The sequence below is a fragment of the Symphalangus syndactylus genome, chromosome X, assembly GCF_028878055.3.
Source record: "Symphalangus syndactylus isolate Jambi chromosome X, NHGRI_mSymSyn1-v2.1_pri, whole genome shotgun sequence".
NCBI lineage: Eukaryota > Metazoa > Chordata > Mammalia > Primates > Hylobatidae > Symphalangus > Symphalangus syndactylus.
In genome coordinates, this window is record NC_072447.2 from 17965217 (window position 1) to 18095238 (window position 130022).

General features: G+C 47.0%; 2 protein-coding genes and 1 non-coding gene across 3 annotated transcripts; 2 read left to right on the forward strand and 1 right to left on the reverse strand.

The window, feature by feature from the left end:
• The first annotated feature begins 34281 nt into the window (after positions 1–34281).
• On the forward strand, positions 34282–34388 carry LOC129476500 (U6 spliceosomal RNA). Its single transcript, XR_008654941.1, has one exon. It is a non-coding gene; the product is annotated as a U6 spliceosomal RNA (small nuclear RNA).
• Positions 34389–44190: 9802 nt separating this feature from the next.
• LOC129475033 (granulocyte-macrophage colony-stimulating factor receptor subunit alpha) lies at positions 44191–88697 on the forward strand. Its single transcript, XM_055266865.2, has 13 exons — positions 44191–44214; positions 53277–53364; positions 58785–58886; positions 61951–62093; positions 64109–64232; positions 64350–64479; positions 65642–65814; positions 68976–69109; positions 70620–70649; positions 78297–78432; positions 80811–80907; positions 83239–83320; positions 88344–88697. The coding sequence occupies exons 3-13, from the start codon at positions 58811–58813 to the stop codon at positions 88419–88421; spliced, it is 1203 nt and encodes a 400-aa protein (XP_055122840.1). The 5' UTR covers positions 44191–44214; positions 53277–53364; positions 58785–58810; the 3' UTR covers positions 88422–88697.
• A 30295-nt stretch (positions 88698–118992) lies between these two features.
• On the reverse strand, positions 118993–121181 carry LOC129475031 (protein FAM47A-like). The gene is given in 2 exon segments (XM_055266862.2): positions 118993–120515; positions 120518–121181. Coding segments are annotated over 2 exon segments (1728 nt in total). The 3' UTR covers positions 118993–119451.
• Positions 121182–130022: the final 8841 nt, after the last annotated feature.

Sequence of the window (130022 nt, forward strand, 5' to 3'; positions counted from 1 at the left end):
GGGTAGAAGAATAGATGAATAGAAAGATAAATGGATAGATAGATGATATTAACAGATACATAGAAAGATAGAAGAATAGAGGAGTAGATGATGGATGGATAAATAGATGGATACTTATATGGATGCATGGATAGATGAATGGATAGATGATAGATAGATACATAGATGATGGAATGGATCGCTAGATAGATGAATAGATGGATAAGTGATTAGATAGATGATAGATACATAGATAAATAAATGAATGGGTAGATAGATGATAGGATAAATAGATGAATAGATGGATAAATGGTTAGATGATAGATACATAGACAGAAAGGTAGAAAAGTGGATGAATAGATAGATAAATGGATAGATGATATTAATTGATATGTAGATAGAAAGAAGTATGGATGAATAGATGAATGGATGGATAGATGAATGATAGATAGATAGAGAGAGAGAAAGAACACAAGATAAAGCGAATTTCTCACGCTAAGTCAGGGTTTCTCAACTTTGAAGCTATTTCCGCCCAGGATATTTTCATCTGCATCGTTCTCTGCTGTGAGGCCGTCCTGTGCATTGGGGGATGTGGAGCAAACGTCTAGACCGTACCCAGTAAATGTCAGCAGTATCCCCCACCAAGTCATGACAAGCAAAAACGTCTCCCAACCCTCCATTGTCCCCAACGCCGCGCCAGGGTCACTGGAGCTTCCAGCTCTTCTCCAATTGCCTTCTGGGAGCTGTGATTTCAGGAATTTTATGCAAGAAGAGGAGAGAATTGCAGGCTGATAACAAGGGGAGACCTGCGGGCTACAGAGGCCAATCCGAAGTCAAACTAGTCAACCAGGGTTCACCTTAGTTCTTCTGAGACTTCGGAATTGTAATCTGGAGACATGGGTCTTTTATGGACAGACAGAAACATGTGGTTCCTGAAAATGGATTATTACAGCTACTCAGCTCAATTAAGTTAAAGAAAAGGAGTATTTGCTCTTGGGGGAACATGTAATGCATGATGAGAAACTTGGAATACACCAAGTTCTCTTGCACCTCCTTGTCAATTACTAAGCCTGTTTCCCCCACGCTTCATAACTCCTTCCACTGAAACGCAGAATGAAAGACATGACTCTGGGAAGGGTGATACCATGGGAAGAACACGCTTGCTGGAGTTGGGCGAACAAGATGAACTGCCAGGTGTGTTTGTTTGTTTGTTTTTGAGACAAAGTCTCGTTCTGTCACCCAAGCTGGAGTGCAGTGGCTCAATCTCGGCTCACTGCAACCTCCGCCTCCTGGGTTCAAGCAATTCTCCTGTCTCAGCCTCCTGAGTAGCTGGGATAACAGGCACCCACCAACACGCCCAGCTAATTTTTGTATTTTTAATAGAGATGGGGTTTCACCATGTTGGCCAGGCTGGTCTCAAACTCCCGACCTCAGGTGATCCACCCACCTCAGCCTCCTAAAGTGCTGGGATTACAGGCATGAGCCACCATGCCCGGCTGCCAGGTGTTATATGTAAAGTTTCGGTGCCGCAAAAGGAACAGCACTGGAATATAAAATTTTCTTTTTAATTCTCAGCAAGGCAAGGTACTTCTATAGAAGGGTGTCCCTTACAGATGGAATAATGGTGAGTGCATACCTGGACAAGGGAGGGGAAGGGCTTCTTATCCCTGACGTATGTGGCCCCTGCTGCTGTGTCGTTCCGCTGTTGGCTAGGGTTAGACCTCACAGGCTAAACTAATAACGATTGGCTAATTTAGAGAGTGACGGGGTGAGTGCTTTGGGGGGAGTCAGCGTACAGCAGATAGCAGGTAATCGGAATGAGTCAGGGTGGAGCAGGTGATCAAAAAAGTTTGCTTTCAAGGAAGTTAAAAAGTAGAAGGCAAACAATTGAACATACTGACATATTAACTCTTTGAAAAGAAACTTAGAACTCATATCTAACACAGGGAAATTCTTCAGCCACTTCAGTGCTCTGGCTCTTCCCTTTACAAAGGGATACGTTTGCGGGCATTAAGGTCTGAAGGGGCAGGCGAAGCACATCCTCCTTTCTGGACTCCAGAGTGGAAACTTATTCTACGTGCGTTCTGAAGGTCATCCTTGTCTGTCATGCAGATGACACACACCCATCTGCCTCACTTCCTTTTTCTTCATCATCTTGATCCCAAACCACAAACCAATATTGTGTTGTGTTTCACAATAGCAGGCATGGACAATGAGTCAGCTGGGAGGAAAACAGGAGGATGGCAGCCATCAAACATCTCTTTGAATGCAGCTCAACATGGAACAGCTACTCTAAGAAGGCCTTTCTAATTTCTTCCATAGATTGCTTTTTATTAATCCTGAGTGAGGGGATTGTTTCGGTTATCAATTGACACGTGACACATTAACCTGGAAACATAGAGGCATTGAGGAACTCCAACTTGTTTTTATGTGGTGTGATTCTGAGGGCTGGCAGGGCTCAGCTGGGAGGTTCTTCTGCTCCACACTGTGTTGACTGGGGCTGTAGGAAACTGGAGGATTGATTGGGCAGGTGTGTTCTAGTTGGTTCAATCATGTGTCTTGTAGCTGGGCTGAAGTTCAACTGAGGGTTTTACTTGGGCTGTGTCTATCTGCTGGCTTAATGGATCCAGAACATTCTAGATGGTTCCTTTACATACCTGGAAGCTGGGCTACATGTCAGCTGACTTGGGCTGTACCTATCTGCTGGCTTAATGGATCCAGAACATTCTAGATTGTTCCTTCACATACCTGGAAGCTGGGCTGCATGTCAGCTGACTTGTGCTGTGTGTATCTGCAGGCTTAATGGATCCAGAACATTCTAGATGGTACCTTCACATACCTGGAAGCTGGGCTGCAGGTCAGCTGACTTGGGCTGTACCTATCTGCTGGCTTAATGGATCCAGAACATTCTAGATGGCTCCTTCACATACGTGGAAGCTGGGCTGAGTGTCATCTGATAGTGCTTGACTTAGGCCATATCTACAAACTTAATAGGTCCAGAACATTCTCAAGGGCCCATTCATTTGGAAGCCCACCTGCAGGCTGAGTGGAAAGTCAGCTGAGAGGTTGACTTGAACCCTATCTATCTGCAAACCTCAGAACGTTCTCAAGGGCCCATTGATATGGAAGCTAACCTGGAAGCTGGGCAGAAGGTCAGTTGAGAGCTAGACTTGGACTGTATCTATCTATGTGCAGACTTACTTGGTGCAGAATCTTCTAGATGGTTGACTTACATAGGTGGAAGCCGGGCAGAGAGTCAGCCCATTTGTGCTGGAAGGCTGATAGAACCAGAACATTCTAGAAGGTTCACTCACATGACTTTCATTTCCACTACATTCTATTGGCCAAAGCAAACCATGGGTTAGCCCAGACTCAATGGGAGACAAAGTGTACTCTAGCTCTCCTGGGGGTTGGGAAAAGGGCTCCGTGAAGCATTTGCACCCACCTTTCTTTCTCCACAATAGGTATCTCCTTTCAATAAAGTCTACTGGCTGGGCACGGTGGCTCACGCCTGTAATCCCAGCACTTTGGGAGGCCAAGGTGGGTAGATCACCTGAGGTCAAGAGTTCGAGATCAGCCTGGCCAACATGGTGAAACCCTGTCTCTACTAAAAATACAAAAATTAGCCTGACGTGATTGGGGGCGCCTGTAGTACCAGCTACTCGTTGGCTGAGGCAGGAGAATCACTTGAATCCAGGAGGTGGAGGTTGCAGCAAGCTGAGATCGAGCCACTGCACTCCAGCCTGGGCAACAGAGTGAGACTCCATCTCAAAAAAAAAAAAAAAAGAAAAGCAGCCCGGCGCAGTGGCTCACGCCTGTAATCCCAGCAATTTGGGAGGCCGAGGTGGGCGGATCACCTGAGGTCAGGAGTTCAAGACCAGCCTGGCCAATATGGTGAAACCCCGTCTCTACTAAAAATACAAAAAAAAATTAGCCCGATGTGGTGGTGGGCACGTGTAGTCCCAGCTACTCGGGAGGCTGAGGCAGGAGAATCACTTGAACCCGGGAGGTGGAGGTTGCAGTGAGCCAAGATTGTAGCACTGCACTCCAGCCTGGGCAACAGAGCAAGACTCCGTCTCAAAAAAGTAAATAAATAAAATTTTTTAAAAATTTTAAAATATTTTTCAAAAAAAATTTTAAAAATTAAATAAAAAATTTAAAAAAAATACAGGCTAGTGTTACATCAAAAAGAAAAAAAAAAAAACTTCACTCTCAGCCTTAACTCAAGATTCAGTCTGCTCATCGCAAGGGTAATGCCTCAACCTTAAATGTTAGACACTTTCTGTATTGAATTGAGTCAAAATGTACATTGTGAGGTGATCTCTTATCTCTAGTCTAGCCGTTTCTATTTCGAAAATCTGCCAGACCAGCTGGATCTAATCATGAAGAAGAAATAGAGGCTTGCTGCCGTGAGCAGTGTGGTTTGCTGTCAGATTAAGTGCTGAGCCAAAGCCAATTGATTCCACCTTACTGTGAGGATTCCCCTCCCCTCCCAACCCTCCATTGTCCCCAACGGTCACTGGAGCTTCCAGCTCTTCTCCAATGGCCTTCTGGGAGCTGTGATTTCAGGAATTTTACACAGGAAGCGGAGACAATTGCAGGCTAACGAGGGGAGACCTGCAGGCCACAGAGTCCAATCCCAAGTCAAAATACATAACCAGGGTTCACCTTGGTCCTCCTGAGACTTAGGAATTGTAATCTGGAGACATGGGTCTTTCACGGAGACAGAAACATGTGGTTCCTGAAAAAGGACTATTACAGCTACTCAGCTCAATTAAATTAAAAAAAGGAGTATTTGCTCTTTGGGGCAACCATAACAAAAGGGTTTCCCCACTCCAGCAGAGGGAATGGCTATATGCATAGTACTGCAGTGTTTTATTTTATTTTATTTTATTTTATTTTATTTTATTTTATTTTATTTTATTTTATATTTTTTGGGGCACAGTCTCGCTCTGTCACCCAGGCTAGAGTGCAATGGTGAGATCTCGGCTCACTGCAACCTCCGCCTCCCAGGTTCAAGCGATTCTCCTGCCTCAGGCTCCTGAGAAGCTGGGAGTACAGGTGCTCGCCACCATGCCCGGCTAACTTTTGTATTTTTAGTAGAGACGGGGTTTCACCATGTTGGCCAGGCTGGTCTTGAACTCCCGACCTCGTGATCCGCCCGCCTCAGCCTCTCGAAGTGCTGGGATTATAGGTGTGAGCCACCGCACCCGTTCACAGCAGTGTTTTATAGCACAGAATAATGTGAGGAGTCTGTTGTGATTTCATTTCTTTGAGTCAAGATTTCATTCTGGGCTGGTCGTGGTGGCTCACACCTGTAATCCCAGCACTTTGGGAGGCCGAGGTGGGTGAATCACGAGGTCAGGCGATTGAAAACATCCTGGCCAACATGGTGAAACCCCATCTCTACTAAAAATACAAAAATTAGCTGGGCGTGGTGGTGGGTGCCTGTAGTCCCAGTTACTTGGGAGGCTGAAGCAGGAGAATCGCTTGAACCCGGGAGGTGGAGGTTGCAGTGAACTGAGGTCGAGCCGCTGCCTCTGGCCTGGTGACAGAGCAAGACTCTGTCTCAAAAAAAAAAAAAAAAAAAAAAAAAACGATTTTGTTCTGATCCAGAACCTTTCAGGCTGCAGAGAGAGTTGGCTTCACATACTGCGTGAGTAGACCAAGGTTGGGGGCCGTACATGCCAGGGAGAAGGACACCTGTTACCCACCTTGTCCACGATGGTTTATGTTATGGCTGTGCCTGTCCACCCCACTCTCTGAGGACAGGTCAGTGGGGAGCATTGTAATGAAGCATGAACCTGTGCTCGATGCTGACATCACAAGCAACGGAAAACACAAGTTCTGGCCGGGCGTGGTGGCTGACGCCTGTCATCCCAGCACTTTGGGAGGTGGAGGCGGGTGGATCACCTGAGGTCAGCAGTTTGAGACCAGCCTGGCCAACATGGTGAAACCCCGTGTCTACTAAAAATATAAAAAATTAGCCGGGTGTGGTGGCACGTGCCTGTAATCTCAGCTGCTTGGGAGGCTGAGGCAGGAGAATCACTTGAACCCGGGAGGCGGAGCTTGCAGTGAGCCAAGATCATGCCACTGCGCTCCAGCCTGGGTGACAGAGCTGGACTCCGTCTCAAAAAATAAAAATAAAAATAAATAAATAAATTTAAAAAAATAAAAAAAAATTAAAAAACACAAAAGTAAGAGACAGGTGAATTACCCAGGAGGCCGGCTCGTCTTCCAGTCTGGGAAGGGTCTAACCTCATAGGATCACCGGCTTTGGAAAATTTGCCAAAATGAGACATTTTGGCTCCATTTAGCTGCGGTTTCTCTCCACTCCCACTTCCCCTCTAAGTTCCCCGTATGCTGGACGGCCCCGGGGCAGAGGTGGGTTTTTGGGGAGCTGATACAGGGAAGTTGACCTGCAGTTGATTTGCGTGTGGTCTTTGAGGGATCTGCCCGTGGGTTCCAACGTCACGGCCAGGCCTCGCTCACGGGGGTCTGGCCTTCCATGATGATAGGAGTATCTTCTAGGAATATTCCCACCCACTCACGGCGCTGACGCACGGATGTGACAGGGAAGCCTCCGGAGTTGTCCTCTGGTGCTGGGTGTTGTCAAGAAAAAAAGAGTCAAACTCTGGCAGGACACAGTGACTCACACCTGTGATCCCAGCACTTTGGGAGGCCAAGGTGGGTGCATCACCTGAGGTCAGGAGTTTGAGACCAGCCTGACCAACATGGCAAAAACTTGTGTCTATTAAAAATAAAAAAATTAGGGCCGGGCATGGTGGCTCATGCCTGTAATCCCAGCACTTTGGGAGGCTGACGCAGGCAGATCACCTGAGGTCAGGAGTTTGAGACCAGCGTGACCAACATGGCAGAAACCTGTGTCTATTAAAAATACAAAAATTAGGCTGGGCGTGGTGGCTCACGCCTGTAATCCCAGCACTTTGGAAGGCCGAGGCGGATGGATCACCTGAGATCAGGAGTTGAGACCAGCCTGGACAACATGGCAAAAACCTGTCTCTATTAAAAATACAAAAATTAGGCCGGGCGCAGTGGCTCACAACTGTGATCCCAGCACTTTGGGAGGCCGAGGTGGGTGGATCACGAGGTCAGGAGATAGAGACCATCCTGGCTAACATAGTGAAACCCTGTCTCTACTAAAAATACAAAAAATTAGCCAGGAGTGGTGGCAGGCACCTGTAGTCCCAGCTACTTGGGAGGCTGAGGCAGGAGAATGGCATGAACCCAGGAGGCAGAGCTTGCAGTGAGCAGAGATCGCGCCACTGCACTCCAGCCTGGGCGACAGAGCAACTCTGTCTAAAAAAAAAAAAAATACAAAAATTAGGCTGGGCGTGGTGGCTCATGCCTGTAATCCCAGCACTCTAGGAGGCCAAGGTGGATGGATCACCTGAGGTCAGGAGTTTGAGACCAGCCTGGACAACATGGCAAAAATCTGTCTCTATTAAAAATACAAAAATTAGGCTGGGTGCGGTGGCTCATGCCTGTAATCCCAGCACTTTGGGAGGCCGAGGCGGGCGGATCACTTGAGGTCAGGAGTTCGAGACCAGCCTGCCCCACACTGCGAAACCCCATCTCTATTAAAAATACAAAATTAGAGGCCAGGCGCGGTGGCTCAAGCCTGTAATCCCAGCACTTTGGGAGGCTGAGGCGGGCGGATCACGAGGTCAGGAGATCGAGACCATCCTGGCTAACACGGTGAAACCCCATCTCTACTAAAAATACAAAAAATTAGCCGGGCGTGTTGGCGGGCGCCTGTAGTCCCAGCTACTCGGGAGGCTGAGGCAGGAGAATGGCGTGAACCCGGGAGGCGGAGCTTGCAGTGAGCTGAGATCGCACCACTGCACTCCAGCCTGGGTGACAGAGCAAGACTCTGTCTCAAAAAAAAAAAAAAATTAGCCGGGTGTGGTGGCGGGTGCCTGTAATCCCAGCTACTGGGGAAGCTGAGGCGGGAGAATCACTTGAACCCGGGAGGTGGAGGTTGCAGTGAGCTGAGATAGGTCCATTGCATTCCAGCCTGGGTGACAGAGCAAGACTCTGTCTTGGATAGATAGATAAATAAATAAATAAACAAAATTAGCCGGGTATGGTGGCGTGCACCAGTAATCCCAGCTACTCGGGAGGCTGAGGCAGAAGAATTACTTGAACCTAGGAAGCAGAGGTTGCAATGAGCCAAGATCACACTGTTGCACTCCAGCCTGGGCAACAAGAGCAAAACTCCATCTCAAAAAAAAAAAAGAGTCAGACTCTGTAAAATATATATATATGTATGCTTTTTAGACGGAGTTTCGCTCTTGTCGCCCAGGCTGGAATGCAATGGTGCGATCTCATCTCATTGCAACCTACGCCTCCTGGGTTCAAGCAATTCTCCTGCCTCAGCCTCCCGAGTAGCTAGGATTACAGGTACGTGCCACCAGGCCCGGCTAATTTTTTTTTTTTTTTTTTTGAGACAGAGCCTCACTCTATTGCCCAGGCTGCAGTGCAGTGGTGCAATCTCGGCTCACTGCAGGCTCTGCCTACTGGGTTCACGCCATGCTCCTGTCTCAGCCTCCCGAGTAGCTGAGACTACAGGTGCCCGCCACCATGCCCAGCTAATTTTCGTATTTTTAGTAGAGACGGGGTTTCACCGTGTTAGCCAGGATGGTCTTGATCTCCTGACCTCGTGATCCGCCCACCTCGGCCTCCCTAAGTGGTAGGATTACAGGCATGAGCCACCCCGCCCGGCCAATTTTTGTATTTTTTAGTAGAGACTGGGTTTCACTGTGTTGGTCAAGCTGGTCTGGAACTCTGGACCTCAGGTGATCCACCTGCCTCAGCCTCCCAAAGTGCTGGGATGACAGGCGTGAGCCACCACGCCTGGCCAACTGTAAAATATTTGAAGAGATTTATTCTGAGCCAAATATGACTGACCCATGGCCCATGATACAGTCTCAGGAGGTCCTGAGAACAGGTGCTGAAGGCGGTCGGGGGCACCCCTTGGTTTTACACATTTTAGGGAGACACGAGACCTTGATCAATGTGTGTAAGATGCAGATTGCTTCTGTCCAGAAAGGCAGGGGTAAAACTGGAGTTGGGGGCTTCCAGCTCATGGGTAGCTAAGACACAAAAGGTTGCATTCTCGGCTAGGCACAGTGGCTCAGGCCTGCCATCCCAGCACTTTGGGAGGCCGAGGAGGGCAGATCACCTGAGGTCGGGAGTTCGAGACCAGCCTCAGCAACATGGAGAAACCGCGTCTCTACTAAAAATACAAAATTAGACAGGCAGGCACGGTGGCTCACGCCTGTCATCCTAGCACTTTGGGAGGCCGAGGTGGGCAGATCACCTGAGGTCGGGAGTTTGAGACCAGCCTGAGCAACATGGAGAAACCGCGTCTCTACTAAAAATACAGAATTAGCCGGGCGGGCATAGTGGCGCATGCCTGTCATCCGAGCACTTTGGGAGGCCGAGGCGGGCAGATCACCTGAGGTCGGGAGTTCGAGACCAGCCTGAGCAACATGGAGAAACCCTGTCTCTACTAAAAATACAAAAATTAGCCAGGCGTGTTGGTGCGTGCCTGTAATCTCAGATACTCGGGAGGCTGAGGCAGAAGAATCATTTGAACCTGGAAGGTGGAGGTTATAGTGAGCCAAGATTACACCACTGCACTCCAGCCTGGTGACAAAGGGAGACTCCATCTCAAAAAAAAAAAAAAAAAAAAAAGACAAGACAAGACAAGACATCCATAAAGATCCCTGAATTGCCTGGGACCAGTGAGCAGTCGGCCACAGCCCCATCCCAGAGGCTCATGGCCCCAGCCTCGGAGCTCGCCGGCTGAGTGCGGTCTCTGGGGCACGGTGGAGATTTGGGGTGAGTGAAGGCCTCTGCGGGAGGGGTGATTTGGGGTGAGTGGGGGTCTGTCTCTGAGGGATGGAGATTTGGGGTGAGTGTGGATCTCTCTCTGAGGGATAGAGATTTGGGGTGAGTGGGGGGTCTCTGAAGGATGGAGATTTGGGGTGACTGGATCTCTGAGGGATGGAGATTTGGGGTTAGTGGGGGTCTCTGAGGGATGGAGATTTGGGGTGAGTGTGGATCTCTGAGGGATGGAGATTTGGGGTTAGTGGGGGTCTCTGAGGGATGGAGATTTGGGGTGAGTGTGGATCTCTGAAGGATGGAGATTTGGGGTGAGTGGGGGTCTCTCTCTGAAGGATGGAGATTTGGGGTGAGTGGGGGGTCTCTCTCTGAGGGATGGAGATTTGGGGTGAGTGGGGGGTCTCTCTGAAGGATGGAGATTTGGGGTGAGTGTGGATCTCTGAGGGATGGAGATTTGGGGTGAGTGGGGGTCTCTGTGAGAGATAGAGATTTGGGGTGAGTGGGGTCTCTCTGAAGGATGCAGATTTGGGGTGAGTGGGGGTCTCTGAGGGATGGAGATTTGGGGTGAGTGTGGATCTCTCTCTGAAGGAAGGAGATTTGGGGTATGGATCTCTCTCTGAAGGATGCAGATTTGGGGTGAGTGGCGGTCTCTGAGGGATGGAGATTTGGGGTAAGTGTGGATCTCTCTCTGAAGGAAGGAGATTTGGGGTATGGATCTCTCTCTGAGGGATGGAGATTTGGGGTGAGTGGGGGTCTCTTTCTGAGGGATGGAGATTTGGGGTAAGTGTGGATCTCTCTCTGAAGGATGGAGATTTGGGGTGAGTGTGGATCTCTCTCTGAGGGATGGAGATTTGGGGTGAGTGGGGGTCTCTTTCTGGGGGATGGAGATTTGGAGTGAGTGTGGATCTCTCTCTGAGGGATGGAGATTTGGGGTGAGTGTGGATTTCTCTCTGAGGGATGGAGATTTGGGGTGAGTGGGGGTCTCTGTGAGGGATAGAGATTTGAGGTGAGTGGGGTCTCTGAGGGATGGAGATTTGGGGTAAGTGGGGGTCTCTCTCTCTGAGGGATGGAGATTTGGGGTGAGTGTGGATCTCTCTCTGAAGGATGGAGATTTGGGGTGAGTGGGGGTCTCTGAGAGATGAAGATTTGGGGTGAGTGGGGTTTCTCTGAAGGAGGGAGATTTGGGGTGAGTAGGGGTCTCTGAGGGATGGAGATTTGGGGTGAGTGTGGATCTCTGAGGGATGGAGATTTGGGGTGTGTGGATCTCTCTCTGAGGGATGGAGATTTGGGGTGAGTGTGGATCTCTCTGAGGCACGGAGATTTGGGGTGAGTGGGGGTCTCTCTCTGACAGATGGAGATTTGGGGTGAGGGGGTTCTCTCTGAGGGATGGAGATTTGGGGTGAGTGTGGATCTCTGAGGGATGGAGATTTGGGGTGAGTGGGGGTCTCTCTCTGAGGGATGGAGATTTGGAGTGAGTGGGGGTCTCTCTCTGAGCGAGAGAGATTTGGGGTAAAGACCATCCGTGGGGTGACGATCAGAAACGCAGTAACCGGATCACATTTTCTCTCCTGCATTTTTTCCTGAACTGGGTTTGGGCCTAAATAGCTTGGATGCTCTTTCTTCTGAGCCAAGATTGAGACACAGGGGGAATAAGGTGGCAAGCACCTATAACCCCAGCTACTTGGGAGGCTGAGGAGGGAGGACTGCTTGAACCTGGGAGATGGAGGTTTCAGTGAGCCGAGGTCTCACCACCGCACTCCAGCCTGGCCAACAAGAGCAAAAGTCCACCTCAAAAAAAATTAAATCAAAAAAAAAAAAAAAGTGCAGGCTGGGTGCAGTGGCTCACGCCTGTAATCCCAGCAGTTTGGGAGGCCGAGACAAGTGGATCACTAGAGGTCAGGAGTTCGAGACCAGCCTGACTAACATGGTCAAACCCCGTCACTCCTAAAAATACAACAATCAGCCAGGCATGGTGACAGACACCTGCAATCCCAGCTACTCGGGAGGCTGAGGCAGGAGAATTGCTTGAACCCGGGAGACGGCGGTTGCAGTGAGCCCAGATCATGCCATTGCACTCCAGCCTGGGTGACAGAGCAACACTCTGTCTTGGAAAAATATATTTTAAAAAATAATAATAATAAATAAATAAAATTAGCCAAGCGTGGTGACACATGCCTGTCACCCCAGCTACTCGGAAGGCTGAGGCAGGAGAATCACTTGAACCTAGGAGGCAGAGGTTGCAGTGAGCTGAGATCGCGCCACTGCACTCCAGCCTGGGCAACAAGAGTGAAAGTCTGCCTCAAAAAATAAATAAATAAATAAATAAAACTAAATAAATAAACTAATGAATAGGGCCGGGCACGGTGGCTCATACCTGTAATCCCAGCACTTTGGGAGGCCGAGGCAGGCGGATCACTTGAGGTCAGGAGTTCCGGACCAGCCTGACTGACATGGTGAAACCTCTGTCACTCCTAAAAATACAAAAATTAGCCAGGCGTGTTGGCGGGCACCTGTAGTCCCAGCTACTCGGGAGTATGAGGCAGTAGCATCGCTTGAACCTGGGAGGCAGAGGTTGCAGTGAGCGGAGATCGCAGCAGTGCATTACAGCCTGGGCAACAAGAGCAAAACTCCATCTGAAAAAAATTAAAAAAAAAACAACAACACACAGCAACCCTCTTCCCAGCTGAGTCATCCCACCTGTGGCTTCCCACTCAGGGCTTGCTTTCAGGGTGTGAGAATATGCCCTGAGGCCTAGGGCCGAACCCCACAGGAGAAAACAGCAGGGGGCTGGTCAGCAAAGATATTGGGAGGCTCCCCAACCCAGGAAGGTCTCCCCACCCTCCCCGCCCAGGAAGGACCCAGCATGTGGGAGTTACACCCCAGTTTGCGGGTCTCCCAGCCCAGGATGTTTTGTCAAAACTTAGCAAACCAGAGAGCGTCCTGGCCTTCTTGAAGGCATCTGATTTCTCTTGTAAAGATTTTTCAAGCCAAGTGCTCGAGGTGGGAAGGGGGTTTCCGAGGCACCAACAGACAAGATAACTCCAGGAGATAAGGACGCTGAGAGTTTTCAGGCAGAGCCGGTTCTGCAAACACCAGGAAATAGAAACAACAGGCAAACTACCGGCCTGGCAGGGCAGCTCATGCCTGTCATCCCAGCACTTTGGGAGACCGAGGCGGGTGGATCACCAGAGGTCAGGAGTTCGAGACCAGCCTGGCCAACGTGGTGAAACCCCGTCTTTACTAAAAATACAAAAATTAGCCGGGCATGATGGTGCGCACCTGTAATCCCAGCTATTCAGGAGGCTGAGGCAGCAGAATCGCTTGAACCCGGGAGGTGGAGGTTGCAGTGAGCTGAGATCATGCTGCTGCACTCCAGCCTGGGCAACAAGAGTGAAAACTCCATTTAAAAAAAAAAAAAAAAAGCTACTTAGATTTTCACATCAGGTTCAAATACCACCAGGGGGTATCCAGTCAGGAAGGGGTACTGTCTGAGGGGGCCAGGGGATACCTGTCCAAGTTGTCAGTTCAGAATGAATTTCTGAAACCCTCAGGTGGTAACAAGCTCCCAGCCTCTTTCTAACGGGCTTTGGCTAAAGCTCCAGCGCGTAAACCACAAAGGCCAAGACGTGCTGTCCTGGGCTTGGCTCAACAGGGAGGTAGTTCCCAGAAAGAGACCTTCCTAGCTGGGCGTGGTAGCGCACGCCTGTAATCCCAGCACTTTGGGAGGCTGAGGCAGGCAGATCACGTGGTCAGGAGTTTGAGACCAGCCTGGCCAACTTGGTGAAACCCCGTCTCTACCAAAAACACAAAAAGCCGGGCGTGGTGGCGGGCGCTTGTAATCCCAGCTACTCAGGAGGCTGAGGCAGGAGAATGGCGTGAACCCGGGAGGTGGAGCTTGCAGTGAGCTGAGATCGCACCATTGCAGTACAGCCTGAGCGAGAGAGCAAGATTCCAAAGAAAAGAAAGAAAAGAAAGAAAGACAGAAAGAGAGAAAGAAAGAAAGAGAAAGAAATGAAGGAAAGAAGGAGAAAGAAACAGAGAGAGAAGAAAGAAAGAAAGAAAACAAAGAAAGAAAAGAAAGGAAGGAAGCAGGGAGGGAGGGAAAGAGAGAGGAAGGAAGGAAAGGGAAGGGAAGGAAGGAGAAGGAAGGAAGGAAAGAAAAAGAAAGGAAAGAAAGAAAAGGAAGGAGGGAGGGAGGGACGGAGGGAGGGAAAGAGAGGAAGGAAGGGAAGGGAAGGAAGGAGAAGGAAGGAAGGAAAGAAAGAGAAAAAGAAAGAAAAGGAAGGAGGGAGGGAGGGAAAGAGAGAAAGGAAGGAAAGGAAAGGAAGGAGAAGGAAGGAAGGAAAGAAAGAAACAGAAAGGAAGGAAGGAGAAAGAAAGAGAGAAAGAAAAAGAAAGGAAGGAGGGAGGGAAAGAGAGAGAAGGAGGGGAGGGCAGGGAAGGGAAGGGAAGGGAAAGGAAGGAAAGGGAAGGGAAGGGAAGGGAAGGGAAGGAAAGGGAAGGGAAGGGAATGGGAGAGCGCCAGACATCCCAGGTCTCCTCATCCCAAATTCCTTCCACAGCTCACTGCGTCCCAAGTGTGGGATTAACACAAGCGTCTGGTTACCTTTGAGGCGGGAGAGACAGCTTGGCTCCAGCCCCGCGGGACACTGGGTCTCCAAGTGCTGTGGGATACAGAGAGGCTTTTCCAGCCCCTCCTGTGGCCCTTTCATCCCCAACAGCTGCTGGGGGGCTGAGCCAGCCAAAGCTGAATTTACAGAGGATGCTTCTGACCCCTAGTGTCCAAAACTTCCAAATTAAAGGCGTGTCCTTGAGCAAGGGCTGGGTGGGCTTAGGCGGCCCGGGGCCTGCAGTTTAATGAACTCTACAGAGACACTTTAAACCCATCTATGGCTGGGCAACATGGCTCACGCCTGTAATTCCTTTTTTCTTTTTTTTGAGACCGAATCGCGCTGTGTCACCCAGGCTGGAGTGCAGTGGTGTGATCTCCGCTCACTGCAACCTCCGCCTCCTGGGTTCAAGTGATTCTCCTGCCTCAGCCTCCCGAGTAGCTGGGAATACGGGCACCTGCCACCAGGCGCGGCTAACTTTTGTCTTTTTGGTAGAGATGGGGTTTCACTATGTTGGCCAGGCTGGTCTCGAACTCCTGGCCTCAGGTGATCTACCCGCCTCGGCCTCCCAGAGTGCTAGGATTACAGGCGTGAGCCACCGCGCCCGGCCTATAAACGGGTTATTAATGAGCTCTCCAGCCAGGCAAACTTGAAAGCTCCAGGGCAGCCTTTCTGTGGCTGACGACAAGCAGAGGCAGAAGATGGGAGATGCACCAGGATCATTTGTTAAGGGGTGAAATATATGTTGAGTTCCCAACTTCCAGTCTCTGTGAATACTGGGACCGTATTTGGAAATGTAATTAAAATGTAAATTGAGATGACATCATTTTTGATTAAGGTGAGCCATAAATCCCATGAGTGTGGGTCTAAGAGACAGAAGGGGCCAGGAGAGGTGGCTCACGCTTGTAATCCCAGCACTTTGGGAGGCCGAGGCAGGCGGATCACGAGGTCAGGAGATCGAGACCAGCCTGGCCAACATGGTGAAACCCCGTCTCTACGAAAAATACAAAAATTAGCTGGGCGTGGTGGCAGGCGCCTGTAATTCCAGCTACTCGAGAGGCTGAGGCAGGAGAATCACTTGAACCCGGCAGGCGGAGGTTGCAGTGAGTCAAGATCGCGCCACTGCACTCCAGCCTGGCGACAGAGACTCCATCTCAAAAAAAAAAAAAAAAAGGGACAGAAGAGGAGACACAGACACAGGGGAGGAGGCCACGTGGAGACGGAGGCAGAGAGTGCAGTGAAGCGGCCACAAACTCAGGGATGCCTGGAGCCCCCAGGAGCTGGGAGAGGCAGGAAGGATCCTCCCCTAGAGCCTCCAGAGGGAGCGCAGTCCTGAGACACCTGGATCTCAAGACTCCTGGTCTGCAGGACTCAGAGAGGATAAATTTCAGTTGTTTTAAGGCCCTCGGTTTGTTCTGTCTGCCCCCAAGAAACTACACACCCTACAAATTCCAAGCCTAATTCTCCCAGCACCGCACGCCTGCAAACATAGGCATGGCCAGCAGGTGGCAGTCGAGTCCCCAGAAAGAAATCGCGTGGCTGGGTTCGTAATTGGTTTAAGGTTCCGGGATTTGGATAAATACGGTAATAAAAATCAGGCGGGCGGATCACGAGGTCAGGAGTTCGAGACCAGCCTGGCCAACATGGTGAAACCCCGTCTCTAGTAAAAATACAAAAAATTAGCCGGGGGTGGTGGCGGGTGCCTGTAATCCCAGCTACTCGGGAGGCTGAGGCAGAAGAATCGATTGAACTCAGGAAGCGGAGGATGCAGTGAGCCAAGATCGCGCCACTGCACTCCAGCCTGAGCAACAAAGCGAGACTCCAAAAAAAAAAAAAAACCCACAGTGTAAGGGGTCCCAATGCAGACCCCAACAGAGGGTTCTTGGATCTCGCGCAAGAAAGAATTCGAGCCAGGCGAGGTGGTTCAGGCCTGTAATCCCAGCACTTTCGTGAGGCTGACATGGGTGGATCACCTGAGGTCAGGAGTTCGAGACCAGCCTGACCAACATGGAGAAACCCCGTCTCTACTAAAAATACAAAATTAGCCAGGTGTGGTGGTTCATGTGTGTAATTCCAACTACTCAGGAGGCTGAGGCAGGAGAATCGCTTGAACCTGGGAGGCGGAGGTTGCACTGAGCCAAGATCGCACCACTGCACTCCAGCCTGGGCAACAAGAGTGAAACTCCATCTCAAAAAAAAAGAAAAGAAAAGAAAATAATCTCAAGAAAGAAAGAAAGAAGGAAAGAAAGAAAGAAAGGAGAGAAGAGACAGCCTGTACTACCTACCCGTTGAGTTGAGGGGGGAGGGGAGGGGAGCGGAAGGGAGGGGAAGGGAGGAGAGGAGAGGGGAGGGGAAAGGAGAGGACGCAGCCTGTACTACCCACCCCTTGAGTTGAGGGGTGCCGGAAAACCCCGGACTTTTCTTGTGGAGGTGGAGGGGAGGGATTCCAGGATTAGTCACAGCTGTCACTTTTCTGCTTCCCCGGACTTTTCTTGTGGAGGTGGAGGGGAGGGATTCCAGGATTAGTCACAGCTGTCACTTTTCTGCTTCTTGTTTCTGGCAGGGTTCACTGTCCTGGATGCTTGATTCATTACTAGCGATCCGGAGAAGAAAGGGTTAAAGGAATCCCTCCCCCATCCCTGGAATTCCAAAGACGCAGCCAGGCTCGGATTTGACGCCCGTGGTATTGAATTAACGGCTAGCCCCAGTGCCTTTCTTTTAACTAATTACATCTGCAAGGGCCTTCATTCCAAATGAGGTCTCATTCCCAGAGACCAGGCATTTGGAACTCAACGTATATATTTTGGGGCAGCGATCGAGGCGCGTCTCCCGCCTTCTGCCTCTGCGTGTCCTCAGCTGAAGAAAGGCCGCCCTTGAGCCTTCAGGTTTTCGTGGGTGGAGAGCGCATGAGGAACCCGTTTATGCCTAGCGTTCCATTATTGGAACGCTAAGCTTGTCTGAAGGCTGAAGGTCATCGCCAAGATCTGGTTTTTCACACACAAAAAACTTGCAACCTCCGGCATAAACGGGCTTAAAGTGTCCGTGAGAGCTCATTAAACGACAGGCCCCGGGTCCCTGAGCCCCCCCAAGCCCTTACTCTGGGACACGCCTTCGATTTGGAAGTCTTGGGCACAGGAGGGGCCAGGGGCGCCGTCTGCAGATTCAGCCCTGGCCGGTTCAGCCCCCAGTGGCTGTCAGCAACGAAAGGGGTCACACAAAGGACTGGAAAAAGCAGCTCACAGCGGGCATCCCTAGGCATGCAGGAGCCAGGCTATCCGGCAAGCCTCAAATATAGCCAGCAGGTTGTGTTAATGCCACATCACGGACTCTGTGAGCTGTGGAAGGAGCTTGGGATGAAGATTCCTGGGGATGCCTGCAGCTCTTTCTGCTGGAGCTGCCTCTGGGACAGGAAGTGTCACGTTGCACCCCAGGAAGGTCTCTGTCCAGCCCAGACCACGTGGCCCTTCCTGGTGTTACTCAAGCCCTGGAGAGAGCCTCTAGACTATTTGAGGTTCCTGGACTTCAGCTTTAGCCAGAGCCAGCTAGGAAGAGGCTGCAAGCTTGTTAAAGCCTGAAGGTAGGCCGGTGCGGTGGCTCATGCCTGTAATCCCAGCACGTTGGGAGGCCGAGGCAGGTGGATTACCTGAGGTCAGGAGTTCAAGACCAGCCTGGCCAACATGGTGAAACCTCATCTCTACTAAAAATACAAAAATTATCCAGGTGTGGTGGCAGATGTCTGTAATCCCAGCTACTCAGGAGGCTGAGGCAGGGGAATCGCTTGAAACCGGGAGGTGGAGGTTGCAGTGAGCTGAGACTGCACCACTGCACTCCAGCCTGGGAGACAGAGCAAGACTCCATCTCAAAGAAAACAAAAAAGAAAAAAGCCTGATGGTCCTGGGAATTCCACCCAAACTCAAAACCCAGAACAGGTGTCCCTGGCCCCCTCAAATAGGACACCAGACCCCCCCCCGGGTTGGCCTCTGGGGACGTCAGAACCAGGTATAACAATATATGTAGGTTGCTTTTGTCTTTTTTCTAGTGGTGGCAGAATCAAATTAGTAACAGCTTTTTTTATGTTTATTTCTCTCTCTCTCTTTTTTTTTTGTTTTTTTTGTTTGTTTGTTTTTCGTGAGACATTCTCACTGTGTTGCCCAGGCTGGTCTTGAACTCCTACGCTCAAGCGATCCTCCTGCCTCAGCCTCCCAAAGTGCTGGGATTAGAGGCATGAGCCACTGTGCTCGGCCTATTTTTCTTTTTTTATTATTTATTTATTTTGTATTTTTTCTCGAGACAGACTCTCGCTCTGTCACCCAGGTTGGAGAGCAATGGCGCTATCTCGGCTCACTGCAACCTCCGCCTCCCGGGTTCAAGTGATTCTTCTGCCTCAGCCTCCCAGGTAGCTGGGATTACAGGCATGCACCACCACGCCAGGCTAATGTTTTGTATTTTTAGTAGACATGGGGTTTCACCATGTTGGCCAGGCTGGTCTCATGGCTCCTGACCTCGTGATCCACCTGCCTCGGCCCCCCAAAGTGCTGGGATTACAGGTGTGACCCACCACGCCCAGCCTATTATTTTTTACTTGTTTGTGACAGAGTCTCGCTCTGTTGCCCAGTCTGGAGTACAGTGGCACAATCTCAGCTCACTGCAATCTCCACCTCCTGGGTTCAAGTGATTCTCCTGCCTCAGCCTCCCGTGTAGCTGGGATTACAGGTGCCCACCACCATGCCCGGCTAATTTTTGTATTGTTTTTAGTACAGATGGGGGGGTTTCCCTACCTTGGCCAGGCTCGAACTCCTGACTTCAGTTGATTGACCCACCTTGGCCTCCCACAGGGCTATGGTTACAGGCCTGAGCCACCATGTGCAGCCTATTTCTCTTTCTTTAAATAGAAGTGATCAGCATGGGCCGGGTACGGTGGCTCAAGCCTGTAATCCCAGCACTTTGGGAGGCTGAAGCAGGTGGTTCACGAGGTCAAGAGATCGAGACCAGCCTGGCCAACATGGTGAAACCTCGTCTCTACTAAAAATACAACAATTAGCTGGGCGTGGTGGTGCGTGCCTGTAGTCCCAGCTACTCAGGAGGTTGAGGCAGGGGAATCGCTTGAACCTGGGAGGCGGAGGTTGCAGTGAGCCGAGATTGTGCCACTGCACTCCAGCCTGGGCCCAGGAGTTCAAGGCTGCAGCGAGCTAAGATCGCACCACTACACTCCCCAGCCTGGGAGACAGAATGAGATGCTGTCTCTGGAAAAAAAAAAAAAAAAAAAGAAAGAAAATTAGGTGGGCTCCTGGTCTCACGCCTGTAATCCCAGCACTTTGGGAGGCCGAGGTGGGCGGATCACCTGAGGTCAGCAGTTCAGGACCAGCCTGACCAACATGGTGAAACCCCACCTCTTCTAAAAATACAAAATTAGCCGGGCGTGGTGGCAGGTGCTTGTATTCCCAGCTACTCGGGAGGCTGAGGCAGGAGAATCTCTTGAACCTGGGAGGTGGAGGTTGCAGTGAGTCAAGATTGCACCACTGCACTCCAGCCTGAGCAACAGAGTGAGACTCTGTCTCAAAAAATAAAAATTGATAGGCCGGGTGCAGTGGCTCACGTGTGTATTCCCAGCACTTTAGGACACCAAGGCAGGTGGATCACCTGAGGTGAAGAGTTTGAGACCAGCCTGATCAACATGGTGAAACCCCGTCTCTACTGAAAATACAAAAATTAGCCAGGTGTAGTGGTAGATGCCTGTCATCCCAGCTACTGGGGAGGCTGAGGCAGGAGAATCACTTGAACCCGGGAGGTGGAGGTTGCAGTGAGTCAAGATTGCGCCACTGAACTCCAGCCTGGGCAACAGAGCGAAACTCTGTCTCAAAAATAATAAATAAAAACAAAAATGGTAAATGTTTTGCATTCCAGCCTGGGAGACAGAGCAAGACTCCGTCTCAAAAATAAATAAATAAATAAATAAATAAATAAACAAACAGGCCGGGCGAGGTGTAATCACTTGAACCCAGGAGGCGGAGCCTGCGGTGAGCTGAGATCGTGCCGTTGCACTCCAGCCTGGGTGACAAGAGCAAAACACCGTCTCAAAATAAATAAATACATAAGTAAATAAATAAAAACAACAACGGTAACTTTTTTGCACTCTAGCCTGGGAGACAGAGCGAGGCTCCATCTCAAAAAATACAAATAAATAAATAAATAAAACAAAAACAGTAACTTCTTTGCACTTCAGCCTGGGAGACAGAGTGAGACTCCGTGTCAAAAAATATAAATAAATACATAAATACATAAAAACAAAAACAGTAACTTCTTTGCACTCCAGCCTGGGAGACAGAGCAAGACTCCATCTCAAAAATAAATAAATAATAAATAATAAATAGGAAGGGTGAGGTGTAATCGCTTGAACCCGGGAGGCAGAGGTTGCGGTGAGCCGATATCGTGCCGTTGCACTCCAGCCTGGCCACAAGAGCGAAACTCCGTCTCAAAATAAATAAATACATAAATAAAAATAACAACGGTAACTTTTTTGCACTCCAGCCTGGGAGACAGAGGGAGACACTGTCTCAATAAATAAATAAATAAATAAATAAATAAATAAATAGATAGATAGATAAATGGTGACCTTTTTTGCACTCCAGCCTGGGAGAGAGAGGGAGACTCTTTCTCAAAAAATATAAATAAATAAAGGCCGGGCGCGGTGGCTCACGCCTGTCATCCCAGTACTTTGGGAGGCCGAGGCGGGCGGATCACCTGAGTTCAGGAGTTTGAGACCAGCCTGACCAACATGGATACACCACGTCTCTACTGAAAATACAAAATTAGCCGGGCGTGGTGGCGCATGCCTGTAATCCCAGCTACTAGGGAGGCTGAGGCAGGAGAATCGCTTGAACACCGGAGGTGGAGGTTGCGGTGAGCCGAGATCGTGCCATTGCACTCCAGCCTGGGCAACGAGAGTGAAACTCCGTCTCTAAATAAATAAATACAAAAATGCTGACTTTTTTGCACTCCAGCCTGGGAGACAGAACGAGACTTCGTCTCAAAAAAAAAAAAAAAAAAAAATCCATTGCCGCCAACGTCTTCTTCCCCTGGTCCAGACACCAGGTGGCACCTGAGCGCCGCCCCCCATGGGGGAGATGTGGCCCCCACACTCTCTCTCCCAGGGAAGGATCACGGCTCCACTCCGTCATCGGAAGTTGAGAAATTTCAACTCGGATGATTTGGAAACAGGCCTGATAGTCTGTGCTTCCCCTTCAGGAAAAAGAGATGTTACAATGCGCTGGGCTCCACCCTCCCCAGAAAGCTTGCAGATTTCCGGCTTCTGAGGAGCTGCCCGGCCACAGCTCCTTCTGTTGCTAGGTAAGGGGTTGGGGTCACACCCTCCTTCCTTCTGTAGCTGCAGGGATGGTCTGTGGACAGAAGAATGTGTGGTCACAGGGAAAGTGAGCCAGTATCAGCAGAAAAAGCAAACTGAGGCCGGGCACGGTGGCTCACGCCTGTCATCCCAGCACTTTGGGAGGCCGAGGTGGGCTGATCACGAGGTCAGGAGTTCGAGACCAGCCTGACTAACACGGTGAAACTCCATCTCTACTAAAAATACAAAAATTAGCCAGGCGTGGTGGCGGGCACCTGTAATTCCAGCTACTAGGGAGGCTGAGGCAGGAGAATCGCTTGAACCCGGGAGGCGGAGGTTGCAGTGAGCCGAGATCGCGCCACTGCACTCCAGCTTGGATGACAGAGTGAGACTCCATCTCAAGAAAAAAAGAAAAGGAAAAAGCAAACTGATATTGTCCCCAACATGCAGGATGGGGCATTCTCAACCTTGGCACTGCTGACATTTGGAGCGGGAGGATTCTCTGTGGTGGGGCCATCCTGGGCACTGGAGGGTGTTGAGCAGCCTTCCTGGGATTCACACACCTGGGGCCAGGAGCAAACTTCCCAGGACTGACACCCAGGACTGACACCAAGAGAGATTGTCATTCTTTTGTGATTGTCTCTAGACATTGCCAAGTTTCCCCTGGGGGTAGAATTCTCCCTGGCCTGTGAACCACTGTTATAGATAGATGATACATAGATAGATTGATAGATAGATAGATAGATAGATAGAGTAGATAGACAGATAGATAATAGATGGAAGAGAAGATGGACCAATATAATAAGTGATCATTATAGATATGATAGATGATAGGTGATAGGTAGACAGATGATAGATTGATCGATTGATAGATAGATAAAATAAAACTTAGATGATAGATATAATAAATGATTATGATAGGTGATAGATACATAGATATCTATATAGATATATAGAGGGAGTAAATACAAAGAGAGAGACATAGATGATAGAATAGAAGATCGATTGATATAAATGATCATTATAGATATGATAGATGATAGGTGATAGACAGATGATAGATAGATGATAGATAGACATATAGATAGATAAAATAAAACTTAGATGATAGATATAATAAATGATTATGATATATATAGAGAGACTAGATACAAAGATAGAGAAACATAGATAATAGATGGAATAGAAGATTAATTGATATAAGTGATCATTATAGATATGATAGATGGTAGGTGATATGTAGACAGATGATAGATAATTGATGATAGAATAGATAATTGATAGATGATAGGATACATGATAGATGATAGATGATAGATAGATAGATAGCATAGCTAATTCATAGATAGATATATAGATAGACGCCAGACATGGTGACTCACACCTGTAATCCCAGCACTTTGGGAGGCCGAGGCAGGTGGATCACGAGGTCAGGAGTTCGAGACCATCCTGGCCAACATGGTGAAACCCCGTCTCTACTAAAAATACAAAAATTGGCCAGGTGTGGTGATGCATGCCTGTAATCCCAGCTACTCAGGAGGCTGAGGCAGGAGAATGTCGTGAACTCGGGAGGCGGAGGTTGCAGTGAGCTGAGATCGTGCCATTGCACTCAGGCCTGGTGACAGAGGAAGACTCCCTCTCAAAATAACAATAATAATAATAATAATAATAATAATAATAATAATAATAATAAACAAAGTGCTGGGATTACAGGTGTGAGCCACCACTCCCGGCCTGGAGCTATAGTTTTCCATCTCTTTGTTCCAAAGGCGGGAGTCACCAGCAGTTGATGCTTATCTTAATTTGCCTTGTGGTCTACCTGGCAACCTTCCCACCACCCCACACAGGAAATCTCATTGAGGCTGCTTCAGCAGACAACACCCTGAGCCAACTGCTTCAGAGGCAGAACAGGCTTATCTGAGCCCTCAGGACTTCTCTGCTTCCCAACAGCATCAACATTTTCCAAGAAAATCACGATGTGTGAATTTATTTTATTATTATTATTTTATTTTATTTTATTTTATTTTTTGAGATAGAGTTTCACTCTTGTTGCCCAGGCTGGAGTGCAATGGCACGATCTCAGCTCACTGCAACCTCTGCCTCCCAGGTTCAATCAATTCTCCTGCCTCAGCCTCCCGAGTAGCTGGGATTACAGCCACCTGCCACCATGCCCGGCTAATTTTTTTGTATTTTTGTTAGAGATGGGGTTTCACCATGATGGCCAGGCTGCTCTCGAACTCCTGACCTCAAGTGATCGGCCTGCGTTGGCCTCCCAGACAGCTGGGATTACAGGTGTGAGCCACTGCACGTGGCCAATGTGTAGATTTATTAAATGCCCCTGTTCAGCCTCCCAAAGTGCTGGGATTATAGGTGTGAGCCACCTCGCCCAACCCACCATCTAAATTCTGTCTCTGAGCTTTACCTCATACCACCCCCTCTCCTGGCACCCATCCCTGCCCGAGACAAGGGAGATGAAGGAGACCAGGAACCACAGTTGTTTTCAGCTAAGAGGAAACTTCAGGTCAGAAAGTCCCTGTCTGGCCCTCACCCCTCATTCTAAAGAGAGAATTGGGGCTTCCCAGCAAGGAAAAAGGAGATGGCACAGACAAGGCTACATCTGTTCAAACAGTGACATTCTCTGGGCCATGTGTTCATCAAGCAAAAGATATCACTGTCCCCAGGTTCACAGACCAGGACAGGCACCTACAGGAAGCCGCTTACAGGTGCTGGGATGAATCTCAGAGCTCGGTTGTTTGAACACATCCCTCAGGGCCACGTTCTGGCCTTAGCACTGGAGGTTAAAGATTCATGGGACCATTGTTTCTGGAAAGGCAGGGAAGTATAAATAAACAAATGCTCAATGTCATCTGAAGGTGACGTAAGAGGGAAGCGGAGAACTGAGAACTGGAGGCGGAGGGTTTCCAGTCATGGCAGAAGGCAAAGAACTGGGGCTTCCCAGCAAGGAACAAGGAGATGGCACAGACAAGACTATGTCTGTTCAAACAGTGACATTCTCTAGGCCATGTGTTCATTAAGCAAAAGATATCACCGTCACCAGGTTCACAGACCAGGACAGGCACCTACAGGAAGCCACTTACAGGTGCTGGGATGAATCTCAGAGCTCGGTTGTTTGAACACATCCCTCAGGGCCACGTTCTGGCCTTAGCACTGAAGGTTAAAGATTCATGGGACCATTGTTTCTGGAAAGGCAGGGAAGTATAAATAAACAAATGCTCAAGGTCATCTGAAGGTGACCAATGAGGGAAGCAGAGAACTGAGAACTGGAGGTGGAGGGTTTCCAGTCATGGTGCAAGGCAAAGGGGTAGAAGAAATTACACGGTGAGAAAGGAAGCAAGAGAGATGCCAGGGTTTTCTTTTTTTTTTTTTTTTTTTTTTTTGAGATGGAGTCTCTGTTGCCCAGGCTGGAGTGCAGTGGTACGATCTCACCTCACTGCAACCTCTGCCTCCTGGGTTCATGCCATTCTCCTGCCTCAGCCTCCTGAGTAGCTGGGACTACAGGTGCCCGCCACCATGCCTGGCTAATTTTGTGTATTTTTAGTAGAGATGGGGTTTCACCATGTTAGGCAGGATGGTAAAAGAACGAGCTCTCACACGAGCTCACAGAGGAGAGCTCACTCACTGTCTCATTACCTTGGGGCCTGCACCAAGCTATTTACTAGGGATTCACCCCATGACCCAAACACCTACCACCAGACCCCAGCCCCCAACATTGGGGATCCCATTTCAACATGAGATTTGGAGGGTACAAACATACAAACTCTATCACCATCTCAATTTTTTTTTAGAGGGAATCTTGCTCTGTTGCCAGGTTGGAGTGCAGTGGCGTGATCTAGGCTCATTGCAACTTCCGCCTCCAGGGTTCAAGCGATTCACCTGCCTCAGCCCCCTGAGTAGCTGAGATGACAGGGATTACAGCTGCACGTCCATGGTGGGCTGTGGGACGGTGATAAAAGTAGGGACAGAGAAGTCTACATTCAGCCAAGGTGGAATCGTGGAAACACACTTTACCCTCCCATCTGAAACAATCAAGCAAAATGCAGAAAAATTCAACTGTGTTAATTTCTTTTTTTCTTATTTCTTCTTATTATTGAGAGAGAGCTTCACTCTTGTCACCCAGGCTGGAGTGCAATGGCATGATCTTGGCTCACTACAACCTCCGCCTCCAGGGCTCAGGCGATTCTCCTGCCTCAGCCTCCCAAGTAGCTGGGATTACAGGTGCCCGCCACCATGCCTGGCTAATTTTTGTACTTTTAGTAGAGATAGGGTTTCACCATATTGGCCAGGCTGGTCTGGAACCCCTGACCTCAGGTGATCCACCCGCCTCAGCCTCCCAAAGTACTGGGATTACAGGCATCAGCCACCGCACCCGGCCTTATTATTATTATTTGAGACAGAGTTTTGCTCTTGTTGCCCAGGCTGGAGTACAATGGCACAATCGCAGCTCACTGCAACCTCTGCCTCCAGGGTTCAAGCGATTCTCCTGCCTTGGCCTCCCGAGTAGCTGGGATTACAGGTGCCTGCCACCATGCCCAGCTAATTTTTGTATTTTTAGTAGAGACGGGGTTTCACCATGTTGGCCAGGCTGGTCTCAAACTCCTGACCTCAGGGGATCTGCCCACCTCAGCCTCCCAAAGTGCTGGGTTTACAGGCATCAGCCACCACACCTGACCTTATTATTATTATTTGAGACAGAGTTTTGCTCTTGTCGCCCAGGCTGGAGTGCAATGGCACAATCGCAGCTCACTGCAACCTCCGCCTCCAGGGTTCAAGTGATTCTCCTGCCTCAGCCTCCCAAGTAGCTGGGATTACAAGTGCCTGCCACCACACCCAGATAATTTTTGTATTTTTAGTAGAGACGGGGTTTCACCATGTTGGCCAGGCTGGTCTCGAACTCCTGACCTCAGGGGATCCGCCCACCTCAGCCTCCCAAAGTGCTGGGATAACAGGCTTGAGCCACTGTGCCCTACCAACTGTGTTAGTTTCTTAAGGCTATGACAATAAATTAAAATAGATTGGGAGTTTTGCAACAAAAGAGATTTATCCTCTCCCAGTCCTGGATACCAGAAGTCTGAGATCCAGGTGTCTCAGGGATGCGCTCCCTCCAGAGGCTCTAGGGGACGGTCCTTCCTGCCTCTCCCAGCTCCTGGGGGATCCGGGCATCCCCGGGCTTGTGACCACAACGCTCCAGTCTCTGCCTCTGTCTTCACGTGGCCTTCTCTTCTGTGTCTATGTCTCCTCTTCTGTGTCTTAGAAGGACACCTGCCATTGCATTTAGGGCCCATCCTAATCCGGGATGATCTCGTCACCAGATCCTTAATCACATCTGCAAAGAACCTTTTTCCAAATGAGGTCCCATTCCCAGATTCCTGGGCTTAGGACATGGATATATCTTTTGGGCGTCACCTCCCAACCCAATACAGTTGGGTGTGCTTCCTTCCGGAGGCTCTAGGGGAGGATCCTTCCTGCCTCTCCCAGCTCCTGGGGACTCCAGGCATCCCTGGGCTTGTGGCCGCATCACTCCAGTCTCTGCCTCCGTCTCCGCCTCCGTCTCCACTTGGCCTTCTGTGTGTCTGAGTGTTAAGACTCCCTGTCTCTCCTTCTTAGGATGTGGACAGATCTTTCTGGGGGCCACTGCTGGGTCCACTGTGATTGTGTTCACTTCCCTCTGGAGGCTCTAGGGGAGGATCCTTCCTGCCTCTCCCAGCTCCTGGGGGCTCCAGGCATCCCTGGGCTTGTGGCCACATCACTCCAGTCTCTGCCTCCATCTCCACGTGGCCTCCTCCTCTGTGTCTGTGTCTCCACTTTTGTTTCTTACAGGGATACCTGGTATTGGATTGAGAATCCACCCTAAACCTAGGATGATCTTATCTCAAGATGTTTTACTCATTACACCTGCAAAGACCCTATTTCTTTTTTTTTTCTTTTTTGAGACAGAGTCTCACTGTCACCAGGCTGAAGTGCACTGGCGCGATCTCGGCTCACTGCAACCTCTGCCTCCCAGTTCAAGCGATTCTCCTGCCTCAGCCTCCCAAGTAGCTGGGACTACAGGCGCCCGCCACTGCGCCCGGCTAATTTTTTTTTGTATTTTTAGTAGAGGCGGGGTTTCACCGTGTTAACCAGGATGGTCTCGATCTCCTGACCTTGTGATCCACCCGCCTCGGCCTCCCAAAGTGCTGGGATTACAGGCGTGAGCCACTGCGCCCGGCCAAATGCAAAGACCCTATTTCAAAATACGGAAATAAAAAAATATTTCACAGCTGGACTTAATGTTGCGTGTCTGTGGTCCCAGCTACTCTGGAATCTGAGGTGGGAGGATTGCTTGAGCTTGGGGGTTCAAGGGTGCAGTGAGCTGTGATCTCACCACTGCACTCCAGCCTAGTTGACAGAGCAAGACTCTGTCTCAAAACAATAAAAAAAATAAATAAAATAAAATAATGAAGAGTGGGTGAGGTCAGGAGTTCCAAGACCAGCCTGGCCAAAATGGTGAAACCCTGTGTCTACTGAAGATATAAGAAATTAGCTACGGCCGGGCACGGTGGCTCACGCCTGTAATCCCAGCACTTTGGGAGGCCGAGATGGGCGGATCACAAGGTCAGGAGATCGAGACCATCCTGGCTAACACGGTGAAACCCCGTCTCTACTAAAAATACAAAAAATTAGCCGGGCGTGCTGGCGGGCGCCTGTAGTCCCAGCTACTGGGGAGGCTGAGACAGGAGAATGGCGTGAACCCGGGAGGCGGAGCTTGCAGTGAGCCGAGATCGCGCCACTGCACTCCAGCCTGGGCAAGAGAGCGGGACTCCGTCTCAAAAAAAAAAAAAAAAAAAGAAATTAGCTAGGTGTGGTGTCCGGCACCTGTAGTCCCGGCTACTCCGGAGGCTGAGGAAGGAGAAGGCTTCAACCCAGGAGGCGGAGGTGGTGGTGAGCAGAGATTGGACCACTGCACTCCAGCCTGGGCGACAGAACAAGACTGTGTCTCAAAAAAAAAAAAAAAAAAGAAAAGAAAAGAAAAAAGGAAAAAAAGAGTGGAGATAATTACAACAACCTACTCTTTAAATTCTTAACAAATGGATTGGGTGCGGTGGCTCACACCTATAATTCCAGCACTTTGGGAGGCCGAGGCGGGAGGATCACTTGAGGTCAGGAGTTCGACACCAGCCTGGCCAACATGATGAAACCCCGTCTCTACTAAAAATACAAAAACTACCAGGCACAGTGGCACACGCCTGTAACCGCAGCTACGTGGCAGGCTGAGGTATGAGAATCGCTTGAACCCAGGAGGTGGAGGATGCAGTAAGCCGAGATCATACCACTTTACTCCAGCCTAGGGGACAGAGTGAGACTCTGTCTTAAAAAAATAAATAAAATAAAAATAAATTTTAAACAAATGGGGCCAGGCGCGGTGGCTCACACCTGTAATCCTAGAACTTTGGGAGCCCGAGGCAGGCAGACCACAAGGTCAGGAGTTCGACACCAGCCTGGCCAACATGGTGAAACCCGTCTCTACTAAAAATGCGAAAATTACCAGGCACAGTGGCACACGCCTGTCACCCCAGCTACGTGGCAGGCTGAGGCAGGAGAATCGCTTGAACCCAGGAGGTGGAGGATGCAGTGAGCCGAGATCAGGACACTTCACTCCAGCCTGGGGGACAGAGTGAGAGTCTGTCTTTTTTTCTTTTTCTTTTTCTTTTTTTTTTTTTTTTGAGACGGAGTCTCGCTCTGTTTCCAGGCTGGAGTGCAGTGGCACGGTCTCGGCTCACTGCAACCTCCGCCTCTCGGGTTCAAGTGATTCTCCTGCCCCAGCCTCCTGAGTAACTGGGATTACAGGCACGCACCACCACGCCCACCTAATTTTTTGTATGTTTAGTAGAGATAGGGTTTCACCACTTTATCCAGGGTGATGTCCAACTCCTGAGGTCAGGCAATCCACCTGCCTCGGCCTCCCAAAAGCGCTGGGATGATAGACGGGAGCCACACCAGGCCGGGCTGCTTCTATACATTTTAGGGAGACGTGAGACATGAATCAAACATATTTAAGATACACGTTGGTTCAGTCCAGAAAAATGGGGAAACTCAAAGGGAAAGCTCCCAGGTTATAGATAGATTTAAACATTTTGTGATTGGTAATTGTTTGAAATAATTTTTTTTTTTTTTTTTTGAGACGGAGTTTCACTCTTGTCCAGGCTAGAGTGCAGTGGCGTGATCTCAGCTCAGTGCAACCCCCACCTCTCGGGTTCAAACGATTCTCCTGCCTCAGCCTCCGGAGTAGCTGGGATTACAGGCATGCGACACCACGCTCGGCTAATTTTGTATTTTTAGTAGAGACGGGGTTTCTCCATGTTGGTCAGGCTGGTCTCTAACTCCTGACCTCGGGTGATCCGTTCGCCTTAGCCTCCCAAAGTGCTGAGATTACAGGCGTGAGCCACTGTGCCCAGCTGAGAATTATTATCAATAGAAAAGAATGTCTGGGTTATAATGGTATAGGGTTTGGGGACCAATGTTTTATCAAGCAGATGACACCTCCAGGGAGCAGGCTTCAGAGAGAATAGATTGTTTCTCGTTTTTTCTTTTTTTTTGGAGATAGAGTGTTGCTCTGTTGTCCAGGCTGGAGTGAAGTAGCGTGATCTCAGCTCACCACAACCTCCGCTTCCCGGGTTCAAGTGATTCTTCTGCCTCAGCCTCCCAAGTAGCTGGGATTACAGGTGCCACCATGCCTGGCTAATTTTTTTATTTTTATTTTTGCCACTGCACCCAGCCGATTGTAAATATTTCTTATTCAGACTTAAGATCTGTGTTGGGCCAGGCTCGGTGGCTCATGCCTGTAATCCCAGCACTTTGGGAGGCTGAGGAGGGTGGATCACCTGAGGGAGTTCAAGACCAGCCTGGCCAACATGGTGAAACCCCGTCTCTACTAAAAATACAAAAATTAGCCTGGCGTGGTGGCACATGCCTGTAATCCCAGCTACTAGGGAGGCTGAGGCAGGAGAATTGCTTGAACCTGGGAGGCAGAGGTTGCGGTGAGCTGATATCATGCCACTGCACTCCAGCCTGGGTGACAGAGTGAGACTCCACTTCAAAAATAAAATAAAATAAAAATAGGACTCTAATTTTCCCTCCACTTTTCTGTGTAAAAACTGGCCATAAAGGCCGGGCACAGTGGCTCACGCCTGTAATCCCAGCACTTTGGGAGGCCGAGGCAGGCTGATCACCTGAGGTCGGGAGTCTGAGACCAGCCTGACCAACATGGATAAACCCCATCTCTACTAAAAATACAAAATCAGCCAGGTGTGGTGGCACATGCCTGTAATCCCAGCTACTAGGGAGGCTGAGGCAGGAGAATCGCTTGAACCTGGGAGGCGGAGGTTGCGGTGAGCTGAGATCGCACCATTGCATTCCAGCCTGGGTGACAGAGTGAGATTCCACCTCAAAAATAAAATAAAATAAATAGGCCGGGCACGGTGGCTCATGCCTGTAATCCCAGCACTTTGGGAGGCCAAGACAGGCGGATCACAAGGTCAGGAGATCGAGACCATCCTGAACAACATGGTGAAACCCAATCTCTACTAAAAATACAAAAAATTAGCCGGGCGTGGTGGTGGGCACCTGTAGTCCCAGCTACTTGGGAGGCTGAGGCAGGAGAATGGCATGAACCCAGGAGGCGGAGCTTGCAGTGAGCCGAGATCTCGCCACTGCACTCCAGCCTGGGCAACAGAGCGAGACTCCGTCTAAAATAAATAAATAAATAAATAAAAATAGGACTCTAATTTTCCCTCTCCTTTTCTGTGTAAAAACTAGCCGTAAGGAAATTCTGTCACCTCCCTTGTTTGTCTGAAGATCCTAAGAGTTCTATTCCAGAGAGGAATGTGAATTCCATTCTTTTCTTCTGCCCCACACCCAGAAGAAATGAGCTCTGCTCAGAGACACCGAGAAGAATCTAGAAAGACAGGCCTGGCTGAATTTCCTCACTCATCCATTAGCCTTAGATCAGGCCCTTTTCCACCAATTCTGTTTCTACACAGCTGTCCAGACTGTATTAAACCTAAGCTTAAAAATGAACAGTTTCACGCCTGGCACGGTGGCTCGTGCCTGTCATCCCAGCACTTTGGGAGGCTGAGGCGGGTGGATTACGAGGTCAAGAGATTGAGACCATCCTGGCCAACATGGTGAAACCCTGTCTCTACTAAAACTACAAAAATCAGCCTGGCGTGGTGGCGTGTGCCTGTAATCCCAGCTACTCAGGAGGCTGAGGCAGGAGAATCGCTTGAACCTGGGAGTGGAGGTTGCGGGTGAGCTGAGGTCAAACCACTGCACTCCAACCTGGGTGACAGAGTGAGACTCAGTCTCAAAAAAAAGAATGTGCCAGGATCATCTATTACTCTGTGGTTTTTCTGCAGACAGATCATTTGGGCCTAGGAGTTCGAGACCAGTCTGGGCAACGTAGCGAGACCTCGTGTGTACAAATAAGTTTTTTTATAAAATTGCCTGGGCGCAGTGATCCCAGCCTGTCATCCCAGCACTTTGCGAGGCCGAGGCAGGCGGATAACGTGAGGTAGGAGTTCGAGACCAGCCTGGCCAATAGGGTGCAACCCCATCTCCACTAAAAATACAAAAATTAGCTGGACGTAATGCTGCATGCCTGTAATCCCAGCTACTCAGGAGGCTGAGGTATGAGAATCACTTGAACCCAGAGGCGGAGATTGCAATGAGTTGAGATCACACCACTGCACTCCAGCCTGGGGGACAGAGTGAGACCCTGTCTCAAAAAAAAAAAAAAAACCAAAAAAAACAAAACAACAACAGAAAAAAAAAAAGGAGAAAAGGAAAAACAGGTTTATAGCGTCTCCACAGGCTCCTGTTATCACTAATGTAAGCCACAAATAAAATTTGAATGCTTGCTCAACCATCCAAATGGATCCCTTCCCTCAGCTAATGACATTTGAAAGTTAAGGCCGGGCGCGGTGGCTCACGCCTGTCATCCCAGCACTTTGGGAGGCCGAGGTGGGCAGATCATGAGGTCAGGAGATCGAGACCATCCTGGCTAACATGGTGAAACCCCGTCTCTACTAAAAATACCAAAGAATTAGCCGGACATGGTGGTAGGTGCCTGTAGTCCCAGCTACTCGGGAGGCTGAGGCAGGAGAATGGCGTGAACCCAGGAGGCGGAGCTTGCAGTGAGCCAAGATCGAACCACTGCACTCCAGCCTGGGTGACAGAGTGAGACTCTGTCTCAAAAAAAAAAAAAAAAAAGAAAGTTAACCTCCTGAAAGTCTAGTTCAGGCCATCATAGAGAGTGGGGCCAGACATGCCTCATTACAGCCTCCTGCCTTTAGAATTCAGGCACAGCTGACTAGCGTTCACATGAAAACCAAGATCATAAGATTCACAAAACAGGCTGGCACAGTGGCTCACACCTGTAATCCCAGCACTTTGGGAGGCAGGGGGGGCGGATCACCTGAGGTCGGGAGTTCGAGAACAGCCTAGCTAACATGGTGAAACCCCATCTCTACTAAAAATACAAAAAAAAAAAAAAAAAAATTAGTTGGGCAGGATGGCACATGCCTGTAATCCCAGCTACTCGGGAGGCTGAGGCAGGAGAATCGCTTGAACCCGGGAGGTGGAGGTTGTAGTAAGATGAGATTGTGCCATTGCACCCCAGCCTGGGTGTTGCAGCGAGACTATCTCAATTTGAAAAAAAACCAAAAAACAAAAAAAACAAACAAAAAAAACAACAGAGATCATAAGATTGACAAAACACGCCAGGCGTGGTGGCTCACACCTGTAATCCCAGCACTTTGGGAGTCCGAGGTGGGCAGATTGCCTGAGGTCGGGAATTTAAGACCAGCCTGGCCAGCATGGTGAAACCCCGTCTCTGCTAAAAATACAAATATGAGCCAGGTGTGGTGGGCGGGCACCTGTAATCCCAGCTACTCAGAGGGTGAGGCAGGAGAATTGCTTGAACCGCGGAGGCGGAGGTTGCAGTGAGCTGAGACCTCGCCACTGCACTCCAGCCTGGGCGACAGAGCGAGACTGTGTCTCAAAAAAAAAAAAAAAAAAAAAAAAAATAGACGAAACAGGCCTCCAGGTAGCAGACTTCAGAGAGAATAGATTCCCAATGGTTTTTGCTCGAGTTAAGGTCACTGTGGATTTTAATGCTGAAGGTGTGGCTGGGCGCAGTGGCTCACGCCTGTAATCCCAGCACTTTGGGAGGCCGAGGCGGGCGGATCACGAGGTCAGGAGATCGAGATCATCCTGGCTAACACGGTGAAACCCCATCTCTACTAAAGATACAAAAAAATTAGCCTGGCGTGGTGGCGGGCACTTGTAGTCCCAGCTACTCGGGAGGCTGAGGCAGGAGAATGGCGTGAACCTGGGAGGCGGAGGTTGTAGTGAGCTGAGATCATGCCACTACACTCCAGCCTGGGCGACAGAGCAAGACTCCATCTCAAAAAATAAAATAAAATAGTGCTTGCTTCGGCAGCACATATACTAAAATTGGAACGATACAGAGAAGATTAGCATGGCCCCCGCGCAAGGATGACACGCAAATTCGTGAAGCGTTCCATATTTTTTGCTGCTATAAAGACACATGCACACGTATGTTTATTGTGGCACTATTCACAATAGCAAAGACTTGGAACCAACCCAAATGTCCAACAACGATAGACTGGATTAAGAAAATGTGGCACATATACACCATGGAATACTATGCAGCCATAAAAAATGATGAGTTCATGTCCTTTGTAGGGACATGGATGAAACTGGAAAACATCATTCTCAGTAAACTATCGCAAGGACAAAAAACCAAACACCGCATGTTCTCACTCATAGGTGGGAATTGAACAATGAGAACTCATGGACACAGGAAGGGGAACATCACACTCCGGGGCCTGTTGTGGGGTTGAGGGAGGGGGGAGGGACAGCATTAGGAGATACACCTAATGCTAAATGACGAGTTAATGGGTGCAGCACACCAACATGGCACATGGATACATATGTAACAAACCTGCACATTGTGCACATGTACCCTAAAACCCTAAAGTATAATAATTAAAATAAAATAAAATAAAATAAAATAAAATAAAATAAAATAATGCTGAAGGGGTATCATGAGGCTTGTCCGACCTTCTCTCCATCATGGTCTCAACCACTTTTTCATGTTGTTGATGAAAAGAGTCAAACTCTGTGAAATATTTGAAGACATTCATTCTGAGCCAAATACGATGATCATGGCCCGTGACACAGCCCTCAGGAGGTTCTGAGAACGTGTGTCCAAGGTGGTCGGGCACAGCCTAGTTTTATACATTTTAGGGAAGCATGAGACATCAATCAAATACATTTAAGAAACGCATTGGTTTGGGCCAGAAGCGGTAACTCACAGCTGTAATCTCAGCACTTTGGAAGGCCAAGGCAGGTGGATCACCTCAGGTCAGGAGTTCAAGACCAGCCTGGACAACATGGCGAAACCCCATCTCTACTAAAAATACAAACATTAGCCAGGTGTGATGGTGCATGTCTGTAATGCCAGCTCCTCAGGTGGCTGAGGCGGGAGAATTTCTTGAACTCAGGAGGCTGAGGTTGCAGTGAGCCGAGATCCTGCCATTGCACTCCAACCTGGCGAGAGAGCGAGACTTTGTCTCAAAAAAAAAAAGCGGGGTGTCAGGCACGGTGGCATAAACCCAGCACTTTGGGAGGCCGAGGCAGACGAATCACTTGAGGTCAGGAGTTTGAGACCAGCCTGACCAACCTGGAGAAACCCCCGTCTCTACTAAAAATACAAAATTAGTTAGGCATGGTGGTGCATGCCTGTAATCCCAGCTACTCGGGAAGCTGAGGCAAGAGAATCACTTGAACCTGGGAGGTGGAGGTTGCGGTGAGCTGAGATTGTGCCACTGCACTCCAGCCTGGGCAACAAGAGCAAAACTCCGTCTCAAAAAAAAAAAAAAAAAAAATTGGATAAGAATTTAAGGTTTGTAGGGCATGAGTCCCCAGACATCTTAGATAGGAGTTTGGGTAAGATAAAAAAAAATCAGAGCGATCGGACGCAGTGGCTCACGCCTGTAATCCCAGCACTTTGGGAGGCCAAGGCGGGTGGATCATGAGGTCAGGAGATCGAGACCATCCTGGCTAACATGGTGAAACCCCGTCTCTACTAAAAATACTAAAAATTAGCTGGGCGTGGTGGCGGGCACCTGTAGTCTCAGCTACTCGGGAGGCTGAGGCAGGAGAATGGCGTGAACCTGGGAGGCGGAGCTTGCAGTGAGCCGAGATCGCGCCACTGCACTCCAGCCTGGGTGACAGAGCGAGACTCCGTCTCAAAAAAAATCAGAGCTTCCTCCTCAATGTTAACTCCAAAACATCCTTGGCAGAGAGGAGGGGTGCACTCAGATGGTTGTGGGGGGCTTAGAATTTTATTTTGGGTTAGCGGTAGTTGGCCGGGCACAGTGGCTCATGTCTGTAATCCCAGCACTTTGGGAGGCCAAGGCAGGTGGATCACCTGAGGTCAAGAGTTCAAGACCAGCCTGGCCAACATGGCGAAACCCCGTCTCTACTAAAAATACAAAGATTAGCTAGGCTTAGTGGTGCACGTCTGTAATGCCAGCTACTCAGCTACTGAGGCAGGAGAAACGCTCGAACCCGGGAGGCGGAGGTTGCAGTGAGCCGAGATTGCACCATTGTACTCCAGCCTGGGCAACAGAGTGAGAGTCCGTCTCAAAAAACAAAACAAAATACCTGTAATGTCATCTACTCAGCTACTGAGGCAGGAGAAACGCTCGAACCTGGGAGGCGGAGGTTGCAGTGAGCCGAGATTGCACCATTGCACTCCAGCCTGGGCAACAGAGCGAGAGTCCGTCTCAAGAAACAAAACAAAACAAAACAAACCCGTAGCTAATAAGTAGCCCCTGCAAAGGACATCAGTTTGGGAGTTTTTGGCCCAAACCTGGGAGAATAATAAGATGTGGGAAATTCTTTGTGTGGGCAGAAGATCATGCAGAGCGGGAAGCCCAGTCTCCGTTTCTTGGAAAGCCTGGTTGTCATCTGTTCTCAGAACCTTTCTCTCAGCCACTAATCTTTAGGATAAACTGCCAGACAAGAGGGGCTTGAAATCCTGCAACTCACAGCTTCCGGGTAATCCTCGGTTCTTGAGAAGTAGAAACCGACCCCTCTGGGCCATGGGATTTTGGTTCTGGAAGTTCTGTGGGCTCCAGAGGAATGAGGGTTTTTTGGTTTTTGGTTTTTGTTATGAGACGGAGTTTCACTCTTGTCACCCAGGCTGGAGGGCAGTGGCACGATCTTGGCTCACTGCAACCTCCGCCTCCCGGGTTCAAGAGCTTCTCCTGCCTCAGCCTTCCAAGTAGCTAGAAGTACAGGTGCCTGCCACCACGCCTGGCTAATTTTTCTTTCTTTCTTTTTTTTTTGTATTTTTAGTAGAGACAGGGTTTCGCCATGTTGGCCAGCCTGGTCTCAAACTCCTGACCTTAAGTGATCCACCCCTCTCGGCCTCCCAAAGTGCTGGGATTACAGGCATGAACCACTGCGCCTGGTCAGCAAGAGATTTTTTTTTTTTTTTTTTTAATGTTTTGAGACGGAGTTTCACTCTCCTCACCCAGGCTGGAGTGTAGCGGCACAATCTCAGCTCACTGCAACCTCCTGGGTTCAAGCGATTCCCCTGCCTCAGCCTCCCGAGTAGCTGGGATTACAGGTGCCGGCCACCATGCCCAACTAATTTTTTTCGGGTTTTTTTTTTTTTTTTAGACAGAGTCTCGTTCTGTTGCCCAGGCTGGAGTGCAGTGGCACGATCTCGGCTCACTGCCACCTCCACCTCCCGGGTTCAAGCGATTCTCCTGCCCCAGCCTCCCAAGTAGCTGGGATTACAGGCATGTGCCACCGTGTCCGGCTAATTTTTGTATTTTTAGTAGAGATGGGGTTTCTCCCTGTGGGTCAGGCTGGTCTCGAACTCCTGACCTCAGGTGATCTGCCCCCCCTCGGCTTTCCAAAGTGCTGGGATGACAGGGTGAGCCATTGCACTGGCCTTTTTTTGGTATTTTTAGTAGAGATGGTGTTTCACCATCTTGGCTAGGCTGGTGTTGAACTCCTGACTTCAGGTAATCAGCCCGCCTCAGTCTCCCAAAGTGATGGGATTACAGGTATGAGCCGCTGCACCCGGTCAGCAAGAGATTTGATTTGTTTTGTTTTGAGATGGAGTTTCACTCTTGTCGTCCACGCTGGAGTGCAGTGGCATGAACTCAGCTCACTGCAACCTTTGCCTCCCGGGTTCAGGTGATTCTCCTGCTTCAGCCTCCTGAGTAGCTGGGATTACAGGCGCCCGCCATCACGCCCGGTTAATATTTCTTTGGTGTTTTTAGTAGGGATGGTGTTTCGCCATGTTGGCCAGGCTGGTCTTGAACTCCTGACCTCGTGATCTGCCCGCCTCAGCCTCCCAAAGTGCTGGGGTGAGCCAGCGAGCCCAGCCCAGAAGCATGAGCTTTTTGTCATGGAGAATTTCCAGTTGGGAAGGAGTTATCTGGACAGGATCATTCTGATCACACTGCCCCAGGGAGACCCCTGTGAGGGGCGCTTTCTGTCATGTAGAGAACAAAGAACAGCCTGAATGAGAAGCTCTCCGGCAGCATCATCAGTGCTTCCAACCCGGCAGAGAGCAGGTGCTCTGTAGACCCCTCCCCACAGGTGAATGGTTTCTCCCTGGGGAAGCTGAGCCCCCTCTCCTTGCCCCTTAATCCCATTCCCATTCCCCTGAGAGCAGAGCTTCTATTTCTTTCTTTCTTTCTTTTTTTTTTGAGACAAAGTCTCGCTCCTGTTCCCCAGGCTGGAGTGTAGTGGCATGATCTCGGCTCACTGCAACCTCTGTCTCCCGGGTTCAAGCGATTCTCCTGCCTCAGCCTCCTGAATAGCTGGAATGACAGGCGGCTGCCACCACGCCCGGCTAATTTTCCTATTTTTAGTAGAGATGGGGTTTCACCATGTTAGCCATGCTGGTCTCTAACTCCTCTGACCTCAGGTGATCTTCCCGCCTCGACCTCCCGAAGTGCTGGGATGACAGGCGTGAGCCACCGCGGCCAGCCCAGAGCTTTTATTTCTTATCTCTGCATTACCCCGACTCAACCTTCTTGCCAGCTCCCCTGCTCCCCTACTCCACCTCCTCCCCAACCCACCTCCTCCTTCACCTGCTTCTAGCCCCTTCCAGGAAAGCTGATGTCCCTTGTGAAAGAAAAATAAATTGCCGGGCGCGGTGGCTCACGCCTGTAATCCCAGCACTTTGGGAGGCAGAGGCGGGTGAATCACGAGGTCAGGAGATCGAGACCATCCTGGCTAACACGGTGAACCCTGTCTCTACTAAAAATACAAAAAAGTAGTCGGGCGTGGTGGCACATGCCTGTAATCCCAGCTATTCGGGAGGCTGAGGCAGGAGAATGGCGTGAACCCAGGAGGCAGAGGTTGCAGTGAGCCGAGATCGTGCCACTGCACTCCAGCCTGGGCGGGAAGAAAGAAAAATAAATCTTTGGGCCCCGCTGAGAACTGCTTAGGGCCTTTCCCTCTCATTCTATTCAAAGTGATAACTTTGCTCACTGAGATAGATGCATATCTAACTGCCTCCTTTAGAGAGGCTAACCAGAAACTCAAAAGAATGCAGCCATTTGGGAGGCAGACACGGGTGGATCACCTGAGGTCAGGGGCGTGAGCCACCGCCCCTGGCCCATCTTGCTTATGTTGATTGATTTCTTATGTCTCCCTAGAATGTATAAAACCCAACTGTGAGGCCGGGCGCGGTGGATCACACCTGTAATCCTAGCACTTTGGGAGGCCAAGGTGGGCAGATCGCCTGAGGTCAGGAGTTAGAGACCAGTCTGACCAACATGGAGAAACCCTGTCTCTACTAAAAATACAAGATTAGCCAGGCATGGTGGCGCATGCCTGTAATCCCAGCTACTCGGGAGGCTGAGGCCAGAGAATCGCTTGAACTCGGGAAGTGGAGGTTGTGATGAGCCAAGATTATGCCACTGCACTCCAGCCTGGGCCACAAGAGTGAAACTCCATCTCAAAGCAAACAAACAAAGAAACAAACAAAAAACAAATCCCACTGTGCTCTGAGCCCCTTACGCACCTGTCGCGGCTCTACATCCTTAGTTCTGGCTAAATAACTTCCTAAACTGACTGAGACCTGTCTCAGTTATTCAAGGTTCACGCTGGATACACGCTGGTTGGGTGACACATCATTGTCCCGTGAGAAGCCCCCAACCTTGGCAAAATCAACTTTCTTTTTTTTTTTTTTTGAAACGGAGTCTGGCTCTGTCCCCCAGGCTGGAGTGCAGTGGCACAATCTCGGCTCACTGCAAGCTCCACCTCCCGGGTTCAGGCCATTCTCCCGCCTCAGCCTCCCGAGTAGCTGGGACTACAGGCGCCCACCACCACGCCCAGCTAATTTTTTGTATTTTTAGTAGAGACGGTGTTTCACCGTGTTAGCCAGGATGGTCTCGATCCCCTGACCTTGTGATCCACCCGCCTCGGCCTCCCAAACTGCTGGGATTACAGGCGTAAGCCACCACGCCCTGCCAACTTTCTAAATTCACTGGGTCCTGTCTCAGATTTGCAGGGTTCACACTCATATAGGGGCCGCAGCTTTCTATTCCTGATTCCCTAGGGAACCCAGCGCTGCTCTGACATGACTGACGCCGCAGGTGCTGTGGCTAAAACCGCCTTTGCGAAATGCTAACTGAGGAAATTAGGACGGTGAAAGAGGCCAGACCTAACTGACTCTGTCTTGCTTCAAACGTTGAAGCTGTCCTTGTTCTTCCCTGGGCGTAGGCCGAACTAACTTTGAGAAGAAATTCAGGCCGGGCTTGGTGGCTCACGCCTGTTATCCCAGCACTTTGGGAGGCCGAGGCGGGCGGATCACGAGGTCAGGAGATCAAGACCATCCTGGCTACCACGGTGAAACCCCGTCTCTACTAAAAATACAAAAAATTAGCCGGGCGTGGTGGCGGGCACCTGTAGTCCCAGCTACTCGGGAGGCTGAGGCGGGAGAATGACGTGAACCCGAGAGGTGGAGGTTGCAGTGAGCCGAGATCGTGCCACTGCACTCCAGCCTGAGTGACTGAGTGAGACTCCGTCTCAAAAAAACAAAAAAAAAAAAAAAAAAAAAAGAGAAGAAATTCAGTTCGTGGTGTGATTCTGAAACAAAATGGAAAACAGCCCTTTCCCTAAGGGCTAAGGTCCAGTCTGCCTTCGCAGGACTCACAAATTAGCTACAAAATTAGAAATTACAGTTGAGGGTTCCTGCAGCCTCTGGCTCCAAGAGTGTTGCTCTGAAGGAGTACGTCACTGCTGTAAAACCACGATCGATGCTTGAGATGTTTTGCAGAGCCTGCGCTTGGCGGATCAGCTGACACCACCTAGACTGCTCACCTGGCCCAACCAGTTCTGCTATTCCATCCAGGAACAGAAAACAGCAAGAAAAACTCACTTCAGGCCGGGGTGCAGTGGCTCACGCCTGTAATCCCAGCACTTTGGGAGGCCGAGGCGGGAGGGTCACTTGAGGTCAGGAGCTCAAGACCAGCCTGGCTAACACGGTGAAATTCCGTCTCTACTAAAAATACAAAAACTTAGCCGGGTGTGGTGGCAGGTGCCTGTAATCCCAGCTACTTGGGAGCCTGAGGTAGGAGAATCGCATGAACCCGGGAGGCGGAGCTTGCAGTGAGCCGAGATCACGCCACTGCACTCCAGCCTGGGCGACAGAGGGAGACTCCATCTCAAAAAAAAAAAGAAAAGAAAAGAAAAGAAAAAAAATATGGGAAAGTTCTCACATCGATGTCAGCAACAATGTATGAGCCATTGACGAGAACATCCACCTTCGTGGCCAGCTCCAGCAACCTTGGTGAGCCATCTGATTGAGCTCTTGGGAAGATAACCTTCTCTACATCAATTCTGGACAGAAGCAGTGTGCTATGGTTTGGGTACGGTTTGTGTGGTCCTGCCAAGTTTCATGTTGAAATTTGACCCCCAGTGTGGTAGGTGGGGCCTGGTGGGAGATGTTTAAACCGTGTGGGTGAATCCCTCAGGAATGGCTTGGTCCTGCCATTTTCATGTTGAAATTTGACCCCCAGCGTGGTAGGTGGGGCCTGGTGGGAGATGTTTAAATCATGTGGGTGAATCTCTTATGAATGGCTTGGCCCTGCCTCCATAGTCATGAGTGAGTTCTCATTCTCAGTTTCCAGGAGAACTGGTTGTTGGAAAGAGCCTGGCACCTCCACCCCTCTCTCTTGCTTCCTTTCTGCCCATGTGGTCTCCACACACAATGTCTTCCTTTCACTTTCTGTCATGACTGGAAGTAGCGTGACGTCCTCACCACAAGCAGGTCCAAACACCATGCTTCCTGGACAACCTGGAGAACCACCACGAGCCGAATAAATAATCTCTCTTTTTTTTTTTTTACCTTTTTAAAAAAAAATTTTATTATTATTATACTTTAAGTTTTAGGGTACATGTGCACAATGTGCAGGTTTGTTACATATGTATACATGTGCCATGTTGGTGTGCTGCACCCATTAACTCATCATTTACATTAGGTATATCTCCTAATGCTATCCCTCCCCCCTCCCCCCACCCCACAACAGTTCCCGGTGTGTGATGTTCCCCTTCCTGTGTCCATGTGTTCTCATTGTTCAATTCCCACCTATGAGTGAGAACATGCGGTGTTTGGTTTTTTGTCCTTGCGATAGTTTGCTGAGAATGATGGTTTCCAGTTTCATCCATGTCCCTACAAAGGACATGAACTCATCCTTTTTTATGGCTGCATAGTATTCCATGGTGTATATGTGCCACATTTTCTTAATCCAGTCTATCGTTGTTGGACATTTAGGTTGGTTCCAAGTCTTTGCTATTGTGAATAGTGCCGTTATAAACATACGTGTGCATGTGTCTTTATAGCAGCATGATTTATAATCTTTTTTTTTTTTTGAGACGCAGTCTCACTCTGTCGCCAGGCTGGAGTGCAGTGGCGCCATCTCGGCTCACTGCAAGCTCTGCCTCCCGAGTTCAATTGATTCTCCTGCCTCAGCCTCCCAAGTAGCTGGGACTACAGCTGCACGCCACCACACCCAGCTAAGTTTTGTACTTTGTAGAGATGGGTTTTCACCATGTTGGCCAGGATGGTCTCGATCTCTTGACATCATGATCCACCTGCCTTGGCCTCCAAAAGTGCTTGGATTACAGGCATGAGCCACTGTGCCCAGCCACTGATCTCTTCTTTATCAATTACCCAACCTCGGGTATTCCTTTACAGCAACATGAATGGACTAAGACACAGCTCCTGCAGGAATGGGGAGGCTAAGACGGTAGAGGTGCAGCCTGTGCAGCCGTCTTTCACCTTTGCTTTTGTCGCTATCCAGGTGTCATTTTCCATTGCATGTGCATGAAGCCCTATGCTTTGTTTAGGCGCCAACTGTTTGTATCGTAACACATCTCTAGTCTGCTTGGTTCTTTTTTTTGAGACGGAGTTTCACTCTTGTTGCCCAGGCTGGAGTGCAATGGCACCATCTCGGCTCACTGCAACCTCCACCTCCTGGGTTCAAGGGATTCTCCTGCCTCAGCCTCCTGAGTAGCTGGGATTACAGGCACTTGCCACCATGCCTGGCTAATTTTTGTATTTTTTTTTTTTAGTGAGCCACCGCCCCTGGCCTGCTTGGTGTTTCTTATGATTTTGTAGACAGCACAAAAGGCATCTGTATTTGTGTGTGTGCAGATGTGTGTGTGCCAATATGCTTTTTTGTGCAGAGGCATGTGCAGATGTGTGTGTAGTTGTGTGTATGCATATGTGCACTGTGTGCAGGTGTGTGGGGATGTGTGTGTGCAGGTCTATGTGTGCAGACATGCACATGTATGCAGATGTGTGTGTGTACAGATGTGCGTGCAAGTGTGTGTGTAGTTGTGTGTACACACATGCGCATTGTGTGCAGGTGTGTGGGGATGTGTGTGTGCAGGTCTGTGCGTGCAGATGTGTGTGCAGACATGCATGCGTGTGCAAGTATGTGTGCAGGAGTGTGTGTGCACGTGTGTGCAGGCGTGTGGGGATGTGTGCATGTGCAGGTCTGTGTGTGCAGATGTGTGTGCAGACATGCATGTGTGTGCAGGAGTGTGTGTGCAGATGTATGTGGGACTCACACTTGAGCTGTTCCACGGGCCAGTCTTTGGAGACGAGGTCAGGAGCCAATGAACTCACGGAGCAATTACAGGTTTCCCAATCCTATGAAATGAGGAAGCAGGGGAGGGAGGGACAGGGAGGGCATGATGAGACAGAGGAGCTGTGAAGGGAGGTACCCAGAAGCGGGAGTCTCCGAGAGAAGAAAAGCAAGTGAAAGGAGAGGAAGCGGATGCCGTGGGGTAAGCTAAGTTCTTTCCTTCTGTGGTCTTTGAGCATGTCGAGTCAGCCGGGTACATGTTTCTGCTGTGTCTGTCGATCGAAAAGAAAGAGACTGAACCGTAACATAAGATTTCAAACGTTGACTCGAGCCGAAGTGGGGACAGCGGCCCGGAAGACTCAGACCCAGAGAACCTTGGATATGAGTTGTATTCTGCCTTTGTTATACGCAGGTTTTTAAAGGCAAAATAAAAATAAAATAAAATAAAAAGAGGGAGGTGTTGTTGGAGGACAGGGAGGGGGCTTCTGTGAAGCTGTTTGCTGGGAATTCTCGTTGGTTTACAGAAAAAAACAATTGATTAATGATTGGCTATACATTGCTAAGCTACAGGGCGTTGGGGTATAGTATCTAGCACGGAATTATTACGTTAATTCATAGCTATCTGTGGCATCCGGAAGCCGTTTCGAGAGATGAATGCAGCCGGGCGCGGTGGCTCACGCCTGTCATCCCAGCACTTTGGGAGGCTGAGGTGGGCGGATCACCTGAGGTCTGGAGTTCGAGACCAGCCTGGCCAACATGGAGAAACCCCGTCTCTACTAAAAACACAAAATTAGCTGGGTGTGGTGGTGCACACCTGTAATCCCAGCTACTCGGGAGGCTGAGGCAGGAGAATCGTTTGAACCCGGCAGGCAGACGTTGCAGTGAGCTGAGATTGCACCACTGCACTCCAGCCTGGGCAACAAGAGCGATACTCTGTCTCAAAAAAAAAAAAAAAAGATGAAAGGAGATGAACGCGGAACTGACACGGGGAGGGGGTGTGATAGTGTTACTGGTTACTAGAAAGGGGTCCTGATCCAGACTCCAAGAAAGGGTTCTTGGATCTTGCGCAAGAAAGAATTGGAGGCAAGTTCACGTTGCAAACTGACAGCAAGCTTATTAAGATAGCAAAGGGGGGCCAGGCATGGTGGCTCATGCCTGTAATCCCAACACTTTTGGAGGCTGAGGCGGGCGGATCACCTGAGCTCAGGAGTTCGAGATCAGCTTGGCCAACATGGCAAAACCACACCTTTATCAAAAATACAAAAAATTAGCTAGGCGTGGCAGTGTGTGCCTGTAATCCCAGCTACTCCGGAGGAGGCTGAGGCAGGAGAATCGCTTGAACCCGGGAGGCGGAGGTTGCAGTGAGCCCAGATCGCACCATTGCACTCCAGCCTGGGCAACAAGAGCAAAACTCTGTCCCCAAAAAAAGATAACTAAAAAAAAAAAGTCACGGGGAGAGATGCTCCACTGCAAGGGTTTCTGTTAAAGGATTCATCTTTGTCATGACTATCTTTTGCAATGATCAATATTATATGTATACATATATATATATTTTATTTATTTTTTTTTTTTTTTGAGACCATCTGGCTCTGTCACCCAGGCTGGAGGGCAGTGGTACAATCACAGCTTACTGCTGTCTTGAATTCCTGGGCTCAAACAATCCTCCCATCTCTGCCTCCCAAGCAGCTGGGCCAAAGGCAAATGCCACCATTCCTGGCAAGTATTTGTATTTTTTAGGGACGGGGGTTTCACTGTGTTTCCCAGGCTAGTCTTGAACTCCTAGGCTCAATCTGTCTTCCTGCCTCAGCCTCCCAAAGTGGTGGGATGACAGGCGTGGGCCACCGCGCCTGGCCCAATATTATCATCTTTAAAGCAAAACGGATTCTCACACTATGAAAGCTTTTGTTCTGAAGATATCAACACATCAGGAGGTTCCTGTGTCTGTTCAGTCCTGGGTCTATTTAGTAAACACTATTCATCTGTTCACACATCTTGCGTCATGGAATGGCTGACCTCCAGGGAATGTCGCCCAGCCTGTCCCAGCTTCCTTGTCCCCAGCCCCTATTCAAGATGGAGTCCCTCTAAGCCGGGCACGGTGTAATCCCAGCACTTTGGGAGGCTGAGGTGGGCGGATCACCTGAGGTCAGGAATTCGAGACCAGCCTGGCCAACATGGTGAAACTCCATCTCTACTAAAAATACCCAAAATTAGCCGGGCGTGGTGGTGGGCGCCCGTAATCCCAGCTACTTGGGAGGCTGAGGCAGGAGAATCGCATGAACCTGGGAGACCGAGGTTGCGGTGAGCTGAGATGGCACCATTGCACTCCAGCCTGGGTGACAGAGTGAGACTCTGTCTCAAAATAAATAAATAAATAAAACATTTAAGGCTGGGCATGGTGGCACACACCTGTAATCCCAATATTTTGGAAGGCTGAGGTGACAGAGGATTGCTTGAGGCCAGGAATTCCAGACCAGCCTGGGCAACATCGTAAGATCCCCCATCCCTTGTGTATAAAAAGAAGATTAAATTATTACAAATTTTAAAAAGACAGAAATGAAGCATCTTAGTTACCACCCAGATTGGGGTACTAAGAATCTGGATTTGGACAGCTTGTTGGGTGTTTTGTAGGTGTGCTAAATCAGATTTCACTCTTTTTGTTGAGACAGAGTCTTACCCTGTCACCCAGGCTGGAGTGCAGTGATGCCATCTCGGCTCACTGTAACCTCCGCCTCCCGGGTTCAAGTGATTCTCCTGCTTCAGCCTCCTGAGTAGCTGGGATTACAGGTGCCCACCACCACACCCGGCTAAGTTTTGTATTTTCAGTAGAGATGGTGTTTCACCATGTTGGCCAGGCTGGTCTCGAACTCCTGACTTCAAATGATCCAACTCTCCTTGGCCTCCCAAAGGGCTGGGATTACAGGCATGAACCACCGTGCCCGGCCAGATTTCACTCTTTAAATTTTTGGTTTAAACTCAAGAAGCTCTTCTTGCGGGCTGAAAGCTCTTGGTCCCCTATAGGTTTGCTGTAAATGACAGACATGAGGCAGATTGATTAATAAGAGAAAAGACATACACTTTTGTTTTGTTTTGTTTTCTTTTTTTTTTTTTTTTTGAGACGGAGTCTCCCTCTCACCCAGGCTGGAGTGCAATGGCACGATCTCAGCTCACTGCAACCTCCACCTTCCAAGTTCAACTGATTCTCCTGCCTCAGCCTCTCCAGTAGCTGGGATTACAGGCATGCGCTACCGTGCCTGGCTAATTTTTGTATTTTTAGTAGAGACAGGGTTGTTCCATACTGGTCAGGCTGGTCTCAAACACCTGACCTCAGGTGATCTGCCTGCCTCGGCCTCCCAATGTGCTAGGATTACAAGCGTGAACCACTGCACCCACCAGATTTACACATTTATATAATGTGTATACACAAGATTCTTCAGAATGAGGACTCCACTCCACAATGAGGTTCAGAAGCTTGTACACCACGTTGAGGCTACAGAAAGGATAGGGGACTGGATCCTAGAACAAAAAAAAAAACAAGGTTATACGGTTGGGGGAAAAAGGAATTCTATTGAGGAGCAATATATAATTTCTACTGAGGACTGAACTCTGATTTTTTTCTTTTTTCTTTTTTTTTTCTTTTTTGAGACGGCATCTCACTCTGTCGCCCAGGCTGGAGTGCAGTGGCGCGATCTCGGCTCACTGCAACCTCCACCTCCTGGGTTCAAGCGGTTCTCCTGCCTCAGCCTCCTGAGTAGCTGGGACTACAGGCACCTGCCACCACGCCCGGCGAATTTTCTTTGTATTTTTAGTAGAGACGGGGCTTTCACCATGTTGGCCAGACTGGTCTCGAACTCCTGACCTCGTGATCCACCCGCCTCGGCCTCCCAAAGTGCTGGGATTATACGTATGAGCCACTGCGCCCGGCTTCTTCTTCTTTTTCTTTTTTTTCTTTCTTCCTTTTTTTTTTTTTTTTTCAGATGGAGTCTCACTCTGTCACCCAGACTGGAGTGCAGTGGCTCAATCTCAGCTCACCACAGCCTCCACCTCCCAAGGTCAAGCAATTCTCCTGCCTCAGCCTCCCGAGTAGCTGAGATTACAGGCACGTACCACTATTGCCTGACTGTTTTGTATTTTTAGTAGAGACGTTTCACCATGTTGGCCAGGCTGGTCTCGAACTCCTGATATCAAGTGATCCACACACCTCAGCCTCCCAAAGTGCTGGGATTATAGGTGCGAGCCACCACACCGGGCCTCTGACTTTTTTTTAAATTGCCCAAATTCCTATCTAAGAGGTCTGGGAAGGAAAGCCCTACAAACCATAAATTCTCATCAAATGGGATTTATTTAACCCTATATATCGTGACTTACTTTCCAACCTGACTCTGGCAAACATTACAAGACAAAGAGAAAAAAACAACATATTTTGCCCCTAAACATGTTTCTTAGCTGTATTTTTCTTTTTCTTTTGAGACGGTCTCATTCTGTTTCCAAGGCTGGTGTGCAGTGGTGCAATCTTGGCTCCGTGCAACCTCTGTCTTCTGGATTCAAGTGATTCTCCTGCCTCCTTAGCCTTCCAAATAGCTGGGATAATATGCATGAGCCATCGTGCCCAGCTAATTGTATTTTTTTTTTTTAGTAGAGATGGGGTTTCACCGTGATGGCCAGGCTGGTCTCGCACTCCTGACCTCAGGTGATTCACCTGCCTCAACCTCCCAAAATGCTGGGATTACAGGCATGAGCCACCACTCCCGGCCTTCTTTGTCATATTTTGGAATGACCCCCCAAAGCTGTCCTTTGTTGGAGAAAATTTGCATCTGTAAAGAATTTCTGCTGGGGGTGGTGGCTCATGCCTGTAATCCCAGCAGACCGAGGCTAGCGGACTACCTGAGGTCAGGAGTTCTAGACCAGCCTGGCCAACATGGCGAAAACCCGTCTCTAGTAAAAACAAACAAACCAAAAAAAAAATACAAAAAAAAAAATTAGCTGGGCGTGGTGGCACGTGCCTGTAATCCCAGCTACTCGGGAGGCTGAGGCAGGAGAATCGCTTGAACCCAGGAAGCAGAGGTTGCAGTGAGCTGAGATCACGCCATCTTGTCAGAGCGAATCTATGTCTCAAAAAAAAAAAAAAAAAAAGAATCCGTATTAACATAGCTGGACATAGCTGGATCTTTTTCTTCCAGACCCTCCCAATCCTTAAGAGATTAACTAAGATCTGAATAGAAAACATTTGTCAGCCTGGCATGGTGGCTCACGCCTGTAATCCCAGCAGTTTGGGAGGCCGAGGTGGGTGGATCACCTGAGGTCAGGAGTTCGAGACCAGCCTGACCAATATAAAGAAACCCTGTCTCTACTAAAAATACAAAATTAGCCAGGCGTGGTGGCAGGTGCCTGTAATCCCAGCTACTCGGGAGGCTGAGGCAGGAGAATTGCTTGAACCCGGGAGGCAGAGGTTGCAGTGAGCCGAGATCATGCCACTGCCCTCCAGCCTTGGTGACAGAGCAAGACTCCGTCTCAAAAAAAAAAAAAAAAATATATATATATATATATATATATATACACACACACACATATATATACATATATATACATACACATATATATATATACACACACACATATATATATTTTACAGAGTCCGACTCTTTTCATCTACGCTAATTGAATTGGAACAGAGATTAACATGTAAATAGTTCTCTTTGGAGAACTTAACATACTCGATTCTTGGAGACATGCTTTTTACTTGTAAAACGGTCTGTTCAGGTGAGGTAAGAACTTGGTAGGCGGGGCACCTCGGCTCACGTCTCTATTCTCACCACTTTGGGCAGGAGAATCGCTTGAACCCGGGAGGTGGAGGTTGCAGTGAGCCGAGATCGCGCCACTGCACTCCAGCCTGGGCGACAGAGAAAGACTCTGTCTCAAAACAAAACAAAACAAAAAAACAACAAAAAAAAAGATCTTGGTCTTTTTTGTCTGCAACAGATAATGAGATGACAGGGGAAAAAAAAAAGAACAATTGCTCTCCTTGGAAGCTCCGTCCTATTTTTACGGAGGTAGGAGGAAACCTCTTCTAGAGCTTGTTGACATCAAAGGGTTTCTTTGTTTGTTTTTTGGTTTTTTTTTGAGACGGAGTCTTGCTCTGTCTCCAGGCTGGAGTGCAGTGGCACCATCTCTGCTCACTGCAACCTCCGCTTCCCAGGTTCAAGTGATTCTCCTGCCTCAGTCTCCCAAGTAGCTGGGACTACAGGCGCCCGCCAGGCACCACACCCAGCTAATTTTTTTTTTTTTGTATTTTTTTTTAGTAGAGACGGGGTTTCACTGTGTTAGCCAGGATAGTCTGGATATCCTGACCTCGTGATCCACCCGCCTCGGCCTCCCAAAGTGCTGGGATGACAGGCGTGAGTCACCGCGCCCGGCATGAAAGGGTTTTTCATTTAAAATCCTCGTTCTACCACGGAGCCCTGTGTTGGGGTAAAAGATCATGATTTCCCTCACTCTCCATCATTCTTGCTTTGAATCTGAGAAGGAAGAAGAAGGCGGCCTCTATTTTAGGATCAGCCGAAAATTTCCAGAAAGGGGAAAGAAAACTCATTCTGTAAACACAAAAAAGAAGAGAAAAAAGTATAAGCGGTACATACAAAACGCAAAGATATTGCATAATTTTCCATGACTGCAAAACGTCCTGTAAACCAAAAAGGACGTATCTGAGACAGGTCTCAGTCCATTTAGAAAGTTCATTTTGCCGAGGTTACGGACGCGTGCCCATGACAGAGCCTCAGGAAGTCGCGATGACAGGTGCTCTGGATACACAGGGCACAATTTGCTTTCATACATTTTTTTTTTTTTATTTTGGGAGCGAATCCAGTCTTGCTCTGTCGCCCAGGCGGCAGTGCAATGGTGCGATCTCGGCTCACTCTCACTGCAACCTCCGCCTCCCGGGTTCAAGCGATTCTCCTGCCTCAGCCTCCTGAGTAGCTGGGATTACAGGTGCCACCACCACGCCCAGCTAATTTTTGTATTTTTAGTAGAGACAGGGTTTCACCATGTTGGCCAGGCTGGTCTCGAACTCCTGGCCTAAAGTGATTCACCTGCCTCAGCCTCCCAAAGTGCTGGGATAACAGGCGTGAGCCACTGCACCAGGCCTTTTTTTTTTTTTTTTTGGAAATCCAGTCTTGTCCTGTCGCCCAGGCTGGAGTGCAATGGTGCAATCTCAGCTCACTCTCACTGCAACCTCCACCTCCCGGGTTCCAGCGATTCTCCTGCCTCAGCCTCCTGAGTAGCTGGGATTACAGGCGCTCACCACCACGCCCAGCTAATTTTTGCATTTTTAGTAGAGACGGGCTTTCACCATGTTGGCCAGGCTGGTCTTGAACTCCTGGCCTCAAGTGATCCATCTGCCTCAGCCTCCCAAAGTGCTGGGATGATGGGAGTGAGCCACTGCGCCCAGCCTTTTTTTTTTTTTTTTTTTTTTTTGAGATCCAGTCTTGCTCTGTCGCCCAGGCTGGAGTGCAGTGGTGCCATCTCAGCTCACTCTCACTGCAACCTCCACCTCCCGAGTTCAAGCGATTCTCCTGCCTCAGCTTCCTCAGCAGCTGGGATTACAGGCGTGGACCACCACACGCAGCTCATTTTTGTATTTTTTTTTTTTTTTTTTTGAGACAGGATCTCGTTCTGTAGCCAAGGCTGGAGTGCAGTGGTGCGATCTCGGCTCACTGCAACTTCTGTCACCCAGATTCAAGCGATTCTCCTGCCTCAACCTCCCGAGTAGCTGAGATTACAGGCACCTGCCACCGCACCCGGCTAATTTTTGTATTTTCAGTAGAGACAGGGTTTCATCATGTTGGCCAGGCTGTTTTCGAACTCCTGGCCTCAAGTGATCCACCTGCCTTGGCCTCCCAAAGTGCTGGGATGACAGGCATGAGCCACCGCGTCCGCCGCTTTTGTACATTTTAGGGAGATATGAGACATCAATCAATACGTGTAAGATATGCATTGATGATGTCCGGTAAGTCCTTAAGTGACAAAAGGTTTCATTTGAGTCCTTGATCAGTCTTCCACAGAATACACAGTTTAGTCTGGCTCAGTAAATCTGCATTTTTTTTTTTTTTTTGAGACAGAGTCTCGCTCTGTCGCCCAGGCTGGAGTTCAGTGGCGCGATCTCGGCTCACTGCAACCTCCGCCTCCCGGGTTCAAGCTGTTCTCCTGCCTCAGCCTCCCGAGTAGCTGGGACTACAGGCGCCCACCACCGTGCCTGGCTAATTTTTTTGTATTTTTAGTAGAGACGGGGTTTCACCGTGTTAGCCAGGATGGTCTCTATCTCCTGACCTCGTGATCTGCCCGTCTCGGCCTCCCAAAGTGCTGGGATTACAGGCATGAGCCACCGCACCTGGACCTAAATCTGCATTTTTACGTGAACAATAGTGCAGAGGAGCCAGGTGCGGTGGCTCATCCCTGTAATTCCAGCTCTTCGGGAGTCCGAGTCGGGTGGATCACCTGAGGTCAGGAGTTCGAGACCAGCCTGGCCAACATGGTGGAACCCCCGTCTCTACTGAAAATACAAAAATTAGTCAGGTGGGGTGTGGTGGTGGGTGCCTGTAATCCCAGCTACTCAGGAGGTTGAGGCAGGAGAATCGCTTGAATCTCGCAGGCAGAGGTTGCAGTGAGCCGAGATCACGCCACTGCACTTCAGCCTGGGCAACAGAGCGAAACTGTTAAAAAAAAAAAAAAAAGGGGAGAGGAAACAATCAGACTTTGAATTCTGTTTGTCCTTTGTCTCCGAGGATTTCCTTGTGGCCAAATTGCGAGGGAGATATGTAGTTCTTTTTTTTTTTGTTTTGTTTTGTTTTTCGAGATGGAGTCTCTCTCTGTCACCCAGGCTGGAGTGCAATGGCACGATCTCAGCTCACTGCAACCTCCGCCTCCTGGGTTCAAGCAATTCTACTTCCTCAGCCTCCTGAGTAGCTGGGATTACAGGCACGCACTACCATGCCCAGCTAATTTTTGTATTTTTAGCAGAGAAAGGGTTTCTCCACGTTGGCCAGGCTGCTCTCAAACTCCTGGCTTCAAGTGATCCACCAGCCTCGGCCTCCCAAAGTGCTGGGATTATAGGAGTGAGCCACCGCGCCCGGCCCCGGTATGTAATTTTTAAAATCTTTGTAGTACCTTATTTACGAATAAAATGGGAGGCAGGATCGCCTGAGACAGTCTTCACTATGACCTTTCCCTTGCCCTCGTGATTTTGGGGTCCTGAGATTTATTTACCTTTCACAGTTTACAGCAGGAAAATCCGTGGAGACAGCAGATCTGAGAAGCGTCGATGCTTGCGTAGAACCCTGTACATGCTTCCTTTGGCCTGTCAGTAATGTGGTTGGGGATTTTTTTTTTTTAAGTGAAGTCTAAAGAACTGAAACGTTTTGCTCCGTAATGATGAACCAGGATAGAAGTGAGAACTCAGGGCAGAAGAATCTGAATGAGGAACTGTCTGACCTATGACAGATTTAACATGTCACGTTCCCTCTGAGACAGTGCACACATCCTTCTGAAGCAGCGTGACAAGGTACATCCTCCTGAAGGGTCTCCAGGCAGAAGAGACGCATGAACCTGTCAAAAAAAAGAGCCGGCCGGGCACGGTGGCTCACGCCTGTAATCCCAGCACTGTGGTAGGCTGAGGCGGGGGGATCATGAGGTCAGGAGTTCGAGACCAGCCTGGCCAACATGGTGAAACCCCTCTTTGCTAAAAATACAAAAATTAGCTGGGTGTAGTGGTGGGTGCCTCTAGTCTCAGCTACTCAGGAGGCCGAGGCAGGAGAATCGCTTGAACCCAGGAGGCTGAGGTTGCAGTGAGCCAAGATCGCGCCACTGCACTCCAGCCTGGGCGACAGAGCGACAGTCCATCTCAAAAACAAACAAACAAAAAACAGCCAACACTGTAAAATATTTAAAGAGGTTTATCCTGAGCCAAATATGAGTGAGCAAGGCCCAGGGGAAATAGTCTAAAGAGATCCTGAGAACACATATCCAAGCTGGCTGAGCGGCAGCTTGGTTTTATATGTTTTTGTTTGTTTATTTTTTTGTCTACTTATTTTACTTTATTTTATTTATTTATTTATTTATTTATTTATTTATTTATTTATTTATTTTGAGATGAAGCCTCACTCAGTCTGTTACGCTGGAGTGCAGTGGCGCAATCTCAGCTCACTGCAACCTCTGTCTCCCGGATTCAAGCGATTCTCCTGCCTCAGCCTCCCGAGTAGCTGGGACTACAGGGGCCCGCCATCATGCCCAGCTAATTTTTGTATTCTTTTTTTTTTTTTTTTTTTTTTGAGACAGAGTCTTGCTCTGTTGCCCAGGCTGGAGTGCAGTGGCGCGATCTCCACTCACGGCAAGCTCCACCTCCCGGGTTCACGCCATTCTCCTGCCTCAGCCTCCCGAGTAGCTGGGACTACAGGCGCCCGCCACCATGCCCGGCTAATTTTTTTTGTATTTTTAGTAGAGACGGGGTTTCACCATGTTGGCCAGGCTGGTCTCAAACTCGTGACCTCACGTGATCTGCTCACCTCGGCCTCCCAAAGTGCTGGGATTACAGGCGTGAGACACCATGTCTGGCTATTTTATTTTATTTGTTTTATTTTTTGAGACAGAGTCTCACTCTGTCGCCCAGGCTGGAGTGCAGTGGAGCGATCTCAGCTCACTGCAACCTCTGCCTCCAGAGTTGAAGCAATTCTCCTGCCTCAGCCTCCCAAGTAGCTGGCATTACAGAGGTACGCCACCACGCTGGCTAAATTTTGTTTGTTTGTTTTTGTTTTTCAGTAGACACAGGGTTTCACCATGTTGGCCAGGCTGCTCTCGAACTCCTGACCTCACATGATCTGCCTGCCTCAGCCTCCAAAAGTACTGGGATTACAGCTGTGAGCCACCTCACCCAGCCAGCAGCTTGGTTTTATGTTTGTTTGTTTATTTATTTATTTATTTATTTTTAATTTTTGGAGACGGAGTCTTGCTCTGTTGCCTGGGCTGCAGTGCAGTGGCATGATCTCGGCTCATGGCAACCTCTGCCTCCTGGGTTCCAGTGATTCTCCTGCCTCAGCCTCCCGAGTAGCTGGGAGTACAGGCGCCCACCATCATACCCAGCTAGTTTTTGTATTTTTAGTAGAGACGGGGTTTCACCATATTGTCCAGGCTGATCTTGAACTCCTGTCCTCAAGTGATCCACCCACCTGAGCCTCTCAAAGTGCTGGGATTACAGGCGTGAGCCTCTGCACCCAGCCAAGAGACAGTTTTGCAGGACCATTTCAAAATATGTCAAATAAATATATTTTGGGGTGAAATGTATTTTGGAGTGGCATATACTGATTTCCCACAGTCTTATCTGGGGAGGCATATCCTGGCCTCCTAGAAAGGTTACACAGTAGCAGACAGGTGTGGTGGGTCACGCCTGCAATCCCAGCCCTTTGGGAGGCCGAGGCAGGTGGATCACCAGGTCAGGAGATCGAGACCATCCTGACCAACATGGAGAAACCCCGTCTCTACTAAAAATACAAAAATTAGCCAGGTGTGGTGGTGCATGCCTGTAATCTCAGCTACTTGGGAGGCTGACGCAGGAGGATCACTTGAACCCGGGAGGTGGAGGTTGCAGTGAGCTGAGATCGTGCCATTGCACTCCAGCCTGGGCAACAGAGCAAGACCATCTCCAAAATAATAATAATAATTAAAAATAATAATAATAAGTAGTGCAAGAGAAGTACACAAATATTCGAAACATTTAGTGACTCAGCAGAGGGGGCCAGTCTCACAGAACGAGAACTCTACACCTGTTACCACCACCTGGGGAGTTGTATGTGTTGTATCTGAATCTCAAGGTCAGGCCCACCCAGACAGAACGTGCATCTCTAGGGTGCCACAGGAGAGTCTGTCCAGTGCCCAGAAACACCTGCAAGACCCAGAAGCAGGCTCCAAGAAGCGGGGTGCCGCAATCCAGTGGGGTAAGCGGCCACATCCCTATGTCATGTGGGCTACAGATGAGCGGGGGGGGCGGGGGCAGGAGAAGAAGAAACAGGTGTGGCCTACATGCTTTTACTTCCCCTTAGCAAGTGAGATTCCTCTTGGCAGAGGAATGGTCTGAGAGACACAATCGTTTTCTTTCTTTTTTTTTTTTTTTTGAGTTGCAATCTTGCTTTGTCACCCAGGCTGGAGGGCAGTGGTGCGATCTTGGCTCACTGCAACCTCTCGCCTCCTGGGTTCCAGCGATTCTCTTGCCTTAGCATCCCGGGTAGCCGGGATTATAGGCGCCCACTGCCCCACCTGGCTAATATTTGTATTTTTAGTAGAGACGGGGTTTCACCGTATTAGCCAAGCTGATCCCAAACTCCTGACCTCAGGTGATCCGCCTGCTTTGGCCTCCCAAAGTGCTGCAATTACAGGCATGAGCCACTGCGCCCGGCCAAGAGACGCAGTCTTTCAGAGAGGAAGTTTGGAGCAGGAACCTCAGGGTGGCCAGATGGTTCCCACCAGGTGCAGACGCTTGAACTAAACATTCCACAAAGGCCGGGTGCAGTGGCTCACGCCTGTAATCCCAGCACTTTGAGAAGCTGAGGCGGGCAGATCACCTGAGGTCAGGAGTTCGAGCCTAGCCTGGCCAACATGGCAAAACAGCATCTCTACTAAAAATGCAAAATTAGCCTGGCATAATGGCGGGCGCCTGTAATCCCAGCTACTCGGGAGGCTGGAGCAGGAAAATCGCTTGAACCCAGGAGGCGGAAGTTGCAGTGAGCTGAGATTGCACCACTGCACTCCAGCCTGGGCGACAGAGCGAGACTCCGTCTCAAAAAAAAAAAAAAAAAAAAAAAAAAAAAAAAAAAAAAAATTTTAAATACATTAATTTGGTTCATAAAGGCGGGACAACTCAAAATGGAGGCTTCCAGGCTATAAATGAATTTAAACATTTTCTGGCTGACAATTGGTTGAGTTTGTAGCTGCTCCTCCTCCTCCTCCTTTTCCTCCTCCTTCTCCCCACCTCCTCCTCTTCCTCCTCCTCCTTCTTCTTCTCTTCTTTCTTCTTCTTCTCCTTCCCCTTCTACTTTCTTCTTCCTCCTCCTTTTTCTTCTTCTTCCTTATGGGCTTGGATAAAAGTATATTGACATGGATCCACCATTTGTAGAATCATACAGAGTAGCTTCTTTTCCTCCTCCTCCTTCTCCTCCTCCTTCTCCTCCTCCTCCTCCTTCTCCTTCTCCTCCTCCTCCTCCTTCTCCTCCTCCTCCTCCTCCTTCTCCTCCTCCTCCTTCTCCTTCTCCTCCTCCTCCTCCTCCTCCTCCTCCTCCTTCTCCTCCTCCTCCTTCTCCTCCTCCTCCTTCTCCTCCTCCTCCTCCTCCTTCTCCTCCTCCTCCTTCTCCTCCTCCTCCTCCTCCTTCTCCTCCTCCTCCTCCTCCTTCTCCTCCTCCTCCTCCTCCTCCTCCTCCTTCTCCTCCTCCTTCTCCTTCTCCTCCTCCTTCTCCTCCTCCTCCTCCTCCTTCTCCTCCTCCTCCTCCTCCTCCTTCTCCTCCTCCTCTTGCTCCTTCTCCTCTTCCTCCTTCTCCTCCTCCTCCTCCTTCTCCTCCTCCTGCTGCTTCTTCCTCTTCTTCTTCCTTTTTTTGCCTAAAGGAGTATTAAGAGTAGTTTCACTGCCCTAAAAATCCTCTGAGGTCCATGTATTCATCTCTCCCTCTGCCCAATGCCTACCAACTCCGGATCTTTTTACTATTTGCATGATTTTGTCCTTTCCACGGTGTCCAAGTGTTAGAATGACTCCGTCTGCAGCCATCTCAAGGTGGCTTCTTTCCCTTAGTCATAAGTATTTAAAATTCATTCACGTCGTTTTATGTACTCACCCTTTTTTTCTTCCTCTTCTTTTTTTTTTTTTTTTTCACTTGCCTTTTATAGCTGTTGCAAAAGTCAAGATTTTTAAAAAAGTATAAAAGAGCAGGGCCGGGCATGGTGGCTCATGCCTGTAATCCCAGCACTTTGGGAGGCTGAGGCAGGTGGATCACGAGGTCAGGAGATAGAGACCATCCTGGCCAACACGGTGAAACCCTGTCTCTACTAAAAATACAAAAAAAAAAAAAAGCTGGGTGTGGTGGTGGGCGCCTGTAGTCCCAGCTACTTGGGAAGCTGAGGCACGAGAATGGTGTGAACCTGGGAGGTGGAGGTTGCAGTGAGCCGAGATCGCGCCACTGCACTCCAGCCTGGGTGACAGAGCGTGACTCCGTCTCAAAAAAGAAAAAAAAAAAGTACAAAAGAGCAAAACAAAACAAAAAAACGAGTTATGAAAATGAAAACCTGAGCCATCCTTTCTTATTGTATTTCCCCAAATCCACTAATTATTAACAGAAAGTAAAGCTATGAGAAATGAATAAAAGTGACTGCAATTTCCTTGAAATGTGTTAGAACCCAACTTTAGTGTCAGCTATGGGTTCCCTTGTGAAGGTCAGCTGAGCCATGACCCATGAACCATGGAAGCTTGACTCTAGATTGACCATCTTGAGACGCCAAAGATGTACACGTCCTAATCCCATGTGGTAGACAGAATAATGTCCCCAGAGATGTCCACAGCCTAGTCCCATCTGGTAGGCAGAATAATGGCCCTGCAGACCTTCCCCAGCTGGCCACGACCCCTCATTTGACCAGGTCAGCAGCTGACCACCATTCTGGGTTTGTTTCCCCAAATCACCTCCCTTGGGTCCCCTGCCAGGAATGTCCTGGGAGAGCCACCCTTCTCACTGTGTGACATTTTCTCTCCTGCAGCTCTTCCCTTCCCTCTGACCAGCACCATGCTTCTCCTGGTGACAAGCCTTCTGCTCTGTGAGTTGCCACACCCAGCATTCCTCCTGATCCCAGAGAAATCGGGTAAGTATGGAAACCTGGCTGAACCTTCCCTGCGGCCCCTGTTTAGATGTCCTGCATCTGGAGACCTATCTGGATACCTGGGTCCATCTGCTTTTCATCTCTAATATTTATGAGGGACCCAGTAAGCACCAGCCAACCCACCAGAAGCTCAGAGCTCCTCTTGTCCTCACCTCCTTTTCTGCTGTTAATTCCCATCCACCCATTCTACAGATGAGAAAACAGAGGCTCAGAGACCTCCATGGTTTAACCCAACGACCATCCAGGTAGTGATGGGGCCAGGATGAGGACCCATGTCTGCATGGAGCCAAAGTGTTTCTTTCTTCCTTCCTTCCTTCCTTCCTTCCTTCCTTTTCCTTCCTTCCTTCCTTTTTTGCTTCCTTCCTTTTTCCTCCCTCCCTTCTTCCCTCCCTTGCTTCCTTCTCTTCCTCCTGCCCTCCCTCCTTCCATCCTTCCTTCTCTCCTTCCTTCCATCCTTCTCTCCCTCCTGATTCATTTCTTCTTTTTCTCTTTCTTTCTTTCTTTCTTTCTTTCTTTCTTTCTATCTTTCTTTCTTTCTTTCCTTCCTTCCTTCTTTTTCTTTCTTCCTTCCCTCCTTCCCTCTCTTTCTTCCTTCCATTGTTTCTTTCCTTCCTTCTTTCTTCCTTTCTTTCTTTCCTTCTTTCTTCCTTCCTTCCCTCCTTCCCTCTCTGCCTCTTTCTTCCTTCCATTGTTTCTTTCTTTCCTTCCTTCCCTCCCTCCCTCCTTTCTTTCTTTCTTCTTTGTTTCTTCTCCTTTCTTTCTTTCTTTATTTCCTTCTTTCTTCCCTTCTTCCTTCCTTCTTTTTTCTTTCTTTCTTTTTTTCTTTCTTCTTCTTCTTTGTTTTTCTTTCTTTCTTTCTTTCTTTCTTTCTTTCTTTCTTTCTTTCTTTCTTTCCTTCCTTCCTTCCTTCCTTCCTTCCTTCCTTCCTTCCTTTCTTTTCTTTCTTCTCTTCCTTTTCTTTCTTTTTCTCTTTCTTTTTCTTTCTTTTCAGAGTCTCCCTCTTGTTGCCCAGGCTGGAGTGCAATGGCTCAATCCCAGCTCACTGCAAACTCATCCCCCCGGGTTCAAGCGATTCTCCTGCCTCAGCCTCCCGAGTAGCTGGGAATACAGGTGCCTGCCACCAGGCCCGGCTAATTTTTTGTATTTTTAGTAGAGATGGGGTTTTGTCATGTTGGCCAGGCTGGTCTCAAACTCCTGGCCTCAGGTGATCCACCTGCTTTGGCCTCCCAAAGTGCTGGGATTACAGGCGCCAGCCACCATGCCCAGCTAATTTTTGTATTTTTAATAGAGACGGGATTTTGTCATGTTGGCCAGGCTGGTCTCAAACTCCTGGCCTCAGGTGATCCCCCGCCTCGGCCTCCCAAAGTGCTGGGATTACAGCTGTGAGTCACCACACCCAGCCTCTTGTTTTTTGACTTCTTAATAATAGCCATTGTGACTGGTGTGGAATGATAACTCATTGTGGTTTTGATTTGCATTTCCAGGAGGGACCCTCTTGACTGAGGTCGTCAGGGCCTGCTTCAGGAAAATATTTCCAGGTGTTTGTGACCTGGTTCAGGGAAGAGAGACAATGACAGCTTTCTGTTTCTGCAATTTTCTCAAATTCCTTCGGCTTTATTTTAAACTGCCAAGTTCCATAATTTGGGAAGCGTGTTCAAAGCCACATCACTCTGGATAAAGAGTCTTTTCCTGTTCTCATTCAAGCGGTTTTATTTCTCTCTCTCTTTTTTTTTTTTTTTTTTTTGAGACAGGATCTCGCTCTGTCACCCAGGCTGGAGTGCAGTGGTGCGATCTCGGCTCACTGCAGCCTCAACTTTCTGGGATCAAGTATCCTCCCACTTCAGCCTCCCAAGTAGCTGGGACTACAAAAATATACCACCACACCAAGCTAATTAAAATTTTTTTTTTAATTTTATAGAGATGGGATCTTGCTATGTTGCCAAGACTGGTTTTTGATTTCTCTTTCTTTTTTTTTGAGATGGAGTCTTGTTCTGTCTCCCAGGCTGGAGTGCAGTGGCACGATCTCGGCTCACTGCAGCCTCCACCTCCCAGGTTCAACCGATTCTCCTGCCTCAGCCTCCTGAGTAGCTGGGATTACAGGAACCCACCACCATGTCCACCTAATTTTTTTGTATTTTTAGTAGAGATAGGGTTTCACCATGTTGGCCAGGCTGGTCTCGAACTCCTGACCTCAGGTGATCCGCCCACCTCAGCCTCCCAAAGTGCTGGGACTGCAGGCATGAGCCACCGAGCCCGGCCGGTTTTTGATGATTTCTGCAGTAAACCTCTCTATGTGGAGAAAGAGCAAGCTGGGACTACAGACGTGCACCACCACGCCTGCCTCGTTTAAGTTTATTTTTTAAATTTTTTTTTTAAGAGATGCGATCTTGCTATGTTGCCCAGACGGATCTCAACCTACTGGGCTCAAGTCAGCTTTTTGCCTCAGCCTCCCAAGGTGCTGGCATTAGAGGCGTGAGCCACCACCCCCAGTCTTCAGGTGATGTTTGAGTATTTCCGCAGTAGAAATCTCCTTTTTCAGAAACAGCAAGGGGGCTGAGAAAAGGAGGGAAGATGCACAAGGGAGGAACAGATACCTGAGGATGTGGGACGTCCTGGGGCCACGTGGGTGAGAGGAAAGTCAGCAGGCTCCAGCCCTGAACTTCACCTCCCAGAGCCGGGTGGGAGGAGAGAAAACAGGGTCGGCCAGGCGCGGTGGCTCACGCCTGTAATCCCAGCAGTTTGGGAGACCGAGGTGGGTGGATTACCTGAGGTCGGGAGTTCGAGACCAGCCTGACCAACATGGTGAAACCCCCGTCTCTACTAAAAATACAAAAATTAGCTGGGCGTGGTGGTCGGCACCTGTAATCCCAGCTACTCAGGAGGCTGAGGCAGGAGAATCACTTGAACCCGGGTGGCAGAGCTTGCAGTGAGCGAAGATCGCGCTATTGCACTCCAGCCTGGGTGACAGAGCCAGACTCCATCTCAAAAAAAAAAAAAAAAAAAAAGGAAAAGAGGAAATTCTGAATCCAGTGCCCGCTCCTTGCAGATCCACGAACAGCAGTACCAGCCTCTAGTCTCAATGTGAGGTTTGACTCCAGGACGATGAATTTAAGCTGGGACTGCCAAGAAAATACAACCTTCAGCAGGTGTTTCTTAATTGACAAGAAGAACAGAGTTGTGGAACCCAGGGTGAGAGGAATTTCCCATGCTCAACCCCTGTCCTTTACACAGCCCTTTCCGAGTTAAAAGCAAAAGGGTCAACCAGGCACGGTGGCTCATGCCTGTAATCCTGGCACTTTGGGAGGCGGAGGCGGGCGGATCACCTGAGGTCAGGAGTTCGAGACCAGCCTGACCAACATGGTGAAACCCCGTCTCTACTACAAATACAAAATTAGCCGCGCGTGCTGGTGCATGCCTATAATCCCAGCTACTCAGGAGGCTGAGGCAGGAGAATTACTCGAACTCGGGAGGCGGAGGTTGTGGTGAGCCGAGATGGCGCTATTGCACTCCAGCCTGGGCAACAAGAGCAAAAGTCTGTCTCAAAAAATAATAATAATAAATCAAATTAAATAAAAGCGAGAGGGTCACGGACACAAACAACACAAGTGTGGTATTTGGAGAAATGTCAGAGCCACAATCTCAGGGGGACTGGGAAAGTGCTGTTGGCTCATGTCTGCAATGTGTACCGGAGACTGATTCCCTGAGGCAGAGCCTATTTTACCGTATTTTAGCCCAAGAGCGTATTTTACCCCAAGATGACAGAAATCCTGGCAAATGCAGTTGGATGTGTACCTGGGTCTGTGGTGGAAGAAGGACGGAGAAAACTAAAGTGTCAGTGACTTTGTCACTGTGTCACCATCCTGGTCCCCGAAGGGATTAAGGTCAGGGTTTTTGGAACACAGGAGACAGAGACAGAAGAGCTGGGAGAGGGGAGGGAAGGAGGGAGAAACACAGAGAAAGAGAGAATAGAAGAGGAGGGAGAGGAAGAGAAATATAGATGATCGATAGATAGGTGATAGGTGATTTATTGATAGGTGATAATAGATGATTGGGAGATTGATAATCAATTCTATAGATAGATGTTACACAGATGGATAGGTGGTCTTGCTATGTTACCCCAGATGACATACATTTTTTTTTGTTTTGAGATGGAGTTTCACTCTTGTTCCCCAGGCTGGAATGCACTGGTGTGATCTTGGCTCACTGCAACCTCCACCTCCCAGGTTCAAGCGAGTCTCCTGCCTCAGCCTCCCGAGTAACTGGGATTACAGGCGCCTGCCACCATGCACGGCTACTTTTTGTATTTTTAGTAGAGACGGGGTTTCACCATGTTGGTCAGGCTGGTCTCGAACTCCTGACCTCGTGATCTGCCCCCCCCCCCCCCCCATTGGCCTCCCAAAGTGCTGGCATTACAGGTGTGAGCCACCGTGTCCGACCTTTTTTGGGATGGAGTCTCGTCTGTTGCCCAGGCTGGAGTGCAGTGGCGTGATCTCAGCTCACTGCAAACTCTGGCTCCCAGGTTCAAGAGATGTCCTGCCTCAGCCTACCGAGTAGCTGGGATTACAGGCGCCCACCACCACACCTGGCTAAGTTTTGTATTTTTAGTAGAGACAGGGTTTCACCATGTTGGCCGGGCTGGTCTCAAACTCCAGACCTTAAGTGATCCACCCGCCTCGGCCTCCCAAAGTGCTGGGATTACAGGTGTGAGCCACTGCACCTGGCCTCTAGTCTGATACTTTCAGCACTGCTAGAGTATCAGATTGAGTTTTCACCTGCAAGCTGGTATTTGGCGTATCCACTCAGAGTCGTCAGAGGAAGCATAGGGAGATGATTTCACAAAGGGAGGCAGCCGTGTGTCGCCAAATCCAGGTAAAAACCAATACCATGGCCGGGCGTGGTGGCTCATGCCTGTAATCCCAGCACTTTGGGAGGGCGAGGCCGGTGGCTCACCTGAGGTCAGGAGTTTGAGACCAGCCTGGCCAACATGCTGAAACCTTGTCTCTACTACAAATACACAAATTAGCTGGGTGTGGTGGCAGGTGTCTGTAATCTGAGCTACTCGGGAGGCTGAGGCAGGAGAATCACTTGAACCTGGGAGGCGGAGGTTGCAGTGAGCCGAGATTGCGCCAATGCCCTCCAGCCTGAAGAGTGTAGGAGACAGACGGTTGTTTCCTAATCGGCTCTGTCTGGTTGCAACTCTTCAGCTCAGTAACAACGAATGTTCGTGCACATTTCGTGAAATTTGTCTACATGAAGGAGTCACATTTGAGGTTCACGTGAATACCAGTCAAAGAGGATTTCAGCAAAAACTGCTTTATCCAAACTCAGGTAAGCAAGACAGCTCAGGGATCCGTTTACAGCACTACCCACCAGCATCCCACCAGCAGCAGAGTACATCCCGTTGAACTTCAGAGTGAAAATTGTTTTGTTTCTGCCTCTTCCCAGGAAGGGAGGGTACCGCTGCTCAGAATTTCTCCTGTTTCATCTACAATGTGGATTTCATGAACTGTACCTGGGCAAGGGGTCCGACGGCCCCCCGTGACGTCCAGTATTTTTTGTACATACAAAACTCAAAGTAAGTGTTCACCTCATGTGAAGAATTAAGAGGAATGCAGGGATGGGAGAAAAATCACGCTGGTTTTTTTTTTTTCTTTTTCTTAAGACATGGTCTTGCTCTGTTGCCCAGGCTGGAGTGCAATGGCACCATCTCGGCTCACTGCAACCTCTAACTTCTGGGTTCAAGCAATTTTCCTGCCTCAGCTTCCCAGGTAGCTGGGATTACAGGCGCCCGCCACCACATCCAGCTAAATTTTGTATTTTTAGTAGAGACAGCGTTTTGTCATGTTGCCCAGGTTGGTCTCAAACTCCTGACCTGAAGTGATCTGCCTGCCTTGGCCTCCCAAAGTGCTGGAATTACAGGCATGAGCCACCACACCAGGCTCCATATATTTATTTAGAGACAGAGTCTTGCTCTGTCACCCAGGCTGGAGTGTAGCAATGTGATCTCAGCTCCCTGCAACCTGTGCCTCCCTCCCGGGTTCAAGCGATTCTCCTGCGTCAGCCTCCTGAGTAGCTGAGACTACAGGTGCACTCCATCACACCCATCTAATTTTTGTATTTTTAGTAGAGACGGGGTTTCACCATGCTGGCCAGGCTGGTCTCAAACTCTTGACCTCAAGTGATCCGCTCGCCTTGGCCTCCCAAAGTGCTGGGATTATAGGCGTGAGCCACCGCACTGGGCCTGTTTATTTTTGTTTGTTTTGTGTCGTTTTGTTTTGTGTTTTTCTGTTTTTCAGTTTTGTTTTGTTTTGTGTTTTTGTATTTTCCTTTTGTGTTTTTGTTTTTTTTGTTTCATGTTTTTGTTGTTTTGTGTTTTTGTGGTTTTGTTTTATGTTTTTGTGTTTTGTGTTTGTTTTTGTTTTGTGTTTGTGTTTTTACTTTTGTTTTTGTTTTGGTTTGTGTTTTTTTGTTTCGTGTTTTTGTGTTTTTGTTTTTTGTGTTTTTTTGTTTTTGTGTTTTTGTTTTGTTTTGTGTTTTTTGGTTGTGTTTTTGTGTTTTGTGTTTTGTTTTGTGTTTTTGTTTTGTGTTTTGTGTTGTGTTTTTGTTTTGTTTTGTGTTTTGTGTTTTTGTGTTTTGTGTTGTGTTTTTGTTTTGTTTTGTGTTTTTGTGTTTTGTGTTGTGTTTTGTGTTTTGTTTTGTTTTCCTGATTGCTCTCTGAACACTTTCTAATCTTTCAGGAGAAAGAGGGAGATCCGGTGTCCTTATTACATACAAGACGCGGGAACCCATGTGGGATGTCACCTGGATAACCTGTCAGGATTAACGTCTCGCAATTACTTTCTGGTTAACGGAACTAGCCGAGAAATTGGCATCCAATTCTTCGATTCACTTTTGGACACAAAGAAAATAGGTGAGAATAACACATATGATTTTCCTATTGTTTATAGGTGAAATGGAATTTGCCTTAAAATCTGTGTAACTGAGGCCAGGTGTGGTGGCTCACACCTGTAATTCCAGCACTTTGGGAGGCCGAGGCAGGCCAATCACCTGAGATCGGGTGTTCGAGACCAGCCTGACCAACATGGAGAAACCCCATCTCTACTAAAAATACAAAAATTAGCCAGGCATGGTGGCACGTGCCTGTAATCCCAGCTACTCGGGAGGCTGAGGAGAATCACTTGAACCTAGGAGGTGGATGTTGCAGTGAGGTGAGATTGTGCCACTGCACTCCAGCTTGAGTGACAGAGCAAGACTCTGTCTCAAAAACAAACAAAAATTTGTGTAATTTTGGTGCTGTAACAAATTAGAACTGAGCTGATTTAACTTTCCTTTTTTTGAGATACAGTCTCACTCTGTTGCCCAGGCTGGAATGCAGTGGTGCAATCAGCTCACTGCAACCTCTGCCTCCCAGGTTCAAGCGATTCTCCTGTCTCATCCTAGTAGCTTGGATTACAGGTGCCCACCACCATGCCCAGCTAATTTTTGTATTTTTAGTAGAGACGGTGTTTCACCATCTTGGCTGGGCTGGCCTCAGTATCCCAAAGTGCTGGGATTACAGGTGTCAGCCAATGCCCCTGACCTCCCTCTTTCTCTCCTTCCTTCTTTCCTTCCTTCCTGCCTTTCTGCCTTCTTCCCTTCTTTCTTTCTTTCCTTCCTTCCTTCCCTCCCTCCCTTCCTTCCTTCCCTTTCTTCCCTCCCTCTCTCCCTTCCTTCCTTCCCTCCTTCCTTCCTTCTTCCCTCCCTCCTTCCTTCCCTCCCTCTCTCCCTCCCTTCTTCCTCTCCTTCCTTCACCTTCACTCCTTTCCTCCTTCCTTCCTCTTTTTGTTCATTTCTTCCTCACCAACATCTCTTCATGTCCCAGTGCCCCACTCCTGGCTGGCCTCTTGGAGCCAACCCCATATGCCCACACACTGTCCTCTTCCCAAGCCCGTGGACTCCTTCATCCCGTTGGACCTTCCCAGCCCTTCAGGCTCAGGACTCTCACAGAAGTGTGATTCCTGCCCACTGAGCCCATCCCCACCTCCCACCCTGGACCCCCTGCCCCACTGGGTATCTCTCCTGTACATGGTAGCTGCCCCACCTCCACTTGGACCCAGTGTAGACAGGAGGAGACCCTGCACCACCTCCACTTGGACCCAGTGTAGACAAAGAGGTGTCCCTACTCCACGTCCACCTGGACCCAGTGTAGACAGGAGGAGACCCTACACCATCTCCACCTGGACCCAGTGTAGACAAAGAGGTGTCCCTACTCCACATCCACCTGGACCCAGTGTAGACAAAGAGGTGTCCCTACTCCACATTTACCTGGACCCAGTGTAGACAGGAGGAGACACTGCCCCACCTCTACCTGGACCCAGTGTGAAGGGGGCCAGCCCCTCCACACCTGTGAGTATTTCTCGTCAGGTGGGATGAGACTGAGAGAAGAAATAAGACACAGAGACAAAGTATAGAGAAAGAACAGTGAGCCCAGGGGACCAGCGCTCAGCATACGGAGGACTGGCACCGGCACCAGTCTCTGAGTTCTCTCAGTATTTATTGATGACTATTTTCACGATCTCAGCAAGAGGAATGCGGCAGGAGGACAGGGTGATAGTGGGGAGAAGGTCAGTAGGAAAACATGTGAGCAAAGGAATCTGCGCCACAAATAAGTTCAAGGGAAGCTACTATGCCTGGATGTGCACGCAGGCCAGGTTTATGTTTCTCTCCGCCCAAACATCTCAGTGTAGTAAAGAGTAACAGAGCAGTATTGCCGCCAGCACATCTCGCCTCCAGCCACAAGGCGGTTTTCTCCTGTCAGAATAGAACGAATGTACGATCGAGTTTTACACGAGACATTCCATTCCCGGGGCAGGCAGGAGACGTAGGGCTTCCTCTTATCTCAACCGCGAGAGGACTTCCTCTTTCACTAATCCTCCTCAGCACAGAACCTTTATTGGTGTCGGGCTGGGGGTCACTCAGGTCTTTCCCTTTCCACGAGGCCATATCTCAGGCTGTCTCAGTTGGGGGAAACCTTGGACAATACCCAGGCTTTCTCGGGCAGAGGTCCCTGCGGCCTTCCGCAGTGCATTGTGTCCCAGGTTAATGGAGAATGGAGAATGGCGATGACTTTTACCAAGCACGCTGTCTGCAAACATATTGTTAACAAGGCACATCCTGCACAGCCCTAGATCCCTTAAACCCTGATTCCATACATGTTTCTGTGAGCACAAGGTTGGGGCTAAAGTTACAGATTAACAGCATCTCAAGGCAAAACAATGGTTCAAAATACAGATCAAAATGGTTTCTTACCTTCCTTTTCTACGTAGACACAGTAACAGTCTGATCTTTCTTTTTTTTTTTTTTTTTTGTTTGTTTTTCTGAGAGAGTCTCACTCTGTCGCCCACCCGGGCTGGAGTGCAGTGGCGCGTTCTTGGCTCACTGCAAGCTCCGCCTCCCGGGTTCACGCCATTCTCCTCCCTCAGCCTCCTGAGTAGCTGGGACTACAGGCTCCCACCACCACACCCGGCTAATTTTTTTGGATTTTTATTAGAGATGGGGTATCACTGTGTTAGCCAGGATGGTCTCTATCTCCTGACCTCGTGATCTGCCCACCTCGGCCTCCCAAAGTGCTGGGATTACAGGCATGAGCCACCGTGCCCAGCCCCCTGATCTCTCTTTCTTTTCCCTACACAGAGTAGACAAAGAGGTGTCCCTACTCCACGTTTACCTGGACCCAGGGTAGACAGGAGGAGACCCTGCCCCACCTCCACCTGGATGCAGTGTAGACAAAGAGGTGTCTCTACTCCATATCCACCTGGACCCAGTGTATAGACAAAGAGGTGTTCCTACTCCACGTCCACCTGGACCCAGTGTAGACAAAGAGGTGTCCCTAGTCCACATCCATCTGGACCCAGTGTAGACAGGAGGAGACCCTGCCCCATCTCCACCTGGACGCAGTGTAGTCAAAGAGGTGTCTCTACTCCACCTCCACCTGGACCCAGTGTAGACAGGAGACCCTGCCCCACCTCCACCTGGACCCAGTGTAGACAGGACCTCTCAGGTTCAGGGTTGTGTCCTGCGCCCTCATTACAGAACGATTCAACCCTCCCGGCAATGTCACTGTACATTGCAACACGACGCACTGCCTCATACGGTGGAAACAGCCCAGGACCTATCAGAAGCTGTCGTACCTGGACTTTCAGTACCAGCTGGCCGTCCACAGAAAGGTCGGTGAGAGCTCCCCGGGGCTGGGCACCAGGAGGGAGGCGTACGTGACACGCCCGCAGAGGAGCCTGGGAATCCCGGGGAAGTGGCCTGGGGGAAGGATGGGTGGGTGGTGAGCGGTGACTCTGGGGTGAACGCACTTCGGGTAGCAGAGGAAGAGGTGAAGGGTCTGTGGCTTGTGAAGCCACCTTGAAGGAGGTGGCAGGGAGGATGGACAAGGATGATCCTGCAACCATGGAACCAGGAAGTGGACCGGGAGGTGTGGGGGACGATACCACAGGCCAGGGAGAGCCTCTGCTCCACCTCCAGCTGGACGCAGTGTAGACAGAAGGAGACCCTGCCCCATGTCTACCTGGACCCAGTGTAGATAGGAGACCCCACCCCACCTCCATCTACACCCAGTGTAGACAGAAGGAGACTCTGCCCCATGTCTACCTGGACCCAGTGTAGATAGGAGACCCCACCCCACCTCCACCTCCACCCAGTGTAGACAGAAGGAGACTCTGCCCCATGTCTACCTGGACCCAGTGTAGATAGGAGACCCCACCCCACCTCCACCTCCACCCAGTGTAGACAGAAGGAGACTCTGCCCCATGTCTACCTGGACCCAGTGTAGATAGGAGACCCCACCCCACCTCCACCTCCACCCAGTGTAGACAGAAGGAGACTCTGCCCCATGTCTACCTGGACCCAGTGTAGATAGGAGGAGACCCCACCCCACCTCCACCTCCACCCAGTGTAGACAGAAGGAGACTCTGCCCCATGTCTACCTGGACCCAGTGTAGATAGGAGGAGACCCCACCCCACCTCCACCTACACCCAGTGTAGACAGGAGGAGACCCTGCCTCACCTCCACCTACACCCAGTGTAGACAGGAGGAGACCCCGCCCCACCTCCACCTACACCCAGTGTAGACAGGAGGAGACCCCGCCCCACCTCCACCTACACCCAGTGTAGACAGGAGGAGACCCCGCCCCACCTCCACCTACACCCAGTGTAGACAGGAGGAGACCCCACCCCACCTCCACCTACACCCAGTGTAGACAGGAGGAGACCCCACCCCACCTCCACCTATACCCAGTGTAGACAGGAGGAGACCCCACCCCACCTCCACCTACACCCAGTGTAGACAGGAGGAGACCCTGCCCCACCTCCACCTACACCCAGTGTAGACAAGAGGAGATCTTGTCCCACAACCACCTGGACCCAGTGTAGACAAGGAGAGCCTGCTCCATATCTGCCTGGACGACAGGAGAATACCCTGCCCCAAGGCCAGTGGGCCCTTTCTGGATGGGTCACAGGAAGATATCTGGCCAGGAAGAATTCCGTGTTGGCAGCTCCTCATCCTACCTGTCTTGTAGATTCGGGGTTTGTGGAGGGAGACCTGCCCGCCGCTCCTCAGGGACTCTTTCCCATTCGGTGTCCACACCAGGGGAGACACTGTGTGAACCATCTAAAGGGTTTTAGAAATGGGAACAGTGAGCCTTGTATTATGTTTTGTTTTGTTTCTAGAATACCCAGCCTGGCACGGAAAACCTACTGGTAAGTGAAACCACAGACCCTACTGACGACCCTCAGTGTAAACCTACAGTCCCCTATCACCAGACCTAGTGTAACCCTACAGTCCCCTATCACCACACCTAGTGTAACCCTACAGTCCCCTATCACCAGACCTAGTGTAATCCTACAGTCCCCTATTCACCACACCTAGTGTAACCCTACAGTCCCCTATCACCAGACCTAGTGTAACCCTACAGTCCCCTATCACCACACCTAGTGTAACCCTACAGTCCCCTATCACCAGACCTAGTGTAACCCTACAGTCCCCTATCACCAGACCTAGTGTAACCCTACAGTCCCCTATTCACCACACCTAGTGTAACCCTACAGTCCCCTATCACCACACCTAGTGTAAACCTACAGTCCCCTATCACCAGACCTAGTGTAACCCTACAGTCCCCTATCACCACACCTAGTGTAACCCTACAGTCCCCTATTCACCACACCTAGTGTAACCCTACAGTCCCCTATTCACCAGACCTAGTGTAACCCTACAGTCCCCTATCACCACACCTAGTGTAACCCTACAGTCCCCTATTCACCAGACCTAGTGTAACCCTACAGTCCCCTATCACCAGACCTAGTGTAACCCTACAGTCCCCTATCACCACACCTAGTGTAACCCTACAGTCCCCTATCACCAGACCTAGTGTAACCCTACAGTCCCCTATCACCACACCTAGTGTAACCCTACAGTCCCCTATCACGAGACCTAGTGTAACCCTACAGTCCCCTATCACCACACCTAGTGTAACCCTACAGTCCCCTATCACGAGACCTAGTGTAACCCTACAGTCCCCTATCACCACACCTAGTGTAACCCTACAGTCCCCTATCACGAGACCTAGTGTAACCCTACAGTCCCCTATCACCACACCTAGTGTAATCCTACAGTCCCCTATCACCGCACCTAGTGTAACCCTACAGTCCCCTATCACCACACCTAGTGTAATCCTACAGTCCCCTATCACCACACCTAGTGTAACCCTACAGTCCCCTATCACCACACCTAGTGTAACCCTACAGTCCCCTATCACCACACCTAGTGTAACCCTACAGTCCCCTATCACCAGACCTAGTGTAACCCTACAGTCCCCTATCACCACACCTAGTGTAACCCTACAGTCCCCTATCACCACACCTAGTGTAACCCTACAGTCCCCTGTCACCACACCTAGTGTAACCCTACAGTCCCCTATCACCAGACCTAGTGTAACCCTACAGTCCCCTATCACCACACCTAGTGTAACCCTACAGTCCCCTATCACGAGACCTAGTGTAACCCTACAGTCCCCTATCACCACACCTAGTGTAACCCTACAGTCCCCTATCACCACACCTAGTGTAACCCTACAGTCCCCTATCACCACACCTAGTGTAACCCTACAGTCCCCTATCACCACACCTAGTGTAACCCTACAGTCCCCTATCACCACACCTAGTGTAACCCTACAGTCCCCTATCACCACACCTAGTGTAACCCTACAGTCCCCTATCACGAGACCTAGTGTAACCCTACAGTCCCCTATCACCACACCTAGTGTAATCCTACAGTCCCCTATCACGAGACCTAGTGTAACCCTGCAGTCCCCTATCACCACACCTAGTGTAACCCTACAGTCCCCTATCACGAGACCTAGTGTAACCCTACAGTCCCCTATCACCACACCTAGTGTAACCCTACAGTCCCCTATCACGAGACCTAGTGTAACCCTACAGTCCCCTATCACCACACCTAGTGTAACCCTACAGTCCCCTATCACCACACCTAGTGTAACCCTACAGTCCCCTACTCACCAGACCTAGTGTAACCCTGCAGTCCCCTATCACCACACCTAGTGTAATCCTACAGTCCCCTATCACCACACCTAGTGTAACCCTACAGTCCCCTGTCACCACACCTAGTGTAACCCTACAGTCCCCTATCACCAGACCTAGTGTAACCCTACAGTCCCCTATCACCACACCTAGTGTAACCCTACAGTCCCCTATCACCACACCTAGTGTAACCCTACAGTCCCCTATCACCACACCTAGTGTAACCCTACAGTCCCCTATCACCACACCTAGTGTAACCCTACAGTCCCCTATCACCACACCTAGTGTAACCCTACAGTCCCCTATCACCACACCTAGTGTAACCCTACAGTCCCCTATCACCACACCTAGTGTAACCCTACAGTCCCCTATCACCACACCTAGTGTAACCCTACAGTCCCCTATCACGAGACCTAGTGTAACCCTACAGTCCCCTATCACCACACCTAGTGTAATCCTACAGTCCCCTATCACCACACCTAGTGTAACCCTACAGTCCCCTACTCACCAGACCTAGTGTAACCCTGCAGTCCCCTATCACCACACCTAGTGTAATCCTACAGTCCCCTATCACCACACCTAGTGTAACCCTACAGTCCCCTGTCACCACACCTAGTATAACCCTACAGTCCCCTATCACCAGACCTAGTGTAACCCTACAGTCCCCTATCACCACACCTAGTGTAACCCTACAGTCCCCTATCACCACACCTAGTGTAACCCTACAGTCCCCTATCACCACACCTAGTGTAACCCTACAGTCCCCTATCACCACACCTAGTGTAACCCTACAGTCCCCTATCACCACACCTAGTGTAACCCTACAGTCCCCTATCACCACACCTAGTGTAACCCTACAGTCCCCTATCACCACACCTAGTGTAACCCTACAGTCCCCTATCACCACACCTAGTGTAACCCTACAGTCCCCTATCACCACACCTAGTGTAACCCTACAGTCCCCTATCACCACACCTAGTGTAACCCTACAGTCCCCTATCACGAGACCTAGTGTAACCCTACAGTCCCCTATCACCACACCTAGTGTAACCCTACAGTCCCCTACTCACCAGACCTAGTGTAACCCTACAGTCCCCTATCACCACACCTAGTGTAATCCTACAGTCCCCTATCACCACACCTAGTGTAACCCTACAGTCCCCTGTCACCACACCTAGTGTAACCCTACAGTCCCCTATCACCAGACCTAGTGTAACCCTACAGTCCCCTATCACCACACCTAGTGTAACCCTACAGTCCCCTATCACCACACCTAGTGTAACCCTACAGTCCCCTATCACCACACCTAGTGTAACCCTACAGTCCCCTATCACGAGACCTAGTGTAACCCTACAGTCCCCTATCACCACACCTAGTGTAACCCTACAGTCCCCTATCACGAGACCTAGTGTAACCCTACAGTCCCCTATCACCACACCTAGTGTAACCCTACAGTCCCCTATCACCACACCTAGTGTAACCCTACAGTCCCCTATCACCACACCTAGTGTAACCCTACAGTCCCCTATCACCACACCTAGTGTAACCCTACAGTCCCCTATCACCACACCTAGTGTAACCCTACAGTCCCCTATCACCACACCTAGTGTAACCCTACAGTCCCCTATCACGAGACCTAGTGTAACCCTACAGTCCCCTATCACCACACCTAGTGTAACCCTACAGTCCCCTATCACCACACCTAGTGTAACCCTACAGTCCCCTATCACCACACCTAGTGTAACCCTACAGTCCCCTATCACCACACCTAGTGTAACCCTACAGTCCCCTGTCACCACACCTAGTGTAACCCTACAGTCCCCTATCACCACACCTAGTGTAACCCTACAGTCCCCTACTCACCAGACCTAGTGTAACCCTGCAGTCCCCTATCACCACACCTAGTGTAATCCTACAGTCCCCTATCACCACACCTAGTGTAACCCTACAGTCCCCTGTCACCACACCTAGTATAACCCTACAGTCCCCTATCACCAGACCTAGTGTAACCCTACAGTCCCCTATCACCACACCTAGTGTAACCCTACAGTCCCCTATCACCACACCTAGTGTAACCCTACAGTCCCCTATCACCACACCTAGTGTAACCCTACAGTCCCCTATCACCACACCTAGTGTAACCCTACAGTCCCCTATCACCACACCTAGTGTAACCCTACAGTCCCCTATCACCACACCTAGTGTAACCCTACAGTCCCCTATCACCACACCTAGTGTAACCCTACAGTCCCCTATCACCACACCTAGTGTAACCCTACAGTCCCCTATCACCACACCTAGTGTAACCCTACAGTCCCCTATCACCACACCTAGTGTAACCCTACAGTCCCCTATCACGAGACCTAGTGTAACCCTACAGTCCCCTATCACCACACCTAGTGTAACCCTACAGTCCCCTACTCACCAGACCTAGTGTAACCCTACAGTCCCCTATCACCACACCTAGTGTAATCCTACAGTCCCCTATCACCACACCTAGTGTAACCCTACAGTCCCCTGTCACCACACCTAGTGTAACCCTACAGTCCCCTATCACCAGACCTAGTGTAACCCTACAGTCCCCTATCACCACACCTAGTGTAACCCTACAGTCCCCTATCACCACACCTAGTGTAACCCTACAGTCCCCTATCACCACACCTAGTGTAACCCTACAGTCCCCTATCACGAGACCTAGTGTAACCCTACAGTCCCCTATCACCACACCTAGTGTAACCCTACAGTCCCCTATCACGAGACCTAGTGTAACCCTACAGTCCCCTATCACCACACCTAGTGTAACCCTACAGTCCCCTATCACCACACCTAGTGTAACCCTACAGTCCCCTATCACCACACCTAGTGTAACCCTACAGTCCCCTATCACCACACCTAGTGTAACCCTACAGTCCCCTATCACCACACCTAGTGTAACCCTACAGTCCCCTATCACCACACCTAGTGTAACCCTACAGTCCCCTATCACGAGACCTAGTGTAACCCTACAGTCCCCTATCACCACACCTAGTGTAACCCTACAGTCCCCTATCACCACACCTAGTGTAACCCTACAGTCCCCTATCACCACACCTAGTGTAACCCTACAGTCCCCTATCACCACACCTAGTGTAACCCTACAGTCCCCTATCACCACACCTAGTGTAACCCTACAGTCCCCTATCACCACACCTAGTGTAACCCTACAGTCCCCTATCACCACACCTAGTGTAACCCTACAGTCCCCTATCACGAGACCTAGTGTAACCCTACAGTCCCCTATCACCACACCTAGTGTAACCCTAGAGTCCCCTATCACCACACCTAGTGTAACCCTACAGTCCCCTATCACCACACCTAGTGTAACCCTACAGTCCCCTATCACCACACCTAGTGTAACCCTACAGTCCCCTATCACCACACCTAGTGTAACCCTACAGTCCCCTGTCACCACACCTAGTGTAACCCTACAGTCCCCTATCACCACACCTAGTGTAACCCTACAGTCACCTATCACCAGACCTAGTGTAACCCTACAGTCCCCTATCACCACACCTAGTGTAACCCTACAGTCCCCTATCACCACACCTAGTGTAACCCTACAGTCACCTATCACCAGACCTAGTGTAACCCTACAGTCCCCTATCACCACACCTAGTGTAACCCTACAGTCCCCTGTCACCACACCTAGTGTAACCCTACAGTCCCCTATCACCACACCTAGTGTAATCCTACAGTCCCCTATCACCACACCTAGTGTAACCCTACAGTCCCCTATCACCACACCTAGTGTAACCCTACAGTCCCCTATCACGAGACCTAGTGTAACCCTACAGTCCACTTAGTCACGACCCCCAGAGTAACCCTATAGTCCCCTACTCACGACCCCTACAGTTCCCTACTCATGACCCCTAGCATAACCATACAGTCCCCTACCCATGAGCCCTGGCATAACCCTACAATCCCCTACTCACGACCTCTATAGTTCCCTACTCATGACCCCTAGCATAACTGTACAGTCCCCTACCCATGACCCCTGGCGTAACCCTACAGTTCCCTGTTCACCACCCTGGCAGAACCCTACAGTCCCCTACTCACGACCCCTACAGTCTCCTAGTCATGACCCCTGGAGTAACCCTACAGTCCCCTACCCACGACCCATGTCTGCCTGGACCCAGGGTAGACAGGAGGAGACCCTGCCCCACCTCCACCTAGACCCAGTGTAGAGCCGGCCCTACGTCTACCTGGATCCAGTGTAGACGGGAGAATACTCTGCCCCACATACAGTTCAACCACTCACAACCCTAGCATCACCGTACATACAGTCTCCATGAACCCAGCGTAACCCTACAGTCTTGGTTTATGGGACACTTAGTGCCAGTGTGGCCCAGGGGTGGACACGGTGGACCCTGAACCGGAGGACACAGATCTCACATGGGTCCGCTCTTAGCCTCAACCTTCATGTCCCAATGGTTGAAATATTTATGCTCAGTCTGTTCTACTGATTTTCCCATTTTATTCCTCTTTCCTCTGAGTGGGTTAAAAATATATTCCAGTGACTGTCTAAGGAGATTATGTCTCCCTCTAAAATGTTTTTAGAGTGAGTACTGTTGCCAGATATTCACCAACTCTTGCGGCCACTCTGACCCTCAGTATCCTCCTCTGTCCAATGCGTATGCTAGACTTGGGGATCTTAATATCCCTTGCGAAACTATCCATCTGAAGCTCTGTTAATATCAGTTGTTGCTCCTGAATCATTTATTTATGTACGTATGTATTTTTGAGATGGAGTCTTGCTCTGTCCCCCAGGCTGGAGTGCAGTGGTGCGATCTTGGCTCACTGCGACTCCCACCTCCCAGGTTCAAGTGATTCTCCTGCCTCAGCCTCCCTGGTAGCTGGGACTACAGGCACCCACCCCCACACCTGGCCAACAATTTCTGTTTCAAAAAATAAAATTTTAGCCAGGCATGGTGGCTCAAGCCTGTCATCCCAGCACCATGGGAGGCTGAGGCGGGCAAATCACTTGAGGTCAGGAGTTCAAGACTAGCCTGGCCAACATGGAGAAACCCTGTCTCTACTAAAAATACAAAAATTACCCATGAGTGGTGGTGGGCGCCTGTAATCCCAGCTACGCGGGAGGCTGAGGCAGGAGAATCGCTTGAACCCAGGAGGCGGAGGTTGCGGTGAGCCCAGATCATGCCATTGCACTCCAGCCTGGGCAACAGAGCAAGAGTCTGTCTCAAATAAAATAAAATAGGCCGGGCGCGGTGGCTCACGCCTGTAATCCCAGCACTTTGGGAGGCTGAGGCGGGTGGATCACGAGGTCAGGAGTTTGAGACCATCCTGGCTAACATGGTGAAACTCCGTTTCTACTAAAAATACAAAAATTAGCCGGGGATGGTGCTGGGCGCCTGTAGTCCCAGCTACTCGGAAGGCTGAGGCAGGAGAATGGCGTGAACCCGGGAGGCGGAGCTTGCAGTGAGCTGAGAATGCGCCACTGCACTCCAGCCTGGGTGACAGAGCGAGACTCCATCTCAAAATAAATAAATAAATAAATAAATAAATAAATAAATAAATAAAATAATTTAAAGCCTACATCACCCAAATTTTCCCAACTTGTCTCCCATCCAAATACTAGCGAGGCTTGACTCTGCTTAGCTTCCAAGACCCGATCAGACCAAGTGCATTCAGAGTGGTAGAAAAAAAAGAAAAAAAAAAAGGAGAAAAAAATTTAAAAGACAAAAGAATGAAAAAAGACAACCTTTTCCTCCACGTGGAAGACGCCTATCTCTAACTTTCTTTTTTCCTCCAAAGATTAATGTTTCTGGTGATTTGGAAAATAGATACAACTTTCCAAGCTCTGAGCCCAGAGCGAAACATAGTGTGAAGATCAGAGCTGCAGACGTCCGCATCCTGAACTGGAGTTCCTGGAGTGAAGCCACTGAATTTGGTAAGCGTCGGGCGGAGGTGAGGGATGTTTGTGTCGTCTGCCGCCACCTTGCAGCAGGCACAGAGGTCAGGTGCTCTGTTCTGGGTGCTGAGATCGAGTTGAGAACGTCGCTGGGAGTAGTATCAGGCTCCGAGTTTATTGCTGAGGCTCAAAATAAGGAGGTGGTCTCGTACTCAGTCACACAACATTGCTTTGCTGATGTTTTTCAGGACGGATGAGCTAGGCTCCCTTAATAACCAGAGAAGGGCCGGGCGCGGCAGTTCACGCCTGTAATCCCAGCACTTGGGAAGGCCGAGGCAGGTGGATCATGAGGTCAGGAGTTTGAGACCAGCCTGGCCAACATGGTGAAACCCCATCTCTACTAAAAATACAAAAACTCGGCCGGGTGCGGTGGCTCACGCCTGTAATCCCAGCACTTTGGGAGGCCGAGGCAGGTGGATCACAAGGTCAGGAGTTTGAGGCCAGCCTGGCCAACGTGGTGAAACCCCGTCTCTACTAAAAATACAAAATTAACCCGGCACGGTGGCAGGTGCCTGTAATCCCAGCTACTCGGGAGGCTGAGGGCAGGAGAATCGTTTGAACCCAGGAGGCAGAGCTTGCAGTGAGCTGGGATCACGCCATTGCACTCCAGCCTGCGTGACAGAACAAGATTCTGTCTCAAAAAAAAAAAAAAAAAAAAAAAACTAGCCAGGCATGGTGGCACATGCCTGTAATCCCAGCTACTCAGGAGGCTGAGGGCAGGAGAATGGCTTGAACCCAGGAGGCAGAGGTTGCAGTGTGCCGAGATCGCACCATTGCACTCCAGCCCAGGCGACAGAGCGAGACTCTGTCTCAAAAAAAAAAAGTAGAAGGAGGTGGTCTCATAGTCATACGGGGTCATGCAACATTGCTTCGCTGGTGTTTTTTTCAGGATGGATGAGCTAGAATCCCTTAGTAGCCAGAGAAGGGCCCCACTGAGAGCCCTCCTAAAGCCCCACCTCCCTCTACCCCACTGGGAAATAATCAGCCTTTGTCCAGTCAAACCATCACCATTCTGGCTCGCCAAGGGGATGCTCTCTCCCTCTTTTTTTTTTTTTTTTTTTTTTTGAGACGGCGTTTCGCTCTTGTTGCCCAGGCTGGAGTGCAATGGCACCATCTCGGCTCACCGCAATCTCCGCCTCCCAGGTTCAAGTGATTCTCCAGCCTCAGTCTCCCGAGTAGCTGGGATTTTAGGCATCTGCCACCACACCCGGCTAATTTTGTGTTTTTAGTAGAGACGGGGTTTCTCCATGTTGGTCAGGCTGGTCTCGAACTCCTGGCCTCAGGTGATCTGCTCGCCTCACCCTCCCAAGGTGCTGGGATGACAGGTGTGAGCCACCGCGCCCGGCCGGGGAAGCTCTCTTCAAAGCCAGGTCTCGGCCGCCCAGGAGACAGGTCCATGTTTTTCTCTGAAGATGATTTTGAGGGCTCCAAATTGAAAAGGGGAAGGGGCAGGATATTGAGAAGTATGTGGTTTTCACCTAAACAAAGGGGACGGAGGAAAAAATGTGGGCTGGAGTGCAGTGGTGCACCTCTATCTCCCAGATCACACAGGCAAAATGGGGTACAGAGATGATCAGAGGCGCATTTGTGTCTGGTGGGCCGGGGTGACTGCACCTGTAAGAAATGTTTTTTGTTTGTTTATTGAGACGGAGTCTTGCTGTGTCACCCAGGCTGGAGTGCAATGGCACGATCTCGGCTCACTGCAACCTCCACCTCCCGGGTTCAAGTGATCTCCTGCCTCAGCCTCCCAAGTAGCTGGGATTACAGACATGTGTCACGTGTGGCCAATTTTTGTATTTTTATTTTTATTTATTTATTTATTTTGAGATGGAGTTTCGCTGTGTCACCCAGGCTGGAGTGCAGTGGCACGATCTCGGCTCACTGCAACCTCTGCCTCCTGGGTTCAAGCGATTCTCCTGCCTCAGACTCCCAAGTAGATAGGATTACAGGCGCACGCCACTATGCGTGGCTAATTTTGCATTTTTTTTTTAGTAGAGACGGGGTTTCACCATGTTTAGTGAGGCTTGTCTCGAACTCCTGACCTCAGATGATGCACCTGCCTCGGCCTCCCAAAGTGCTGGGATGACAGGCGTGAGACACCGCGTCCGGCCCATGTTGGCGAAGTTTTAACAGCTCACCACAAATTTCCTTGTCCAAAACATGGGGCAGGCAGGTTGCCTTTCATCTCAGAGCCATCTTACTTAGGAACCAAAAAGAGGGAGGCAGGTTTGCTGGTCCCAGTTCCCAGCTTGACTGTTCCCTTTGGCTAAATGCGTTTGGACACCCAAAGAGATTTAATTTCCTTTCACACGTCCATCAGCGATTCACCGCAGACGCAAACCTGTGTGTCTCTCTAGGCTCTGACGACAGAAACCTCAGCTCTGTGTACATTTACGTGCTCCTGATCCTGGGAACCCTTATCTGTGGCCTCATCCTCGGCTTCCTCTTTAAAAGGTAATCTGTGAAACACCTGGGCCTCCCCCAGGCAAACAGGCCAGGCCGGGAGAAAAGTGCTTTCTCCAAGTCTCTGTCTCTGTCTCTGAGAAAGAGAAACAGCCTTGGCCAGGTGCGGCAGCTCACACCTGTCATCCCAACACTTTGGGAGGCCGAGGCAGGAGGATCACCTGAGGTCGGGAGTTCGAGACCAGCTTGACCAACGTGGAGAAACCCCGTCTCTATTAAAAATACAAAATTAGCCAGGCGTGGTGGTGGGTGCCTGTCATCCCAGCTATTCGGGAGGCTGAGGCAGGAGAATTGCTTGAACCTGGGAGGCGGAGGTTGCGGTGAGCCGAGATTGCACCACCGCGCTCCAGCCTGGGCAACAAGAGCGAAACTCCATCTCAAAAAAAAAAAAATAATAATAATAAATAAAAAGAGAGAAACACAGCCTGCAAAATTACCTGGTGGTTCCATGACCCATCCAGTAATACGGAGAACTTGCTTGGGACCCCACCTTCTTGCTAGACGTGAGACCCCCACAGAGCTCAGCTGTGGGCACAAAGGTTACGGTATCTTCCTGTCTCCTGTGGCTTTGCCTCTAAGGGACGATCCTTTCTGCCTTTCCCAGCTCCTGGAGGCTCCCTGCATCCCTGGGCTTGTGGCCGCATCGCTGTCGTCTCTGCCTCCGTCTTCACGTGGCCTCCTCCTCTGCGTCTGTGTCTCCTGTCTCTTAGAAGGGCATCTGTCATTGGATTCAGGGACCACACAGATACACACTAAGAATCACCAAATGCGCCGGGCATGGTGGCTCACGCCTGTAATCCCAGCACTTTGGGAAGCCAAGGTGGGTGGATCACAAGGTCAGGAGATCGAGACCATCCTGGCTAACATGGTGAAACCCCGTCTCTACTAAAAAATTAGCCGGGCATGGTGAAGGGCGCCTGTAGTCCCAGCTACTTGGGAGGCTGAGGCAGGAGAATGGCGTGAACCCGGGAGGCAGAGCTTGCAGTGAGTGGAGATCGCACCACTGCACTCCAGCCCGGGCGACAGAACGAGACTCCGTCTCGAAAAAAAAAAAAAATCACCAAATGATGAAAATCTTAAGGAACTAGGCTAGGCGTAGTGGCTCACGCCTGTAATCCCAGAACTTTGGGAGGCTGAGGTGGGAGGATCACCTGAGGTCAGGAGTTTGAGACCAGCCTGACCAACATGGGGAAACCCTGTCTCTACTAAAATTACAAAATTAGCCGAGCGTGGTGGCGCGTTCCTGTAGTCCCAGCTACTCATGAGGCTGAAGTAGGAGAATCGCTTGAACTCAGGAGGCAGAGCTTCCAGTGAGCTGAGATTGCACCACTGCACTCCAGCCCGGGTGACAGAGTGAGACTCCGTCTCAAAACAAACAAAAAGAACTGAAAAAACAGGAGATCCTACAGGAATACACAGTGATGCTCACAGGGAATCTTTCTAGAATCTTCCCTCAGCCTCTCAGGCACAGGGATGGGAATGGAAGAGGCAGTCAGCTATGGGCAGCTTCAGGGAGTCTGAGGTCACTGGTGTTGAAGGGCTGAGCTCCAGAGGGGAAACGCCTGCCTTGATCCCACCAGCCTCGAAGAGCATGGTTTGTGGGTTGGAGGTGTTTTTGTTTTTGTTTTTGTTTTTTGAGATGGAGTCTCACTCTGTTGCCCAGGCTGGAGTGCAGTGGTGCAATCTCGGCTCACTGCATCCTCCACCTCCCACGTTCAAGCGATTCTCCTGCCTTAGCCTCCTGAGTAGCTGGGATTACAGGCGTGCCCCATGATGCTCAGCTAATTTTTGTATTTTTAGTAGAGATGTAGAGATGGAGTTTCTCCATGTTGGCCAGGCTGGTCTCGAACTCTTTTTTTTTTTTTTTTTTTTTTTTTTGAGACGGAGTCTCGTACTGTTGCCTGGGCTAGAGTGCAGTGTCACAATCTCAGCTCACTGCAACCTCTGCCTCCCAGGTTCAAGCGATTCTCTTGCCTCAGCCTCCCTAGTAGCTGGGATTACAGGCATCCGCCACCACGCCCAGCTAATTTTTTGTATTTTTAGTAGAGACGGGGGTTTCACCATGTTGGCCAGGCTGGTCTTGAACTCCTGACCTTATGATTCGTCCACCTCGGCCTCCCAAAGTGTTGGGATTACAGGTGTGATCCACCACGGCTGGCCTAGTTCCTTAAGATTTTCGTCACTTGGTGATTCTTAGTGAAGTTGTTTTGCGCAGTTGAGCGCAGGCACCCTGCACGCAGCATCCCTCGGCACAGGGCGTTGACGGAAGGAACTCTGGTGACCTGGGGTTCGTTCTCTTCACACTTTTTCTCTGTGTCTCAGGTTCCTTAGGATGCAGCGACTGTTCCCGCCAGTTCCACAGATCAAAGACAAACTGAATGATAACCATGAGGTGGAAGACGAGGTAGGTAGGGGTGGGTGGAGAGGTGACCTGGGATGGATAGCGGGTAGTGGGGAGCGTGGGACACGGCCTCTGAGTGTCGACCGTCTTGCTTCTCCACCAGCTGTGACCGCAGCGTCGTCACGGGTGTGGCTGGAATCTGTATCCCGCTCCTGGGTCTTCTCCCAGGTTGGGGTCAGGGTTGTCTCTGTGAGGTCCATCAGAAGAAACTGAGGCAGGGTAGAGGCCAAAAAAAGGAGGAGAAGATGGTAGAGAGGGCCGGGCATGGTGGCTCACGCCTGTCATCCCAGAACTTTGGGAGGTTGAGGCAGGTGGATCACGTGAGGTCAGAAGTTCGAGACCAGCCTGGCCAACATAGTGAAACCCCATCTCTGCTAAAAATACAAAACATTAGCCGGGCGTGGTGGTGTACGCCTGTAATCCCAGTTACTCGGGAGGCTGGGGCAGGAGAATGGCTTGAACGCAGGGGGCGGAGGTTGCAGTGAGCCGAGATCGCACCACCGCAGTCCAGCCTGGGTGACAAAAAAAGAAAGTAGAGTGGAGAGGCAGAAATAAAGAGACAAGAGACAGGTAGAGAAAGGTGGAAGGAGAGAGATGGAGGAGAGAGTGAGGAACATAGGAGATAATGAGAAGGAGACGAGAGAGGGAAACAGGCAGACAGACTGACAGAAACAAAGGCAGACACACAGACAGAGAGAGAGGGAGGGAAAAAAGGGAGAGGGAAAGAGAGAGAGACACAGAGGAAGACAGAGACATACGAAGAGAAAAAGACAGAGAGACAGAGATGGAGAAACAGAGAGAGATGGAGAAGCAGAGACAGACAAACAACAAACACAAAGACCCAGGCGGGGGCTGGGTGTGGTGGCTCACACCTGTCATCCCAGCACTTTGGGAGGTGGGTGGATCACTTGAGGTCGGGAGTTCGAGACCAGCCTGACCAACCTGAAGAAACCTTGTCTCTACTAAAATTACAAAAATTAGCCAGGTGTGGTGGCGCACGCGTGTAATCCCACCTACTCTGGAGGCTGAGGCAGGAGAATCACTTGAACCCTGGAGACGGAGGTTGCAGTGAGCCGAGATCGCGCCATTGCACTCTAACCTGGGCAACAAGAGCAAAACTCTATATCAAAAACAGAACAAAACAAAACAAAAAAACAACCGCAGCAGGGAGAGGAGAGAGACAGAGAAGAACAGAGGCACAGAGAGGGGAGAGAGACAAACACAGACAGACACAGAGAAAGACACAGAGACAGAAAAAGAGAGAGAGGGGGAGGAGAGATAGAGACAGGGACAAAGAGAAAAAGAGAGGGAGAAACAGAGAGACATAGGTGGACACGGAGAGGGGAAGAAGAGAGAGAGAGACAGAAAGAGACAGACCAAGGGATGGGAGTGGAAGAGAGAGACGGAGGGAGGAAAGAGACAGAGAGGGAGGCAGAGAAAAGAGACACAGAGACACGGAGAGAGACAGGGAAGAAAGAGGAGTGGGACTTAGACTCAGCGAGAGCCCAGAGAGGGTGAACAAGGGCGAGGAACCATGTGACCTGCACCCCGAGACCCCATTGGCGCTCCTCTCCCACCCACCTCTCTCCAGCTCAGGGACTGCGTCTTATGTTGCAGGAGGCTGTCAGGCTGGAAATTCAGGTCAGGGCTGATGCTGCATCCCAGAGGCAGAACCGTCCTACATTCTCAGAGTAGGAGATGAAATTTTTAAAAAGGAAATAAAACTCTTGTCCGGGGAACCTCAGCTTTTATCCTTTAGACCTTTGACTGATTAGATGAGGCCCATCCTTCTCCTTTAGACCTTCAACTGATGAAGCCCACCCTTCCCACTTTAGACCTTCGACTGATTAGATGAGGCCCACCCTCCCCTTTATACCTTTGACTGATTGGATGAGGCCCACCCTTCCCTTATATACCTTCAACTGATTAGATGAGGCCCACCCTTCCCCTTTAGACCTTTTTTTTTTTTTCTTTTTGAGACTGAGTTTCGCTCTTGTTGCCCAGGCTGGAGTGCAGTGGCGCAATCTCGGCTCACTGCAACCTCCGCCTCCCAGGTTCAAGCGATTCTCCTGTCTCAGCCTCCCAGGTAGCTAGGATTACAGGCTCACACCACCATGCCCAGCTAATTTTTTGTATTTTTAGTAGAGATGGGGTTTCACCATGGCCAGGCTGGTCTAACTTCTGACCTCAGGTGCTCCACCCACCTTGGCCTCCCAGATGCTGGGATTACAGGCGTGAGCCACTGCACCCAGCCACTTTTAGGCTTTTGACTTATTAGATGAGGCCCACCCTTCCCCCTTTAGACCTTCAACTGATTAGATGAAGCCCAGCCTTCCTCTTTAGACCTTCAACTTATTTATTAGATAAGGCCCATCGTTACCCTTTAGACTTTCAACTGATTAGATGAGGCCCACTCTCCCCATTTACACCTTCGACTGATTAGATGAAGCCCACCATTCTCCTTTATACCTTCGACTGATTAGATGAGGCCCACGCTTCTCCTTTAGACCTTCAACTGATTAGGCCAGGCCCACCCTTCCCCTTTAGACCTTCAACTGATTAGGCCAGGCCCACCCTTCCCCTTTAGACCTTTGACTGATTAGATGAAGCCCACTCTTCCCCCTTTACACCTTTGACTGATTATATGAGGACCACCCTTCCTCTTTAGACCTTCAACTTATTAGATGAAGCCCACCCTTCCCCTTTAGACCATCAGCTTATTAATTAGATAAGGCCTACCCTTACCCTTTAGACTTTCAACTCATTAGATGAGGCCCACTCTCCTCATTTAGACCTTCGGCTGATTAGATGAGGCCCACCCTTCCCACTTTAGACTTTTGAATGATTAGATAAGGCCCACCGTTCCCCCTTTAGACCTTTGACTGATTAGATGAGACCCACCCTTCCCCTTTAGACCTTCAACTGATTAGATGAAGCCCACCCTTCCCCCTTTAGACCTTCAGCTTATTAATTAGATAAGGCCCACCCTTACCCTTTAGACTTTCAACTGATTAAATGAGGCCGACTCTCCCCGTTTAGACCTTTCACTGATTAGATGAAGTCCACCATTCTCCTTTATACCTTCGACTGATTAGATGAGGCCCATGCTTCTCCTTTGGACCTTCAACTGATTAGATGAGGCCCACCCTTGCCCTTCAGCCCTTCAACTGATTAGATGAGGCCCACCCTCCCCTTCATACTGTCGACTGATTAGATGAGGCCTATCCTTCCCCCTTTAGATCTTCAACTGATTAGATGAGGCCCACCTTCCCCCATATACCTTCGACTCATTAGATGAAGCCCACCTTTCCCTTTTAGACCTTTGACTGATTAGATGAGGCCTACCCTTCTCCCTTTAGACCTTTGACTGATTAGATGAGACCCACCCTTCCCATTTAGACCTTCAACCCATTAGATGAAGCCCACCCTTCCCCCCTTCCCCTTTAGACCTTCAGCTTATTAATTAGACAAGGCCCACCCCCTTTAGACCTTCGACTGATTAGATGAGGCCCACCCTCTTTAGACCTTCAACTGATTAGATGAGGCCCACCCCCTTTAGATCTTTGACTGATTAGATAATGCCCACCCACATCCTCCAGTCCAATCTCTTTTTCCTGGAAATCAGCTGATTGTGAACTTGACATCTACAAAGCACCTTGGTAGCAGCCCCTGAGTCAAGGTTTGATTCAATAATTGGGGACTGTAGCCTAGTCACCAGGACACGTCATTGGTGCCAGGTATCCGAGACAGAGACCAAGAGATGAAAGAGAAACAGAGAGACTGAACCCGAAAGAGGTAGACACGCAGGAAGACGGAGATAGAGACCCAGAGATGGGGGTAGAAGATGGTGAGAGGGGGAGGAAAGAGAGACAGAGAGAGAGAGAGAAAAGAGGTGGAGAGAATGAGAGAGAGACAGAGAAAAGAGGCGGAGAGACAGAGAGAGAGACAGAGAAAAGAGGCGGAGAGACAGAGAGAGAGAGAGAAAAGAGGCGGAGAGACAGAGAGAGAGAGAGAAAAGAGGCGGAGAGACTGAGAGAGACAGAGAAAAGAGGCGGAGAGACTGAGAGAGAGGCTCAACAGCAAGACCCCAGAGAGGGTGACTAAGGGTGAGGGATCTGTGTGACCCGCATCCTCCAGGTTTCCACTTGCACACCCCCGTCCTAGACCCGGCCATCTGTCATTCCGTTACCTTCCACCCCCACGCCAGCCTCTTCCTCAGCCCTTGCTTTCCACTGACCCCCATGGGTTCCCCACATCGAGGTGCCAGGATGACGGCTTCAGGCTTCAACCTTCCCTTCTCTGAGCTCCGTCGGCCCCAGGGGCTTAGCACCTGCTGTACCCTGCCCAGGTTTCATACTCACAAGCTCTTCCAAAGGCCACCCTGTTCATCGTCAACTATGAGGCCACATGGGTGGATCTGTCTCAGATCTTTACCCCAGGAAAAACCCCTGGCCAGGCGCAGTGGCTCACACCTGTCATCCCAGCACTTTGGGAGGCTGAGGTGAGTGGATCACCTCAAGGTCAGGAGTTCGAGACCAGCCTGGCCGACATGGTGAAACCCCATCTCTACTGAAAATACAAAATTTAGCCGGTGGCAGCTAAAGGGGGAAGGGTGGGCCTCATCTAATCAGTCGAAGGTCTAAAGGGGGAAGGGTGGGTGTCGTCTAATCAGTTGAAGGTATATAGGGGAAAGGTGGCCTCATCTAATCAGTCAAAAGTCTAAAGGGGGAAGAATGGGCCTCCTCTAATCAGTTGAAGGTCTAAAGGAGAAGGGTGGGCCTCATCTAATCAGTCAAATTTGTGGTAATGAGCACCTGTAATCACAGCTACTCGGGAGGCTGAGGCAGGAGAATCGCTTGAACCCGGGAGGCCAAAGTTGCAGTAAGCTGAGATCGCACCACTGCACTCCAGCCTGGGCAACAGAGTGAGACTCCGTCTCGAGGGAGAAAAAGAAAAGAAACACAGCCCACTGAGTCCCAGGCTGAGCTCGTGAAGATCTGACAGCCTGAATCCTCCTTTTTCTCAGATCATCTGGGAGGAATTCACCCCAGAGGAAGGGAAAGGCTACCGTGAAGAGGTCTTGACCGTGAAGGAAATTACCTGAGACCCAGAGGGTGTAGGAATGGCGTGGACATCTCCGCCTCCGTGACACTGGGGAACTGTTTTCTTGTTGATGATGCTGTGAGCCTTTATATAATTTTCTATGTTTTTATTTAAAAACATGATATTTGGGGCCAGGCTCGGTGATGCACGCCTGTAATCCCAGCACTTTGGGAGGCCAAGGCGGGCAGATCACCTGAGGTCAGGAGTTCAAGACCAGCCTGCCCAACATGGTGAAACCGCATCTGGACTAAAAATGCAGAAATTTACCCAGGCGTGGTGGCGGACGCCCATCATCCCAGCTACTCGGGAGGCTGAGGCAGGAGAATCGCTTGAACCCGTGAGGCGGAGGTTGCAGCAAGCCAAGATCACGCCATTGCACACCAACCTGGGTGACAGAGCAAGATTGCATCTCAAAACAAATAATAATAGTAAATAATAAATAATAAAAACCTGATATTTGGCTGGGCGCTGTGGCTCATGCCTGTAATCCTAACACTTTGGAGGATTGCTTGAGACAGGAGTTTAAGACCAGTCTGGGCAACATAGCGAGACCCTATCTCTACAAAAAAGGCAAAAATTAGCTGGGCATGGTGGCTTGTGCCTGTAGTCCCAGCTATCTGGGAGGCTGAGGTAGGAGATCACTTGAGTTCAAGCTGACAGTAAGCTATGATTGCACCCCCGCACTCCAGCCTGGGTAACAAAGTAAGACCCCATCTCTCTGTCTCAAAAAAAAGTGTATTTCGCAAAGATGCTTGGAATCCAAGAAGCTTTTGCATCTTCTTCCAACCCAACCACTGAGGCACTGTCTAGCCTCCTCCTTAAATAACTGACCTGGTGAGCTGAGATTGCGCCATTGCAATCCAGCCTGGGCCACAAGAGCAAAACTCCATCTCATTAAAAAAAAAAAAAAAAAAAATCATGGCTGGGCACGGTGGCTCATGCCTGTAATCCCAGCACTTTGGGAGGCCGAGGCAGGCGGATCACGAGGTCAGGAGATTGAGAGCATCCTGACTAACATGGTGAAACCCCGTCTCTACTAAAAATACAAAAAATTAGCCAGGCATGGTAGCGGGCTCCTGTAGTCCCAGCTACTCGGGAGGCTGAGGCAGGAGAATGGCGTGAACCCAGGAGGCGGAGGTTGCAGTGAGCCGAGATCACACCACCGCACTCCAGCTTGGATGACATAGCGAGACTCCATCTCAAAAAAAAAAATTTTAATTTATTATTGTACAGTGCCAGGCCTCCCTGGGTTAAAAATCCAGTTTTTAGTAGGTCTGGTTCCTTCTGGAGGACAAAGTGATGATATAGTTTGGTTGTCCCTTGCAAATCTCGGTTTGAAATTTGGTTCTCCGGGTTGGAGGTGGGACCTGGCAGGAGGTGTTTGAATCAAGGGGGGCAGACTCCTTATAAACGGCTTGGTGCCTTTCTTGTAGTAATGAGTGAGTTCTATTTGTTCCTGAAAGAGCTGGTTATGAAAAAGAGGCTGATGGCTGGGCGCGGTGGCTCACGCCTGTAATCCTAGCACTTCAGGAGGCCGAGGCGGGAGGATTGCCTGAGCTCATGAGTTCGAGACCAGCCTGGGCAACATGGTGAAACCCCGTTTCTACTAAAATACAAAAAATTAGCCGGGTGTGGCGGCAGGTGCACCTGTAGTCCCAGCTATTCAGGAGGCTGAGGCAGCAGAATTGCTTGAACCCGGGAGGCAGAGTTTGCAGTGAGCCAATATCACGCCATTGCACTCCAGCCTGGTCAACAGAGTTAGACTCTGTCTCCAAAAAAAAAAAATAATAATAAAATAGAAAAAGAGGCTGGTACCTCCTTCCCTGCCTCTTGCTACCTCTCCCACCAGGTAACACCGGCTCCCCTTCCTCTCCCAGCAGGAGTGGAAGTTGCTGAGGTTCTCACCAGCAGCAGATGCTGAAGGCATGATTCCTGTAGAGCCTGCAGAATCATCCGCCAAATAAACTTTTTTTTTTTTTTTTTTTTTTTTAAGATGGAGTCTCACTTTGTCTCCCAGGCTGGAGTGCAGTGGCGCAATCTCGGCTCACTGCAACCTCCACCTCCCCGGTTCAAGCAATTCCCCTGCCTCAGCCTCCCAAGTGGCTGGGAATACAAGCGCCAGCCACCACGCCCGGCTACTTTTGTGTTTTGTTTTGTATTTTTAGTAGAGACAGGGTTTCACCATGTTGGTCAGGCTGGTCTCAAGCTCCTGACCTCGTAATCCACCCCCCTCGGCCTCTCAAAGTGCTGGGATGACAGGCGTGAGCCACCGCGTCCAACCAAATAAACATCTTTTTAAAATACATTACCCAGCCTGGGGAATTCCTTTGCAGCAACAGAAAACAGACTAAGACAAGACGGAAATTCATTTCCCTCCATTTCCCACATCTAGAAAAGGCTGACTTTCTTCATTGGTGGTTGCTGTCACTCAGGCCTGCTCTTGCCTCCTCATATCTCACTAGACTGTGACTCTCCTGCCTCCCTCTTATAAGGACCATTATTATTATTATTAATTATTATCATTATTTGAGATGGAGTCTCGCTGTGTCACTCAGGCTGGAGTGCAGTGGCACGATCTCAGCTCACTACAACCTCTGCCTCCCAGGTTCAGGCAATTCTCATGCCTCAGCCTCTCGAGTAGCTGGGATGACAGGCACCTGCCACCACACCTGGCTAATTTTTGTATTTTTAGTAGAGATGGGGTTTCACCGTGTTGACTTGACCACAGGTGATCCACCTGCCTCAACCTCTCAAAGTGCTGGGATCACAGGCGTGAACCACCGCACCTGGCCCTTATAAGGACAATTATAATTACATGTCAGGCCCACGTGGACAGTCCCGAATCATCTCTCCATGGCAATATCCCTGGAATAAAAGTCCTCCTTCCATAGAGAGCATTCTGTAACGTGTCGACAGGATGCTCATCCAGGTAAGAACACGCTGGGGGCTGTTATTCTGTGTAACACATGGGAATTAGGACGTGGACATCTTTGGGACCATTATTCTGTCTCTCACATGGGATTAAGACGTGGCCATATTTGGGGACATTATTCTGTCTCCCACATGGGATTAGGACATGGCCATATTTACGGGACATTATTTTGCCTCCCACTATCAGTGAGTGATTCAATCGCCACAGATGCTTAAACATCAACTGAGATGGTGGCTGACAGGTGGTCTAGGGCCTATAGGGGACTTCAGGACTTGGAACCGAGAGAGAGCTGAGCTTGGGATGGATCTGACGATGAGACGGCAGCTCTTTTCCTCCCTCTTGGGTGTTCCACGTCCCTCCTGTAAACCCCGGCCAGCCCCTTGCTTCCGAGTTTCAGGGGAGATTTGACGATGGAGCAGAGGCAACCTTCCAGAACCTTCTACCCTTGACTTTTGATTCACAAGTCAAAGCTTGGGGAGGAGACGGGGCCAGGCTTTTGGCGGGGAGAAGCGTCTAACACAGCAAGGAAGAAAAAGCGTGGAATCCCCTGGGGCCGCTAGAAGTGAGAGGAGGAGACCCTCATAGAGCGCCCCAGGAAGCAGGTCCACCTCCCCAAGGGAGCACCACATCCCTGGGTAGGAACCTGTGGGTTTCAGAGACCTCAGGCCCCATTTAGCTCAGAAGCAGAGGCCTCCGGTGTCAAAGAGATAGCAGAGGCCAGGCGCAGTGGCCATGACTATAATCCCAGCGCTTTGCCAGGCCAAGGCAGGTGGATCACTTGAGGTCAGGAGTTCAAAACCAGCCTGGCCAACATGGTGAAACCCCGTCTCTACTAAAAATACAAAAAAAAAAAAAAACTGGGCATGGTGGCACACGCCTATAATCCCAGCTACTCAGGAGGCTGAGGCAGGAGAATCACTTGAACCCGGGAGGCGGAGGTTGCAGTGAGCCAAGATCATGCCATTGCACTCCAATCTGGGTGACAGAGAGGAGCTGTGGCCAGGCACAGTGGCTCATGCCTGTAATCACAGCACTTTGCAAGGCCAAGGAAGGCAGATCACTTGAGGTCAGAAGTTCAAAACCAGCCTGGCCAACATGGCAAAACCTCGTCTCTACTAAAAATACAAAAAAAAAAAAAAGCCAGGTGTTGTGGCAGGCACCTCTAATCCCAGCTACTTGGGAGGCTGACGCAGGAGAATCGCTTGAACTCAGGAGGCGGAGGTTGCAGTGAGCCGAGATGGCACCTTTGCACTGCAGCCTGGGTGACAGAGCAAGACTCCATCTCAAAAAAAAAAAAAAAAAAGAAACAACCGTGGCCGGGCGCAGTGGCTCACGCCTGTCATCCTAACACTTTGGGAGGCCGAGGTGGGCGGATCACCTGAGGTCAGGAGTTCGAGACCAGCCTGGCTAACATGGTGAAACTCCGTCTCTACTAAAGACATAAAATCTTAGCTGGGTGTGGTGGTGCCTGTAATTGCAGGCGCCGTACTCAGGAGGCTGAGGCAGGAGAATTGCTTGAACCTGGGAGGCAGAGGTGGCAGTGAGCCGAGATCATGCGATTGCACTCCAGCCTGGGTGACAGGGCGAGACTCTGTCTCAAAATAAATAAAATAAACAGCCAGCAGAGACAGGGCCTAGGATGACTGAGGCCCCTGAGGGCTGTGGAGATCAGCCCCTGCCCTGTGTTCTCTGGCACCTAAGGACCCTCTCCAAGGGATGGGTGAGCAGAGGCTGTCAATATTGGCTGACAGGGAGCTTTTGCCCAACCGCACTGCACCTGCCCCAACCACACTGCACCAAAGGAAGAGCAATGGAGACATTCAATCCTTTGCACGCCTAAACTGGAGAAGACTGTTTATAAGATGCATTCAGGTGGGATTCACACTGTCGGCGGTGGGGGTGGGGGGCACGGCTCACCTGTGTGAGATCAGGGTTGTGCAGGTGGAGAAAAGAGAGGGAGGAGAGAAAGATTCTATGATGAGGCCGGGTGCGGTGAAAATGGGTCTCAAAAGAAATTTAAAAAATAGATGACATATATAGAAGACAGATGATTGATAGATGACAGATGAAAAATATACATGATAGATGAATAGATGTATAGGTAACAGATGATAGATGATTGACTGATAGATATTTGATAGATGATAGATGAATTTTGTTTTGTTTTAAGAGACAGAGTCTCATTCTGTCACCCAGGCTGGAGTGCAGTGGCATGATCTCGGCTCACTGCAAGCTCCACCTCCCAGGTTCAAGTGATTCTCCTGCTTCAGCCTCTTGAGTAGCTGAGATTACAGGTGTGCGCCACCACACCCAGCCAATTTTTTATATTTTTGGTAGAGATGGGGTCTCACCCTGTTGGCCAGGCTGGTCTCGAACTCCCGACCTCAAGTGATCTGCCCGCCTCAGCCTCCCAAAATGCTGGGATTACAGGCGTGAGCCACCTTGATAGATGATAGATAAATAGATGATTGATAGAAAATAGATAGATGATAGATAGATGGATAGATAGACTAGACAGATAGATATATAGATACATTGATACATAGATAGACCAATAGACAGACAGATACATAGATACATAGATAGACCGATAGATAGATAGATAGAATGGATAGACAGACAGATGGATAGATAGATGATAGATTAGATAGATGTTAGAATAGATGGATAGACACACAGATACATAGATACATTGATAGATGACAGATGATAGATTAGATAGGTGATAGATAGATAGCTAGATAGACAGACAGATAGCTGGGATCTATCTGCTGTTTCTCAGGCTCCCTCCTGGAAGTTGGAACTGATCTCGCTTGTTCCAAGGCCCTCACCTTAAATCACATTGTTAGACGGTGAACCATCCAAAGCCCCCAGGCCAGCAAAGATACTACCAGGGGCCATTCCAGGACCTGAGGGATCACCACCCTCCAGCCAAGACCCAAGGCAAGACTCCCCTTTGGGTAAGGCTAGGTCTTCAGTGCACAGCGTCTAACAAGGGACAGGAGAAAGGTAACTCCTGGAGATTGGCTTGGCCCGAGAAGAGCTGTGGAGACTCACGTTCAGCCCCTGCCCATCCACGCGGGAGGGAACACCGGCGTCATGGGGCTCCCCAATGCCTGGGCTCTCCTGAATGAGATCAACAGCAACACCACCTCCTACACCCGTGCCTGCATCTCTCATCCTGTTGAGTCATGCTGTGGGGAGCAAGTTCCCTAATTCTGTCTTCCTGTGTGGACACAAAACCAGCAGCCGACGCCCCAGACACAGAGGCATTGAGGGCGTGGGGCCAACACGCTTGCCCCCCTAACGGTTTGCTGAATAATCACTAACAATGAACCAGATAGATTACTAAGAAACAAGACATGCATATTTTCTTTCTTTTTTTTTTTTGAGACGGACTCTTGCTCTGTCGCCCAGGTTGGAGTGCAGTGGCACAATCTCAGCTCACTGCAGGCTCTGCCTCCCAGGTTCACGTCATTCTCCTGCCTCAGCCTCCCGAGTAGCTGGGACTACAGGTGCCCGCCACCATGCCCGGCTAATTTTTTTTGCATTTTTAGTACAGAGGGGGTTTCACAGTGTTAGCCAGGATGGTCTCGAACTCCTGACCTTATGATCCACCTGCCTTGGCCTCCCAAAGTGCTGGGATGACAGGCATGAGCCACCGCACCCAGCTTTTTTTTTTTTTTTTTTGAGACGGAGTCTTGCTCTTGTCACCCAGGCTGGAGTGCAGTGGTACGATCTCAGGTCACCACAACCTCCACCTCCCGGGTTCAAGTGATTCTCCTGCCTCAGCCTCCGGAGTAGCTGGGATGACAGGCATGCACCACCACACCCGGCTAATTTTGTATTTTTAGTAGAGATGGGGTTTCTCCACGTCGGTCAGGCTGGTCTCAAACTCCCGACCTCAGGTGATCTGCCCAGCTGTGAATCTGTGTTGTCCTGGAATTTTTCTGGTTGGTACACTATTTATTACTCCCTCAATTACAGAACTCATTATTGATCTGTTCGGGGATTCCATTTCTTCCTGGTTCAGTCTTGGGAGAATATATGTGTCCAGGAATTTATCCATTTCTTTTAAATTTTCTAGTTAGTGTGCATAGAGGTGTTCATAATTGTCTCTGATGGTTATTTGTATTTCTGTGAGGTCTGTGGTAACAGCCCTTTTGTCATTTTTGACAAAACACACACACTCTGGCTTTTTGAGATGTCAGACTTCTTGTGCTGTTTCTTTCTCATCTTTGTGGGCTGATGTTTTTCAAATCTTTGAAGTTTCTGTACTGTGGATGGGCTATTTTTTTTTTTTTTTACTTTCATCCTATTTGATGACCTTGGGGGGTTGATTGTGATACAAAGTGGATTCGGTCAACTGGCTTCATGACTGGAAGATTTTCGGGGGCCAAGGCTCAGCTCAGAACTCCTGCCTGGATTGTATGCTGTAACTCAGGTAGACTGCTATCAGGCCCCAGCTTTGATCTGTGGCTCCTCCAGGTTAGGAACCTGTTCTGGAGGGGCTGAGGTGCTACCAGACCACTGGTCACAACATTCCAGTGAGTAGTGCCAGCTAAAGCACTTTACAGGGCTTTGACAGTGGGACCTGTCCTTGTTCCCATGTATCAGCAGCAGCACTGGAGGGTGCACACTTACCCATTTGCTGCAGCAGGGTTCTCATGGGTGCTGGGGTGCTAGCCTCGATGTGGATGTTTGCAACAGCAGTGGTGGCAGTATGGCTTGGCGGGGTGAGGAGCCCCCACTGGGACTGTGTGCATGCCCCTGCAGGTGGAGGTTTTAGCGTGGAGGTGGGGCATCGGTGGGTGCGGGACTGTGTGCACCCTCTGTGCATGTTCATGCTGGCAGCAGTCTGCTCAAGGCTGGGGCTAGTCTGTTCCATGCCTAGTTTTGCTCTGGTGGCCCAGGCTCGGGGGCAGGGTGCTGGCAGGGGTAGGGCTGGGGTGCTCTGAGCCCACCAATGTTCTGAAGACAATGGTGGTGTGAGGGTGGGAAGAGGGGTGAGGGGGCACACTCACGCTAGCAGCAGTGTCAAGGCAGGGTGCAGGAGTTCCATTACCAGTGTGCTGACAGGGAAGGGAAGGCTAGGTCTGCCTGGGCTTACATGCACAGGCATAGCAATTTGGATGGCGACCATGGGTGCAAATGAGCTGTTGTGTGTCTGCAGAGATCACTCTGCTGAAGCACTCTGCCTGTCAGACGTGGTCCACCAGCTGTGATGTGAGCCCCAGGAGGCACCTGGCAACTGTGCTGCAAACAGCTGTGGCCAGGCTGGGGACCTGCAGGAGTCCAGCAGAATGAGAGGTGCTCTGGTTGTACTGGTCCTGTTTCATGGATAAGATTGTCCTGTAGGCGGGGCGCGGTGGCTCACGCCTGTAATCCCAGCACTTTGGGAGGCCGAGGCGGGTGGATCACGAGGTCAGGAGATCGAGACCATCCTGGCTAACACGGTGAAACCCCGTCTCTACTAAAAATACAAAAAATTAGCCAGGCGTGGTGGCGGGTGCCTGTAGTCCCAGCTACTCGGGAGGCTGAGGCAGGAGAACGGCGTGAACCTGGGAGGCGGAGCTTGCAGTGAGCTGAGATCATGCCACTGCACTCCAGCCTGGGCGACAGAGCGAGACTCCATCTCAAAAAAAAAAAAAAAAAAAGATTGTCCTGTAGAGTTCAGGTCCACAAGTTCCCTTAGGGCTAAATTCTATGGCAGATTCTAGCCTAGGGGGATGCCCGTCTCTGAGAGGGCTCCACTACAGTTGCTCCCACAGGACACCGTCTGTGCTCCGCCCCCGGCTGGAGTTCTGCCCCCACCACTTCTCTAAGTAGCTTTCCCTGACAATGCAAGTGTCCATGGTAGTTGAGGGGTCTCCTCCTGCTGAGATTCCAAAGGCCTACCGTGAATTTGGGTTGCTCCTTGCCTTGGGTTGCCTGTTAAACACATCCTCTTTGTCGCAGTCACTGGGGGCCAGGAACACGTTCCAGTGTGCAGTAGCCCCCGGAAGTGTTCCTAGCTTCCTCCCCCTTCAGCCCAGCCTCTGTGTTTCCCCCCGTCTGTTCTGCCTCTGACTAAAGCTACAGGATAAGAACATGGCAGCACTGGGATATGAACTCATTTTTGCCTAACTCCAAAAGCCTGGCTCATTCATGCAGACTCTCAGAAATGAAATAATTCCCTTCATCTTCGTTAAATCACACGTTCCTACAGACAAATCATTCAGAGCTTTTATGAGAATATGTGATGCTGTAATACAATCGATTACTACAGTATTTATGGAATATACCATTCATAGCTTTAGGCTACACAGGGACAATTATATACCAAGCTCTCTTGAATTCCCTCTCTTTCTAAAACCTATGGATTTGAAGTCAGATGTTTTCAGAAGTCCAGCTGGTGTTAAAAATCCAAATAGATCAAACATTGTTTCTTTTTATATCTGTGTGACAAGTAATACCAATGTGTGTAATTACAATGTGGAGAAACCCACATAATTTCTCTGAGGAAAGTTTATTTCACTGGAAGAAGTCATTGCCAATAAGCAATAGAAGCCCTAACCAGTGGCTCTTATTTTGCAATTAGACTTTTTCATCTTAATGTTAGTGTATGTGCAGCCAAAGCAAGCCCCACTTTTTCTTTTTTTTTTTTTTTTTTTTTTTTTTTTTTGAGACGGAGTCTCGCTCTGTCGCCCAGGCTGGAGTGCGGTGGCGCAATCTCGGCTCACTGCAAGCTCCGCCTCCCGGGTTCACGCCATTCTCCTGCCTCAGCCTCCGAGTAGCTGGGACTACAGGCGCCCGCCACCACACCCGGCTAATTTTTTTTTTTTTGTATTTTTAGTAGAGACGGGGTTTCACCGTGGTCTCGATCTCCTGACCTTGTGATCCGCCCGCCTCGGCCTCCCAAAGTGCTGGGATTACAAGCGTGAGCCACCGCGCCCGGCAGCAAGCCCCACTTTTTCATCTTAATCAAAGGCTAAGTTTGTGTGTAATATAGATGAAGGCTATTACCAGACGAACACCATCAAAAAGTCATTTTATTGGTGTCTTTCTGTTGTGATTTTTTTAGTACCTTTGTTTCTTTCCTACTCCCTCCTTTTCCACAAATATATGTTGAGTATCAATTCTATGATGCTTGAGACATTAGACACTTTAATAATAATCCTTTAAGTCTTGCCCGAATTTTAGTTTGATGATATGGTGTCCATTGAGTAGATAAGGATACATCCTCCGTGAAGTGCAAGGTCACGTAATCACATGTGGAAGAGTAGGTGTGTCTCTTGCTGAAAGGAACTTAACATTGAAAGCTGCTTTATGAAGCCCAAGGCTTCAGTGGAGAACCTCAGAAACCAGATAACTCGGCTGGCTGGTTGTGGTGGCTCACGCCTATAATCCCAGCACTTTGGGAGGCTGAGGCAGGTGGATCACGAGGTCAGGAGTTCAAGACCAGCCTGGTCAATATGGTGAAACCCCATCTCTAATAAAAATACAAAAATTATCCAGGTGTGGTGGCACGTGCCTGTAGTCCCAGCTGCTCGGGAGGCTGAGGCAGAAGAATCACTTGAATCTGGGAGGTGGAGGTAACAGTGAGCTGAGTTCGTGCCACTGCACTCCAGCCTGGGCAAAAGAGCAAGACTCCGTCTCAAAAAAAAAAAAAAGAAACCAGATAACTCTGAGCCATGAGGCATGACATTGGCCTCTCAGAAGTCTGAATAAATAAGTATGGAGATTTCCCTTATTTTGAAGGCATTAATGACTTATTTCTCTAGGATATTGAAGTGAGTTCTCCAGTGGAAGACAACCAGAAAATGAGTGTCCTTCTCTACAGACATAAGATCTTAATAAAAGTAATGATAAAATTGACCTTGGGGAGACACCGAAACAGGATTACATGGCCTGAGTCAAGTCCTTACAATAGAGAAAAGTCTGTACAAACACGCAAGAAAGACACAGAGGTAAGAAAAGGAACATTGACTGGAGTCAGAAACGCAGGAGCATGTGTGTGTGTGTGTGTGCGTGTGTGTGTGTTTATATACCTAGAGAAGTTTAGATGAGCCTGGAGAATTAACAAGCCGTGCTTGTATTTCACAAAAAATGCACTCAAGAAGAGACATGGGTTGGAAATTGTTGCAGATACAATAAGACACAGTGGTGACATGAACCATGAACCTAAGTTTATGATGATGAATTTGAAGAGAAATTCTAGGCCTTGCCTTAGAAGACAACATAAAAAACTTCGTTCTTCAGGAACACAATGCCCACAGACAAACTTCACTAGAAACAATTTGTACATAGACAGATGTATATATCACTCCTTACTTAGATGAAATAGATGCATATGCTTCCATTTACAGATGGACTCTTTCATCACTGAAAGAAAAAGTGCACTTCAGATCTACCCTACGAATATATTTCGACACAAATTTACCTCCACCAGTGTTACATGTTATTTTTGTAAGGTAAATAAATTACTTGATTTATTATTTTAAACTTATGAGTGCATTTTAAATTGCTATGAATGAAATGAAAATTATTTGAACTTGAACAGATATGTAAGGATATTTGATGTTGCTTGGTAGCTTTTCTCATACAGATCCTATTTTGCACATGAGATTTGCCAGGGAGTTGAAGCTACCTCCTATTCTGCACCTGTTTATATGATTTGGTAATAGTCTTTTGTAGTGAAGGCTTATGAACATGGTGAAATACATCTATTCTATTGAGAGATATGATAAAATGGCGTAACTCAAGTTTCACTTATGATTTTGATAAGTAGTTTTCAAACTTGTTTTGGGGGTTTGATGGAATCCCAAATGGGAAGATAACAATTTTACTATTAAAAAGTGTTAACATTATTTTGGCTATAGACTCCAATTTTCATTAACAAAACAATTGTCATAATTATTTCATTACAATTTTAATATAAGAGGAGATAAAATTCTCCTTTTACTCAGCACATTTTTTTTTTTTTTTTTTTTGAGACAGGGTCTTGCTCTGTCACCCAGACTGGAGTGCAGTGACAGGATCACGGCTCATTGCAGTCTCCACCTCCTGGGCTGAAGCTATCCTCCCACCTCAGCCCCCCGCGTAGCTGGGACTACAAGGTACATGCCACCACACCTGGCTAATTTTTGGATTTTTTTTTTTTATTATTATACTTTAAGTTTTAGGGTACTTGTGCACAATGTGCAGGTTTGTTACATATGTATACATGTGCCATGTTGGTGTACTGTACCCATTAAATCGTCATTTACATTAGGTATATCTCCTAAAGCTGTCCCTCCCCCCTCCCCCCACCCCACAACAGTCCCCGGAGTGTGATGTTCCCCTTCCTGTGTCCATGTGTTCTCATTGTTCGATTCCAACCTATGAGTGAGAACATGCGGTGTTTAGTTTTTTGTCCTTGTGATAGTTTGCTGAGAATGATGGTTTCCAGTTTCATCCATGTCCCTGCAAAGGACATGAACTCATCATTTTTTATGGCTGCATGGTATTCCATGGTGTATATGTGCCACATTTTCTTAATCCAGTCTATCGTTGTTGGACATTTGGGTTGGTTCCAAGTCTTTGCTAGTGTGAATAGTGCCACAATAAACATACGTGTGCATGTGTCTTTATAGCAGCATGATTTATAGTCCTTTGGGTATATACCCAGTAATGGGATGGCTGGGTCAAATGGTATTTCTAGTTCTAGATCCCTGAGGAATCGCCACACTGACTTCCACAATGGTTGAACTAGTTTACAGTCCCACCAACAATGTAAAAGTGTTCCTATTTCTCCACATCCTCTCCAGCACCTGTTGTTTCCTGACTTTTTAATGATGGCCATTCTAACTGGTGTGAGATGGTATCTCATTGTGGTTTTGATTTGCATTTCTCTGATGGCCAGTGATGATGAGCATTTTTTCATGTGTTTTTTGGCTGCATAAATGTCTTCTTTTGAGAAGTGTCTGTTCATATCCTTCGCCCACTTTTTGATGGGGTTGTTTGTTTTTTTCTTGTAAATTTGTTTGAGTTCATTGTAGATTCTGGATATTAGCCCTTTGTCAGATGAGTAGGTTGTGAAAATTTTCTCCCATTCTGTAGGTTGCTTGTTCGCTCTGATGGTAGTTTCTTTTGCTGTGCAGAAGCTCTTTAGTTTAATGAGATCCCATTTGTCAATTTTGGCTTTTGTTGCCATTGCTTTTGGTGTTTTAGATATGAAGTCCTTGCCCATGCCTATGTCCTGAATGGTATTGCCTAGGTTTTCTTCTAGGATTTTTATGGTTTTAGGTCTAACATATAAGTCTTTAATCCATCTTGAATTAATTTATTAGGTGGTTTTCGATTTACTACTCAATTGGGTATTTCTTGCTCTCATTTTAATCATCAATCATAATTTATGGTGACTGGCCCCGTGGATGTACAACTTCGGCAACATCTGTAAATTCAATACTGAATGTTTATCAATATTTCTTAATGACCTGCTTTGGCTTCGTCATTTCATATATTTTATCAATTATGTGATTAATATTCACATATACTTTCTCACATTGTTGAAGCATTGTGAATATTACATCATCATGTCAATTATTTGTAAAAATACATAAAACCAGAAATTATTATTATTAGAATTATTCTTTAAAAGAGAAATAGGGTCGGGCACATTTGCTCATGCCTGTAATCCTCCCCACTTTGGGAGGCCCAGGTGGGTGGATTGCTTGAGCCCAGGAGTTCAAGACCAGCCTGGGAAACATGGTGAAACCTGGTCTCTATAAAAAATCCATAAATGTTGAAGCATTGTGGATTCCATTCCTGACCAGTGTCGGGAGGTTCCAGGCGGAGATGGGACACTCCAGTCTCCGGAGGCTCCGAGTAGAGACTGGACCCCCAACGAGTCTCGGGAGGCTCCGGGTGCAGATGGGACACTCCACTTGTACCTTGATTAATTTCCCCAAGAAGTTATGAATTTTAAAAACCAACTTTTACTTTTGTTGATTTTCTCTATTCTATATTGTTTTCTATTAATTTTGGCTCCCTTCTAACTTATTTCTGTCCTACATTCTCTGCTGTACTAGTAATTTCTATACAGATACTTTGAAACTTTTTATTCTTTTCTAGTATATGCATATTAAAGCTATTAATTTTCTTTTACTTACTGCTATTGCTGTATTCTGTTTCATTAAGCCACATTTTTAGTATCATTTGGCTCATATTATGTTCTACTTTATATTTTGCCCTCTTTTTGAGCCTTGGATTATATATAGTGGTAGTGCTTAATTTTTAAACTGTTAAGAGTTTTCTTCTTATTTTCATTTTTAAAATTTGTTTCTTAATTCCACAGATGATAGATAATACACTCAGTATGATTCCCGACCTAGGAAGTTTTTTGAAACTTGCTATATAGCCGAGCACTTTATTAACATTTACTTTCTACAGGTTCCCTGTACTGTGTTTTATACATTTAAAGTTCAAGTTTGATCGTTGTTATTTTGTGTATTTTTACTGATTTTTTTTCTGACAAGCACTAAGAGACATCTATCATCCTCTAATTTGAATGTGAACTTCTCAATTTATCTTTATTTTTATGTCATTTTATTTCTTTATACATGCTTAGATATGTAATTCAGAGCATACAAGTTAAGGATAGTTATATATTCCTAGTTGATTGACTCTTTTGTCATTATGGGATTTTTTTCATTATAATTAGTAATAATTCTTGTTTTTTAATAGTTTTTTATTTTTAATTTTTATGAGTACATAATAGGTGAGTATATTTTTGGTATACATTAGATACTTTGATACAATCATGCAATGCATAATAATCGCATCATAGAGAGCATTTCTCCTTTGTGTTATAAAGAATTCAATTTCACTCTTTTAGTTACTTTAACATGTATAATTAAGTTATCATTGACTATAGTCACCTGTTGTGCTATCCAATAGTAGGTCTTATTCATTCTTAGTAATAATTATTGATGTTAGACAATTTTTTCTGAAATCTGTATAGCTACATTGTTTCTTGTTTTGTTTTTATCATATAAATCCATTATCATTTAATTAAAAATACATTATCCTCCTTATATTTAATTTTTTTTTCTCTTTTAAGCAGCATGCACTTAGAATTTTCTTCAGTCTTAATATCTCTGTCTTTAAATTGGAAGAGTTAGATCTTTTTTAATTTGAAGTAATTATTGATTTATTTGTACTTGAATCCACCAGCAAACTTTTCTATTTGTCCCATTTTCTAAGCTCTTTTTTTTGCTATTTTGTTGACTTATTTTTAGTGAATCAATAATTTAATCATTTCATCTTTGATTAGATTATTTTAAAATACTTTTAATAGTTATGCTAGAGATTATAACAGGTCTTGTAGATTTATTAATGTCTAACATAAATTTTTAATTTTAACACCTCCCAAATGATGCAAGGACCTTCAACACTTAAAAGTAATGTAGGCTCCTTTATTTTTGTATTCTTTTTTCTGAATATTAATTCTGCATATACTTAAAACTTATGTACCATATATATTATTGCGTTACATATTTAATATAATTTCAGATTCACCCACATATTTATCCTTTTCATGGTTCTTTATTCCTTTTCATGATTTTGTGTTTTGAACTGCTACAGTTTTTTATTGGTTTTATCTGATGATCTCACTTTGGAATTGCTTTTGTATAGAGGTTACTGGAGAGAATTATCTCAGTACTTTTTTTTCCTTTTCACATAGAAACATTTATTTTACCTTTATTTTTGGAGGATATTTTTATTGGTTATATAATTCTAAGCTGCCAGTTAGGAGGCCACATATTGATTAACTTTGGCCATTAAGAGGTTTCTATTCACCTTTGATTTTCAGGATTTCATTATAAATTGTCTAGTTTGGGGGTTGCTTGTTTTTGTTTGTTTGGTTTTGGTTTTTTCTTTGTTTTTTTTTTTTTTTTTTTGGTTTTTGTTTGTTTGTTTGTTTGTTTTTGTTTTTTGGCTTAGAGCTCTTAGAGATTTTCCAATCAGTGACTTGACAAACTTATTCATTTGTCATATCTCTTCAAATACTGTTTCTGTGTTATTCTGGTGCTCCAATGACCCAAATATAACTTTTTATTATTTTCCCACCAGTACTTTTCAGATTAAAAAAAATTTTAGTTTTTTTAATTTTTAATTCTTGTAAGTACATAGTGTTTATATTTATGGGGTATATAAGATATTTTGATACAGGCATTCAATAATCACATCAGGGTAAATGGGACATCCAACTCCCTCAAGCATTTATTCTTTATTGGTGTTATAAACAATCCAATTATATTCTTTAAGTTTTTTTAAATGTTCAATAAATTATTGTTGATTGTAGTCATTCTGTCATACTATCAAAGACTAGATTTTTTTTTTTTTTTTTTTTTTTTGGCGGAGTCTCTGTCTCCCAGGCTGGAATGCAGTGGGGTGATCTCCACTCACCGCAACCTCTACGTCCTGGACTCAAGCAATTCTCCCACCTCAGATTCTTGAGTAGCTGGGACTATAGGTGCACACCACCATGCCTGGCTAATTTTGTATTTTTCATAGTGATGGATTTCCTCATGTTGTCCAAGTTGGTCTCCAACTCCTGGGCTCAAGTAATCCGCCCGCCTCGGTCTTCCAGAATGCTGGGAGTACAGGCACAAGACACTGCACCCAGCCAAATACTAGCTCTTATTCATTCTAGCTATCATTTTGTACTGATTAACCATCCCATTTTCCCCCAGTACCCCACTATCTTTCCCGGAATATGGTAACCATGCTTCTAAACTCTATCTCCATGAGTTCAATCATTTTAATTTTCAACCTCACAAATACATGAGAACATGCAAAGTTTGTCAACCTCACAAATACATGAGAACATGCAAAGTTTGTCTTTCTGTGCCTGGCTTATTTCACTTAACATCTGACTCCCGGTTCCATGCATATTGCTACAAATGACAGGATCTCGTTCCTTATTGTAGCTGAATAGTACTTCATTGTGTATATGTACCATATTTTCTCTATCGTTCATCTGTTGATGTACACTAAGGTTGATTCCAAATCTTGGCTATTGTGTAGAGTGCTGCAGTAAACATGGGAGTGCAGATATCTCTTAGATATATGATTTCCTTTCTTTTGCATAATATACTGAGAAGTGGGATCGCTGGATCAATGGCAGCTATATTATTAGTTTATTGAGGAAACTTCAAACTTTTCTTCATAGTGGTTGTAATAATTACATTCTCACCAACAGTGTACAAGGGTTTTCATTTCTCCACATCCTAGCCTGTATTTGTTATTGCCTGTCTTTTGGATATAAGCCATTTTAACTGGGGGTGAAATGATATCTCATTGAAGTTTTGATTTGCATTTCTCTGATGATCAACAGTGTTGAGCACCTTTTCATATATCTATTTGACATTTGTATGTATTCTTTTGAGAAATATCTATTCATATTATCCCCATTTTTAATCTTTCTTCAGATATTTTTTCGGTAGAGTTGTTTGAGGTGTGTAGATTTGTTCTCGGGTTTTCCATTCTGTTCCATTGGTCTATGTGTCTGTTTTTATGCCAGTGCCCTGCTGTTTTGGTTACTATAGCTCTCTAGCATAATTTAAAGACAAGTAATGAGATTCCTCCAGTTTAATTTCTTTTGCTTAGGATAGCCTTGGCTATTCTGGAATTTTTGTAGTTACATTTAAATTATAGGATTGTTTTCTCTATTTCTGTGAAGAATGTCATCTGTAGTTTTGTAGGGATCGCATTAAATCTGTAGATTGTACTGGATAATATGGATATTTTAACAATAGTGATTCTTCCACTCTCTGAACATGGAATACCTTTCCCTTTTTGTTTCTTCTTCAATTTCTTGCATTAAAGTTTTGTAGTTTTCATTGTAGAGATGTTTCACTTCTTTGGTTAGTTTAATTCCTAGGTATTTTATTTTACTTCCAGCTATTGTAAATGGAATTACTTTTTTATTTCGTTTTCACGTTGTTAACTTTGGCATAGAGAAATGATACTGATTTTTGTATGTTGATTTTGTATCCTGCAACTTTACTGAATTTGTTTATACGTTCCCGTAGTTTTCCTGTAGAGTCTTATGTTTTTCCAAATATAAGATTATGTCATCAGCAAACAGGATAATTTGGCTTCTTCCTTTCCTATGTGGATGCTCTTTAAATCTTTCTCTTTTCTGATTGTGCTAGTTCGGACTTCCAGTAATATGTTGAATAACAGTGGTAAAAGTGGGCGTCCTTGTTTTATTCCAGATCTTAGAGGAAAAGGTTTCAGTTTTTCACTACTTGGCATGATACTAACTGTGGGTCTGTCATATATGGCTTTTATTATGCTGAGGTATGTTCCTTCTGTCACCATTTTTTTAGGGTTTTTATCATGAATAGGTGTTGAATTTTATCAAATGCTTTTTCAGCATCAGTTGAAATGATTGCATGGTTTATATCCTTCTTTCTGTTGATATGATGTATCATATTGGCTGATTTGCATATGTTGACCCATCCTTGCATCCCAGGGCTAAATCCCACTTGATTGGGATGAATGATTTTTTAAATGTGTTGTTGAATTCAGTTTGCTAGTATTTTGTTGAGGATCGCTGCATCAATACACATCAGTGATATTGGCCTATAGTTTTCTTTTTTTGATGTGTCCTTGTCTGGTTTAGTATCAGGGTAATACTGACCTCACAGAATGAATTTGAGAGTATTCCCTCCTCCTTCATTTTTCAGAATACTGTGAGTAGTATTGGTAATTGTTCTTCTTTAAATGTTTGGTGAAATTCAGCAGTTGGGTCCCTAGCTTTTGTTTGGTGTGGAAAACTTTTATTACAACTTCTATTGCATTATTTATTATTAGTCTGTTCAGGTTTTGGATTTCTTCCTGGATCAATCAAGATAGGTTGTATATATCTGGGAATTTATACATTTCTTCTATATTTTCCAATTTATTGGCATATAGTTACTCATAGTAGCCACTAATAATCTGTTTAATTTCTGTGGTATCAGTTGTAATGTCTCCTTTTTCATCTCTAATTTTATTTATTTAGATCTCTCTTTTTTATTAGTCTAGCTGAAGTTGTGTCAATTTTCTTTATCTTTGCAAGAAACCAACTTTTTCTTTCATTAATCTTTTCTAATTTTTAGTCTCAAATTTTATGTATTTCTACTGTGGTTTTCACTTTCTTCTACTTAATTTTGGGTTTGGTTTGCTCTTTCTCTTATATTTCTTTAAGATGCATAATTCGTTTGTTTATTTAAAATTTTTCTCCTTTTATGATGTAGGCATTTATTGCTGTACATTTCCCTCTTGGTAGAGCTTTTGCATAGGTTGTTGTGCGTTGTGTTTTCATTTTTATTTTTCCAATAAATTTTACAATTTTATTCTTAACATCTTCATTGATCCAATCATCATTCGGGAGCATTTTGTTTATGTCCTATGTGTTTTTATAGTTTCCAAAATTCCTTTGGTTATTGATTTCTAGCTTTATTGTGGTCAGAAAAATATTTGACATAAATACAATATTTTTGCAATTTTTGAGACCTTTTTTTTGTGGCCTAACATATGGTCTATCCTTGAGAATGTTCCATGTGCTGAGGAGAAGAATGTGTAATCTGAAACCTTTGGGTGCATATTCTGTAAGTGTCTATTAGGTCTATTGGGTCTATAGCACAGATTAAGACAAGTGTTTCTTTGTTGGTTTGCTGTCAAGGTTATCTCTCCAATGATGAAAGCTGGGTATTAAAGTCCCAAGCTATTACTGTGTTGAGATCTATCTCTTTCTTTACCTCTAATTGTATTTGCTTTATATATCTCAGTGCTCCATTTTTGAGTGCATATTTACAATTGTTATATCTTTGATGTAGTTTATATTTGTCCCTGCCAAAATCTCATGTTGAATTATAATCCCCAATGTTGGAAGTGGGGCCTGTTGAGAGGTGATTGAATCATGGGGGTGGATTTCTCATGAGTGGTTTAGCATCCCCTTGCTGCTGTTCTCATGGTAGTAAGTTCTCATGAGATATGGTATTTTATTTTATTTTATTTTATTTATTTATTTTTTTTGAGACGGAGTCTCGCTCTGTCGCCCAGGCTGGAGTGCAGTGGCGCAATCTTGGCTCACTGCAAGCTCCGCCTCCCGGGTTCAAGCCATTCTCCTGCCTCAGCCTCTCCGAGTAGCTGGGACTACAGGCGCCCGCCACCACGCCCGGCTGATTTTTTGTATTTTTAGTAGAGACGGAGTTTCACCGTGGTCTCGATCTCCTGACCTCGTGATCCGCCCGCCTCAGCCTCCCAAAGTGCTGGGATTACAAGCGTGAGCCACCGCGCCCGGCTAAGATATGGTATTTTAAAAGCATGTGGAACCTCTCCCCATGTTCTCTCTTTCTTGCTCCTGCTTTTGCCAAGTGAGGTGCCTGCTTCCCCTTTGCCTTCCACCATGATTGGAAGCTTCCTGAGGCCTCTCGAGAGCAAATCTTCTGTGCTTACTGTATAGAATGCAGAAATGGGAGCCAATTAAACTTCTTTTCTAATAAATTACCCACTCTCAGGTATTCTTATAGCAGTGCAAAAATTGCCTAATGATATCTTCTTGTTGAGTTGACCACTTTATCACTATATGGTAACCTTCTTCGTGTCTTTTTATAGTTTTTGCCTTGACACTTATTTTGTCTAAGTATGGCTATTCCTGCTCCTTATTGGTTTCTATTGGCAAGGAATACCTTTTTCCATTCCTTTATTTTTAGTCTGTGTGTGTCTTTATAGGTGATGTATGTTTCTTATAGGCAACTGATCATGGAGTCTTTCTTTTATCCATTCAGCCATCCTGTATTTGCTTTGGAGAGTTTAGTTCACTTTCGTTCAATGTTATTATTAATAAGTAAGGACTTAACCAGTATTTTTGTTGTTTTCTGGTTATTTTGTGGTCTTCTCTTCCATTTTTCCTTCCTTCCTGTCTTCCTTTTAGTGAATTTGATTTTCTCTGGTGGTATGATTTAGTTCCTTGCTTTTTATTTTTTATGTGTCTGTTGTATTTTTTTTAATTTGAGGATACTATGAAGCTTGCAAATGCTGTCTTTTAAACCATTATTTTAAGTGGATAACAACTTAACACTCTGTACAAACAAACGAGGAAAAGGAAAAGTAATAACAACTCTACACCACAACTTCATCACCCTACCTTTTAACTTTTGTTGTTTCTATTTTATATGATTGTGCTGTATATGTCTTGAAAAGTTGTTGTAGTTATTATTTTTATTGGTTCATCATTTATTCGAACTTACGAGAAGTTTACACACCACCGTTACAGTGTTCTATATTCTGTGTCTGTGCACTTAATATTACCAGTGAGTCTTTTACCTTCTGATGATTTCTCATTGCTCATTACCATCCTTTCTTTCGGATTGAAGTGCTCCCTGTAGCATTTCTCGTGTTGATGAAATCCCTCAGGTTTGTTTGTCTGGAAAAGACTTTATTTCTCCTTCATGTTTGAAGAACATTTTTGCTAGATAGACTATTCTAGGGTAAAACATTTTTCCTTCAACACTTTAAATATGACATGCTGCTCTCTTGGGGCCTGTAAGGTTTACACTAAAAACTCTCCTGCCAGACATATTGGAGTTCCCTTTTGTGCAATTTGTTTCTTTTCTCAACTACTTTTAAGATCCTTTCTATATCATAGACCTTTGGGAGTTTGATTATTAAAGGCCTTGAAATAGCCTTTGTGGGGAGTTGAATCTGCTTGGTGTTCTATAACCCTCTTGCATGTGAATACTCACATCTTTCTCTCGGTTTGGGAAGTTCTCTCTTATTATCCCTTTGAATAAACTTTCTGTTCCTATCTCTTTGTCTGCTTCCTCTCTAAGGTCCCTAACTCTTAAATTTTCCATTTAGAAGCTATTTTGTAAATATATTAGGTATGCTTCGTTGTTTTTTATTCTTCTTTATTTTGCATCCTGTGACTGTATTTTCAAATAACCTGTCCTCCATCTCACTAATTCTTTCTTTTTGTGTGTGTGTAATTGTGGATTTTTATTTCACTTGGGTAAATAACTAGGAGTGGGATTACTGGATCTTATGGAAAGCACACATTTAACTTCGTAAGAAATGGCCAAACTATTTTCCAGAATAGCCACACCATTTTACATTTCCACCAGCAATAAATGAGACTCTCAGTTACTCCTCATTCTCATCAACACTTCCTGTTGTCACTATTTTTTTTAATTTTAGCTATTCAAATGGTGTGTGGTGGTATCTCATTGTGTTTCTTTTAATACCACATTTTAAAATTTAAAACTTTATTATTTTAATTTTATATTTTCTAATTGACAAATAACTGTACATTTTCACAGGGCACACAGTGATGTTTTGATATATATAATGTGTAGTAGTCATATCAAGGTGAAGAGCATATTATAATCTCAAACATTTTTCATTTCTTTATGTTGCCAAAATTAAATGTAGTCATTCTAGCTACTTGAAATGATGTATTATTGTTAACTATTGTCATAATAGAGTGGTATAGAACACTAGAAGTTATTGCTCTTATCTAGTTGTAATTTTGTTTGGATATTTTTGCATTTTTCTTTTTTTATTTAACTTTTATTTTAAGTTCAGGGGAACATGTGCAGGTTTGTGATATAGATAAACTTTTGTTATAGGAATTTGTTGTACAGATTATTTTTTGACACAGGTATTCAGCCTAATAATATCCATTAGTTATTTTTCATGATCCTCTCCTTCCTCTTAACCTCCACTTACATATATATATATAAGATATATATATATAAGATATATATATAAGATATATATATAAGATATATATAAGATATATATATAAGATATATATATAAGATATATATATAAGATATATATGATATATATATAAGATATATATAAGATATATATATGTAAGATATATATATAAGATATATATGTAAGATATATATATATATACATATCTTAAAATATATATAGATTTTAAATTACTTTTGGCAAATTTTCTTCCTGCTTCCTCTTGTAATCTTGAAAAAAATACTTGATAGTTTTTTTTCTGTTTGCAACTTTGAGTTTCTGTATATATCTATGTCTCTACTAAATTCTTTTGTTAATATATATTTATATATGTTGACCTGTATTTATATATCTATTTATTATTATTGATATTTTATTGTTATATAAATCAATATATATCTGTACATATTAATATGCATATTGACTTATATATATCAATGAGAGAATTGTGTATATTGACTAATTTTAATTGGCGAATAATTATTTTAAGCAACTTTGAGTCTGTGACAGATATTCTGATATGATTTACAAATGTGACATGCGTGTCAAAAAATATGGCTTTTTTTATCAGTGATTTTCTGTTATATATGTACATTTTTGCATTTTTATTATGGTCCAAGCCAGGTATTCAAAATCCAGGATATATCAAATTAAAAAGTAATTCATAATTTAAAATTATTATTATGCAATGATTTCATAATTTCTAATGATATAAAAGCACCACGGCTTCTGGGACTTATACAATATTCACTTGTTTGATTAAGACAATATGACAAAATTCCAGAAAGGAGATTTTTAAATTGATTCTTTTTCTATGGCAAAATAATATAGAATTTTGTTAATTCTAGTTCTTTCAATAACTGTAAACTTCCAGGTGGGAGAAGTAGCACCCCCCAACCCCTCCATTATCTCTGCAAAGTAGCATATTATATAAACCTGTAAGGACCTATGAAAGGCAAAAGAAGGCTTCATGACAGGGGATCATATTCTTCATTGTAACCACTCTCAATATTTCTTCACGAGTATGTATTTCTCACACTAGTAAATAAGAGTAATATGAAGGAAGACGTGTTTACAGTTCTCTTTCCTCTTGATTGACAAAGGTACTTATTATTTTGAACATATCTCACTGTGACTGGAATCCTGTCAAAAGTGAATGTGAAGGCAAGAGAGCACATATAATGCACATATTTTATAAAGTGCAAATAAATGAGCAATGGAGCAAAACCCTCTTGAAATAAAGATTTACAGGAAGAACAAATGGGTGGTTATTCAGAATTATAGTTGTATATCAAACTGTAGCCTTCTAGGGGGTCATTTCGATAATTGTGGTATAAATGAAGATGGAGTGTGGTTGCCAAATGATATGGATTAATGCAGAGAAATTGCCCTCTCAAGTAGCTGGATTTTATGTGTAACTTTCATGATATTTTCACAATTGTCCACTAATTTATTGATGCTTCATTTGCATGCCAAATGGTGGCATTTTGGAAGAAGTAGAAAAGACTACTATGTTTAATCTAATTCAACAAGTATTTATTGAACCACTTACATATTCAAGCTATTGTAAGGAACACAAAAGAGATAATGAAAATGGTCCCAGCCCTCAAGCAACTTTTAAACTACTGAGGATGACACATGAAACCATTAAATAACTATTTAACTGCTAACAACTGGTGCAGAGATTGAGTACCATAGAACTTCAGACTAGCGAGAAATTAAAAAGCACTTGAATGGTCAGGAAATCGTCATGAAAGAGGATGTCAATTTTGCTGTCATGGATGTAAATTTTAAAACAATATCTAACCGATGTATTTTATCACTATGAGCGTGATCGTGTGCTATATCGTGCAGAACATATATAAATGATTAAACCATGTCCTCAAATATTTTATAATTCAGGAGCATAAGAGACAAGTTCACAGATAACTCTCATATAAGGCAGAATATTATATGGTACAAATAAAAAACCTTAAAAGTATAACAACGTTCTAAGAAGGTGACCGTGACAAATAAATGAGAAGGTGTGGAAAATGACATGGTATTTAAACATGGCATTTTGGATGGTGTTCAAAAGGAAGGTTAGGAAACAGAGAAAAGTAGCTACTCCAGCATGAAGCAATAGAAATAAAAGCTCCGGAGACAGGAACAGCAAAGGCCTTATTTTGGATACAGTAAACCAGTAGTAAATAAATGTGAAAAATGAAATAAATTATCACACTGAGCATTGGCCTAAAATTCAGGTTGAAGCACTATTCTTATTTCTCTGGGTATGAAGAGCCATTGAAGGTTTAAACAGAGAATAACTTGATTAAAGCTGTGATTCAGAAAGATCAGTGGACCAAAAAAAATTTAATGGTGAAATGAAAATGGTGAATAACAGAAATAGGGAAATAAATTGCTTTGACCTCGTGTATTTTGATGCTGTTAGGTGCTTACAAATTAAGATCTGTTATTTCTTCTTCATCTTGAAACCTTTATCATTACATAGTGTTGTAACCGAGCGAGTTATAGAGAAACGCCACACTCTGAGACTAATTCAGGAGTCCTTTACTTCTGGCGACCGAGAGACGGCTAGCACTGAAAATTCTCTTGGCCCCGAAGAAGGGTCTAGATTTCTTTTTTATACCTTGGTCTAAAAGGGGAGGGGGAGCCTAGCTGAAGCAATTTTTATGGTAGCAGAACAGGCAAAAAGTTACAAGAATTAATGGTTACAGAGATAGTTACAGAAAAATAAACAGTTCCAGGTGCAGGGGCTCAAACTATCACAAAGAGACAATGCATGAGCTTTGGGTACCATCCACCGAGCACGTCCCTAGGAGCTGCTGCTGCAGCTTGTCTCAATATCTTATCAGTAAGTGCGTTCCTGGATGTGCTTGGAGTCAGCTTGCACTAGTTAAGTCCTTGAGGAAGGGGGGTGGGTAAGGGGCTGCAAGTGAAGGAGCCAAAATGGAGTCTGTCTGGCTCTGTCAGATAAGGGAGAGTCAATCAGGTTAAAACAAGGTAGGGCATCACATTAGTACCTCTCTATATTCTTTATACTTGTTCTTGCTCTGAAGTCTGCTCTGCTGAAATTAATACAGCTACTTGACTTTCCTTCTGATAGATGTTAGCATGATACATCTTGTTGCATCGCTTTACTTCTATCTTATATATCTACATTTATATTTAAACTGAGGTTCTTGTAAAAAACATTGATCCACTGTGACAATCTTTGTCTTTTCATTGGTGTATTTAAACAATTTACAATTAATATGATTATTGATATAGTTAAATTAATATGTACCATGTTTTTTCTGTTCTTTATCCCTATTTTTTCTTCTATTCTTTTTTCTGCATTTTGTCATCTTAATTCAGCTTTTTTTGTGATTCCATTTTATCTACTTTTTTTTTTTTTTAGCATATCAGTGATACTTATTTTACAACTTTTTAAAATGGGTTGCCTAGAGTTTGCAATATACATTTGCACTTGTTCCAGGTCCACCTTAAAATAACTTGATACTGCTTCCTAGGCAATGCAAGCACCTTATAATAACACATATTCCCAATTTTTCTCTCATCCCTTACATCATTACTGTCATTCATTCACTTATATATAAAGCACAATCATATATTTTTGCTATGGTCATTTTGAAAGACAACTATCTGTTATATCACTAAAAAAATAAAATTAAACATTTCAATTTTATCATCACTTATTCCTTCTCTAAAGATCTTTTTTTATGGAGATATGATCATCTGACTTGTATAATTTTCTTTCTCTTTGAATATATTCCTTTAACATTTGTTGCAAGGAAAATCTACTGGCAGCAAATTCTCTCAACTTATCTCATCTGCAAAAGTCTTTATTTCTCATTTTTGAAGGATGATTTTGCAGAATGCAGAATTCTAGGCTGGTAGGGGTATGTTTTTTCTTCTCAACAATTTAAATTTTCACTCTCTTCTTGCATGCTTTCTGGGGAGAAATAAGATATAATTCTTTTCTTTGTTATTTTATAGGTAAGGTGTTCTTTTATTTTTTCTGGCATTTTTTTCAAAGGGATTATTTTGTACCCCCCCCCCCCCCGCCCACCAAGGTGCACATGGTAATTTTTTCCGATCTTCACTGTGAAAATTTAGTTGGGTTCCTGGAGGTAAAACTCACAAAAGAGTGAACATGCTTCCTAAGACTGAGTTCCCCTGGAGTTTGTGTGTCTACAGCTGTCATATTTAAAGTTGAGAAACCAAGTTCATGCTAAGATGAGGAGCAAAGTAAGAAAGTCCACTCTTACCGCTCCTATCAACATCATACTGGAAGTCCTAGTTAATGCAATAGAACCAGAAATGGAAGTAAAGGTATACAGATTGAAAAGGAAAAAATAAAACTCTTTTTTTTTTTTTTTTTTTTTTTTAGTTAGGATGATTGCTTATGTAGAAAATTTCAAAGAATCAACAAAATCATCTGGATCAAATATGTGACTATGGAAAGTTTGCAGGTTACAAAGTTAGTATACAAAAGCAATTTTCTTTTTCTTTCTGTCTTTTTTTTTTTTTTTTTTTTTGAGACGGAGTCTCACTCTGTCAACAGGCTGGAGTGCAGTGATGCTATCTTGGCACACTGCAACCTCCACCTCCCAGGTTCAAGCGATTCTACTGCCTTAGCCTCCTGAGTAGCTGGGACTACTACAGGCACATGCCACCATGCCCAGCTAATTTTTGTATTTTTAGTAGAGTCAGGGTTTCACCATGTTGGCCAGGATGGTCTTGATCTCCTGACCTCATGATCTGCCCGCCTCAGCCTCCCAAAGTGCTGGGATTACAGGCATGAGCCACCGTGCCTGGCCCATTTTCTTTTTTATATACTAGAAGTGAACAGTTGGAATTTGAAATTAGAAACACAATGCCATTTATATTGACACCAAAAACATGAAATACTTAGGTACAATCTAACAAAATATGTATAAGATGTACATAAAGGGAAACTAAAAAATTGATTAATAATTAAAGATGTCAACTTTTTCAAAATTGTCCATAGATTCAATACATTTCCAATCAAAATTCAAAATTGTTTTGTGGATTTCAGCAAACTGATTCTAAAGTTTATGTGGAAAGGCAAGAGACCCAAAATAGCCAACCTTGAAGGAGACCAAAATCAGAGGATTAATACTATCTGACTTCAAGACTATATTGTTACAATAATCAACATATTGTGGTATTGGTAAAGAAACAGAAAAATAGATCAATGGAACAGAATAGAAAGTCCAAAAATAGACCTACATTAATATAACCAATTTATATTTGACAAATGAGCAAGAAAAGTCAGTGGATAAAGAATGCTCTTCAACAAAATGTGCTAGAATAATTGGACATTCATATGCAAAAAAAGAATGTAGACACAGACCTTGCACATTTTACAAACAATAGCATCAAATGCATTGTAGACCTAAATGTAAATGCTAAACTATAAAAATCCCAGATGATAAGAGAAAATATAGGTGGCCTTCCGTTTGGCCAAGACTATTTAGATACAGCACCATTAGCATAATCTATGGAAAAAAGTAGATACATTGGAATTCCTTAAAATTATAACGTTTTTCTGTGAAACATCCTGTTCAGAGAATGAAAATCAAGTCATACAGTGAGACAAAATATTTTCAAAACATATATAGAATAAAGAATTTGTATTCACAATACATAAAGAATTCTAGAAACTCAACTATAAGAAAACAAACATCTCAATATTAAAAACAGATAAAATATCTAAACAGACACCTCATGAAAGAAGATCTGCAAATGGAAAATAAGCAAATGAAGACATGCTCAACAGTATATGTAATTAGGGAATTGTAAACTGAAACAGCATTATGATGGTTAATAGTATGTGTCAACTTCATTGGATTGAAGGATGCCTAGCTGGCTGCTGAAGCATTGTTTCTGGGTGTGTGCAAAGGGGTGTTTTCAGAGATTGACATGTGAGTCAGAGTACTGGGAAAGGAAACACCACCTCAATGTGGATAAGCACTATCCAATTGGCTGCCAACAGAGATAGAACAAAGGGAGCAGAAGAAGGGGGGTATTCAGCTTGCTGAGGTCTCTTGCTCTGACTGTCCCTCCCCTTGCCAGAAGTTAGCTTTCTCTCTTCATGCCCTTGGTAATCGGACTCCAGGTTCTTTGGCCTCTGAACTCTGGGACTTGCACCAACAGGCTCCTGGGTTCTCTTGGGCCTTTGGCCTCAGACTGAGGGCAGCACTGTCAGCTTCACTATCAGCTTTTCTCAGTCCCCAGCTGGCAGAAGTCCTATCGTGGGAATTCACCTTTGTAATCATGTGAGCCAATTCTCCCTAATAAATCCCTTTTACATATACATATATCCTATTGGCTCTGTCACTCTCAAGAACCTTGATTGATACAAACAATAAGAAACAACTATATAACAATTAAAATGGAAAATTCCAAAACCCTGATAGCACCTGATGCTGGCAAGGAAGTTGAGTAACAAGAGCTCTCGTTCTTTGCTGGTGAAAATGCAAAATGGTACTCCACTTTGGAAAACAGCTTGAAACTTTCTTACAAAACTGTTTATAGCAGCTTTACTCGTAATTTCCACAACTTGGAAGTGACCACGACATCCTTGAATAGGTGAATGGATGAACAATGTATGGCACATCCATTAAGTGGGATATTATTCAGTGATAAAAACAGAAAGACATAGATGAACTAATTTCACTAGGTGGAAAAAGGCAATCTGAAAAGGCTGTGTACTGCGTGATTCCAACTATTTGACATTCTGTAAAAGCCTGAACTATGGAGACAGTAAAAAGGTCAGTAACTTTCAGAGATTTAAGGATTCTAAGGGAGGGAGGAGTAGATGGAGCACAAGGAATTATTAGGGCAGTGAAATTATTTCTCTGTTGATATTAATATATCAATATTAAAATATATACACGTACTATGTACCCACAAAAATTAGGAATACAAAATTTAAAACAGACAAACATGCGTATTTATTTTCAGGTTTGGTTTTCAGAAATGTTAATATGATGTGTTTAGGTGTGGTTTTCCTTATATTTATCATTCCTGTGGTTTGTAGCATTTCCTGAATCTGTCACTGGTATTTTCCAGCTTCAAGAGTTTCTTAGTCATTAGTTTTTCAAATATTGTTGTTGTGCCATCTTTCTCTTCTATTCTTCTGTAACTCGAATTATACATTTTTATACTTTTCACCATGTCCCAAATGTCTCCTACACTTATTTCTCTGTATCTGTTCTGTTTTTCTCTCAATAGCTGGATAGGGATATTTTCTTCTGGCTTATCTTCCAGGCCATTAATTTTCTCTTTAGCTGTCTAACGTACTATTAAATCTATTTACTGAGTTCTTAAAATTGCTTATTGTATACTTAGTCCTAAAGTGTCCATTTTTCATTTTTTCAGTTCTCTGCTAAAATTGTCTAACTTGCCATTCCGTTTTTTGAAATATCACTCCAGGTAATTTTAGTTTTTGCCTGATATCTCAAATACCTGACTATATTGTGGGTCAATTGCAATGGTCATGTTTACAATTAATGTTTACTTCAGTTCTGTCTTTTCCTATGTCTGGTTATTTTTTATTCAGGATAGTATGTGCGGAAAATGTACAGATACTTTAAAACTCCATCTGATGTTAACTTCTTCCTAAGAAATTTCATTTTGTTTCCCTCAACCAGATGTGCTAATGGAAGATCACCTTAATCATGTGGTAATGAGTTTATTATTAGAAACTGGGCTTCAGTCCTTGTTGAGATTGAGCTATTTCTAGTTCTCTCTTACTCTTAGAGAATAGCCCTTAGAGATATCAACAGAAAGTTTAGGTTGTTAAAAATCCAAAAATGGAATCCACAATGCTTCAACATTTATGGATTTTTTATAGAGACCAGGTTTCACCATGTTTCCCAGGCTGGTCTTGAACTCCTGGGCACAAGCAATCCACCCATCTGGGCCTCCCAAAGCGGGAAGGATTACAGGCATGAGCAAATGTGCCCGACCCTATTTCTCTTTTAAAGAATAATTCTAATAATAATAATTTCTGGTTTTATGTATTTTTACAAATAATTGACATGATGATGTAATATTCACAATGCTTCAACAATGTGAGAAGGTATATGTGAATATTAATCACATAATTGATAAAATATATGAAATGATGAAGCCAAAGCAGGTCATTAGGAAATATTGATAAACATTCGGTATTGAATTTACAGATGTTGCCGAAGTTGTACATCCACGGGGCCAGTCATCATAAATTATGATTGATGATTAAAATGAGAGCAAGAAATACCCAATTGAGTAGTAAATTGAAAAGCACCTAATCTTCTTCCGATGACTCTACGATTTCTTTGTACTTGTAAAATATCATTGCACGTTGAATAGGAGTCTTAACAGAGTCATAAGTCCATCCCTTCCTGGCAAACAGCCTTTCCAGGATTCCAGGCATTTCATAGCCCTTGCTTAGAATGAAATCCTTAAAGGCAATTGGTCCATAAAGATCATCAAGATCATCAGGTTCATCAGGCTTTTTAAGTAAGAGCTTGGGGTCAGTCAAAGGTTCATCACTTCTTCGCTTTTTCCACAACTTTGGCTTGAGGTACCATGCTCCATACCTCATCTTCAAAGGCTGAGTGGTATAAGCATTCGATGGCATGTGGAATTTCCTGCCCTGGTATTTTTCCTGTGAGAAGAATTTGTCCTCATCCTTTTCATCTAGCTCCATGCTGTACTTCAGCTCTGAGGAGCACTCCTTTACCTTCTTAATCTTTTGGTCGTCATGGGTTGCTCTGTACTAGGTGGTGAAGTCAAACAGATTCCAGATTGTTTCTTCATCAACTTCCAGGTCTGCAGCCCACTTGAAGAATTCACGGAGTTTTTCCGATGTGTATCTATATTGAAGAAGGTCAGAAACGCACTCTTTTGTGCTTGGTGTATCTTCCTGAAGCAGTTCTTTCATGCAGGATGCTCCAATCTTGGGAGGCTCCGAGAATTGATGGGACTCTGGAGCTTTGGGAGGCTCCGGGCGGAGACTGGACACTGGACAAGTCTTGGGAGGCTCCGGGTGGGGATGGGACACTGGAGTCTCGGGAGGCTGCAGGCAGGGTTCCCCACAAGGGCATTGATCAGGCTCGGTGGGTTCCTCAGTTTTCTTCACCCGGGCCTCACAACGATCCCATATGTCCTTCAGCGTCCTCCCAGGATCCAGCAATTTCAGCACGTCTAGTAGGAGATTGGACACCCGAGTAGTGTCGGGAGGTTCCAGGCGGAGATGCGACAGTCCAGTCTCGGAAGGCTCCGGGTGGAGACTGGACCCCGGACAAGCCTTGGGAGGCTGCGGGTGGAGACTGGACCCCCGAGGAGTCTTGGGAGGCTCCGGGCGCGATGGGTCACTCCAGTCTCGGGAGGCTCCGGGCGGAGACTGGACACCGGAGTCTTGGGAGGCGCTGGGTGGAGATGGGACATGCCAGTCTCGAAAGGCCGCGGGCAGAACTCCCCACGGGGATATTGAGCAGGCTCGGTGGGTACCTCGGTTGTCTTCTCCCGGGCCTCACAATGAGCCCAAGCGTCCTCCAGCTTCCTCTCAGGATCCAGCTGTTGCAGCACCTGTAGTAGGAGATCTGGAGGCAGATCTTCTCCCAGATTGGGGTACGTGGCCAAGGGATGCTTGGCCATGAGCTCGGCTTCCACTTGCTCGACAAACGCCTTCCGTGCCAGCTGCGCTGGAGAGAGCTTGGAAAATAGCGCCGCTTTCTTGAGCAGCCTTTTCTGCCGTCGTTTGGGGTCTGCTTGGGGACCTCTGACAGATATTTTGGGCAGTAAAAACTCGTCATGGTGACAAACGAGTGTGTCTTCGGGAGATGGACAGCCGTAGCGGGAGTCGTCCACGCCCTCCCTCACAAATACCCAGTTCTGGGTGTCCATGGATGGGAACCTCAGGCGCCCGTGCTTGCCCTTCGCGAAGCACTTGGAAGGCGGATGGTTACAGTACCAGGGCTTGGAGTCCATGCCTGGGGACCTCAGCCGGTCCTGCGGCCTCTGGTCCCCCATGGTGGCCCTCGCTGGGGTGCCAAGTCTCCAGCTTCTGCGGTTCCTGATCCCTGCCTCCCTGCCGCTCTAGTCGCTAGGAGACCGCCAGCCACACGCAGCCCAGGTTCCTTCCTGGAGGCGGAGCAGCGCTGACGTCACAAGCGCAGCCCAGATTCTAACAGGTGCGTAGTGGAATCTCATTGTGGGTTTCATGTGCGTTTCCTAATCACTACTGCTATTGAACATCTCTATATTTGCTGATTTGCCATCCTTATCTCTCCTTGGTTGAAGTGTCTGTGGATCTTTTCCCCATTTCTAAATTGTGTTGCTGGACATCATATTTAGTGATGAGAATCCTTGCTGTGTTCTAGATGTAAATAGGTTATCAGATATATGATTTGCAAATTTTTCACTTGGCTTTTCCCTTTCATTGTCTTAACAGTGTCAAAGACAAGTTTTTTAATTTGATGAAGTCCAATTGATCAACTTATTCTTTTATGGATTGTGCTTCTTTTGATGTATCTATGAAAACTTGGCCTATCCAAAGGTCAAGGTTTAATTTTTGTAAACAGCACAAGATATAGATCAAAGTTTTTATTTAAAAATGTACCTATTGCTTACATATATCTGATAATTTTAGAATTATTTTTGTAAAGACTAAATTTTCTCCACTGAATGACATTTGGAAATTGGTAGAATATCAGTTGCGTATATTTTTTGAAGGTCAATTTCTGGACACTCTTTTCTCTTCCATTGATTTTTCTGTCACACAAATTTCACACTCTGTTGGTTACTTTAGCTTTATAATAAATCTAGAAATTAGGCTGTATTAGTCCTTTAACAATATTCTTTTATAAAGTTAGTTCTTTCTAGGTCCTTTGAATTTCTTTTTTTTTTTTTTTTTTTTTTTTTGAGACGGAGTTTCACTCTTGTTGCCCAGGCTGGAGTGCAATGGCGCGATCTCGGCTCACTGCAACCTCCGCCTCCCAGGTTCAAGCGATTCTTCTGCCTCAGCCTCCCTAGTAGCTGGGATTACAGGCATGCGCCACCACGCCCGGCTAATTTTGTATTTTTAGTAGAGCCAGGGTTTCTCCATGTTGGTCAGGCTGGTCTCAAACTCCCGACCTCAGGTGATCCGCCCGCCTCAGCCTCCCGAAGTGCTGGGATTACAGGCATGAGCCACCGCGCCCGGCCTGGTCCTTTGAGTTTCTATAGAAATTTTAAAGTCAGTTTGTCAATGTCAAAAAAGAAAGTCCTGTTGGGAATTTGATTAGGATTCTGTTGAATCTATAGATCAATTTGAGGATAATTGGCATGTTAACAATAGGAAATCTGACCACTGAGAAATGTACAGCTTTCTATTTGTTTATGTGATTTTTCATTTTCTCAGGAATATTGTGTGTTTTTTAGTGTATGTGCCTTTCACATCTTTTTCTCTCCAGATTTTTCCTAAATATTGTTTTTCATACTATTATATGTAGTTTTTTTTTAGTTGCAATTTCCAATTTTTTGTTATTAGCATATATAAATATTGATGTTTGTATACCCAGTGGTATCATACAACCTTGGAAAACTCACTCATTATGTTCAGAAGCATTTTTGTATATTTCATTGAATTTTCTATATACATGATAGTGTCATCTGTGAATAGACAGTTTCCCTTCTTTCTTTCCAATCTGAATATCGTTATACCCCACCAGTCCAGTTGCAATCCTTCATTTTCCTTTAAATAATATCAGTTAAATTTTTATCTCTCTTATAATGCTTAAAACAACACTATGAAAAGCATTTTTACAAAAAGTTTTAATTATAGACAAATTCAGCCTGCATTATTTCTTAAGCATATCATTTTCTCATCACATAATAATTTTTTCTGTACATTCTTACTCACTTTTTAAAAGAAGGTTTCTTACTTCCCTTGTTAGGTGCAGCTGAACAATGTTTTCTACCATTGCAAGCAGGTATACCCTAGTTCCTCCTTGTAAATGAGGTATGATCAATGCCTCTCTTGCTTTTGGCTTCTCCTCTGTAAAATAGACACAATGTATATTCCTCTTAGGTTTCTCATTAAATCAAAGAACTAGATTATGTGTAAATCAAGATAGTCTATATAACATGACTTTGTATAGTGTTTGGAACAGAATAAGCATCCTGTAAAATATTGTTAATTTATATAGTATTACTACAGTTTGAAAATAAAAATATTCTACATTTGATGTCTATATAAAGGAAAAGCAACATCATACATTTACATATCACAAATATTTTCATTTATTGATTATAAGAATCTATGTTAAAGTCTCAAGATATTTAGTAGATTTCATAATGTGAGGTTGGTAAGACCAAATTTGTTATGGATTTATTTTTAACTTTCTTTTTTTTTCCTTTTTTATTTTTATTGTACTTTAACTTCTAGGGTACATGTGCACAATATGCAGGTTTCTTACATATGTATACATGTGCCATGTTGGTGTGCTGCACCCATTAACTCGTCATTTACATTAGGTATATCTCCTAATGCTATCCCTCCCCCTCCCCCCACCCACAACAGGCCCGTGTGTGTGATGTTCCCCTTCCTGTGTCCAAGTGTTTGCATTGTTCAATTCCCACCTATGAGTGAGAACATGCGGTGTTTGGTTTTTTGTCCTTGCGATAGTTTGCTGAGAATGATGGTTTCCAGCTTCATCCATGTCCCTACAGAGGACATGAACTCATCTTTTTTTATGGCTGCATAGTATTCCATGGTGTATATGTGCCACATTTTCTTGATCCAATCTATCACTGATGGACATTTGGGTTGGTTCCAAGTCTTTGCTATTGTGAATAGTGCCGCAGTAAACATACGTGTGCATGTGTCTTTATAGCAGCATGATTTATAATCCTTTGGGTATATACCCAGCAATGAGATGGCTGGGTCAAATGATATTTCTTGTTCCAGATCCTTGAGGAATCACCACACTGTCTTCCACAATGGTTGAACTAGTTTACAGTCCCACCAACAGTGTGAAAGTGTTCCTATTTCGCCACATCCTCTCCAGCACCTGTTGTTTCCTGACTTTTTAATGATCGCCATTCTAACTGGTGTGAGATGGTATCTCATTGTGCTTTTGATTTGCATTTCTCTGATGGCCAGTGATGATGAGCATTTTTTCATGTGTCTTTTGTCTGCATAAATGTCTTCTTTTGAGAAGTGTGTGTTCCTATCCTTTGCCCACATTTGATGGGGTTGTTTGTTTTTTTCTTGTAAATTTGTTTGCATTCTTTGTATATTCTGGATATTAGTCCTTTGTCAGATGAGTAGATTGCAAATATTTTTTCCTATTCTGTAGGTTGCCTGTTCACTCTGATGGTAGTTTCTTTTGCTGTCCAGAAGCTCTTTAGTTTAATAGAAAAATTCCATGGAGACCGTATGTTACATTCAAGAGCCAATGCTTCAACAATTCTCTATAACAATACTCCAACTAGCAAGCTCATGTGAGTACTCACTTATCTCACAGCTGAATGTCACCACACCCGGCTAATTTTTAATTAAAAAATTTTTTTTTTGCGACAGGGTCTCGCTCTGTCACCGAGGTTGGAATGCAGTGGCAACATCTTGGCTCACTGCAACCTCCGCCTCCCAGGTTCAAGAGATTCTCCTGCCTCAGACTCCTCAGTAGCTGGGACTACAGGCACATGCCACCATGCCTGGCTAATTTGTTTGTATTTTTAGTAGAGACAGGGTTTCAGCGTGTTGGTCAGACTGGTCTCAAACTCCTGACCTCATGATCTGCCCGCCTCAGCCTCCCAAAGTGCTGGGATTACAGGCATGAGCCACTGTGCCAGGCTGGAAGATTTCTTTCTGTCTTGCAATCCTTTATTATAGATTGCCTGACGTGTTCATCCCATTCAGGTTTCATGCCAGTTCAGTAATAAAATAATTACCTTTTTGTTTGTTTGTTTGAGATGGAATTTTTGCTCTTGTTGCCCAGGCTGGAGTGCAATGGCACAATCTTGGCTCAACGCAACCTCCGCCTCCTGGGTTCAAGCAATTCTCCTGCCTCAGCCTCCTGAGTAGCTGGGATTACAGGCATGCACCACCACAGCCAGGTAAATTTGTATTTTTAGTAGAGACGGGGTTTCAGCATGTTGGTCAGTCTGGTCTCGAACTCCTGACCTCGTGATCCACCCGCCTCAGCTTCCCAAAGTGCTGGGATGACAGGCGTGAGCCACCGGGCCCATTCAATAATTGCCTTTGTTTTCTACCTGTGTAGAGAGGTTTTCTGGATTAGGGGAAGGTTTATGTGTTGATGCTATGTGCCCCAAAAAGTTACACACACTGGCCTCTCCTTGAGCTGTTTGGGGTATTAGAGACAGGACAAGGAGATGGAATTTTTTTTTTTTTTTTTGGAATGGAGTTTTGCTTTTGTTGCCCAGGCTGGAGTGCAGTGGCGTGATCTCGGTTGACTGCAACCTCCGCCTCCCGGGTTCAAGTGATTCTCCTGCCTCAGCCTCCCGAGTAACTGGGATTACAGGCGCCCACCACCATACGCAGCTAATTTTGCATTTTTAGTAGAGACAGGGTTTTACTATGTTGGTCAGGCTCGTCGTGAATTCCTGACCTCGTGTGATCCACCCACCTCAGCCTCCCGACATGCTGGGATTACAGGTGTGAGCCACCACACCCGGCCGACTTTCCTCCGTTTAAAGCCTTTACCATTGGTAAGCTGACCTCCCAGCTTGCTCCTTCCCCCATGGGAGCTGTCTACCTTTGCTGCTTTCTGGTTTGGCCTATGAGTGGGTGGGGTGTGGGTGGTGGGACCCAGATGAGCCTGAGAGAGATCCGAGGTCTAGACTCAGGGTCTGGAAAATACCCAAAGGAGGAGGAAGACAGGCTGTGACTGTCCCTCGGGGTGGAATGAAAAAGAGGCATAGGCGCTCACGCCTGTCATCCGAGCACTTTGGGAGGCTGAGGCAGGTGGATCACGAGGTCAGGAGATCGAGACCATCCTGGCTAACACGGTGAAACCCTGGCTCTACTAAAAATACAAAAAATTAGCTGGGCGTGGTGGCGGGCGCCTGTAGTCCCAGCTATTAGGGAGGCTGAGGCAGGAGAATGGTGTGAACCTGGGAGGCGGAGCTTGCAGTGAGCCGAGATCGCGCCACTGCACTCCAGCCTGGGCAACAGAGAGAGACTCTGTCTCAAAAAAAAAAAAAAAAAAAAAAGAGGCCTAGGTTTGTATGGTGCATGACAGTATGGTACATATAAGCAATTCGCATTCTGCATGGCAGCTACAGCCCACAGATTTCCTGCAAGTGTTGGAAGAACAAATACAGAGCCATTACCTCCTAGGGGAAATACAAGGTTAGATCCCAAGAATTTCTCGTCACAGTTGTAATCAACCAATCAACCAATCAATGACCTTGTTTGACATGTCCTTCTGTTTAAAGTCCCCTTAATTGGTCGGCAGCGGTGGCTCACGCCTCTAATCTCAGCACTGTGGGAGGCCAAGGCAGGTGGATCACGAAGTCAGGAGTTCGAGACCAGACTGGCCAACATGGCGAAACCCTGTCTCTACTAAAATACAAAAAATTAGCCGGGCGTGGTGGTGCGTGCCTGTAATCCCAGCTACTGGGGAGGCTGAGGTAGGAGAATCACTTGAACCCAAGGAGGCAGAGGTTGCGGTGAGCTGAGATCACGCCATTGCACTCCAGCCTGAGCAACAAGAGTGAAACTCCATCTCAAAAAAAAAAAAAAAAGCCACCTTATTTGGTCGGGCGTGGTGGCAAACACCTGTAATCCCAGCACTCTGGGAGGCCAAGGTGGGTGGATCACCTGAGGTCAGGAGTTCGATACCAGCCTGGCCAACATGGTGAAACCCCGCCTTTACTGAAATACAAAAAAATTAGCCAGGCATGGTGGTGCGTGCCTGTAATCCTAGCTACTAGAGAGGCTGAGGCAGGAGAATCACTTGAATCCCGTGAAGCAGAGGTTGCAGTGAGCTGAGATCGCACCACTGCACTCCAGCCTGGGCAACAAAGTGAGACTCTGTCTCAAAAAATAAAAAATAAAATAAAAAAAGAGACACCTTACTTAACATGTATTGTTAGTGCATTCAAACTGAACTCACAGCCACCACCACTATCACTCATATCTGAGAGAAGCTTCTCCAACACACGTATTTTCTCCAGAAGGCACTTCACAGCCATCTTGCACTTAGCAACGCAGGGCAGGAAAGAAACCATTGTCTTCTACGCTATTAAGTTCTGTGCATGGGGACTGCAAATTAAACTGACAAAAGACAGATTCACAGAAGAAAAGCACACCAATTTGATTTCAATTTTTATTTTATTTTATTTTTTTGAGATAGAGTCTCGCTGTGTCACCCAGGCTGGAGTGCAGTGGTGCGATCTCAGCTCACTGCAAGCTCTGCCTTCCAGGTTCACGCCATTCTCCTGCCTCAGCCTCCCGAGTAGCTGGGAGCACAGGCACCCACCACTGCGTCCAGCTAATTTTTTGTATTTTTAGTAGAGACGGGGTTTCACTGTGGTCTCAATCTCCTGAACTCGTGATCTGCCCGCCTTGGCCTCCCAAAGTGCTGGGATTACAGGCGTGAGCCACCGCACCCAGCTCAATTTTTAATTTGTACATGCATGGGGTGTTAATATAAAAGAAAAGCACTCCCGGAGAAGCAATTAAGTTCAGGTCTTATATATCATTTTAACAAACAGCGATACATTGTGGAGGTAACTAGGCAAAGAATAGCAGGTTTGAGCTTCTGTGGGAAATAAATTGTGGAAAGGTGAGTGTATGGGGAAAATTAATGGAAGATAAGGGCTATTTAAATAAGGGTTGTTTGTGCAGATATTTTTTTTTTTGTTTTGAGACGGAGTTTTGCTCTTGTTGCTCAGGCTGGAGTGCAATAGTGTGATCTCGGCTCACTGCAACCTCCACCTCCTGGGTTCAAGCGATTCTCCTGCCTCAGCCTCCCAAGTAGCTGGGATGACAGGCACCCGCCACCATGCCCGGCTAATTTTGTATTTTTAGTAGAGACGGGGTTTCACCATGTTGTCCAGGCTGGTCTTGAACTCCTGACCTCAGGTAATCCACCTGCCTTGGCCTCTCAAAGTGCTGGGATGACAGGCGTGAGCCACCGCACTCGGCTAATGCTGTCTTCTTCATGGTCATAAAACTTCCACAGAGAGAGAATTTACAACACTCATCATTTCTCAGAGGTTTTTGCTTTTAGTCAGAAAAGGGAAGCTGCAAGAAGTTTCTCTCTAGATCTGTTGATTCTCAAATGCCTCAGTTCAGAATAATTTGTATGCCAATGTGGCTATTTTTTTTTTTTTTCCGAGATGGAGTGTCACTCTGTCACCCAGGCCGGAGTGCAGTGGCGTGGTCTTGGCTCACTGCAACCTCTGCCTGCCAGGTTCAAGCAATTCCCCTGCCTCAGCCTCCTGAGTAGTTGGGACTACAGGCACCAACCATCATGCCCAGCTAATAATTTTTTTTTTGTATTTTAGAAGAGATGGGGTTTTGCCATGTTGGCCAGGATGGTCTCGATCCCCTGTCCTTGTGATCCACCTACCTCGGCCTCCCAAAGTGCTGGGATTACAGGCGTGAGCCACTGCGCCCGGCCTGTTTTGTCAACCTTATGATCTCTGTTTTTTGTTTGTTTGTTTTGAGACAGAGTCTCACTCTGTCACCCAAGTTCGAGTACAGTGGCATGATCTCAGCTCACTGCAACCTCTGCCTCCCGGGTTCAAGCGACTCTCCTGCCTCTGCCTCCCAAGTAGTTGGGATTACAGGCAGACGCCACCACGTCCAGCTAATTTTTGTAACTTTTCTTAGCAGACATGGGGTTTCACCATGTCGGCCAGGCTGGTCTTGAGCCCCTGACCTCAGGTGACCCACCTTCCTCGGCCTCCCAAAGTGCTGGGATTATAGACTAAGCCATCGTGCTCAGCCCCAACTTGGCATATTTTGGATTGACCCATTCTGGTCCCTTTTAAGACCTGCAGACAGCGGCCGGGCATGGTGGCTCACGCCTATAATCCCAGCACTTCGGGAGGCCAAGGTGGGCAGATCACGAGGTCAGGAGATCGAGACCATCCTGGTCAACATGGTGAAACCCCGTCTCTACTAAAAACACAAAAAATTAGCCGGGTGACGTGGTGGGTGCCTGTAGTCCCAGCTACTCAGGAGGCTGAGGCAGGAGAATGGCATGAACCCGGGAGGCAGAGCTTGCAGTGAGCCGAGATCGCACCACTGCACTCCAGCCTGGGTGACAGAGCGAGACTCCGTCTCAAAAAATAAAAAAAATAAAAAAATAAAAAAGAAACCTCACACAGGTAGTCTTATAGGTGACCTCACACAGGTGACCCACCACACAGGTGACCCGCCACACAGGTGACCCGCCACACAGGTGACCCATATAGGTGACTTCAGACAGATGTTTTAAACAGGTGACCTCACACAGGTAACCTCATAGGTGACCTCACATGGGTGACCACACAGGTGATCTCACACAACTGACCAATATAGGTGACCTAACACAGGTGGCCAAACAGGTGACCTCAGACGGATGACCTCAGACAGATCTATTATAGAGATGACCTCACACAGGTGACCCATATAGATGACCTCAGACAGATGTTTTACCCAAGTAACCTCATAGGTGACCTCACACAGGTGACCACACAAGTGATCTCACACAACTGACCAATATAGGTGACCTAACACAGGTGGCCAAACAGGTGACCACATAGAGATGACCTCAGACAGATATATTACAGAGGCGACCTCACACAGGTGACTCACACAGGTAACCCATATAGATGACTTCAGACAGATGTTTTACCCAGGTAACCTCACACAGG

Excerpts from the sequence above, each read along its gene's own strand:
- LOC129475033 (XM_055266865.2), top strand. The coding sequence starts at position 58,811 with ATGCTTCTCCTGGTGACAAGCCTTCTGCTCTGTGAGTTGCCACACCCA. Across the intron at positions 64,233-64,349 it reads ACTGCTTTATCCAAACTCAG|GAAGGGAGGGTACCGCTGCT; the intron begins GTAAGCAAGACA and ends GCCTCTTCCCAG. Across the intron at positions 83,321-88,343 it reads ACCATGAGGTGGAAGACGAG|ATCATCTGGGAGGAATTCAC; the intron begins GTAGGTAGGGGT and ends CCTTTTTCTCAG.